The 113,915-nt window shown below is 38.7% G+C and overlaps 1 protein-coding gene across 1 annotated transcript; it reads right to left on the bottom strand.

Annotated features, from left to right (window-relative positions):
• Positions 1-3,068: 3,068 nt before the first annotated feature.
• On the bottom strand, positions 3,069-77,677 carry LOC130457080 (calcium-activated chloride channel regulator 1-like). Its single transcript, XM_056815392.1, has 15 exons — positions 77,565-77,677; positions 77,007-77,230; positions 54,009-54,149; positions 53,679-53,826; positions 52,540-52,645; positions 50,067-50,244; positions 46,440-46,661; positions 45,441-45,674; positions 40,758-40,932; positions 36,429-36,535; positions 25,490-25,705; positions 24,513-24,774; positions 16,430-16,594; positions 14,502-14,738; positions 3,069-3,504 (listed from the first exon to the last, which is right to left on the bottom strand). Exons 2-15 carry the CDS (start codon positions 77,163-77,165, stop codon positions 3,116-3,118), a joined length of 2,739 nt encoding a protein of 912 aa, XP_056671370.1. The 5' UTR covers positions 77,166-77,230; positions 77,565-77,677; the 3' UTR covers positions 3,069-3,115.
• Positions 77,678-113,915: the final 36,238 nt, after the last annotated feature.

Raw genomic sequence — 113,915 nt, 5'->3', positions numbered from 1 at the left:
TCCTTCTTTTGGTTCCTGTGGGAAAGATTTTGGGTGTCCTAATTTCCATGAGAGAAATCTTAAACTTATAAGTTAAAATCTTGACTACATGTCCTAAATGTTTCAGCCTGAACAAGTCTAAGTTTTGATGCAACTGAGAAATTGCAACCTTAAGGAATTTTCCATATTTTAAGGAAATTTCCATAACTTGGAAGTGTTGGGAAAACTTAAGGAGGATAGAGGAAAACAAGATAAAAAATAAGACAAAGAAAAGCATTATGTCACACACAGATGGTGGGAAAGAGGAGAAGGTATTGTGTTGAATCGCTAGAAATTCTGAGAAAATTTGAGCATCAATGGCCATTGCTTCTGAGAGGTGTCTCCAGACAGAGGTCATTCCCTCACTCCCTCACACACTCTCTTCTCTCCTGCTCTCCTCCTGCTCTCTCCCCTCCAACACCCCACTCTCCCCTGAGGGCATTGCTTCTGAGATTTCTCTCCAGATAGTGCTCCCTTACTCTATGCCCCCCAGCCCCCTCCTGAATAAGCCACATGAGCTCTGCCAGCATCTTACAAAGTCTCTTATCTGCTCATTAGAGTGATTCATGAGAGAATGAGCCCCCCCCCCATTCTACTCCACACAGAAAGATATACTCAACTGAAAGTAGAATTCCAGAGACTAGCAAGGAGAGAGAAGGAAGTTTTCTGAAGTGAGCAATGCAAAGAAATAGAAGAAATAATAGAATGGAAAAGACAAGAAATCTCTTCAAGAAAATCAAGGGAACGTTTCATGCAAAAATGGGCATGATAAGAGGCAAAAATGATCGGGACTGAACGGAAACCAAAGAGGTTAAGAAGAGATGGCAGGAACATAGGGAAGAATTATTCAAGGAAGATCACCAATAACCATAGTGGTGTGGCTACTGCTCTAGAGAGAATGAAGGCAAGTGACCTTTTAGGAAGCATTGCTAACAGTTAGGCTAGGGGAGGAGACAAAATTCCAGGTGAACTACTTAAAATCCTGAAAGATCGTGCTATTGAAATGCTGCACTCAATCTGCCAGAAAAGGAAAATACCTTCTCAGTAGGCCATGGTACTTTCACAAAAGTCAGCCATTTATCAGGACATGGAAACATCATAGTTAGATGTAGAAAAGCATAACTATGAATGCATCCTTTCTAGACCATAATAAAAATTGTGTATAGAATTGGGGACCATGGAAATACAAAGTAAAAACTAACTGAAGGCTAAATAACTTGATCCTAAGGGATGAGAGGGTTAAAGACCAAATAAGTAGTTTCATTAAAGAGAATGATAATAATGAGGCAAAGGCAGTAATTAGAAGAAGATGTATAACTGAATGCTGATACCAGCAAGAGAAAGAACAGGTCAGTGAACTAAGAATGCAATTTAAAAAACTTGAAAAAGAATATAATTTAAATTCCCAATTAAACACCAAATTGGAACTACTACAATGGTCGTTTATGGTACTTTACGATTTAGCACTATCTATTCGAAACTGCCCATCCCCTCATTTTACAGATTAGAAAGTTGAAGGCTCAAAGAGGTGAAGATATTTGTGCAAGGCCAAGCAGAGAGTGGTCTAGTTAGAATGCATTGGAATCTAGGTTCTTTGATTTCATAGCTATTAACCTTATGGTAAACCAGATTTATTCAGTGGTCAACTCTGTGATTTGTTTATCTTATTCTTACTTTATCATATTCTGATAATATAGAATTGAAACTATTATTGATTATTCTAAAATATGCTTCTCTTTCAACTATTAGCAAAGGTTAAGATACTATGTAAGTGAGTTATTCATTTAGCTGTAGCTATAGCTAACATTTATATAGTGCTTCCAAGTGCTTTATAGGTATTATCTCATTGGGTCCTCTGAAGAAACCTGGGAGATAGATGCTATTATTAGGCTCAGTTTTTCAGATGAAGAAATCAAGATGAACAGAGGCTAAGAGACTTGGCCAGTCACACAGCTGGGAAGTGTCTGAGGCAGGATTTGAGCTCAGTTTTTCCTGATTCCATGCCCTGAGCTCTCTCTCAACTGTGTTCTCAGTTGCCTCCAATTCATCATAATAATGGAACTTCTCGGTTATTTGATAGGATTAAAGTCTGTTTCGATTTTCAGTGCCAGTGGGAACAAATTTCGGCATTTAGCAACTTTGTGTCTAGAAGCTTTGAGTGTGGCTTATTGATGGACTCAGTGTCTATCTACATAAGACTCACCTGTGTATGTTTAGAGAGTATTTATTATAAGGAGCCCCCAAATTTGCCTTCCACTGTGATGTCACAGATAGAAGCCGTTTCGATGGGAAGTAGGAGAATGAGTCCCTTTCTCACCTTGTTCTCACTAGTACAGGAGTACTACTCAAATAAGCTACCAGTTTAAGGGCATGGATTTCCTTCCTCTTATAGTTCAGGTGTAAGGACCCTTGTGAATCAGGATTCCCCTGATTCACTAATTCTGAACTTCTTCCATACTCCATGCTACCTTTTGATTCTGTTGCTTTATTCTGATAATTTCCATTAAAATACCTACTTTCCTTTATATAGTTATTTTGTCAGTCTGACTTTGCTGGTAAACAGTGAGAAGATTACCAGGAATCCAACTGCTCCAGTAGATTTGGGGATAAAGCAAATTCAATGATTGGCCCATTTGGGAGGGAGGGCAGTTTCTTCCTATTACAGGTATTCTATTCATGGCTTCCTTGGCTGAAACACCCCCTTTTTAACTTCCAAATAATTCCCAGTTTCTTCAAAACTGTCCTAGTGAACTCAGCAAAGAGAACAATTATTTAGCATTTATCTCCTGTCTTCAGATTAGTTATCATTTTATTTCTTAATTCCTACATCACTTCTAATCCACACACACATATACCTTCAGGCACAAATATGAAAAATTAATGTTATTTCCTGTAAAATAAAATTATCAGCTAATAAATGAAGTGACTATATGTTTATATATTTATTTTCAATACATTTTCAAATGTTTTAGTTAATCCATTTATTCATTTAATGTTAGCCGCATAGTTTGCTTTAAGTTTATGTACAAATTTATAAGTAGTCTACAAAATTCAGAGAATCCTTTTATTTTGTACTGATATTATAATTATTCCATCTTTAGTCTTGTGTTCTTGTTTTGTTCAAAAGATACACTATGACACATGCAATGATAGCAATAGCTACAAGGCTGCCAACCACAGATAGCACTATTATTGAAATGCTAGTACCAGGACTGGAATCATTTTGATCTTCTAGAGAAGTAGTGAGCATATGTACTTGAGCAATGTTGGAGATGGGAGACATCAAGTTGGCTTTATCAACAGCCTTAATAGCCAGATAGATGACGGTGCCATTTTCTATTCTGAGGCCTTTTGGTTTGAACACGAAGACTTCCTCGGAGTTGGCATACTTTGGAATGAGGTTATCAGTATTCACTTGAAGAGCAGAATCAAAGTATGAGTTTAGGGTAGGTAAATCTTTGCTCATTCTTATAATATACCGATCAGCTAAAAGAGAAGAGATTGTTAGTTCAGGACCATAGACCATACAGGGCACACAGGGTATTATTCACTGGGAAGTTTGTTAAACAGAGTCCAGAAATAAGCCAAGTGGTCAAACTAAGCAAGAATTACTTGTTTCGAGGGAAACTGAATCTTAAATGTACCTAAAAAGTACTTGAATCTACCATATAGACTAGTAGTAAATACGGACTAGCTGAAAACTCTTCATTGGCCAGGGAATTTGACCTTAAGTTCCCTTTAAGTAGAACTGGATCTAGCCTTTGGTCCATTTGACTGGCCAGAGGAAAAATATCTCCCTGTGTGTAGAGGCAGTGTTTAATGTTTAGAAGTCCCTGCTAGGACCTAACAGAACTGAATTGGGCTGGGATGCCCACCTGTAAGTAGTTGTTAGAGTTACCCCAAAAGCCTCCATTGCTCTGTATCTTCAAAGCTATAACCTAGGAAAGGGCACAGGCCTACTAGAGTGTGTAATTCTCCAATCATGGTCATCTGTATCCCCTCTCAGACCTTTCCCACACAGCTGCTTTGATGTGCTAAGAGATATATCTCTAAATTAAATAACATGATACTCCAAAATCGGATAGTTAGAGAAGAAATCATAGAAACAATTAACAATTTCGTTGAAGAAAATGAAAATGGCGAAACATCCTTTCAAACCTTTTGGGATGCAGCCAAGGCAGTACTTAGAGGAAAATTCATATCCCGGAGTGCATATATTAACAAATTAGGGAGGACAGAGACCAAGGAATTGGAAATGCAAATCAAAAAACTTGAGAATGAACAAATTAAAAACCCCCAGAAGAAAACCATACTAGAGATCCTAAAAATTGAGGGAGAAATTAATAAAATAGAAAGTGACAGAACTATTAAGCTAATAAACAAGACTAGAAGCTGGTACTTTGAAAAAACAGACAAAATAGACAAAGTACTGGTTAATTTAATTAAAAAAAGGAAAGAAGAAAGGCAAATTAACAGCATCAAGGATGATAAGGGGGATCTCACCTCCAATGAAGAGGAAATTAAGGCAATCATTAAAAACTACTTTGCCCAACTATATGGCAATAAATATACCAACCTAGGTGATATGGATGAATATTTACAAAAATATAAATTGCCTAGACTAACAGTAGAAGAAATAGTTTTCATAAATACTCCCATATCAGAAAAAGAAATCCAACAGGCCATCAAAGAACTTCCTAAGAAAAAATCCCCAGGGCCTGATGGATTCACCAGTGAATTCTATCAAACATTCAGAGAACTGTTAATCCCAATACTATACAAACTATTTGACATAATAAGCAAAGAGGGAGTTCTACCAAACTCCTTTTATGACACAAGCATGGTACTGATTCCAAAACCAGGCAGGCCAAAAACAGAGAAAGAAAATTATAGACCAATCTCCCTAATGAATATAGATGCAAAAATCTTAAATAGGATACTAGCAAAAAGACTCCAGCAAGTGATTAGAAGGGTCATCCACCATGATCAAGTAGGATTTATACCAGGGATGCAGGGCTGGTTCAACATTAGGAAAATTATCCATATAATTGACCACATCAACAAGCAAACCAACAAGAACCACATGATTATCTCAATAGATGCAGAAAAAGCCTTTGATAAAATACAACACCCATTCCTACTAAAAACACTAGAAAGCATAGGAATAGAAGGGTCATTCCTAAAAATAATAAACAGTATATATCTAAAATCATCCGCTAATATCATCTGCAATGGGGATAAACTAAATCCATTCCCATTAAGATCAGGAGTGAAACAAGGATGCCCTTTATCACCTCTATTATTTGACATTGTATTAGAAACACTAGCAGTAGCAATTAGAGAAGAAAAAGAAATGGAAGGCATCAAAATAGGCAAGGAGGAGACCAAATTATCGCTCTTTGCAGATGACATGATGGTCTACTTAAAGAATCCTAGAGATTCAACCAAAAAGCTAATCGAAATAAGCAACAACTTTAGCAAAGTTGCAGGATACAAAATAAACCCACATAAGTCATCAGCATTTCTATATAATTCCAACACAGCTCAGCAGCAAGAACTAGAAAGGGAAATCCCATTCAAAATTACCTTAGACAAAATAAAATACTTAGGAATCTATCTCCCGAGACAAACACAGGATCTATATGAACACAACTACAAAACACTTTCCACACAACTAAAACTAGACTTGAACAATTGGAAGAACATTAACTGCTCATGGGTAGGACGAGCCAATATAATAAAAATGACCATCCTACCCAAACTCATCTATCTATTTAGTGCCATACCCATGGAACTTCAAATTTTTTTTTTACTGATTTAGAAAAAACCATAACAAAGTTCATTTGGAAGAACAAAAGATCAAGGATATCCAGGGAAATAATGAAAAAAAAAATACAAAGGAAGGGGGTCTTGCAGTCCCAGATCTCAGACTATATTACAAAGCAGCGGTCATCAAAACAATTTGGTACTGGCTAAGAGACAGAAAGGAGGATCAGTGGAATAGACTGGGGGCAAGCAACCTCAGCAAGACAGTATATGACAAACCCAAAGATCCCATCTTTGGGGACAAAAATCCACTATTTCATAAAAACTGCTGGGAAAATTGGAGGACAGTGTGGGAAAGATTAGGCTTAGATCAACACCTCACACCCTACACCAAGATAAATTCAAAATGGGTGAATGACTTGAACATAAAGAAGGAAACTATAAGAAAATTAGGCGAACACAGAATAGTATACATGTCAGACCTTTGGGAAGGGAAAGACTTCAAAACCAAGCAAGAATTAGAAAGAGTTACAAAATGCAAAATAAATAATCTGGATTACATCAAATTGAAAATTTTTTGTACAAACAAAACCAATGTAACCAAAATAAGAAGGGTAGCAACAAATTGGGAAACAATCTTCATAAAAACCTCTGACAAGACTTCCGGGTAATCATGGCTGCAATCTAGACGCGGCACGTTTCCTCTCCCCAGCACCGAACGAAATAGACTACATCAAAGGAGCATAAAATCACCTTTGGAGGAACAGAAGGACTCCCCAGTACCCCACAGAGGCAAAGGTACGTGGGGCTTGAACATTTCCACACTAAAATAAGAAGGAAAAGCTTGCACAGAAAAGTGAACTGAGCCGCCCTTCCCCCACCCCACCTCCCCCACTAAACCAGAGTGAGCTACCTGAGCGCTCACCGGGACAGCGAGTGAGTGGGGAGCGTCTCTGTCTGGGGGGGCACTCCAGGGTCCTTGGGATCTGGGGACTGCCAGGAAAAAACGTCTCAGGGCGCTTTCACTGGAGAAGCCAGCGGACTTCGGGCGGGCTGCGCTGAACAAGGCGCACGGATTATCTGGGCGGAGCTGAATACCTGGGCTCGGAGGCTGGGAAGAACTAGTCTGAAGCAACCTAAATTCACAGAAAAACCACTCTTATAACCCAGACCCCAGACCAAAAAGGAAAGGGAAATAAAACCACCAAAGGGATGGCTCACACGGCCCAAAATCAAGCCTCCAGGAAGAAAGGGAAAAAAGTGACTATTGAAAACTTTTATGGTGGAAGTACCCAAGGGAAAGAGGAGAATGAAGAGGAAATCCAAAAAAATTCAGAACACGCCTCCCAAAATGGAAACTATCAACAAGCTCTGGAAGATCTCAAACTGGAACTTATCCAAAAGATGGAAACCTTCTGGAAAGAAAAATGGGAGAAAGAGATCAGCTGTCTGACAGATAAGACTGCTCAATTGGAAAAAGAACTCGAGGCAGCCAATACAAGGGCAGACAAGGCTGAAAAGCAAATCCAGTCCCTAATGTCCAGAATCAAGCACCTAGAAGAAAGTGAGATGATAAAACAGCAAGAATCAATAAAGCAAACCCAAACAATTAATGAATTGGAAGAAAACAGAAAATATCTCACTGAGAAGGTCACGGACCTGGAGAACAGAGGAAGACGAGAAAATCTCCGTATCATCGGTCTCCCAGAAAAACCAGAGGTAAACAACAAATTGGATTTTATTCTAGAGGAGATTATAAAAGAAAATTGCCCCCACGTTCTGGAGCAAGGGGGCAAAATAGAAATAGAAAGGATTCATAGAACACCTTCTATACTAAATCCCCAAAAGACAACGCCTAGGAATGTAATTGCCAAATTCAAGAGCTTCCAAGTAAAGGAGAAAATCCTACAAGAAGCCAAGAAGAAGAGCTTCAGATATAAGGGGGCTCCCATAAGGATCACACACGACTTAGCGGCTATCACACTAAGAGACCGCAAAGCATGGAACACGATATTTAGAAAGGCAAGAGAGCTGGGTCTCCAACCAAGAATCAACTACCCAGCAAAACTGACTATATACTTCCAGGGGAAAGTATGGGCATTCAACAAAATAGAAGATTTCCAAGCATTTGCTAAGAAAAGACCAGAGCTCTGTGGAAAGTTCGATATCCAAGCACAGAAAGCAAGAGAAACATGAAAAGGTAAATATGAAAGAAAGGGAAAAGGAGATAAATCTTATCTTTCTCTTTAAGTCAAACTCTCTTCTATAAGGACTACATTTACATCTAATTATATATATTAATATGTGGGGAAAATGTTTTGTGTAACTCTCATAAATTGTATCATCATAAGAGTAGTTAGAAGAAACATGCATAGGGAAAGATTGGGGAATCAAGAAGATTTGGGGAAAGTTGGGGCAAAAAAAGGAAAAGGGAGGGGGGAACCGTGATAATACTAAGATTAACTTCAAGAAATAGGGGGGGAATCAATAGAATAAACTTTCCCATATAAAGATACACATGGGAAGGGGAGGGGAAGAACTCTCATATGAGAAGGAGAGGAAGAGAGCGTGAAGTGGAAGTACTTAAACCTTACTCTCAGTGAAATCAAATCTGAGAGGGAAGAACATCTAGATCCAGTGGGATCCTGAATTCTATCTTATCCATTAGGGCAAGAAAGAAAGGAAAATTAAGGAGGGGGAGGGGGGAGGGAGCACAAAAAGGGAGGGAAGAAGAGGGGGGAGGGGAAGGGAGCATAAAAAGGGAGGGGCTAGAAAGGGAAGCATCTCAAGGGAGGGGACTAGGGGGACTGACCTAAAGTAAATCACTGGTTCAAAAGGAGAAAGCTAAAGAAGAAAGGTCAGAACTAGGGGAAGACATCAAAATGCCAGCGAATCCACAAATAACAATCATAACTTTGAACGTGAATGGGATGAACTCACCCATAAAACGCAGACAAATAGCAGATTGGATTAAAACACAAAACCCTACCATATGTTGTCTTCAAGAAACACATATGAGACGGGTTGACACTCACAAGGTTAGAATTAAAGGTTGGAGTAAGACCTTTTGGGCCTCAACCGATAGAAAGAAGGCAGGAGTTGCAATCATGATATCTGACAAAGCCAAAGTACAAATAGACCTGATCAAAAGGGACAGGGAAGGTAAATATATTCTGCTAAAAGGAAGTATAGACAATAAGGAAATATCACTAATCAACATGTATGCACCAAATGGTATAGCATCCAAATTTTTAATAGAAAAACTAGGAGAATTGAAGGAGGAATTAGACAGTAAAACCATATTAGTGGGAGACTTGAACCAACCACTATCAAATTTAGATAAATCAAATCAAAAAATAAATAAGAAAGAGGTAAAAGAGGTGAATGAAATCTTAGAAAAACTAGAATTAATAGACATATGGAGAAAAATAAATAGGGACAAAAAAGAATACACCTTCTTTTCAGCACCACATGGCACATTCACAAAAATAGATCATACACTAGGTCATAGAAACATGGCACTTAAATGCAGAAAAGCAGAAATATTAACTGCAGCCTTTTCAGATCACAAGGCAATTAAAATATTGATCGGCAAGGGTACATGGAGACCCAAATCAAAAATTAATTGGAAATTAAATAACATGATACTCCAAAATCGGATAGTTAGAGAAGAAATCATAGAAACAATTAACAATTTCGTTGAAGAAAATGACAACGGCGAAACATCCTTTCAAACCTTATGGGATGCAGCCAAGGCAGTACTTAGAGGAAAATTCATATCCCTGAGTGCATATATTAACAAATTAGGGAGGACAGAGACCAAGGAATTGGAAATGCAAATCAAAAAACTTGAGAATGAACAAATTAAAAACCCCCAGAAGAAAACCATACTAGAGATCCTAAAAATTAAGGGAGAAATTAATAAAATAGAAAGTGACAGAACTATTGAGCTAATAAACAAGACTAGAAGCTGGTACTTTGAAAAAACAGACAAAATAGACAAAGTACTGGTTAATTTAATTAAAAAAAGGAAAGAAGAAAGGCAAATTAATAGCATCAAGGATGAAAAGGGGTATCTCACCTCAAATGAAGAGGAAATTAAGGCAATCATTAAAAACTACTTTGCCCAACTATATGGCAATAAATTTACCAATCTAGGTGATATGGATGAATATTTACAAAAATATAAATTGCCTAGACTAACAGAAGAAGAAATAGTTTTCTTAAATAATCCCATATCAGAAATTGAAATCCATCAAGCCATCAAAGAACTGCCTAAGAAAAAATCCCCAGGGCCTGATGGATTCACCAGTGAATTCTATCAAACATTCAGAGAACAGTTAACCCCAATATTATACAAACTATTCGACATAATAAGCAAAGAGGGAGTCCTACCAAACTCCTTTTATGACACAAGCATGGTACTAATTCCAAAGCCAGGCAGGCCAAAAACAGAGAAAGAAAACTATAGGCCAATCTCCCTAATGAATATAGATGCAAAAATCTTAAATAGGATACTAGCAAAAAGACTCCAGCAAGTGATTAGAAGGGTCATCCACCATGATCAAGTAGGATTTATACCAGGGATGCAGGGCTGGTTCAACATTAGGAAAACTATCCACATAATTGACCACATCAACAAGCAAACCAACAAGAATCACATGATTATCTCAATAGATGCAGAAAAAGCCTTTGATAAAATACAACACCCATTCCTACTAAAAACACTAGAAAGCATAGGAATAGAAGGGTCATTCCTAAAAATAATAAACAGTATATATCTAAAACCATCAGCTAATATCATCTGCAATGGGGATAAACTAAATCCATTCCCATTAAGATCAGGAGTGAAACAAGGATGCCCATTATCACCTCTATTATTTGACATTGTATTAGAAACACTAGCAGTAGCAATTAGAGAAGAAAAAGAAATTGAAGGCATCAAAATAGGCAAGGAGGAGACCAAATTATCACTCTTTGCAGATGACATGATGGTCTACTTAAAGAATCCTAGAGATTCAACCAAAAAGCTAATTGAAATAATCAACAACTTTAGCAAAGTTGCAGGATACAAAATAAACCCACATAAGTCATCAGCATTTCTATATAATTCCAACACAGCTCAGCAGCAAGAACTAGAAAGAGAAATCCCATTCAAAATTACCCAAGACAAAATAAAATACTTAGGAATCTATCTCCCGAGACAAACACAGGATCTATATGAACACAACTACAAAACACTTTCCACACAACTAAAACTAGACTTGAACAATTGGAAAAACATTAACTGCTCATGGGTAGGACGAGCCAATATAATAAAAATGACCATCCTACCCAAACTCATCTATCTATTTAGTGCCATACCCATGGAACTCCCAAAAATTTTTTTTACTGATTTAGAAAAAAACATAACAAAGTTCATTTGGAAAAACAAAAGATCAAGGATACCCAGGGAATTAATGAAAAAAAATACAAAGGAAGGGGGTCTTGCAGTCCCAGATCTCAGACTATATTATAAAGCAGCGGTCATCAAAACAATTTGGTACTGGCTAAGAGACAGAAAGGAGGATCAGTGGAATAGACTGGGGGCAAGCAACCTCAGCAAGACAGTATATGACAAACCCAAAGATCCCAGCTTTTGGGACAAAAATCCAATATTTCATAAAAACTGTTGGGAAAATTGGAGGACAGTGTGGGAAAGATTAGGCTTAGATCAACACCTCACACCCTACACCAAGATAAATTCAAAATGGATGAATGACTTGAACATAAAGAAGGAAACTATAAGAAAATTAGGCGAACACAGAATAGTATACATGTCAGACCTTTGGGAAGGGAAATACTTCAAAACCAAGCAAGAATTAGAAAGAATTACAAAATGCAAAATAAATAATCTGGATTACATCAAATTAAAAAGTTTTTGTACAAACAAAACCAATGTAACCAAAATTAGAAGGGTAGCAACAAATTGGGAAACAATCTTCATAAAAACCTCTGACAAGGGTTTAATTACTAAAATTTATAAAGAACTAAATCAATTGTACAAAAAATCAAGCCATTCTCCAATTGACAAATGGGCAAGGGACATGAACAGGCAATTCTCAGCCAAAGAAATCAAAACTATTAATAAGCACATGAAAAAGTGCTCTACATCTCTTATAATCAGAGAGATGCAAATCAAAACAACTCTGAGGTATCATCTCACACCTAGCAGATTGGCTAACATGACAGCTATGCAAAGTAATGAATGCTGGAGGGGATGTGGCAAAGTGGGGACATTAATTCATTGCTGGTGGAGTTGTGAATTGATCCAACCATTCTGGAGGGCAATTTGGAACTATGCCCAAAGGGCGATAAAAGACTGTCTGCCCTTTGATCCAGCCATAGCACTGCTGGGCTTGTACCCCAAAGAGATAATGGACAAAAAGACTTGTACAAAAATATTCATAGCTGCGCTCTTTGTGGTGGCCAAAAATTGGAAAATGAGGGGATGCCCATCAATTGGGGAATGGCTAAACAAATTGTGGTATATGTTGGTGATGGAATATTATTGTGCTAAAAGGAATAATAAAGTGGAGGAATTCCATGTGAACTGGAACAACCTCCAGGAAGTGATGCAGAGCGAAAGGAGCAGAACCAGGAAAACATTATACACAGAGACTGATACATTGTGGTACAATCGAAGGTGATGGACTTCTCCATAAGTATCAATGCAATTTCCCTGAACAATCTGCAGGGATCTAAAAAAAAAATACTACCCACAAGCAGAGGATAAACTGTGGGAGTAAAAACACCGCTGAAAAGCAACTGCTCGACCACAGGGTTGGAGGAGATAAGACTGAGGAGAGACTCTAAAGGAACACTATAATGCAAACTCCAACAACAGGGAAATGGGTTCGAGTCAAGAACACATGTGATAACCAGTGGAATCATGCGTCGGCTATGGGAGAGGGAAAGGCGGGGGGGGGGGGGGGAGGGAGGGGAGGAAAAGAAAACGATCTTTGTTTCCAGTGAATAATGTATGAAAACGACCAAATAAAATAATATTAAAATTAAAAAAAAAAATTGAATAAAAAGCGGTGTTCAGCTAAAAATAGACCTGAGAAAAAGCCAGAAAAATCTAAGTGACTTGGGCTTCTGAAAGTGGTGGTCAATTAAGTGTTCCTGTAAGGTTCCCAGAAAAGGCTGATTGACCATGTTTAAAGAAAAATAAAGATTTTTTGTTCGCTGATTAGTTGGTTTTATATACAGGAATGAGCAGAGACACAAATTCTTACAATTCAAATATTCTGTAACATTTTATGATAAGAAAAATATTTTATAAAATGTGTGGTACTAAAATAATATTAAAAAAAAAAAAAACCTCTGACAAAGGTTTAATTACTCAAATTTATAAAGAACTAAATCAATTGTACAAAAAATCAAGCCATTCTCCAATTGACAAATGGGCAAGGGACATGAACAGGCAGTTCTCAGCCAAAGAAATCAAAACTATTAATTAGCACATGAAAAAGTGCTCTACATCTCTTATAATCAGAGAGATGCAAATCAAAACAACTCTGAGGTATCACCTCACACCTAGTAGATTGGCTAACATGACAGCTATGCAAAGTATTGAATGCTGGAGGGGATGTGGCAAAGTGGGGACATTAATTCATTGCTGGTGGAGTTGTGAATTGATCCAACCATTCTGGAGGGCAATTTGGAACTATGTCCAAAGGGCGATAAAGGACTGTCTGCCCTTTGATCCAGCCATAGCACTGCTGGGCTTGTACCCCAAAGAGATAATGGACAAAGAGACTTGTACAAGAATATTCATAGCTGCGCTCTTTGTGGTGGCCAAAAATTGGAAAATGAGGGGATGCCCATCAATTGGGGAATGGCTGAACAACTTGTGGTATATGTTGGTGATGGAATACTATTGTGCTCAAAGGAATAATAAAGTGGAGGAATTCCATGGAGACTGGAACAAACTCCAGGAAGTGATGCAGAGCGAAAGGAGCAGAACCAGGAAAACATTATACACAGAGACTGATACATTGTGGTACAATCGAAGGTGATAGACTTCTCCATTAGTATCAATGCAATTTCCCTGAACAATCTGCAGGGATCTAAAAAAAAAATACTACCCACAAGCAGAGGATAAACTGTGAGAGTAAAAACACCGATGAAAAACAACTGCTTGACTACAGGGTTGGAGGAGATAAGACTGAGGAGAGACTCTAAATGAACACTATAATGCAAATTCCAACAACAGGGAAATGGGTTCGAGTCAAGAACACATGTGATAACCAGTGGAATCATGTGTCAGGTATGGGAGAGGGAAAGGCGGGGGGAGGTGGGGGGGGGAAAGGGGGGAAGGGGAGGAAAAGAAAACGATCTTTGTTTCCAATGAATAATATATGAAAACGACCAAATAAAATAATGTTTAAAAAAAAAAAGAGATATATCTCTGAATTATTTCCTTAGCAGTTTTCCAAGTTAAACTTTTATTTTTCAGGGCTCAGCTAACCTCAACTGTTTGTTTCAGAGTTCTGGAATAACTCATCCTCAAATCAGATCTGTTCAGTTAGCCAAATAATTGGTTTTTAAATCACTGTTTTCAGGTCTGTTAATTTTGTTCTTCATAGCCCAGCCCTCATTTTGTGGGTTTTCTACTTTTCTGTGTTGCCAGTGTGTCTCCTTGGCTCTGAATCCAAACGGAATAGGGCACTTACCTCGTCCTGTATCAAGGTCATCCCCGGGGGCTGTCCAGGTCAGACGAATGTGATCTTCTTCAACATTAGCCTTTAGATCCTTGATTCGACATGGCGGGAATATATCAGTCTGAGAAGGCTGAGAACTGGGAGTATTTGATACCAAAAATGAATCTCCTGAGCCTACTACATTAAAACCAGTTTGAGATATAGCTGGACTAAGTGTAGGTTTTGGTTTATTAACTTGGATTTGACCTGCTGTAGGAAAAAAAAAAATATGTCAATAATCTTGCCTTTGATGGTCAGTTCCACACAATTGCTATAAATTTTTGTCATTTGTTATCTCAGAACAGAGGTGAGCTGGGAGTTGGGCCCAACTGAGCTCTAATGTAGCTTCAGACACCAGCTGTGTGACCCTGGGCAAATCACTAAACCTCTATCTGCCTCAGCTTCTTTAACTGTAAAAAGGGGTTAATAATAGCATTTATTTCCCAGAGTTGTGAGAATACAATGAAATAATATTTGTAAAGCTACTGGCACACAAAAAGCACTAAATAAATGTTAGCAGTTATTACTTTTTTGCCCTTTAGCTTTCTACATACAAAATAACTTTTCTTATAAGCAAAGCCATTCATAGTATGGGACAAGCAGTTTGTTGGCCCAGAATGCTGATATCCAGAGGACATATTTCTTTCCCACATGGATGTCCTTTCTTCTTGCGAGGACTCATTTCTTCCACATAGTCTACTGTCTCTACATCTCTTGTCTCTCCACCATACTGCTCCACCATATGGCACAGCCAATCCCACACTACCATTGCTAGGTTGTAATCTACATTCTCCCTTAACTCCCATGGGGCAGAACTCTAGGGAAGATGAGCTACCAGGTCTCCTGATATAGCTGTAGTTATTATTAGACTCTTGTCCACTGTTTTACCATACCCTATTACACTTCAGCCCCCACAATTTTTGACCAAGGGAGAAGATTTCTGTTGATGGCTGCATTGGCTCTGAAGCAAATACAGCAATATGGCTGATGAACTCCATGGAATTTCAAGGAAGTAACGATTTGTTAAAAATCAATTGCTTGGAATAATTATTCTGGGGCATGACCTCTAGAATAAGTGATTTCCAGTATTCTCAGGGACAGTTCAGTATCATTTATTATGTTCTGAATATCCATACGATCCACTTTCATCTTGCTTAGAAACCTTATATTGGCCATGCCATCATCAATGGCAGATCTTCCTTTGCCCATTTTTTCTGCTAGTTTGTGTTAATAATTTCCTGTTCTCTTCCTGTTGGTGGGTAAGAGGGACATGTCAAAAATTGACCTTATTTTGCTCAATGAGGGTAAAAAGAAGCTACAACCCCAAAGTTGCAAAGGAGCATATGAAGCAGTTAGAGGTATTCTAATGTAGAATGAACTTTTTCAATGGATTTCTCCATCACTAGAGACTTTTTCAAACAGAGAGTCTATGTAGTATATTGTAGACGGGGTAGTCTTGTTTCAGAATTGGGTTGAACTACAAGACTGGAAATCCCTTCCAGTTCTGAGATATTGTGATACTTAGTCCTAATCTTTCTGCTTCTACTCAGGAATTTGTGTCTGGGCAATATTGGAATATTTGTGCCTTAAAATCCTGATTTTTCTACCAGTTATATATACACTGGGACAGATTTCTTTATTTGTAGAGGTCTGTGGAATTTAGACATATTTGAAGTAAAGTAAGATGCACTTTATAAATAACCTCTGTATTGTAGAATTGCAGAATCTCAGAGTTGCAAGGGGCCCGAGTGGCCATGTACCACATTATGTGAAAAGAGCCCACTTAAACTTAGGTATTCAGATTTAATAGTGATGGGGAACCCCTTGTGAGGTCGATTCTCATTTCTGAGGCAGTGGCTTTCATTGCAGAAACGCTCTAATTGCTAAGAGGTTTTCCTTACCTTGGTCTATTGAGCCTGGTATGTACATGGCTCTATTCACTTGGGATCTTGACCTTTGGGTGTTTGTTCTTCCCAGGGCTCTCACTTTTAAGCTGTATTGACCATCTGTTTTATAGCTTAGGAAATATCTTGAGTAGACCCCATCATTCTTGAAAGAATCAGCACCTTAGTGTAGAAATAAAGGCGTTAATACTCAGCTTCATGATGAATGGATATGTAAATTCTCAAAAATACAGTTAGACCTAGGAAGACACTAATAGACTCTTCATATAGGTGTGGATTTACATGTATGCTATTTCGACACACAGACACACATATTCTTAAAATGCTTCAAAGTTTTTAAAGGTTATTTAAGAAATATGGTCTCATTGGAATCTCCTAACAACTCTGTCAGGTAAGTCATAAAACATTGATGTGCCCAAGTCAACTTGTATTAGAGATAACTGACTGATAAGTTTTAAGTGTGAGTATTTACCCCTTGGAAATGCCTAACAATCAAGGTTTTATTTCTCGTTTTATTGATTGTCTAGATAAAAATGTGATGGAGATTAGACCTAGAAGTATGTTGTGTACACTTTGTCCCCCAGAGAACCAATTCTTAGACATTTATCAGCATATCCCTGAGGAGAAATATTGTTATACCCTTTATTCAAGTGAGAACACTGAAACTTAAATCAAATAAATGAAATTTCCACAAAGAACTGTTAACTATAATTGGCAGGATTTGAACCCATGTCGCTTGCTTTTCTCCAGATCCAGTCTTTTGCTAAGTATTATCAATTCCAACTCTATATCATCTCTTACATCAGTTTTTTTTTTTCCTGCTCAGAGAGCCACTGACCAATTCAGGCATTTGGATGATTATAATAGCCTCCTAATTGGTCTCACTGGCTTCATTATCATTCCTCTGCAGTCAATCTACACCACAGCTGCCAAATAGACACCTCTAAAACACAGATCTAAACACTTCACCTCACTGTGCAAAAATCTTCAACTGTCCTCTCAGAGCTTCATCTGCCCCAAACTCTAAAAAACACTTGTTGATCTCTTCCACCTCATGTTAGAATACTGCTATCAATTCCTTTCGTATATATATATATATATATATATATATATATATATATATATATATTCTTGAATCTCTCACTTCTTTGCCTTCACCCAAGTGCCTCCCTGTTCCTCCCCATTTTTGGAATGTTCTTCCTCCCGTCCCTTGATTCTTGAATTCTCTCACTTCCTTGAAAGCATGGCTCAGGTCCCATCTCCTCCACAGGGGCTTTCCAGATTCCCCAGACTTGCTAATTATTTTCCTGTCCTCTCCCACACCCAAATTTCTTTGAACTTACCATGCATATACTTTGCATTTACCTCTCTGTGTATATGTTGTGTTCAGCTATGTAAGAAGCATGGAAAGGAAAACTGAATCAAGTTCTGGATTTTCTGGCACTGAGTTGAAGCAAACAACAGTTGGAAGGTTAGAGTGAAATTGATGGACAACAGAGTGATAGTTGGTCTGGAGGTCTCTTTTTCCTGGGCCTTGGACTATTGCCAGATCTGTTCTTTCTCCTTTCTTTGTAACTTGTTCCACTGTTCCAAAAAATTTCTCTCTAATCTCTAAGACATCATTATCTAATTGGATTTCTTCTATCTGCTCTTTAGTATTATTTTTCCTTTTTGTACCCTCTATTTGTATGTCAATGCAATTTTTCCCGAATTCCTTTTCTTTACAGATTACCAGTATGCATTCTCAGTAATTCATGAAATTTGGAAACAGAGGATTTTTGACAAGTGCAGGCAAAGCGATCGCATATGCCAAAGTCATCATGCAACTTCTTGAGAACTTACAACTGCCCAAGGAAGTGGCAATAATCCACTACAGATCACACACGGGAGCTAAAGATCATGTGTCCTTAGGAAACCATAGAGCTGACATTATAGCCAAATTCTGTGCTAGAGAAGTACTTCTTCATGTATTGAATTTCTCAGTAGTTGAACAGGACAGTATAACTAATGCCTACAATGAACGGGAAATTCAGTCATGGATGAAGAACTTAGGGGCAACTAAAACATCCCCTGAAGACAGTGGAATCACAAATTATGTACAAATAATGGGGGCAACAGGGAAAAAACAGAGAGTACCAAAACTAAAATCAAAGATGGTAACTCTAGGACCCCTAACAATAGGACACTATGGAACCCAAGCCGTTATCGATTCAGTGAGATGATTTTGAACTGCACCAGGAATATCCTCATATGTCATAAGAGTCTGTCAAAAATGTAAAATTTGTATGCAGTTCAATCAGGGAGTTTATAAGACCAAAAGGTTAGGTGGTTGTCCCTTAGTATATTTTCCATTTGAATGCATGCTGATAGATTTTATCAATATGCCAAAAGACAAAAGGTTTAAGCCCTGTCATCCTAGACAGACTTACTAGATGGTCAGAAGTTTTTTTGCCAAAAAGAACAATGCAGCATTTGTGGTCAGAATCCTAGTAAAAGAAATCATACCTAGTTTTGGAATTCCCACAAAATTGGACTCAGACCATTGGAGTCACTTTACTCAATCAATACTCAGTGAAATTTATAAAAATCTAGGAATACAAGCAACATACCATATCATCGCCAAAGTTCAGTGCAAGTGGAGAGATTAAATAAATCAAAACATTGATAGTAAAATTTTGTGCAGAAACACCAAAAAAGGACAGACAGGGGGCAACTGGGTAGCTCAGTGGATTGAGAGCCAGGCCTAGAGACAGGCCTAGGTTCAAATCTGGACTCAGACACTTTTTAGCTGTGCAAGTCACTTGAACCCCATTGCCTAGCCCTTACCACTCTTCTGCCCTGGTATTGGCTCCAAGACGGAAGGTAAGAGTTTTAAAAAAAATGGACAGACATTCTACCATTAGTTCTGTTCCATCTTAGAACAAGACCCAGTGGAGATCTTCACATGTCTCCATTTAAGATGTTATATGGACTCACAATTTGGCAAGGAATGACTTGTAAAACAGCTTACATTCCAATGATAGGGGGAAGATTGTCAATTAAGAAAATGTATACAAGCTTTTAACAAAATACATACAAGCTTTACAAACAAGAATAGCAGATTTGCATGAAATGGGCTTGATAAAAGATACAGTACCCATGAATTACAGTTTGCACAACATCAAACCAGGAAACAAATTATACTTAAAAATATTCAATATGAAATTGGCTACAAACATAAAATGGACTGGACCACACAACGTATTGCTTACTACCCCGACAGCTCTAAAAATTTCAGGGAGAGATTCATGGTTCCACTGGTCCCACATAAAACCAGAAAAATCTGATACCACTGTAACAGACATAGAAGATGAAGATAGCTACACAAAAGATAGCGCTGTGAAATGAAAACAAGAAATGCAAACAAAAACTGATTAACATAAAAACATACACTATAAAGAAACAATAGTGATGCATAAGACAATGAGATCCCAGCAGTCAAGCATGCCACAGCAAGAAAAAGACAACTTTCCAGCCCAGAGGAAAAGATTTTAAACCATTGCAGAGGAAAATATTCTAAACCAGCCCAGAGAAAAAGATTTTAAAGCATGCTAGAGGAAAAGCATCAAGAATAGAGCTGCTAGAGAGAAGAAATAAGGAGGAAAATCTTAAACGGACAACTATGACTTTGAATTTTGTACATTTGTTTATACAGGAAGAGGAAAGGTGGAAAACAGGACTTATATGTAAGACTGAGAGTGGTGAAAGAATAAAACAAAATTAATTTCACATATTCGGGAAATGACATGCAACACTATATAAAGTAGAAGAAAGAAGAGATACATCAGTCAACATGAGAAGTGGAAATCTGAGGAAACTTGATAAGTATTAATTCAAACAACACTATTAGACACAGTACAAAATCACAAACTGACATATTGGGAGACCTTGTTTAAATAAATGAGTGTCTGAAATTGCATTATGCAAAATGTAAATATGTATATAGTTAGTTCCATAAGGTCCTAGGCAAATAGAAATATCAATTGATAGTTCTATTTTCCTGACATCAGGATACAGGAACAACACATATTATTGAATTATATGTAAATAATCTCTATAAATAATGTATATACTATAATCAGGTTAGTAATAATAATAGAGTATGTAACTATATAGCATAGCATGTATATATATATGTGGTACATAAGATTAGGTTATGGAATAGACTAGGGGCATAGATAATAGTTATAATAAGTAGGGAATAGATTAGGAGTAAGTTAAGTTAAACATAGCATAGACAGTTATATTTAGGAATAGACTTAAGCTGCATTTGCAGATAGTAAACTTTTAATTGTTTACTGTAAAGCTGATGCTGAAATTGTGTTTAATGGAAATATATAGATAAAACAGTTTGCAAATAATTATAGATATATAAAATAATGTTTGTTTTAGTTTAACTTAGTAAGAGTAAGTAGTATTAGCCCTAAAATCAAATTTCTTTGTAATGGTTTTGTTCAGACATTTATTATACTGAATTTATTAGTAAAACCCCAAAACTACCCTTACCCAAACTTTCCTGCATAAAATTCCTTAGAGTAGATAAAGTTCGCATAGAATAGTGATAGAGTAATTGAGGGAAGTTTATGATTTGGGGGGAGGGGTGTAGTTAGAAAGTAGATTTAGTAGCTTGGTAAATATAAAAAATATAAATGACCTTGGGAAGGTCACAACAAAAAAAGGGATGATTGTGGAAAAGAAAACTAAATCAAGCTCTGGATTTTCTGGCACTGAGTTGGAGCAAACAGCAGTTGGAAAGTTAGAATGAAATTGATGGACAACAATGACAGTTGGTGGGGGGAGGGGTGTCTGGAGAGTGACAGATGGTATGGAGGTCTCTTTCTCCTGGCCCTCAGACTGGAAGGAGCACTCTCTCCCTGTCTCTGGATAGAAGTACCTCGATTCCTGGATATTTCCCAACTGTGTGCTTTACCTGGATTCCTGTGATTGTGTCATTGAACAAAATGATTTAAGGGGAGCGGTTTGAACTATAAGACTGGTCTTTAGAGGTGTCAGCCTGAAGAGACAGGCCCAACCAACTCTAAAAGTCAGAACCTTTTCTTCCTCTTGCAGTCTACTGCTAAAGACTTTGAAAACTTAAGAGAACTAGCACAGATTAGCATAGACAGGAATAAAAGAAACCTACCAGCCCATGAGGCCTGGCCTTAGCTCAAAAACTGAGACTCAAACCCAATCTAGGGAAATCCCTCTTCCCTCATCCTCTCTCAATCCAAACTTGTTATTACATTCATCTTGAGTTAAATAACCCTCAGTCAGATAAGAGAACAATCATTTCAGGGGAACATAGAGGGAGCTGAACCTAAGGACAGCCATTCAACCATAAACAGCCCTTATCTGACCTATGCCGGGCAACCTTAGTCCCCAGGGTGGCTTGTCCCTCGGGGGGTCCATGCTTACCTGCTCTGGGGTATCTTCAACATCAATCAATAGAGAAGACATCCCCTCAGGCTACCATAGTTGGCCCATTTCTCAGGAACCCCATTTTCAAAGATAGCCTCTCTGCAGGGGGTATCTCTCTCCTTTTCCTCACCAGCATCCATATTCCCTCTATCCCTACAATTCCATTTTCTGTCATAAAACCTTTCATACCTCTTCAATATCCCTACAATCCCTTTAACTAATACAGAAGTAAGCTCCTTAAGGCTAGAGATTGCTTACTGTTTAGCATTATCTCCCTAGCTCCTAGCATTGTGCCTTCTCTTAGTAGGAGCATCATAAATGCCTCTCAAATCTACACATTTTTGTTAAGTGGATATTATACTTAGTGTCAAGAGGGTCGGCTCTCCGTAGTTCATAGACATTCCAGGGGGCAAAGGAGGCCTCATTGCTGAAAGCTGTCCATACAGTTCATTCCCTAGAGCAGATGAATTGAGTACAGAGGCAGGGTGGTACTGAAGCTTGGTCAGTGTGAGCATTGTCCTTCCTCCCAGAGATCATGGAAGAATTTAGGAACCCCTCCTTAAAGTGTTTTTCTATTATCTAATGACTTTTTGAATTTGTTTTTTGACAATTTACCTTTTAAATTTGTTTGAAAGCTGATTACAATCTTTTGTGGGCCCCTCTCTGCTATGTTTTTGGGGTTCGCCTAACATTTCAAAGGGAGAATCTTAATCTTTTATTTGTTTATAAGTTATACACTTCCTCTAAGATGGAAAGATTTTTACTTGGAGTAACTAAAGTGCCACTTATCCTTCCAAGTAAACAATCTTCCTGGGCCTCCATCTTACTACTAACGTTCCTTCAATTCAGTTCAATAAGCTGGAGATATATTGGAGATATTTCAATATTAAGGAATGATGAGAGCCTTGTAAAATGTGGGCTTGACTGTGTGCTATTTAAAATTATATTTGGAAAGAAAGAAGGGCATGAATGTCATGCGTATCAAATGTGCAGATGACACGGAGCTAGGAGGGGGAGGCAAAACTTTATCTATGAGAGAGGGAGGTTGCAAAATGATCTTGACAAACTGCAACATATCCAAAAAGGTATAAATGTCATGTCATATATAAAAGGGTTCATTCACAAGTACAAGAAAATGGAAAGGAATCAAAAGGTAGGACTATATTTAGCCCAAGTCCAAGAACTGATGGTGTAAGATAGTGTCTGCAAGAAATTTGTCAAATTTAGTGAAATGCAAGCTTAGTGTGAGTCAACAGTGTTAAAAAAAACCCAAAAAACAAATGAATGAACAATCTTATCCTGAAAAAATGTAATAAGGCAGCAGAAAATGCTGCTCCAATCTGAGGCTGCATTTCAAGACACGGTGTCCAGGATAAGTAACAGGATTATTTTATTCTGTTCAGACCAGATTTAAAGTCTTGTTTTTAATGTTGAGTGATACATTTTAGGAAAGATGGGTAAGTTGGAGACCTCCAAAAGGAGGGCAATCAGATCCATAAAGGGTCTGGAGATCATTTCATATAGGGGCCTGAGGATTCTTAGCCTAGAAGAGGGACAATTGAGGGGCTATGACAGCATTCTTCTGATATTAGAAGGCCTGTAATACAGAAGAGGATTTGGATTACTTTGCTTTGCCTCAGATGCCACGGGTGAAAATCATGGAGAGGGCCATACAAGCTGGCTTTCAGGAAATCCATGAATGGAACAGAAGTAGTGATTCCCATCTCATTGAGAGTATTCAAGCAAATACTTGATATATTCTTTTTAATTATGGTACAATCCTGTTCAGAGAATCTGGGAGATTTCGTAGTGAATTCCAAATAATTTTCAGATAATTCAGGAAGAATCCTGTTCAAGTACAGGTTATATAACTCATTGGTCTCCACTCTTAGCTCCCTTCCCACTCTGAGTTTCTGTGATTCTTTGGGTTGGAGGGCATTATTGGCAGGATTCCCGAGTTCTGCTCCTCAGTATTTTCTTATAACAAACCAAGCCTTTAGCAAACACATGCTTCTCCTGGAATATAAGCCTGGTATTTAATACAATAGAATTTTAAAAGACCTTAGGAGTCATTTAGTTGAAACTGCATCCTTCCTGTACATTAGGAAAAGTTTGAGATAAAGAATGATGAACAATAGCAATCAGATTTATCAAATTTAAATCATTAAAGAGGCAGCATGGTATTGTTTATGGAGAGCTGGCCTTTTAGTAGGAACACATAGGTTCAAGTACCATTTTGGAGATATAATTGTCTCATGTCTTGTGATCTTGGTTAAGTCATTAAACTCTAAATGTCATAGACAATTAGTTGTGGAGAAGAGGCAAACCAGCAAATGAAAAGGGAGTTTCATTATATGGGAGTTACCCGTATCAGTGAAATCACAAATCTAATTTTTAGCCTATTCTATTGAAAATGTTTTCAGAAAATCATACTAATCTAGGTGGCACAGAGTCAGCAATTTTCTAAAAAATTTAAGAGAAGAGACAAAGCTGATTCCTCTCCTTTTCAGTATCTGATATTTGGAGATGCACCATTTTGGAGTTTGCATGCAATAAAAAAGTATCACATTTTTTTTTTCTAAAAAGAGAAAGAAGCTGGAAGTTTTTGTGGTGGATAAATTACCTGCACCATTGTCCAGGAGTTGCAGTGTCACTGTTGTTCCATCTGCCGATTCAATGAGAGCTGTTACATTGGCTCCTAAAATAGGCAAGGATCCTTGACGAACTTCTGCATAAACAATCATTGGGCTAGGGAAGCTGCTGGTGTCTTTATGCATTCTAGAGTCCACCGTGAAGGGGGGTACAGTAGGATTTGCAGCACGAGAGGTTATTGTCAGAGTCAGGGTTTGTGCACTTGATTTCAGGCTATAAGTCCAAATTCCAACCTGAAAAATGCAATAGAAATTCATTAAAGCAAAACTATGTTATGACCTGCCTTACCTACCTTCTCTATTATCCACTATCTATCTTAAGGTGATATCTGATATATACATTGAAATTCAAGAAGATTAGAGACTTTATATGACTTTGCTTCTCTATCAGCTATGATGGTCATTTCAGATCTTATGAGAAGGGAATCTAGACTAGAACTTTCCCTGTAATATGCATAATGCAATTATTGTTGAAACTTTTGCTATGGAAAATGTGATCTTAAAGATATGCCATTGCCATAATCCTTTTTTCTTAGAAGCAAGGCAAAGATTTCAGTTGGTAGGACACAGGAGATCTCAAATTCTGGACAGAGAAATGGGAGGTGGGGTGACCTAAATGTTCACAGCAATCAGAAAAAGTTTCTATAACTTCCAGGCCTGTCTTTTTAATCTCCCATGTGCTCCAGCCTAGTTCCCGCCCTTCTGACACCTATTTGACAGTTCCTTCCTTGCTTCATTTTTTTAAGCCTTTGCTTTTTTTGTTCAATTTGTAAAATTTCTATGAGAACATATAGAATAAAACTGTGGGGTTTCAAATTATAAAAACACACTAAAAAAACAAAAAAAAACCCCTATTGTCACTCAGAATACTTGGAATCCTAACATGAAAGTCTTCACTTCATTTTCTCAGAGTTTTAAGAAAACACAAGAAACAAAGCTGGGTCCTCACCTGGGCAGTGTTTGGTATTTGGAGGTATGCCATTTGGGAGCTTGTTTCCACTGCAAAATTTTTATATATGTTGCCACTGGGATCCGTGACAAACATTTCAGGTTGTTGTGCTGTCCACGTGACAAGAAATAGAGTGTCTTTTCCTACTGTGCTGTCAAAAATAACTGTGCCATTCATCCAGCCTTCATTTGTCAGAGTGATTCCCTTACTTTCAAGCTGTTAAGAAAATGAATAAAACATTTAGTAACTGAGCAAAAAAACACTCATCAACAAGTCATATAACAGTTAATCTGAAGGAGGTGTCAATGAGCAGAAGAGTACAAATTGCAGATGTTTCCAACCAACATTGGTAAAGGGAATTGCCTCAGCTGGGAGTCCCTCTACCAATTAAATCAGAGGTCCTTTCCTGTTCCCTGTGGTTAGCATCCATTAGGAGAAGACAGGTGTCATGGTTACCCAAATGTGCATGAATAATATTCCTGGCACAAAGGACATGCAAGACAGGACTAAATGAGACTCCTTTGTTTTAGTCTAAGGCAATATTCAAGTTTTGCTCATTCTCTCTCTCCTTCCACTCCTTTTGTGTCCTTTTTCTATTCCACTTCCCTTCTAAATCAGATTCTCTCCACAATAGGTGGAGAACAGATAAAACTCATCTATCCAGTTTCTTGAGTTTAACTCCCTGATGTAGAATCAGCTTCTCACCAGTAGACAGGTAACACTTTTGTTGGGTGGAAGGAATATCATGAATGAAAGCTCAAAATTTGGAGTAGTCTCTGCCTACAAGAAGCTCATATTATGATTAAGGGGTTGGAACAACATGCAAAGTAAACCTTCCTATCAAAGATACTTGTAGTGCAAATGGGAGATAATCTCAGAGGGAAGGCATTGGCAGAGTCCAAATCCAGATTTCTTTCCATTGAACCCCCTGCTTCAAGGGTGTGGCCTGATCAGGCCTTTTATATCTCACCAGTTAACTCTTTGTCCCACTCAGCAGACTCTTTTAAATCTTTCCATCTCTCTTTAAGCCTCTCATGCTTTCCTCTAACTTGCCTTCTCCTCTGAAAATCTTGCCTCATGTTTCCCTGAATAAAAAGGGAATTGATTGAGAGTTCCTACTTTCTCCCTCCTCCTCTGGTTGAGTTGCCACATCACCCAGATACCTTGTACCGTTATCTCCTTTACTTGTGTCTCACAAGAAGAGGTGGCCCTTGTAAAATTGAGATTTGAACCCTGGACTACAATCCCCACAAGCCTTTGCTCCACTTCCCCAAAATGCTTTGTAATCTCACTGGAATTCTGAGGTGGGCCGAGATCCAGGAAGGATTTAAGCTGGTGGAAAGTCTTTTCTTGGTCTTGGACTTCAGTTTTGAGGCAGACATGGCTCTTTCCATAATGTAGGTGAGGTTGTGTGTCTAGGCCTCCTTATGGCCTAGGCACGGGTTTCTTATCCTGTATTTTCTTTAATCTTTAACCTTTAATAAACCTCTAAAAATATAATACTCCTTGCAGAGAGAACTAATTTCTACCTGCCTCAGTCTCCCCATATTCCTAAATTTTAATCTTTACAGTTGGCGACCTAACGGGGAAAAAAAAAACACAACTCAATCTTCTGATTTCTTTTCTCATCTTTAGTTCAACTTTTAATATCTAGTACCTAGAAATTTGTTTTTTTTGAGCCATATCTCTCTGGCCAAGGTTTTCTACCCTCGCAAAGCTGCTACAGGCTCCGGACCTCGGCCCCGTCGCTTCCTGCCTGCAGCCCATCGTCCTCACCTGGTACCTGGTCCTGGCCTTGCCCACCCCCGCAGTCACTTCAGCTCCTGCTCCTGGCCTCTCACCAGCCTGCTGGCTGCCTGTTACTGCACCCCAGACCCATGAGCACGACCCCAGTTGGCTCATCACCCAGATCCTTGGAGCAGATCACTCAGGACTCACTTCTATCAGCTGGTAACAGTATTGGCCACCTGGGCTGAGGGGAGAGATGAGAGGGAAAGGAGAATGGGCAATTTTCCCTTAGGCTAAGCCTCGGAGTGGAAGGGGGAGCAGGGGGAGGGATCATATCAAGGGAGAGAGAAAAAGAGACTAGAGAGAAGAAACAGAAATAGCAATGGGCTGTGTAACAGGATACCTGTTGACTCTTCTGGCCATTTCATTGACTGCACCTGATTGTCCGGGAGCAGACTCAGCCCAAAGATTCAACTTTGGAGGGGCAGCTGGGTGGCTCAATGGACTGAGAGCCAGACATAAAGACATGCGGTCCTGGGTTAAAATTTGGCCTTAGATTCTCCCCACCTGTGGGGCTCCGAGCCGATTGATAGCCCTTACCACTCTGCCTTCGGACAATAGACATTTAAATGGATAATCAAAAACAAACAAACAAACAAACAAAAAAACCCAAGGAACTTTGAAGAGACTAAAGGCTATATTTTGAGGCATTTCAGACTACAATGGTTTATAAAAATCTCTGTATTCTATTGCATTTTTTGTTATGGTTTAACTTTGTGATTTTAAGTTCATATATTACTGGATTCAGTATTATTTTGCTTGAACTGAAGGTTGATTGAATTGATTTTGAGTGTACTGAGTTTTGAAATTCTGTTGTTTTTCCCCTATAACTGTGCTAAAAAAATTATTGTGAATAAGCCCATATATGAAAAAAAACAGCCTTTCTATTTTTTTACTTTGTAAATTGTTATAGAGGATGGATGGTCTTCAGAACTGGTTATAATTGTAGAACAACCTTTGGAAAATTTAATGTGCTAAATATCTCAAAATGATAGTAAGGGTTTTTTAAATATGATTTTTGTAATTTTTTTTAACAAACTCTGCTTATTTTCTGCCCTACCACGAGGTAAGGCCCATTCTAGTAGCTGAAGTAAAATTTATTTTATAACCCCCAACTTTCCCACATGTGAATGGAAGTTGGGCAGTTAATCTCAGGGCATTTGTATCCCTATAAGCCTCCAAAAAAAAAGGAGCACCCCTTTATTTATACTCTTCAGCTTACTACTTTACTACTACCAGAATGATATATAGATTTCTTGATTATGTTCTTAACCTAAGATGAGTTTTAAAAATATGTTTAAATACCAAGGTTGAAAGATTGCTATGTTTGTAAAAATTGTGACATACGTCCATCAATTCATAGGTTTTAAAAATGTCATACAGCAACTTATGTGAAATATGAAAGTGTGTTTGTTTGCTATTGTAATTAATTGGGCTATTGAGAATTTTGGGGATTTTGATAACTACATATTTGTACTACTGTATTTTTAAAAATGAAAAAATTGTTAACCTTGTTCAATTCATTTGCCTTCTACTCACAGTGATCATGGCCAGATATTAGGAGGAAATGGATCTCATTTTTGGTGAGAAAGCCTTGCATTTTATATTTTCTTTACTGACACAGAGTGTCAATGATTATAAGCTATATTTTTGAATTTTTAAAGCTCTTTTATTATTATATTTCTCTTGCATGTGCAATATACTTTTCAGCTTTTTTTATTTATACTTTTTCAGTTTTTTATTATTTTTTCTCTCCTTTTTATAGTTGAAGCACATGTCACTAGCATTAAGATTTTCTTTAACCTTTTGATTTTTCAGTACTACAAGTGTAAGATATATTTGCTAATGGATGCCCTAAAAAAGCCTGTGACTATAAAAACGATGCCACTAATTATTTAATAAATTATGGGACTTTGCTTAATGATTCTGTCTGATTCCAGGACAAGATATACACACAAGAGCCATTGCACAGAGCCAAAGAAAAGCAAATCCAGGATGGATTGATGCACTTCTAGGCCAATACAAAGGTCTTGAACCTAGTGTGAAGACTCGAGGTTACTATGTTTAACATGTGTTAAGACATAGGCTTTCCTTTTCTCCGCACTCACTCTGAAGATACTCACAGACCAGTATCCCCAAAACCTTGGCGCCCAGAACCTTGGCTTCTATAATCTGGTCCCTTTCTTTTCTGCCTTCCATAATGTGGTACCTTTCTGTAGTTCTGGCACTGACTGGGTAAATGCATCATTACTTAGATCATTTTGATTGGGCCCTGATTGAAGGACCTGTTATAGATTTATTTTTCTTTTACTTAGAATTTTTACACATAAGACTTTGATAGTCTATATTTTCATCCAGAAATTTCTTCTTTTTTTATTTGGATTTTTCTGATGTCCTTTTAATATCTCTTGCCAATTGATTCATATACCTCATACCTCAGCCATGCATCCCTAAGTGATCCTGTATTTGTTAATCACCCTCTTAACGGGGAGAATGTAAAAAAAAATATTATTATTTAAATTGCAAAGTTTAAATTCCTTTTGAGAAGAATTTTAGGTAAAGAAGATGCTACCTCTCTGAATCCAGAACTGAACTGTTGGAGAAGCCACCATGAAGAAGCCTCCAGACCACAAGCTGCACAAGATCAAAATGAACTTTGGGTGTGGTTGATTGAATATTTATTTGTATGTATACTTTCATGCCAAAGGGGACTGCCCCCAACTGGCTTTTTGTCAATACATTCAGCAATTATTGTTTTTTTTTTCTCTTTTATCCTCAAATTATTGTAATCTTTAAATTGATGATGTTTTTATGATCCTTTGGGGAAGGACTTCTTCCCAGAGGATCAAAGGGGGGGGTGTAAAATTGAGATTTGAACCCTGGACTACAATCCCCACAAGCCTTTGCTCCACTTCCCCAAAATGCTTTGTAATCTCACTGGAATTCTGAGGTGAGCCGAGATCGAGGAAGGATTTAAGCTGGTGGAAAGTCTTTTCTTGGTCTTGGACTTCCGTTTTGGGGCAGACATGGCTCTTTCCATAATGTAGGTGAGGTTGTGTGTCTAGGCCTCCTTATGGCCTAGGCACGGGTTTCTTATCCTGTATTTTCTTTAATCTTTAACCTTTAATAAATCTCTAAAAAATATAATACTCCTTGCAGAGAGAACTAATTTCTACCTGCCTCAGTCTCCCCATATTCCTAATTTTTAATCTTTACACACTTCTCTTTTCCAATGCAAAACCCTTCTCCAATACACAAGAGATCCAGTGCCATCTTGTTTTCTCAAGCAGTGTTTCCCCTCCATCATTCCCACTCTTATTTATCTTCCTTCTCTTTTTATCTGCTTGGATCCTTGTCCTTTTGGCTCCTTCTCTACTACAATCACACCAGGGGCTCTCCGATTCTCAAAAACACAATCACTTGATCTGTACTTCCTTGTGAACAACCATCTCATACATCTTCTCACTTTTATAGTCAAACTCCCTGGGAAGGCAGTCTACAGGAGGTGCTTCTGCTTCCTTTTTTTAATCTTCTTTTCAATTCTCTACGGTCTGACTCTCAGCTTCATCATTCAGTTGCAACCACTCTCCAATGCTGATTGTCCCTTTCATCTTGATCACCAATTCTAATGATCTTTTCCCAGTCCTCAGCCTTTCTGATCTCCCAATATAGCCACTGACACTATTGATCAGCTTCTCCTCCTTAATATTTTCTTTTGTTTGGTATTTCATACTACTCTCTTCTAGTTCTTCTCCTACCTTTCCCACCTATTTGTCCCAGTTTCCTTTGCTGAATCTTTATCCAGGTCAAGCCTGTTCATCATGACTATCTTGGGCTGCCTTCTCTTCTCCCTCTAGACCATTTCACTTAAAGATCTCCTTAGCTTCCATGGATTCAATTATTATCTATGCTGATGATTCTCAGATCTAATTATCCAAACACAATATCTCTGCTGACGTCCAGATTTGTTTCTGCAGCTTCCTATTAGATATCTCAAACTGGATGTTCCGTAGATATCTTAAATTCAGTATGTCAAAAATTGAACTTGTTATTTTCCCCCCAAATCTCCCCTCTTTGAAACTACACCCTTCTCTCAGTCACCCAGGCTCACAACTTATGTTTTTGCCTCTATCCGTTCTCTCTTTTTTGTCCAATGTGTTGTCAAATTTTCCTTGATAACATCTCTCACATATGCCCCCATCTCTCCTCTGACACTGCGGGCTCATGGTGTATGTCCTCATTACCTCACTCCTGGACTATAGCAGTAGCCTGCTCATGGGTCTGCCTCCTTTACATTTCTCCATTTGCCAGGTTGCTTTCAAATTAATTCCATGATGTCACTTCCAACTCTGTAAACTCCAGTGACTCCTTTTGCTCTCAGGATCAAATGTGAAATGCTCCCCATGGCTTGTAAAGTCCTTTGTAATCTGATTCCTCTCCTGTCCCTCAAACTTTCCAGTCTTCTTATACTTTCCCACCCCATGCCCTGACCCTACCATGTACCTGCAATCCAGCCAGCACTGGTCTCCTTGTTGTTCCTTGTACGGAACAATATTTCTAGATTCTGAACATTTTCACTGCCTCTCTTGGATAGAATGCTCTCCTTCCTTATCTCCTCCACCTCTTGGCCTCCCTGACTTCCTTCAAGTTTCAGCTAACATTCCATAGCTTAAAGGTCTGTCTCTCTCATTCCTACTACTACCCCTTTGCAATTATCTCCTACTTGCCATATCTAGATCTAGTTTATACATTGTTGTTTGTTTGCATGCTGTTGCCCCCATTAGATTGTTGGCTCCTTGGACTTAGAGACTTCAATATCTTTGTGTCCCGAGGCTTAGCACAGTAAGGGGCATACAGTAGGTGCTTAATAAATACTTATTGACTGACTTACTACCTGGTTTTTTTCCCATGTATAAGAGAAGGCCTTCGGCCTATTCAGAGTATTGATGTTAGTCTAGTTTTTCTGAAACATCAGTGACTCATTTGGGTATAGTCCTTGGTCTCTCCCATATCCCTTCAACAAAATCTACTTAAATACCATGTAAAGTATTTTACATTAAGTTATTGGATTTGATTCTCAGAACAACCCAGTGAAGTAGGCCCTATAGGCCCTATATAACCTCCAGTTAACCGATGAGGAAACTGAGTCACAGGAGGTTAAGTGAATTGCTCAAAAGCACAGAGCTAGTAAATACCTGTGGTAAGATTTTAACTCTGGTCTTTTGAACTCGACATCCAGCCCTCTAGGCACCACTTCATCTTGCTGCTTCTAAATTCCCACTTGTCCTCTCAGAGTTTAGAGGACCTCCTCCTCTTCCAAATCATAGCTCCTGTGTTTAACTACCCTGCTGCCTGTTATCAGAGTCCCCTGGTCTTGATACCTGACTACCTGAATCTCTGACATGTCCTGTCACCATGACACCTTACTCTGCTGGAGCCATCTTCTCTGTTGCCCATTGTTATCCTCTCTAACTGATGGGGCAGAGAAAGTAGGTAGACTTAGGCTGACTACCTGTGGCCTGACTCATGCTCCTAACTTTTTTCTTGCTGATTATTAGGAGAGATTTTCTAAACCATTGTTCTTTCTCCACAAAAAGCTTTCTAGTATTATGGCCCCAAGAGTCTTTGACCTTGCCTGTCCTATTTCACTCTAAAGACTGGTATAGACACTTATATGGGGAAGGAACAAGATAAAAACGTGGAAATAGAGATGTGGACCTGGAGTCAGTAAAACCTGAGTTCAGATTGCCTTCAGCCCTAGCTGTGTGACCCGGGGTGAGTGACTTATCCTTTGTTTTCCTTAGTTTCTGCCACTATAAATTGGGGATCTTGATAATATCTATCCCCACAAGATTGTTTTGAGGACCAAATGAGAATATTTGTAAAGTGCTTAGAAGAGTATGGTAAAAGTGGAGATTTGAACTCCAGACTTCAATCCCCAGAAGTCCTTGCTAGATCCCAGAATGCCCTCTAATCTCACTGAGATTTCCACCTGGGTGGGTCAAAATTTCTATTTAACCTGTCTGTAAAAGCTACTGGGTCTCTTTTCCTGTTTCCCCTTCCAAGCAGACACGTCTCTCATGATGTAAGTGAAACTGAATTGGGCCTCTCGGCCTGCGTGCTTTCATTATTCATCATTCAGTATTTTCTTCATATTTTAATCTTCAATAAACCTCTAAAAATATAATACTTCTAGAGAGAAACTAATTTCTACCTGCCACAATTTGGCCCCCTCATTTTCACTGTTATAGTATGTGGTACATGGCAGTTGCTTAATAAATTCTTTGTTTTTGTAGTTCAGTTATATCCAACTCTTTCTGACTCCATACTGGGTTTTCTTGGAAGAGATACTGGAGAGGTTTGCCATTTCCTTCTCCAGGTCATTTTACAGGTGATAAAACTGACGTAGACAGTTAAGTGCCTTGCCCAGGGACACACAGCTGAGGCCAACTTTGAACTCAGTTCATCCTGACTCCAGGCTCAGTGCTCTATCCACTGTAGCCCCAGCCTTCCTAATCAATACTTGTAAAATCTAAATCTAATTGATCCAACCATTTTGGAAATCATGCTAGAATTATGTCTAGAGGGTTATAAAAATGTATATACTCTTAGACCCAGTTAACCACTGATGTGTCCCAAGAGAAAAGAAGAACCTATGTATTCTAGAATATCTATAGGAGCTCTCTTTGTGGTGTCAAAGAACTTGGAAGGGACGTCTATCAGCTGAGGAATAGTTGAACCAGTTGTGGCCTAAGATTGTGATGGAATACTATTGTGCCAGAAGAAATGACTAATAGGCTAATTTAAAACAAAAACAAAAAGAGAACTATGTGAAATTATGAAGAGTGAAACAAGTACGACCAAGAGAACATGATGTACAACTTGTAAAAATTGAGATTTGCAAAATGAATGTTTGAAGAAGAACTTGTGAATGCCTACGTCCAGCAAAAGAAAAGATAACTAGAAACACCACAGACACAATTTACTTATGCATATATCTTTTATGTCAATCGATGCCTACTATGTAATTAGACTTTGCTCCCCAGCACTCCCTTTCCCTGCATCCCATATACTAGTTTAGCTACCTGCTAATGTAGGGAGGATATATTTTCATGTAACCCCGCCCCTCAATCTTCCTGGAAAATGTCTGGGGGGAGAGCTTGGCAGGAAAGTTGACTCACCTGGTCATACTTAAGCTTTGTGGTTCTATTTGTATTTCTTCTACTTCAAATGATTACTAATGAATTTTATAAAATATAATACTTGGAATTATTGGACATTAATTTAAATCTCAGACTACTCAAGGGTGGGGATAGAAATACCTGGGAATTGTGATGTAAGGAAGAAACAAGTTTAAAAAAAATTCCTTGGGGTGGGGGTTGGAACTAAATCATGCCCTGAAGGAAGTAAGGTGCTCAGTTTTGAGGGTACTGCCCAGGACTGGGTTGTCCCCGTTTGAGAAACCTACTACGTCCTATAGCCAGACATGATCATGGTCTACCGTGGATATCATCTTCCTATCATGTTGTCCACTATTGAGCACAATGCCTGGCACATTGTACGCAGTTAATAAACACCTGTTTCTTTCCATCCAGCCCAGCTCCCAATGCCTCCCTCTCCCCTTTATCTTATTTTTACTGTATAAATATCTTGTATTTAGATCATGTTGTTTCTCTTAATTAAATGTAAGCTCATTGCAGTGCATAAATGGAGATTTTGAATCTTAGACTTCATTCCCCAGAAGTCCTTGGTATTTCCCAGAACTCCCTATAACCTCTCCTGCATCTCCACATTGGTGAGGTCACAGGGAATTCTGGGAAATACCAAGGACTTCTGGAGAATGAAATCTAAGGTTCAAAATTTCCTTTTCTACAGCAGGCAGGGCCAGATTCATTTTTTCTTTATATCCCCATTTTTAGGACTATGCTTGACACATAGTAAGTATTGAATCAATATTTGTTGTTGGATTATTGATAATAATCCCAATAAGGTATAGCATAATGATGAAACTGGACATGTGCTATTTTTGAACGGATTTTTCTCTGACATCCATTCTCATCTCAATCTCTAGTTGGAAAATCCTGCCTTTTAGATCCCTGAAAGAGATTTAACTGTTGGCCATGGATTCAGATAGCCTTCAAGGTGCTAAAACAATTTGGATTTGTAGAAAACCCATGCTATAGCTAGAGATCCAATAGAGGGAACCAGTGAAGGTGGTGTTATGGTTCAGGAGTGGCATGGTGATGGAGGTAAGTCGTGGAGAGATACGATGCATCATTCACAATGGAATTTAGTGTTGCTAACTTCCAAGGCTGTGGAAGGAGCCACCAAGTCTGTATAACTTAGTTAAAGCAGGCTGGGAGAAGGGTTTGTGCCCTATGTCAGAGGATACTTAGAGCAACATATGAATTAGCATCATGGTATTCTTGGCCCTTTTTTGCAAAAGCACTTTAAGCAAGACTTTTCTGCTTACACTGGATAGCCAATGGAAAAGCCTACAGCCTAAAGGCTGCTAGGTGTTACCACTGTAGTATATCTCTAGAGTTGGAGTCATGAAGACCTAAATGCAAATTTGGCCCTCAACAATTATTAATCTCTGCCTCAGTTTCCCCATCTTTAAAAATGGGGGTAATAATAGCATCTACCTCCCAGGGTTGTTGAGAAGATAAAATGAGCTAATTTTTGCACATTTGTGCCTGGTACAGAGTAGATGCTTAATGAATAAAACTTGTTATATATATATATATATATATATATATATATATATATATATATGTAATATATATATGTGTGTCTGTGTGTGTGTATATACACATATATATATATATAAAGAAATACTCTTTTTATGCTTTCAGTCCCTCATGATTCTAATATCACAACCATCCTGCTGAATGTGGAGTCAGAGTATTTAAATTTCATATCACATCGTGACCATGCATGACCTTTGTGACCTTAAGCAAGTCCATTTGGCTCAGTTTCCTCACATATAAAATGTTGGGTTTGACTTTGACCTCTGAAGATCATTCCAACTCTATATGTAGGATGCATGATTCTATGGACCTCAAAAGTTCTTCTAAGCTCTAAATCTCTGGTTTTAGAATACGATAACGTATACGTAACATGAACATAGAAATGAGAAATTGAGACTGACCTTGATGGACCTTTGAGTGATGGCTGCATTTCCTGACGAGAGGGCACTGAATGCATCAATGAGTCCATTGTTCTGGACATTGTCTGTAGCGGTTGTCTTCATACCTCCTAAAGTAGAATTATATTACTAGAAATTCATATGTTGGCGCAGTTTAATGACAAATTAACAGTTTTGAACTTAGGCCAGATTTGGACTCAGGACCTTCCATCTCCAGGCCTGGTTCTCAATCCACTGAGCCATCCAGCTGCCCCCTGCAGCCTCCCACTTAGAAGGTCAATGCAAAATTTTCAGTCTTGTGAATATTTCCTACTTTTATACACATTAAAATCTCATTGATCTGGAATTCAACTGAGGCCTTGAGAAGAGACAAAAATGCCTAATGAGCCAAAATAGTGTCATAAAATCCGTAATTTAAATCAGTTTACACATTTCATTCATAATTGAGCTTTGTGAACCTTAATTCTTAAAGAATACATCAGTTCAATTATGTAGGACTCCTCTCCATGTCTCAGTAGATATTTTAATTAGTAGCTATGGCCAGAAAAATGTATTGCTTAGTAGACAATCTTCTGGTGATTCGTCTTTCCAGTTTTAGGAATGCTGCTCATTTCATTTCAGTTCTACCAACAATCATTAAGCCTCTACTTTTTCAAGAGAAATCTGCAACAGTGAAATAGTACTTAATCCACATAGATCTTACATTCCCTCCTGGACATAAGAGTGAGGTATGAGACAAAAGAAACTACATGTGGGCAAATAGGAAAATTCAGGGAATGACAGAATGAGAAAGAGAGAGTGAGACACAGAGACAGAGACAGAGACAGAGAGAAAGACACAGAGAGAGATACACAGAAAGAATATCAGCATCTTGAAGAATCAGAATCATTGGAGAATATATCACCCATAATCAAGTCCTCACTCAAAGCCTTTCTATCTTCCTAGAACCTGTTTGAATTTGTACTCAGCTGACATAATCCTTGAGATCCTAGAGTCATCTTCAAAATAAGGATTCAGAATATAAGATGTTGGAGATCCAGGAATTTGGTAAATTGCTAACATTTCCAATCAATACATAAACATTCTCATTATTTGTACTAGTAATAACTATTTCATTGGGTTGGCGCCAATTACCATATTATAACTTAAATTACAACTTCAAAATTGCAAATTTGAATCCATGCAACCATTTCAAAGGATTAATTATTTCTAGTAATTGGGATCTGACTGTTGACTTCTCTGCTAAATTTTGAAGGTCCATTGCAATCTGACTCAAAATATTTTTCCAGTCTCCTTATGGTATTTCTTCCCCTCATACAGCCTGCAATTTGGCCAAACTCACCTTCTCTTCTGTTTCATACAGTCTATCTCCTGTCTTCATAACTTTTTGTTGAAGATCCCATTTGTCTAGAATTCACTTTTTCTTTCATAGGTTCCCTGCCTTCCTTTAAGATGTATCTCAGGTACCATCTTGTGCCTAAATCCTTTCCTCATGCCTTCAACTATTAGCACCCTCCTTATCCAGTTAACTTGTATTGAACTGTTGGGTATACCTTCACATTCATTCACTTAATACTCTTCCATTATATATTTTTGTTGTCACCCTCAGTAGAATATAAGCTCAATCAAAATTGAGATTGTTTCATTTTTTGTCATTAAATTCTCTACAGCTCTGAGTGTGCCTCTCATATAGTGGGCATTTAATATGTGTTGACTGTTGTGCAGACTGGGATCCAATGAGTTTTACATTGACTTTACTCTTACTCCTGAAAAATTCTCAAGCTCATTATTAAAGTTAAGGGTAGTATATTTTTGGAGAAAGAAGAAGAAATTACTATGAGGCAGCATGATGACTTTATGAAAATCATGGCTACTTAACCGTATTTCCTTTTATAGAGAGATGGTTAGCCATTGTTATAGAGACTTTATCAGAGCCTTAGACAAAGTGTATTTTGTCCTTTTTCTGGATAAGATGGAGTGATTTAGGTTAGACTATATATTTAGAACTAGGAGAACCCAATCATTTTATTAACAGGGAAACTGAGGCCCAGATAGTACAAATTTCTTCTGAAAGATCACATGGTAAATGATAGATGTGATATGATAATATGGTTTAACACAATTTAGAGCTGGTTGAATGACTGGACCCCAAAAGTCACTGTGAAGGTTTGGTGACAACTTAGATTTCATGGTAGGCATCATTGGGCTCTAATGCATTATAAATAAGGAAGAATAATGGAGAACTAATGTAAAAAATGTCATGAAAGGAATGTACAAACAACAACAAAAAAAGATGATAAGCTAATCATGTGGTGATATCAGTTACCCCTATTTATAGCCTGAGTAATGATATCCATATGAAGTTCAGATAGCTTTAAGAAGCTCTTTAGCTTCTTAGGAAGAATCCCTGTGACAACATTATGGAAAGGCATAGACAGATAGGCATGGATAGTTTGCAATCGGTGTCTGGGGGTGGGAGCAATACTCACATCAGTTAGATCATGGATCCATTGTAGATCCATTGTATTTGAAACAACTTGAAAGGAGGTCTCTGTAGGAAAGCCCCAGGGATATGTACTTAGTTAGCTCTTTGCTGCTTAACACTTTATCAGTGCCATCAATGACATACTTCTCAAACTTGCAGCAGACAGAAAGCTGGGAAGTCTACTCAAGTTGAATGAGACAGAAATAGAAAAGGTGCTTGGACACGTTGGAATGAATATTTAAAATCTAATATTGGATTATCATGAAGATGTTAAAGGGAGAAATATTATGGTTTATGTATGGGTTAAAAAAATCAAATTCCCAGGTATAAGATAGGAAAGGGTAGCAGTTCATGTGAAAAAGTTCTGGAGGGTTTTGGTAGACCGCAAACTCAATAGGGGTCAACAATGAGATATGTACCAGTCAGAAAAGTTAATGGGATCTTGGGCTAAACTTAGTGTCTAATAGTAGGGAAGCAATAGCTATTCTACTTTACTCTCTTCAGAGGATCCCAGGGTATTGAGTTGAGTTCAAAACACATTTTAGGGGGATTAAAAAGCTAGAGATCTGTAGGAGAAAGATCACTAGGATGCTGAAAATCAGTAGAAGAAACTGGGTGATTGACGTGGATAATATTTATGGGCTACCAATTAGAACAGAGATTGGTTATTATTATTTTGAAACCTTTCTGTCTTAGAGTCAATACTCCTTATTGTTACCAAGGCAGAAGAGTGGTAAGGGCTAGGCAGTTGGAGATAAGTGACTTGCCCAGAATCACATAGCAAGGAAGGGTCTGAGTTCAGAATGGAACCCAGGACCTTCTGCCTCCAGGCTTGGTTCTCCACTGAGACACCTAGCTGCCTTGATTAGATTATTTTACTGCCACAAAGACCAGAATTAGGAATAATGAGTGGGAGATAAATAGAAACAGATTTTTGTCTTGAGATGAGGAAATGTCAAAAATGGAATAGGTTTTTCAGAAGTATTTCATTTTTCCCATATGAATGGCTTTAAGTAAACATTGGAAGACAGTGGTTGGAAGAATCCTTTCTTGGGTATGGGTTGTACTAGATAGTCTTTAATATATCTCAAAGATCAGCTATCAGACTCTGTAATTCTCTCATTGGGCAGACAGCCTTTTGAGACTTACTGGGGTGGGGGAGTATATCAGGAGCAAACAGAAATGAGCCTCTCTCTGAATGTATTGCAGTATGTTCTCAGATGGCAGACCCTCAGGCTATTTTTGGACTTCATATGGAGGATCTCCAATTTGGTAAGACTGTTGTTTTGTAATTCCCCATCATCATGCAAGGTAACTTCTACCCTGGAACTCAAACTTCATCAGTCCGGGGAGTATTCCTTCTCTCCGATGGGAAGAGATAGGGTATGGAAGGCATATATGGAAGGGTATAGAGCAGAGAGCTCCTCTTATATCTTTCATTGAATTATAGTGCCCAAGCCAGTCATCTCTTCATTTCCCAGCAGACTCTATTCCTTTGGACTTCATCATGCCTCTATTTTGGGCATCTTCCTCTCCTTTACCCTCTCCCTTTAGAGTTTTGCTAAATGTTTTACATTCTACTATATCCCCGTTAGACCGTGAGCACTCTGAGGGCAGGGGTTGACTTTTGCATTTCTTTGTATCTTAAGCACTTAACATAGTGCCTGGCACATAGTAGACATTTAAATATTTATTGGCTGCCTTATTAACTGACCTTCCAGATCTTGTGCCCAACTTCTCTAGCCTTCAGAAACCCTGGGTCACCTGCAGATCCTAGGGGAGAACTTGAGGGGAGGTTTGATCATTCCATGCCTACTAAAGAAAACTTTTCTTCAGGTTATATTTACCTGTCATTTCTGACAATTTCTCCAGGCCTTTCTCTGTAGAAGGTCCCAAAACAATTGTGTGGATAATGGCTCCACTTTGTTTCACTTCCTCAAAACATGTGTTGGTTGTATTGTCTTCTCCATCAGTCAAAAGGACCATTTCTGAACCATCAGTTAAGAATTTCTTTTTAACTACCTGAAAACACAGATTCATTCCAGGTATTGGTAAATAGACTTATTAGTGTTGCCAGATAGCCCTTAGTGAGTGGAGCAGGCCAGAAATTAAAGAAGGAAATAAAGGGAAGAGCTCAGGAAATCCATAAGGATCTTCCTGCCTTGCTGTCCTCAGATGGGAAATGTGGGACCTTTAGAAACTGAGCCAGAAAGTACATAGTCTTGAGATCATAGTCCCAGTTTCCCTTAGAATGTAAGCCATATGGATTCCAACCAGACTTTTCCTATACTTGTCTAATTTACTCTTTCTTGATTCTCTAGGACTTCTTCATAATATCTGTTCCCACAATTTTCCTAACTTTTTGAGACTCCAACTTCACATCCATATTTCCTAACCCCAGCATATTACATCATCTCTTATTTTGCTGAAAGAATTGAACATTTGACATGTTTTCTGGTATTTCACCCATTTCCCCTCTCCTGTTTGAGAGGAAACAGAGGTGCTGTGATAGCAAAGCCAACCCTTCCATTTTTCCCTTGATCCCTTCCTTTCCCTTTCCTCCGGCACCCTACTCTATTGTTACTTCTTGCTTTCCCTCTCATATATCATTGGTGTCCTCTCTGTTAATTTCTTCCTCCATTTCTACGAATATTAGGTTGTCCCATGGAATGCTATATTTGGGCCACAGGCTCAGACTCTCTCTTTCTTCTCCTTCATTGTTAAGCTTCATGACCTTCACTCTGATACCACTCAAGTCCGTACAATCTGTGGGTTCCATCTGTGCTCCTGCTCTTTTGCAGTTTGTACCTCCCCAGTCATCAATGACCTGAAAGTCTTCATCCTTCTAGACCTTTTATCCCCCATCTTTCTTGATATACTCTTTTCTCCTTTTGGCTTTCTATAACACTATTTCAACCTTGCTCTTCTACATCTCTGATGGATTCTTTACTGTTTCTACTCCCCTATTTCCACCTTCTCAGCATGGACACTCCCCAAAGCAATGTGTATGGTGCTCCAATTTTCTCTCTTCCATCTCTCATTTGGAATTTCTTCCACCAGGTTAGACACAAGGTTTACAGCTTACTGTAGGTCTCAAGTTTATCTTTTACCCTAGGATATTGATAGGGCATGAAAAACTGAATGAAGACTATCCAAATCCAAAGTTCAGATTAACCTTGAGAAGACTAAGTACTCAAAGTTCCCATTCCCTCTGAAGACAAATGTGGGAATCACTTTAAGTGTTTATACCTTTTTTTAGCTGTATATCCAAAATTAAAGTTGACTCTAGGCTTCGCATGTAATTTTTGAGAAGCTATATAAATATAATGCATGGTATGACCAATTCCTATCCATCAACTCACTGTTTCTTTTTTTAGACCCTTGTTGGTATAATGAGGTGGTTGAACTCAATGATTACTGAAATGGTTCTATAATTTTATTTCATTTCAAGATAAGTCTTTAGACAGTATTAGTGCAACAGAAGGAGGAAAGCCCCCAGGAGTGCTAGTAGAGCAATCAGTTCATCACCTCTTGGCTGTGTGTGGTAATATCCTGTAAGTGGATGACTACCAGCTCTTTGTCTCAATGGATTCATTGTTAATAGAACCAGAAATATCTGGCTTTGTCAGAATGGAGCCTAGATTCAGGATCATTGCACTACCTGGTTGCCATGCTAGCCTAGTAGTAGTCTCTCGGTGACCGAGAATGACAATTGTCTTTGTGCAGTTTCATCTATTGATGCACCCTTATGTGGCTTTGAAGACCAAAGGCTGAGGCGCACAGTTTGTGGCACATGGGGCATGGGACGCCAGTTGTTACGGGAGGTGCGGTTGTGGCCTGGTGTCGGCGTTCACGCGCAGCGGCAAGACATCGATGTCGCTCATCTTCAAAGGTGGTGGCGGCATGGTGAATGTGGGTTCGCCAGCTGCTTCTGTCAGAGGCAGTGGGTTCTAGTTGCTTTGGTGTAATGCCAGCCCACTTCAACTTTGACTTTAGCTGATCCTTGAATCTTTTCTTTAGTCGGCCTTGTTTCCTGAGTCCAGCTGACAGTTCACCATAGAATACCTGTCTTGGTATTTGCTGTGGGTCCAGGCGGATGACGTGTCCAGACCATCGTAGCTGGGTTTTGAGGACCAGGACTTCGATGCTGGTGGAGTTGGCTCTGTCGAGGACTTCCTGGTTAGTGATTCGGTCCTGCCATTGGATCCTCATGATTGACCGAAGAGAGCATTGGTGGAATTGCTCCAGCTGTTTCATGTGCTTCTGGTACAGTGTCCATGTCTCGCAACCTTACAGGAGCGAGCTGAGGACCACTGCGTTGTACACTTTGAGCATCGCAGTGCTTACACCTCTATATTGGAGGACTTAGGAGCTCAGGCACCCGAGTGCCTGGCTGGCCTTTTGGATCCTGGCATTGATCTCATGGTCTAGGGACTCGTTGTTGGCGATGGTGCTGCCCAGGTACTTGAAGGTGTTGACCTTAGAAAGATGCGGGCCATCGATAGTTATGCACAGCTGCTTAGTTGGCCTCCCTGGTGCGGCTTGGAACAGCACCTCTGTTTTGCTGAGGCTAATAGTCAGGCCAAACTGTTTTGTTGCTGTGGAGAACCTGTCCACAATGGTTTGGAGATGATTTTCTTGGTGAGCCATGAGAGCACAGTCATCCGCGAAGAGAGCTTCCAGGATGAGTCTCTCTGTTGTCTTTGTTTTTGCAGTTTTGCAGTCAGGCGGCGAAGGTCGAATAGTGAGCCATCCAGCCCATATTTGATCTGGACGCCCAGGTCTAGATCCATCACAGCATGTCGTAATACTTGGGTTAAGGATAGGTTGAAGAGTACCTGAGAGAGGACACAGCCTTGTTTCATGCCATTGGAGATGTTGAAGTGATCGGAAGGCTCTCCACCAGATAGGACTTCCCCTGTCATGTCGACAGGAAAGAGCTGGATCAATTTGATGAATTTTGCTGGGCAACTGAGCTTGCTAAGAATCACCCACAATGTGTCCTGTTCACTATGTCGAAAGCCTTTGTCAAGTCTATGAAGACAATGTAGAGACTCAGGTTCTACTCAAGGCATTTTTCCTGCATTTGCCTCACGGTGAAGACCATGTCGATAGTGCTACGATCTGGTTGGAAGCCACATTGTGATTCAGGCAGGTTCTGCTCTGAAATAGATGACAGGAGTCTGTTGAGTATTACACAGGCGAGGATCTTTCCAGCAGTGGAGAGTAGTGAGATGCCTTTGTAGTTGTCACAGGCTGCTCGTGCGCCTTTGTTCTTGTATAGGGCTACGATGGAGGCATCTCTGAGTTCTGGGGGCATGTCTTCCTCTTCCCATATGCTGGTCAGCATTATGTGGAATGCCTGGAGTGCCTTTCACTTTAAGGCCTTGTACACCTCAGTTGGGATCCTGTCTTTACCAGGTGCCTTGCCTGCACTCATTTGCTTAAATTCTTTTTGGACTTCCTCTATTGAAAGAGGGACGTCAAGTTGTTCAATGGTGTAGTTTTGGGGGATCTGGTCAAGGGCGCTTTGGTCGACTGAAGAGGGTCGGTTGAAAAGCTGACTGAAGTGTTCTTTCCACCTGTTGCTGATGCCTTTTTTATCTTTTATGAGAGTGTCACCGTCAGAGGATAGCAAGGGTGTGGTGGTGGGTTTTAATGGCCCATAGATAGTCTTGAGGGCACTGAAAAATTGTTTGTAGTTTTTCGTATCAGCAAAGTGCTGGATTTCTTCTGCCTTTTTTTCTCACCATCAGTCTTGCATCTTCCTGATCTCACGCTGCACCGTGGCTTGGAAAGATTTGAATCTGTTCTTTTTAGGAGCAGAGTTTGGGTTATTTTGCCACTCCATAAAGGCTTTGTTGTTTTTGCTCAACAGGTCTTCAATAGCGGTGTTGTTCTCATCGAACCAGTCCTGGTGGTTGAATTGTTTGGGGCCTAGGACTGCCTTAGTTTCTGCTATATATCATGGACTTTAGTATATACTGTGCATGGTGCCATTATCATTGGTTTTACATTCCCATAGCTAGTATGGGTCAGGGTATTGAAGATTTAGATCTAGAAGATCTAGAAGAATCCTCAAAGGTCATCAATTCTTTTTCTGCCATTCTACTAATGGGGAAACTGAAGCCTAAACAAATTAAGTGTGCAGGGTCACATAGTATATTTCTGAGGCAGAATTTGAAATCAGCTCTTTCTGACTCCAAGTTAATTGTTCTGTTTACTATATATATATATAGTTGCTTATGGTCAAGTTGAGTCTATATATATATATATATATATATATATATATATATATATATATATATATATAAAACTATCTCCTTCCACATACTAAAAGCTTAATCAGTATTTAACTAGAGTTTCTTGATTTCATCATTTGCCAATATTCTTTTCCCCCTGGAAATATATTCACTTTTTAGATGTATCAAATTATACTAGACAGAAGACATATGAGAGATATTCAGAACAGAAATCCTACTTTAAAAATTTCTACTACAATAGAGACAGTGAAGGGTAGATGCTTTCACCATAAATGCTGTTCTGAGTCCAGAGCAGATGTGTGCTCCTCCTCCAGCAACAGTAACATTAGGTAACCTTGAAATGAGTGTCTTCCGCTGAACGTCAGACTCTATTTGCATCAGTTCACTTTGTATAGTGGCTGAACTGTCAAATGTGACTATTCCAGTCCATGATCCTTTTTCAATGATCTGAAGCAGGAAGAATTGTGAGGCTTGCCTTAGTCGATTCAGCCGGTTTCCAACCTGAACAAAAAACACAAGTCAAATTCATAAGCTGTCAAGTTGTTATTTATAAGGAAGTTGTAGCAGAAGGGACTAAGCTCCGATGTTGAATTCCAGGGACTGTGGAGACTCTGCTTCCCAAGGTTAGGACAATGGAACACAAGCTTTGAAGTATTCTAGGTAACCAAGATCTTCCTGACTGAAAGGTCAAAGCCCTATCTGCTATATTACATTAATGAAGAAATTCTATGGGAGGACTACTAAAGCTATTGTGACCAGTGGGGAGAGTAAGATGGAGGGGACAATGCCCACACTAAAGAAGCTATAGGTTTTTTAAAGTATGGAATGTGAACTGCATTTTTTTGGTAGGGTGCATGACGCCTTTTAAAAATCATCAATAAACAGAAGGAAAATATGAAGTCATACAAAATTGATTGGAATGTTTGGTAATGAGGATTATAGATATTCATAGTCTGAAAAACTAACCAAGGAGCAAATTCTTAATTTAGACCTTCTTTATCTATGAAAATATCATCTGTATTTAGGGATGAGTTTAATTGGCCATGAACACTAGTTGGAGAAAGTGTGTGAGAAGAGGAGAGGGAGGAGTATGAATATGAAGGCTTAGAGGGAAACTTGGTGAGTGGTGAATGATTCCTTGTTCTGTACTTTCATTTAAATCATGAGATCAATATGATTTTTGACAAGCCCAAGACTCTATGAGGTCAGCATAGGTTGCAGGTATATTCTTCCAGCATCCATGAGAATGGGACTGGTTTGGCTTACCTTCATGCTTCTAGACGTATCTATAACTAAAACCAGGATTCTTTCTCCTATCTGCTTCAGTGAGAATCTGGACTTGGGTGGTTCTGCTGCCATCATCGGAGTTGATTTTTTATAGTCTTCTGAATCCTGAATCACTTCCCATGTACTCTTGAGGTAGCACATCTTGTTTTGAAGATTGGGAGCAAATCTATTATGGTTCTTTTCTGTACAAAATTCAACCACCTAAAAAGCCCCAATAGCATTATAAATAAATACATGCTTCTTATTCTGGGGTACATGAACTTGATTTTGAAAGGATATTTTTATAACTATTTCAAATATTATTGACTGTCTTTGTCAGCAGAAGTGTTTTATGCATTTAAAACATATTTCTGATGAGTCCAAAGGCTTCATCGGATTGTTGATGGGTTCATGACAGAAAAAAAGGAAAGAACTGTCTTTGATAAACCACCTACAGAAATAATCCAACTAGCAGTATCATTTAGTGCAAAAAAAAATTATTCATTTGAAAAACTCTTCTCTTATATCACCTCCCCTAAATTTTCATGCTTATCAATCACAGTAGACACTTTTTCACAGGGCTGCCCATTCTTAGTTCTCACCACTCTTTAGTTCTCACCTTCTCTGGCTACATTATATCTTCTGAGTACTTCACACTTCTTTGTTAAACTTGCCTTTTGTGAGTTACTTGACCTTTGTGTGATTAATTTAACTTTTACAGGTAGTGTATTAGATTTAAAAATAGACTTAGTTTAAGGTTTAGCTTCACTGTAAGGTATGAGATAAGTACCATCATTGTTCAATCAGGAGTTTACAACTTTATCTTCCCCTAAGGTATCTCTATGTATGGGTGCAGTAATGTAAAGTTCCCAAGACATTCCTGATTCTTGTTAGACCAAGTATCTCCATTGTTACAATAAGGAAATAGCTAAATCAAATCTTCTTAAGTATAGTCTGAGTAGTTTTTAAGATTCACAGCTCCCCATAACACCAAGAAAGAATCCCCCCCCCAGATCCCCAAATTTGCTTATGTATTTTAGAGATTTATGGGAGATTTAGACGAATTTTGAGATTCTAACTAAAAAGAAATGGGCCACAGTATGTGAGTGTGAGGGATAGAGGGAAATAAGGGGTTGGATGGTGATGTTCTCTTATGTTCTAACTTTGTTTTATGAATTTCAAAACTACTAAACCCTGTTCAAACCATTCTTTTTTTTTCTTTTTAATTTTTATTTGGTCATTTCCAAACATTATTCATTGGAAACAAAGATCATTTTCTTTTCTTCCCTTCCCCCCCACCCCCACAGCCGACACGCAATTCCACTGGGTATCCCATGTGTTCTTGATTCAAACCCATTTCCATGTTGTTGGTATTTGCATTAGAGTGTTCATTTAGAGTCTTTCCTCAGTCATATCCCCTCCACCCCTGTTGTCAAACAGTTGCTTTTCATCGGTATTTTTACTCCCACAGTTTATCTTCTGCTTATGGATAGTGTTTTTTAGATCCCTACAGATTGTTCAGGGACACGGCATTGCCACTAATGGAGAAGTCCATTACCTTAGATTGTACCACAGTGTATCAGTCTCTTTGTACAATGTTTTCCTGGTTCTGCTCCTTTTGTTCTGCATCACTTCGTGGAAGTTGTTGCAGTCTCCATGGAATTCCTCCACTTTATTATTCCTTTGAGCACAATAGTATTCCATCTCCAACATATACCACAATTTGTTCAGCCATTCCCAAATTGAAGGGCATCCCCTCATTTTCCAGTTTTTGGCCACCACAAAGAGTGCAGCTATGAATATTTTTGTACAAGTCTTTTTCCTTATTATCTCTTTGGGGTATAAGCCCAGTAGTGCTATGGCTGGATCAAAGGGCAAACAGTCTTTTATCTCCCTTTGGGCATAGTTCCAAATTGCCCTCCAGAATGGCTGGATTAATTCACAACTCCACCAGCAATGAATTAGTGTTCCTACTTTGCCACATCCCCTCCAGCATTCACTACTTTCCTTAGCTGTTATGTTAGCCAATCTGTGTGAGGTGATACCACAGAGTTGTTTTGATTTGCATCTCTCTAATTATAAGAAATTTAGAACACTTTTTCATGTGCTTACTAATAGTTTTGATTTCTTTGGCTGAGAACTGCCTGTTCATGTCCCTTGCCCATTTATCAATTGGAGAATGGCTTGGTTTTTTGTACAATTGATTTAGCTCTTTGTAAATTTGAGTAATTAAACCTTTGTCAGAGGTTTTTATGAAGATTGTTTCCCAATTTGTTGCTACCCTTCGGATTTTAGTTACATTGGTTTTGTTTGTACAAAACCTTTTTAATTTGATGTATTCAAAATTATTTATTTTACATTTTGTGACTATTTCTAAGTCTTGCTTGGTTGTAAAACCTTTCCCTTCCCAAAGGTCTAACAGGAATACTATTCTGTGTTCACCTAATTTAGTTATATTTTCCTTCTTTATGTTCAAGTCATTCACCCATTCTGAATTTATCTTGGTGTAGGGGGTGAGGTGCTGATCCAAACCTAATCTCTCCCTCAAACCATTCATTAGAGGATGGGATTTGGCTATTTCCTGATCAATAACAACTGAGATACTTGGAATGACAGAATCAGGTCTTGGAAACTACAATCTCTACCCTACTCAGGGTAAAAGGATTTAGGAAGGGCTGCAGCAAAGCTCAAGATTTAATTATTTGAGAATATGACCTTCAACAGACATGTGCAAAGGGGACAAACCTCTGGGCGGTACTGGGTTAAGCTAGAGCCATCATTGGCACAGGAGATACACAGGAAGTGAGGTAGAGGAGAGCTGAGGAGTGCTGCGACTTCCTGTGTGGAGGAGAATGTTGTTGGTTAGATCCTGGTGCTTGGAGTAGAGGCCCTCAGACTGTTTCTCCATTTTGGTCACGTGAGTGATAGGGACTGATCTCTTTTCTTTGCCTCGGCTATCCAAGGCCTTGAGCCTTTGGCCCAGCCTAAGCAGAGTGGGTATTTAAGCCCTATTCCCTTCTCTCCCCTTTCTCTCTCTCTCTCTCTCTCTCTCTCTCTCTCTCTCTCTCTCTCTCTCTCTCTCTCTCTCTCTCTCTCTCACTCTCTCTCTCACACACACACACACACACACACACACACACACATACCTTTCTTCCTACTGTTTTGTAATTAAAACCTCCATAAAAGGTTGACTGCTGACTTGAGTTTTCATTTAGGAATTACATAGCTGAATTTCTTGGTGACCTTAAATTAATATATATCAGTCTTTTAATGTGATTTCCATATCACAGTGTCCTCAGCCTTCCCTTTTAGAGAAATATTGGCTCACTAAGGAGAGCTGTTGAGCTCAAGAGGCCTGCCTTAAGTCATTAGGACAGATGTTTCTCACAGGAGCAGACTAGTGCAGTAGAGAGAGCCCTGAGCTAGCCAGGGGCACCACTCACTTCATTTCTGCAAGTCTGTTTCCTCCTCTGTGAAATAGGAATGAGGGTTATGGCAAATGAGGTCATTCTAAGCATCAGAGAAGGTCTAGTCAAAGTGCCTTGTAAACCTTAACACTAAGTAAATGCCAGCCATTAGGACTATTTTCTGTTCATAAACTTCAGAACTGATGATCCAAATACTTACAGAATCGATGCTTTGCATGAACATGATGGAGGCTTTCTCACTCTGAACTTTATCGGGTATGAACATACAGTCTTTGTTTAACTTTCCTGTTTTGGGATCTGTCCAACAATCTCTGATGGAACAGCTTCCTCCAGAACATGTATATACCTTATTTGTACCAGTGATACCCTCAGAACACCTGAAAAATATGAAGATTAGATTTTACGAACATTAGACCATTTAACGTCACTCCCCATAAAAACACTTCAACCTATGTGTTAATCTTGCTATGCATTTCTTCATCAAAGAGAGTGTGTTTCAAGCAACCCAGGAAGTAGAAACTTCTCTTATAGCCAGCAAGAACCGTTTTTGTTTGGCAGAGCACCCCTGTTGGCAATGTTAGCCTGTCTGCAGGAAGCCAGGTCTGCTTTACTGGGATCCCTAATGCTGTTTCTCCAAGGGATGGGCACCGGGCTCCTTATTGTCATTTTTAGGGGAATTAAGAGGGAATCTTCCTCATTCTCAGTAACTTTTGGAGCTCCTCAGTGTTGTCATCTCCATTAACAAGTGGGGCATCTAAAGTTCTTTATCTGTTTTCCTAAGAAGCCAATTTGCTTTCTCTTTGATCTCTTCATAAGGTTTCATTCATTCAATAGATTAAAAGTGCCCAAGAGAATGTCTCTTAAAACTCTCTCATCTAGCCAATGTGAGGTTGCTTTCTGTTGTAGAGAAATAAGTCAAATATATAAGAAACAAGCCATGCCCTGATTAGTAAATGGTCAAAGGATGTGAAAAGATGAAGTAATCAAAGCTATCAATAAATACTTACAAGTCTACCTGCCAAAGCAAACCCAGAAACTCTATGAACACAATTACAAAGTAGTTTTAGTACAAATAAAGTCAAAATTAAAAATTGGAAAAATATTAATTGCTTATGGTCAAGTTGAGTCAATACCATAAAAATGGAAATCCTGTATAAATTTACTTTATTGCCATGTCAATCAAGCTACGTATTTTATGCAGCAAAAACTATTTGATAGAGCCAGAAGAAAATAACAGAATGTATATGGAAGACCAAAAAGTCTTGATATAGTCAAGGAATCAATGGGGGGAAATGTGACTGTAGGCTATTGTACCAAATCTCAACTATATTGGGAAGCAGAAAGTATCCAAAAATTTGGTTTTGGCTGCAAATAGAGTGGTCAGCCTGTAGAATAGATTAGGACCAGAATACACAGTAGTAAATGTCTAGTAATCTAGTGTTTGAAAAACTCAAAACGTCCAAGCTTTTGGGATGAGAACTCAGTATTTGACAAAAAAAATTTTAGAAAACAATTTGACATAAACTAAGCATAGACCAACAGCTCAGCCCCTATACTAAAATAAATTTAAAATGGGTACATGCTTTAGACATTGGGGCTGATACTATAAGCAAAACAGAAGCACATGGAATAATTTACCTATCAGATCGATGGTTAAGAAAAGAATCTATGATCACTTGAGATAGAGAGCAATAAAAGATGTTAAATGGATACTTTTGATTATATTAAATAGAAGAGTTTTTGCACAAGCAAGGCCAGTGAGTGCAGCCAAAATTAGAAGGAAAGCAGAAAGCCATGAAAAATATTTTTACAGTAAATATATGATAAAGACTCATTTCTCAAATATATTGACAACTGAATTAAAATTATTAGGCTCCAAGTCATTCCCTACTTGATAAATGGTCAAAGTTTATAATAGGCAGTTTTCAGATAGAGAAATTAAAGTTATCTATAGTCTTATGGAAAAATGCTCTGCATCATTAATGCACATTAAAATAACTTTAAGATACCACTTCATATCTTTCAAATTGGCTAATAGGACAGAAAAGAAAATGAAAAACTCTTGGTGAGAAAATTAGGACACTAATGCACTGTTGACGGAGTTGTGAAATGATACGACCATTTTGGAGAATAATTTGGAACTATGCCCACAGGGCCAGAAAACTGTGGCTACCCTGTGATTCACCAATACCACTCCTATGTCTGTATCCCAAAGAAATCTTTTAAAAAAGTGACAAGGATATTTTTGCACAACGTATTTATGGCAGTCCTTTTTGTGGAGGCAAAGAATTGGAAATTGAGGGGATGTCTATTAATTGGGGATTGGCTGAGCAAGTTTTGGTATGATTATTATCGAATACTATTGTGCTATAAGAAGTGATGAGAAGAATGATTTTATAAAAACCTGAGAAGACTTACGTGAGCTGATTCAAAATGAAGTGACCTATATATTTTAGATCAAATTGTTTGTCATCTCACAGAGGGAGGGAGGGTAAGAAAGGACAGAGGGAGAGGATTTAGAACTTAAAATTTTTAAAAATGAATGTCAACTGGGGAAAATAAAATATTAAAAAATATTTAAAAATTTAAAAAATTACCTATCCCCCCAAAAGAGAATATTATTTCAGTCTGATGTCATACATTCACAAAATGTTAAAAGAAGATAATCATACTTTACTGGTACATTTTTTCCATCAAACTGGTAGAAAGGATTGTCTTCATTGTATTCCTCAAATACACCCCATCGAAAATGGGCCCATTCATGAACTAAAACTTTACCTGTTGGAATATATTTAAAATAAAAAAAATATAATGACTTCTACAATTCAGTGATTGGTTGGGTATCACCTCAGTAAGCCTCCCATTTGACCCTGAAATAATATGTGTAAATCACTTAGCCTGGCTAAGTGATTACACATATTATCTGGCTCATAACAGGTTATTGATGAGGCCTCTCTCCATTCCTCCCTCCCTCTCTGTCTCCCTCTCTCCCTCCTTCCCTTCCTCCCTCCCTCCAATCCTTCATCCCTCCCTCCATTCCTCCCTGCCTACATTTCACCTTCCCTCCCTCCCTCCCTCCCTTCCTTCCTCTCTCCCTTCCTCCCTTTCTCCCTCCCTCCCTCCTTTCCTCTCTCCCTTCCTCCCTCCCTCTCTCACTCCCTTCCTCTCTCCCTTCCTCCATTCCTCCTTCCCTCCTCTCCTCCCTTCCTCCCTCCCTCCCTTCCTCTCTCTCATCCCTCCCTCCCTTCCTCCCTCCCTCCCTTCCTCCTTTCCTCCCTCCCTCCATTCCTCCCTCCTTTCCCTCCTCCCTCCCTCCCTCTCTCTCTCCCTCCCTCCCTTCCTCTCTCTCTCCCTCCCTCTCTCCCTCCATTCCTTCCTTCCTTCCTTCCTTCCTTCCTTCCTTCCTTCCTTCCTTCCTTCCTTCCTTCCTTCCTTCCTTCCTTCCTTCCTTCCTTCCTTCCTTCCTTCCTTCCTTCCTTCCTTCCTTCCTTCCTTCCTTCCTTTCCTTCCTTCCTTCCTCCTTTTTTCTCTCTTCCTTCACATTTTTCTAATCTGTAGTCACTTAGAGCATTTTTCATATATTTCTATAAAGCTTTGATTTCTTTATCCCAAAACTCAATGTTCATATACACATAGACTTTGTAATTTAATGTATATTTGGGCATTATACTCGAAATTTCTTTTTTACAGATTGGGAGGGCATTTCAAAAAGCATTTTCAAATAAGGAGAACCATATTCTGTGTAGGCTGTGGTATTTAGATTATTAAATATACTGAAAATTTTATGAAATATTACTCTTAGCAACTATACCTTTTGGTCCAAATACATTCAACATTTCTCCCCGGATGATCCGAGGAGTTAAATAAATTCTCTCTCCCCTCTCTCCACATTTTCCAAACTGGTCAATTCGTGGAATATCATTGCCTGGGGAATTAGGAACTTCAATGATGATATCTGCCTAGAAATATTTTTAAAGGTTTTAAAAATATATATGTATATAATAATAATAATAATAAAAACTCTTGGTATTTGGATTAAAATATCCAGGAAAATTTTCATTAAATATTAGAGAATTATTTATTTAAACAAGTTTTAGGTCACAGTGATGGTTTAATAATATTAAGAACTAGAGGATCTTACATTTTTGTAGGTCTCATGTTTTGGTTTCTCATAATCTGATTTTGGCTGCCATGTCTTGGGAATCAAGATGGAAACGCTTTCGAAGTAAAATCTTTTTTCTGTCGCTCTATATAAGTAAGTTGATGCCTCTGAGATCATGTCCTATGGGAAAAGAAGTCCATCAGAATGCTTGACAGCTAATGGAGAAATGAACAACTAGTTATTTACCTCCACAATGAATACTGATGCTACAAAATGGCCATACTATTTTAATCAAGGGAAAATGGGGAAATGTGAAGATGCTTGTACTGTTCCTTCTGACTTACACTATTATTTTGTTAGTGTGCTGGTCATACATGTTGTTTAGGAAGAAGCCAGAGTACACATGCCCCTCTTCACTGACCCCAACCATCCATACCCAGCACCAAGGTGATAAGAAGCATTCCAGTCTAACCTTGGCCCCTACTGTATCCCCTTATGTTAAATACATACTCACATAGACTTAATCCCATATACAAACCTACTAAGAATCAGGGGTATACCATGTCAATTATAGGTAATTTCTTTTTTTAAAAACCCTTACCTTCTGTCTTGGAGCCAATAGTGTGTATTGGCTCCAAGGCAGAAGAATGGAAAGGGCTAGGCAATGGGGGTTAAGTGACTTTCCCAGGGTCACACAGCTGGGAAGTGTCTGAAGCCAGATTTGAACCTAAGACCTCCTTTCTCTAGACCTGACTCTCAATCCACTGAGCCACCCAGCTGCCCCCCAGGTAATTTCTTGATTGCTTGTTTGTTTTATTTTGTTATTTAGTCAAATTAGAACATTATTCCTTGGTTACAAGAATCATATTCTGACTTCCGGTTAAGATGGCAGCTTAGAGAAAGCTCAAGTTCAGATCTCCGGAAAACCCTTCCCGACCGATCTCAAACTATAAGCTCCTAAGGCGCCGAAATTCAAAACGATCAACAGCACAGACCCTGGGAACCCTCCTCCTGGACCTAGACCCGGTTCAAAAGGTACGGCTCCCCTCAAAAGCCAGAACCCGAGATCCCTCGGACCTCAGGGGTAGGAGCGCAGAGTCCAAGGCTCCCGGAAGCCGCAGCCCTGCCGGCTGGGCTCTGAGAGCAGAACCCTCAGGGCCTTCTACAGTCCCGGTGAAAGTTACTGCCTGGGGCTTCCGCTGCAGAGAGCTGGTCGAAACAACAGCAACCCTCAGGGCGGGCAAGACAGCCTCACGGGCTGGATCCTGCTATCCAAGTCTCAGTGAAAGTCCTTGCTCTCGGAGCTTGGGTTAGCTGCAGCCCATCCCCCCACAGGCCAACGAAACAGCCTCATGGCCAGCGATTCTGAAGGCAACTTCCTGAAAGCAACGTGGTCCGACCCTTCCATTCCAGTTCCAGTGAGGCATATTCAGTTTAACCCAGGGAAAGTCATAGAACCATCTGCCCAGGACTAAAGCCTCTGAACACCAGACAGAGACAAGAAAAGCCAATCCTCCACATTCAGAGATGACAAACTCCACAGAAGCACAAAAGCCCCAAAATACCAAGAAAAATAAGAAGAAAGGGGCGACTTTGGACACATTCTATGGAGCCAAAATACAAAATACAGAGCAGATAGAAGATAATATAAAAGAAAATGCTCCAAAACCGTCCAAAGGAAATGGAAACTCTCCACAAACCTATGAAGAATTTGAATCAGAAATGACCAAAAAGATGGAAGCCTTCTGGGAGGAAAAGTTGGAAATAATGCAAAAGAAATTCACGCATCTACAAAACCAGTTTGACCAAACTGTAAAAGAAAACCAGGCTTTAAAGGCCAGAATCAGGCAGCTGGAAGACAACGATCGTGTAAAAGAGCAAGAATCAATAAAGCAAAGCCAAAATACCAAGAAATTAGAAGAGAACATAAAATATCTCAGCGACAAGGTGATAGATCTGGAAAATAGAGGGAGAAGGGATAATTTAAGAATAATTGGACTCCCAGAAAAGCCAGAAATAAACACCAAACTGGACATGGTGATACAAGATATAATCAAAGAAAATTGCCCAGAGATTCAAGAACAAGGGGGCAATACAGCCACTGACAGAGCTCACAGAACACCTTCTACACTAAACCCCCAAAAGACAACTCCCAGGAATGTAATTGCCAAATTCCAAAGCTATCAAACAAAAGAAAAAATCCTACAGGAAGCCAGAAAAAGACAATTTAGATATAAAGGAATGCCAATCAGGGTCACACAAGACCTTGCAAGTTCTACTCTGAATGATCGTAAGGCATGGAACATGATCTTCAGAAAGGCAAGAGAGCTGGGTCTCCAACCAAGAATCAGCTACCCAGCAAAACTGACTATATACTTCCAAGGGAAAGTATGGGCATTCAACAAAATAGAAGACTTCCAACTTTTTGCAAAGAAAAGACCAGAGCTCTGTGGAAAGTTTGATACCGAAAATCAAAGAGCAAGGAATACCTGAAAAGGTAAATATTAAGGAAAGGGGAAAATGTTATCTTCTTCTTTTACTCAAACTCTCTTCTATAAGGACTACATTTATATCAACCTATGTATACTAATATGTGGGGAAAATGTAATGTATAAATAGGGGGTAAAGAAAGACCAAATAGAATAATCATTCTCAAACAAAGATTCATATGGGAAGGGGAGGGGAAGAAAACTCCTATAAGAAGGAGAGGAAGAGAGGGGGGGGGTTTACTTAAACCTCAATCTCAGGGAAATCAACTCTGAGAGGGAAAAACATCCAGATCCATTGGGATCTTGAATTCTATCTTACCCAATAAGGGTAAGGAGAAGGGAAAACCAAGGGGGGGAGGGGGAGAGGGAGAACAAAAAGGGAGGGAAAGAGAGGGGGGAAGGGGAGGGAACAAAAAGGGAGGGACTAAAAAGGGAAACATCAAGGGAGGGGACAAGGGGGACTGTTTCAAAGTAAATCACTGGACTAAAAGGTAGAGCCGAAGAAGAATAGGTTAGAATTAGGGAAGGCAATCAAAATGCCAGGGAGTCCACAAATGACAATCATAACTTTGAACGTGAATGGGATGAACTCACCCATAAAATGTAGACGAATAGCAGAATGGATTAGAATCCAAAACCCTACCATATGTTGTCTTCAAGAAACACACATGAGGCGGGTTGACACCCACAAGGTCAGAATTAAAGGATGGAGTAAGACCTTCTGGGCTTCAACTGATAGAAAGAAGGCAGGAGTGGTAATCATGATATCCGATAAAGCCAATGCAAAAATAGACCTGATCAAAAGGAATAGGGAAGGTAATTATATTTTGTTAAAAGGGACTATAGACAATGAGGAAATATCATTAATCAATATGTATGCACCAAATAATATAGCACCCAAATTTCTAATGGAGAAACTAGGAGAATTGAAGGAAGAAATAGACAGTAAAACCATACTAGTGGGAGACTTAAACCAACCATTATCAAATTTAGATAAATCAAATCAAAAAATAAATAAGAAAGAGGTAAAAGAAGTGAATGAAATCTTAGAAAAATTAGAATTAATAGACATATGGAGAAAAATAAATAGGGATAAAGAGGAATACACCTTCTTCTCAGCACCATATGGCACATTCACAAAAATTGACCATACATTAGGTCACAGAAACATAGCACACAAATGCAGAAAAGCAGAAATAATGAATGCAGCCTTCTCAGATCACAAGGCAATAAAAATAATGATTAGTAATGGTACATGGAAAACCAAATCTAAAACCAATTGGAAATTAAACAATATGATACTCCAAAACCGTTTAGTTAAAGAAGAAATCATAGAAACAATTAATAATTTCATCGAGGAAAATGACAATGGCGAAACATCCTTTCAAACCTTTTGGGATGCAGCCAAAGCAGTAATCAGAGGTAAATTCATATCCCTGAATGCTTATATTAACAAACAAGGGAGAGCAGAGATCAATCAATTGGAAATGCAAATGAAAAAACTGGAAAGCGATCAAATTAAAAACCCCCAGCAGAAAACCAAATTAGAAATCCTAAAAATTAAGGGAGAAATTAATAAAATCGAAAGTGATAGAACTATTGATTTAATAAATGAGACAAGAAGCTGGTACTTTGAAAAAACAAACAAAATAGACAAGGTACTGGTCAATCTAATTAAAAAAAGGAAGGAAGAAAAGCAAATTCACAGCATTAAAGATGAAAAGGGGGACAGCACCTCTGATGAAGAGGAAATTAAGGCAATCATTAGAAATTACTTTGCCCAATTATATGGCAATAAATACACCAATTTAGGAGAAATGGATGAATATATACAAAAATACAAACTGCCTAGACTAACAGAAGAGGAAATAGAATTCCTAAATAATCCCATATCAGAAATTGAAATCCAACAAGCCATCAAAGAACTTCCTAAGAAAAAATCCCCAGGGCCTGATGGATTCACCTGTGAATTCTATCAAACATTCAGAGAACAGTTAATCCCAATACTACACAAACTATTTGACATAATAAGCAAAGAGGGAGTTCTACCAAACTCCTTTTACGACACAAACATGGTACTGATTCCAAAACCAGGCAGGTCAAAAACAGAGAAAGAAAACTATAGGCCAATCTCCCTAATGAATATAGATGCAAAAATCTTAAATAGGATACTAGCAAAAAGACTCCAGCAAGTGATCAGAAGGATCATTCACCATGATCAAGTAGGATGTATACCAGGGATGCAGGGCTGGTTCAACATTAGGAAAACCATCCACATAATTGACCACATCAACAAGCAAACTAGCAAGAACCACATGATTATCTCAATAGATGCAGAAAAAGCCTTTGATAAAATACAACACCCATTCCTATTAAAAACACTAGAAAGCATAGGAATAGAAGGGTCATTCCTAAAAATAATAAACAGTATATATCTAAAACCAACAGCTAATATCATCTGCAATGGGGATAAACTAGATGCATTCCCAATAAGATCAGGAGTGAAACAAGGATGCCCATTATCACCTCTACTATTTGACATTGTATTAGAAACACTAGCAGTAGCAATTAGAGAAGATAAAGGAATTGAAGGCATCAAAATAGGCAAGGAGGAGACCAAGTTATCACTCTTTGCGGATGACATGATGGTCTACTTAAAGAATCCTAGAGATTCAACCAAAAAGCTAATTGAAACAATCAACAACTTTAGCAAAGTTGCAGGATACAAAATAAACCCACATAAATCATCAGCTTTTCTATATATCTCCAACACAGCTCAGCAGCAAGAACTAGAAAGAGAAATCCCATTCAAAATCACCTTAGACAAAATAAAATACCTAGGAATCTATCTCCCAAGACAAACACAGGAACTATATGAACACAACTACAAAACACTCGCCACACAACTAAAACTAGACTTGAACAAATGGAAAAAACATTAACTGCTCATGGATAGGACGAGCCAATATAATAAAAATGACCATCCTACCCAAACTTATTTATCTATTTAGTGCCATACCCATTGAACTACCAAAATACTTCTTCACTGATTTAGAAAAAACTATAACAAAGTTCATTTGGAAGAACAAAAGATCAAGGATATCCAGGGAAATAATGAAAAAAACCACACATGATGGGGGCCTTGCAGTCCCTGACCTAAAACTATATTACAAAGCAGCAGTCATCAAAACAATTTGGTACTGGCTAAGAAACAGAAAGGAAGATCAGTGGAATAGACTGGGGGAAAGCGACCTCAGCAAGACAGTATACAATAAACCCAAAGATCCCAGCTTTTGGGACAAAAATCCACTATTCGATAAAAACTGCTGGGAAAATTGGAAGACAGTGTGGGAGAGACTAGGAATAGATCAACACCTCACACCCTACACCAAGATAAATTCAAAATGGGTGAGTGACTTAAACATAAAGAAGGAAACCATAAGTAAATTGGGTAAACATAAAATAGTATACATGTCAGACCTTTGGGAGGGGAAAGACTTTAAAACCAAGCAAGATATAGAAAGAATCACAAAATGTAAAATAAATAATTTTGACTACATCAAACTAAAAAGCTTTTGTACAAACAAAACCAATGTAACTAAAATCAGAAGGGAAACAACAAATTGGGAAAAAATCTTCATAGAAACCTCTGACAAAGGTTTAATTACTCATATTTATAATGAGCTAAATCAATTGTACAAAAAATCAAGCCATTCTCCAATTGATAAATGGGCAAGGGAAATGGATAGGCAGTTCTCAGATAAAGAAATCAAAACTATTAATAAGCACATGAAGAAGTGTTCTACATCTCTTATAATCAGAGAGATGCAAATCAAAACAACTCTGAGGTATCACCTCACACCTAGCAGATTGGCTAACATAACAGCAAAGGAAAGTAATGAATGCTGGAGGGGATGTCGCAAAATAGGGACATTAATTCATTGCTGGTGGAGCTGTGAAATGATCCAACCATTCTGGAGGGCAATTTGGAACTATGCCCAAAGTGCAACAAAAGAATATCTACCCTTTGACCCAGCCATAGCACTGCTGGGTCTGTACCCCAAAGAGATAATGGACACAAAGACTTGTACAAAAATATTCATAGCTGCGCTCTTTGTGGTGGCCCAAAACTGGAAAACGAGGGGATGCCCATCAATTGGGGAATGGCTGAACAAACTGTGGTATATGTTGGTGATGGAATACTATTGTGCTAAAAGGAATAATAAAGTGGAGAAGTTCCATGGAGACTGGAACAACCTCCAGGAAGTGATGCAGAGCGAGAGGAGCAGAACCAGGAGAACATTGTACACAGAGACTAATACACTGTGGTATAATCGAACGTAATGGACTTCTCCATAAATGGTGGTGTAATGTCCCTGAACAACTTGCAGGGATCCAGGAGAAAAAAACACCATTCATAAGGAAAGGATAAACTATGGGAGTGGAAACGCCGAGAAAAAGCAACTGCCTGAATACAGAGGTTGAGGGGACATGACAGAGGATGGACTATAAATGAACACTCTAATGCAAATACTATCAACAAAGCAATGGGTTCAAATCAAGAAAACATCTAATGCCCAGTGGACTTACGCGTTGGCTATGGGGGTTGGGGGGGGAGGAAAAGAAAATTATCTATGTCTTTAACGAATAATGCTTGGAAATGATCAAATAAAATATATTTTAAAAAAAAAAAGAGTCATATTCTTTCCCTCCTTCCCTTCCCCCCAACCTTCCTCCAGATGATGCACAATTCCACTGGGTATTACATGTGTCCTTGATCAGAACCTATTTCCATGTTGTTGGTGTTTGCACTAGGATGTTCATTTAGAGTCTACATCCCCAGCCATATCCCCTCAACCCATGTAATCAAGCAGTTGTTTTCCTTTGGTGTTTCTACTCCCCCAGTTTTTCCTCTGAACATGGACAGTGTGTTTTCTCATAGATTCTTCCAAATTGTTCAGGATCACTGCATTGCCATTAATGGAGCAGTCCATTACACTCAATTGTACCACAGGGTATCGATCTCTGTGTACAATGTTCTCCTGGTTCTGCTCCTTTCACTCTGCATCAATTCCTGGAGGTTGTTGCAGTTCCAATGGAATTCCTTCACTTTATTATTCCTTTGAGAACAATAGTATTCCATCACCAATATATACCACAATTTGTTCAGCCATTCCCCAATTGAAGGGCATCCTCTCATTTTCCAATTTTTGGCCACCACAAAGAGTGCAGATATGAATATTCTTGTACTAGTCTTTTCCTTATTATCTCTTTGGGGTACAAACCAGCATTGCAATGGTTGGATCAAAGGGCAGACAGTCTTTTATCACCCTTTGGGCATAGTTTCAAATTGCCCTCCAGAATGGCTGGATCAATTCACAACTCCACCAGCAATGCATTCATGTCCCCACTTTTGCACATCCCCTCCAGGATTCATTACTTTTCTTGGTGTCATGTTAGCCAATCGGCTAGGGATGAGGTGATACTTCAGAGTTGTTTTGATTTGCATCTCTCTGATTATAAGAGATTTAGAACACTTTTTCATGGGTTTATTAATAGTTTTGATTTCTTTAATGAATTTAAATGAAAATTGCCTATTCATGTCCCTTGCCCATTTTTCAATTGGAGAATAGCTTGATTTTTTGTACAACTGGTTTAGCTCTTTATAAATTTGAGTAATTATACCTTAGTCAGAGGTTTTCTGTAATGAAGAGTGTTTCCCAATTTGTTGCTTCCCTTCTAATTTTGGATGCATTAATTTTGTTTGTACAAAAACTTTTTAATTTGATATAATCAAAATTATTGATTTTACATTTTGTGATTTTTCTAGCTCTTGCTTGGTTTTAAAGTCTTTCCTTTCCCAAAGATCTGACAAATATATTATTCTGTGTTTGCCTAATATGCTTATAGTTTCCTTCTTTATATTCAGGTCATTCACACATTCTGAGTTTATCTTGGTGTAGGGTGTGAGATGTTGATCCAAACCTAATCTCTCCCATACTGTCTTCCAATTTTCCCAGCAGTTTTTTATCAAAAAGTAGGTTTTGGTCTCCAAAACTGGGATCTTTGGGTTTATCATAGACTGTCTTGCTGAGGTCATTTACCCCAAGTCTATTCCACTGATCCTCCTTTCTGTCCCTTAGCCAGTACCAAATTGTTTTGATAACTACTGATTTATACTATAGTTCGAGATCTGGGATTGCAAGTCCTCCTTCCTTTGCATTTTTTTTTGCATGATTTACCTGGATATCTTGATCTTTTTTTCTTCCAAATGAACTTTGTTGTGTTGTTTTCTAATTTCACAAAGAAGTTTTTTTGGTAGTTCAATGGGTATGGCAGTAAATGAATAAATTAATTTGGGTAGGATTGTCATTTCTATTATATTAGCTCGTCCAACCCACAAGCAATCAATGTTTTTCCAATTGTTTAGATCTAGTTTGAATTGTGTGGAGAGTGTTTTGTAGTTGTGCTCATATAGTTCCTGTGTTTGTCTAGGCAGATAGATTCCTGAGTATTTTATATTGTCTAGGGTGATTTTAAATGGAATTTCTCTTTCTAATTCTTGCTGCAGAGATGGATTGGAGATATATAGAAATGCTGATGACTTATGTGGGTTTATTTTGTATCCTGCAACTTTGCTAAAGTTGTTGATTATTTTGACTAGCTTTTTGGTCGATTCTCTGGGATGCTTTAAGTGGACTATCGTATCATCTGCAAAGAGTGATAGCTTGGTCTTCTTATTGCCAATTTTAATACCTTCAATTTCTTTTTCTTCTCTGATTGCTACTGCTAGTACAATGTTAAATAATAGAGGTACCTAATGTTTGCAAAACACCACTGAGGATAGAAAGATGGATCCAATAGAGATCCTGCTATTTAGGAATTTACAATCTAGAGGTTGGGGAAGAGCTATATTTTCAAAGAATTATAATAAGGGAATATCGAATATATGCAAGGAGTTGCCCAGTGCACTCAGGGTACTTTGAGAAAGGGGAGCCCTGACCCTTCTAGCTAGCTTGAGAAGGGGACACTTGCTTGTGTGACCTTCTTCTAGTTGTTTAATCTATGTATCCCAAACAAATTCTTAATGTGAGAGCAATTGCTGATCTGTATTGGGTGATCAGGGGTTCTTATCTAAGGTCTGTGCATTTGTTTTTAATATTTTGATAACTAAATTTAATTATAGATGATTTTCTTTGTAATTCTGTGATTTTTGTCCATTCAAACAATCTGAGATGGGGATCCATTGTTTTTACCACAGTAACAAAGGGTTATAGGACAATGAAGATGTAAGATGGTACTTTTACTCTTACAAAAGCTTTGTAAAGGTTGTAGTAGCTGCTCCTCCCTATACTAAGGGCAAAATGACTACCCTGAGATCTGGAGCTCTAACAAATGGGACCTGAGTTCTTCTCTTAAACAACAGTAGATTTATTAAAGTGGATAATTAGGAGTTTGGGAAGCATGGTAGGCTAGGCAGTTCCCTATGCTTTTGTTTTTTTTTACCCCAAATCTTTAGTCTTTGAATCAATACTGAGTGGTAAGGGCTGGGAAGTGTCTGAAGCCAGATTTGAACCTAGGACCTCCCATCTCAAGGCCTGGCCCTCAATCCACTGAGCTATCCCCATGGCTTTTAAAATCTATCTGTCCCAGATCCCTCTGACCCACACTCACTTCCTCTCTCTCTCTTTTCCAATGTTTCTATCTAACTATGTAGGCTGTGCCCACCAACAAAAAGTCTTTAATGAAGTACAAATCTGGTAGTCGCATAAGGAACTAGTGGCCAGACAGATCAGGTCACCACAAGTTCAGGTTGATGATAGCAGAGGTAAAGTAGCACCCTGAAGGTGTCAAGATGGTGTTTATAGTCTTCACAGGAGTCCAAAGATGTCTCTGGCATGAAGGAATTGCTGCCTGAAGCTCCCAGGGATACATAACCCAAAGGAGGAGCTTTGAGATCAGGAGTAGAGAGAGAGCTAAGTCCGACCGCTGAGACCATCTCCCTCCTCACACTGTCCTCCTGGCTGTACGTGAATTGTGTCAGAACACTACAACAGAATTTCAAATTCTCCTCCTGCATTCTGCCCCTTGCCTTCCCAGCCAAATCGGCTTTTTCTTATTCTGCCACACATCCCCTTTTCCCTGCATTGCATTATTCCTTTCTTTCACAGAAAATAGGAGCACTTTTCTAGAAGAAGATTTCTCACCAAGAATTTCCTGTGCCGGGAATCTCACTCTACTGTACCATAACAGTTCCCCAAACTTTTTGGCCTCCATTCTTTCCTGAGAAATCCATTACTCAGAAGCATTAATTAAGTCACTAGTGTGTTCTAGACACTATCCTAGGCTCCAAACATATAGTAACATCAAAAGAAAAACAATAATTACATGGCTAACGTAATAGAATAATGTAATAACATATTAAGAAGTGCTGATATTTATATAGTATTTTAAAGTTTGTAAAGTGGGACTTCTGGGTAAAGATGGCTGCAATCTAGAAGCCACACGCATCCTCTCCCCGGCACCAAATGAAATAGACCACACCAAAGGAGCATAAAAATCACCTCTGGAGGAACAGAAGGATTCCCCAGTATCCCACAAAGGTGAAGGTATGTGGGGTTTGAACATTTCCATACTATAATAAGAAGGAGGGAAAGCTTGCACAGAAACGTGAACTGAGCTGCCCTCCCCCCCCCCTCCAACCTCCCCCCCAAACCAGAGTGAGCTACCGGAGCACTCATTGGGACAGTGAGTGAGAGAGAGACAAGGGGAATGTCTCTGTCTGGGGGGGGCACTCGAGGGTTCTTGGGATCCGGGGACTGCCAGGAAAGAACGTCTCAGGTGGTTTCACAGGAGAATCCTGCACTGAGGACAGGGACCCCCAGAGCTGTACTTGGGGTGAATGCACTGAGCTCCGGGAAGAGCTAAACACCAGGGGTGGACCAGGCGCTGATTATCTGGGCGGAGCTAAACGCCTGGGCGGCTTGGCTGTGATCAGGAGCCCCGCACTCTAAGAAACCTCAGAGGCTGGGAAGAACTAGTCTGAGGCAACCTAAATTCACAGAAAACCCGCCTATATCACCCAGACCCCAGACCAAAAAGGAAAGGGGAATAAATCCACCAAAGTGATGGCTCACATGGCCCAAAATCAAGCCTCCAGGGAGAAAGGGGAAAAGTTGACTATTGAAAACTTTTATGGTGGAAGTACCCAAGGAAAAGAAGAGAATGAGGATGAAATCCAAAAAAAATCAGAACATGCCTCCCAAAATGGAAACTATCAACAAGCTCCGGAAGGTCTCAAACTGGAGCTCACCCAAAAGATGGAAACCTGGAAAGAAAAATGGGAGAAAGAGATCAGCAGTCTGATAGATAAGAATGCTCATTTAGAAAAAGAGCTGGAAGACTCCAATAGAAGGGCAGATAAACCTGAAAAGCAATACCAGTCCCTAATGACCAGAATTAAGCAAATGAAAGAAAGTGAGATGATAAAACAGCAAGAATCAATAAAGCAAACCCAAAAAATTAATGAATTAGAAGAAAACATATAATATCTCACTGAGAAGGTCACAGATCTCGAAAACAGAGGGAGAAGAGAAAACCCCCGAATTAATGGTCTCCCAGAAAAACCAGAGATAAACAATAAACTCGATATTATTCTACAGGAGATCATAAAAGAAAATTGCCCCCAAATTCTGGAGCAAGGGGGCAAAATAGAAATAGAAAGGATTCATAGGACACCTTCTATACTAAATCCCCAAAAGACAACCCCTAGGAATGTAATTGCCAAATTCAAGAGCTTCTAAGGAAAGGAGAAAATCCTACAAGAAGCCAAGAAGAGGAGCTTCAGATATAAGGGGGCTCCCATAAGTATCACACACGACTTAGCGGCTAACACACTGAGAGACCACAAAACATGGAACACGATATTTAGAAAGGCAAGAGAGCTGGGTCTCCAACCAAGAATCAACTACCCAGCAAAACTGACCATATACTTCCAGGGGAAAGTATGGGCATTCAACAAAATAGAAGATTTCCAAGCATTTGCTAAGAAAAGACCAGAGCTCTGTGGAAAGTTTGATATCCAAGCACAGAAAGCAGGAGAAACATGAAAAGGTAAATATGAAAGAAAGGGAAAAGGAGATAAATCTTATCTTTTTCTTTAAGTCAATCTCTTTTCTATAAGGACTACATTTCCATCAAATTATATATATTAATATGTGGGGAAAATGTTTGTGTAACTCTCATAAATTGTAGCATCATAAGAGTAGTTAGAAGAAACATGCATGGGGAAAGATTGGGGCATTAATAAGATTTGGGGAAAGTGGGGGAAAAGAAAGGAAAAGGGAGGGGGGAACCGTCGATAATACTAAGATTAACGTCAAGAAATAGGGGTGGACTCGATAGAATAATCTTTCCCATATAAAGATACACAGGGGAAGGGGAGGGGAAGAACTCTCATATGAGGAGAGGAAGAGTGTGTGAAGTGGAATTACTTAAACCTTACTCTCAGTGAAATCAAATCTGAGAGGGAAGAACATCTAGATCCAGTGAGATTCTGAATTCTATCTTATCCATTAGGACAAGAAAGAAAGGAAAATTAAGGAGGGGGAGGGGGAGGGAATATAAAAAGGGAGGGAAGGAGAGGGGGAGGGGAAGGGAGCATAAAAAGGGAGGGGCTAGAAAGGGAAGCAATTCAAGGGAGGGGACTAGGGGGACTGACCTAAAGTAAATCACTGGTTCAAAAGGAGAAAGCTAAAGAAGAAAGGTCAGAACTAGGGGAAGATATCAAAATGCCAGCGAATCCACAAATAACAATCATAACTTTGAATGTGAATGGGATGAACTCACCCATAAAACGTAGACAAATAGCAGATTGGATTAGAACCCAAAATCCTACCATAACAAAGAAACACATATGAGACGGGTTGACACTCACAAGATTAGAATTAAAGGTTGGAGTAAGACCTTTTGGGCCTCAACTGATAGAAAGAAGGCAGGAGTTGCAATCATGATATCTGACAAAGCCAAAGCACAAATAGACCTGATCAAAAGGGATAGTGAAGGTAAATATATTCTGCTAAAAGGGAGTATAGACAATGAGGAAATATCACTAATCAACATGTATGCACCAAATGGTATAGCATCCAAATTTTTAATAGAGAAACTAGGAGAATTGAAGGAGGAAATAGACAGTAAATCCATATTAGTGGGAGACTTGAACCAACCACTATCAAATTTAGATAAATCAAACCAAAAAATAAACAAGGAAGAGGTAAAAGAGGTGAATGAAATCTTAGAAAAATTAGAGTTAATAGACATATGGAGAAAAATAGAGACAAAAAAGAATACACCTTCTTTACAGCACCACATGGCACATTCACAAAAATAGATCATACACTAGGTCATAGAAACATGGCACTCAAATGCAGAAAAGCAGAAATAATAAATGCAGCCTTTTCAGATCACAAGGCAATTAAAATATTGATCGGCAAGGGTACATGGAGACCCAAATCAAAAATTAATTGGAAGTTAAATAATATGATACTCCAAAATCGGATAGTTAGAGAAGAAATCAAAGAAACAATTAATAATTTTCTTGAAGAAAATGACAACGGCGAAACATCCTTTCAAACATTATGGGATGCAGCCAAGGCAGTACTTAGAGGAAAATTCATATCCCTGAGTGCATATATTAACAAATTAGGGAGGACAGAGATCAAGGAATTGGAAATGTAAATCAAAAAACTTGAGAACAAACAAATTAAAAACCCCCAGAAGAAAACCATACTGGAGATCCTAAAAATTAAGGGAGAAATTAATAAAATCAAAAGTGACAGAACTATTGAGCTAATAAACAAGACTAGAAGCTGGTACTTTGAAAAAATAGACAAAATAGACAAAGTACTGGTTAATCTAATTAAAAAAAGGAAAGAAGAAAGGCAAATTAACAGCATCAAGGATGAACAGGGGGATCTCACCTCCAATGAAGAGGAAATTAAGGCAATCATTAAAAACTACTTTACCCAACTATGTGGCAATAAATATACCAACCTAGGTGATATGGATGAATATTTACAAAAATATAAGTTGCCTAGACTAACAGAAGAAGAAATACTTTTCATAAATACTCCCATATCAGAAAAAGAAATCCAACAGGCCATCAAAGAACTTCCTAAGAAAAAATCCCCAGAGCCTGACGGATTTATCAGTGAATTCTATCAAACATTCAGAGAACGGTTAATCCCAATACTATACAAACTATTTCACATAATAAGCAAAGAGGGAGTTCTACCAAACTCCTTTTATGACACAAACATGGTACTAATTCCAAAGCCAGGCAGGCCAAAAACAGAGAAAGAAAATTATAGACCAATCTCCCTAATGAATATAGATGCAAAAATCTTAAATAGGATACTAGCAAAAAGACTCCAGCAAGTGATCAGAAGGATCATCCACCATGATCAAGTAGGATTTATACCAGGGATGCAGGGCTGGTTCAACATTAGGAAAACTATCCACATAATTGACCACATCAACAAGCAAACCAACAAGAACCACATGATTATCTCAATAGATGCAGAAAAAGCCTGTGATAAAATACAACACCCATTCCTACTAAAAACAGTAGAAAGCATAGGAATAAAAGGGTCATTCTTAAAAATAATGAACAATATATACCTAAAACTATCAACTAATATCATCTGCAATGGGGATAAACTAAATCTATTCCCATTAAATCAGGAGTGAAACAAGGATGTCCATTATAATCTCTACTATTTGACATTGTATTAGAAACACTAGCAGTAGCAATTAAAGAAAAAGAAATTGAAGGCATCAAAATAGGCAAGGAGGAGACCAAGTTATCGCTCTTTGCAGATGACATGATGGTCTACTTAAAGAATCCTAGAGATTGAACCAAAAAGCTAATCGAAATAAGCAACAACTTTAGCAAAGTTGCAGGATACAAAATAAACCCACATAAGTCATCAGCATTTCTATGTAATTCCAACACAGCTCAGCAGCAAGAACTAGAAAGAAAAATCCCATTCAAAATTACCTTAGACAAAATAAAATACCTAGGAATCTACCTCCCCAGACAAACACAGGATCTATATGAACACAACTACAAAACATTTTCCACACAACTAAAACTAGACTTGAACAATTGGAAGAACATTAACTGCTCATGGGTAGGACGAGCCAATATAATAAAAATGACCACCCTACCCAAACTCATCTCTCTATTTAGTGCCATACCCATGGAACTTCCAAAATTTTTTTTTTACTGATTTAGAAAAAACAATAACAAAGTTCATTTGGAAGAACAAAAGATCAAGGATATCCAGGGAAATAATGAAAAAAAAAATACAAAGGAAGGGGGTCTTGCAGTCCCAGATCTCAGACTATATTATAAAGCAGCGGTCATCAAAACAATTTGGTACTGTCTAAGAGACAGAAAGGAGGATCAGTGGAATAGACTGGGGGCAAGCAACCTCAGCAAGACAGTATATGACAAACCAAAAGATCCCAGCTTTTGGGACAAAAATCCACTATTTCATAAAAACTGCTGGGAAAATTGGAGGACAGTGTGGGAAAGATTAGGTTTAGATCAACACATCACACCCTACACCAAGATAAATTCAAAATGGGTGAATGACTTGAACATAAAGAAGGAAACTATAAGAAAATTAGGCGAACACAGAATAGTATACATGTCAGAGCTTTGGGAAGGGAAAGACTTCAAAACCAAGCAAGAATTAGAAAGAGTTACAAAATGCAAAATAAATAATCTGGATTACATCAAACTAAAAAGTTTTTGTACAAACAAAACCAATGTAACCAAAATCAGAAGGGTAGCAACAAATTAGGAAACAATCTTCATAAAAACCTCTGACAAAGGTTTAATTACTCAAATTTATAAAGAACTAAATCAATTGTACAAAAAATCAAGCCATTGTCCAATTGGTAAATGGGCAAGGGACATGAACAGCCAGTTCTCAGCCAAAGAAACCAAAACTATTAATAAGCATATGAAAAAGTGCTCTACACCTCTTATAATTAGAGAGATGCAAATCAAAACAACTCTGAGGTATCACCTCACACCTAGCAGATTGGCTAACATGACAGCTATGGAAAGTAATGAATGCTGGAGAGGATTTGGCAAAGTGGGGACATTAATTCATTGCTGGTGGAGTTGTGAATTGATCCAACCATTTTGGAGGGCAATTTGGAACAATGCCCAAAGGGAGATAAAAGACTGTCTGCCCTTTGATCCAGCTATAGCACTGCTGGGTTTGTACCCCAAAGAGATAATAAGGAAAAAGACTTGTACAAGAATATTCATAGCTGCACTCTTTGTGGTGGCCAAAAATTGGAAAACGAGGGGATGCCCGTCAATTGGGGATTGGCTGAACAAATTGTGGTATATGTTGGTGATGGAATACTATTGTGCTAAAAGGAATAATAAAGTGGAGGAATTCCATGGAGACTGGAACAACCTCCAGGAAGTGATGCAGAGCGAAAGGAACAGAACCAAAAAAAACATTGTACACAGAGACTGATACACTGTGGTACAATTGAAGGTGATGGACTTCTCCATTAGTATCATTGCAATGTCCCTGAACAAGCTGCAGGGATCTAAAAAATACTACCCACAAGCAGAGGATAAACTGTGTGAGTAAAAACAGCGATGAAAAGCAACTGCCTGACTACAGGGTTGGAGGGGATAAGACTGAGGAGAGACTCTAAATGAACACTATAATGCAAATTCCAACAACAGGGAAATGGGTTCGAGTCAAGAACACATGTGATAACCAGTGGAATCGTGAGTCGGCTATGGGAGAGGGATAGGTGGGGGAGGGAGGGAAGGGGAGGAAAAGAAAATGATCTTTGTTTCCAGTGAATAATGTATGGAAACGACCAAATAAAATAATGTTTAAAAATTAAAAAAAAAAAAAACAAAGAAAATGAAATCCAACAAGCCATCAAAGAACTTCCTAAGAAAACATCCCCAGGGACTGATGGATTCACCAGTGAATTCTATCAAACATTCAGAGAACAGTTAATCCCAATACTATACAAACTATTTGACATAATAAGCAAAGAGGGAGTTCTACCAAACTACTTTAATGACACAAACATGGTACTGATTCCAAAACCAGGCAGGTCAAAAACAGAGAAAGAAAACTATAGACCAATCTCCCTAATGAATATAGATGCAAAAATCTTTAATAGGATACTAGCAAAAAGACTCCAGCAAGTGATAAGAAGGGTTATCCACCATGATCAAGAAGGATGTATACCAGGGATGCAGGGCTGGTTCAATATTAGGAAAACCATCCATATAATTGACTACATCAACAAGCAAACCAACAAGAACCACATGATTATCTCAATAGACTCAGAAAAAGCCTTCGATAAAATACAATACCCATTCCTATTAAAAACACTAGAAAGCAAAGGAATAAAAGGGATGTTCCTAAAAATAATAAACAGTATATATCTAAAACCATCAGCTAATATCATCTGCAATGGGGATAAACTAGGTGCATTCCCAATAAGATCTGGAGTGAAACAAGGATGTCCATTATCATCTCTACTATTTACCATTGTACTGGAAACACAAGCAGTAGCAATTAGAGAAGAAAAAGAAATTGAAGTCATCAAAATAGGCAAGGAGGAGACCAAGTTATCACTCTTTGCAGATGACATGATGGTCTACTTAAAGAATCCTCGAGATTGAACCAAAAAGCTAATTGAAATAATCAACAACTTTAGCAAAGTTGCAGGATTCAAAATAAACCCACCTAAGTCATCAGCTTTTCTATATATCTCCAACATAACTCAGCAGCAAAAACTAGAAAGAGAAATCCCATTCAAAATCACCTTAAACAAAATAACATACCTAGGAATCTACCTCCCGAGACAAACACAAGAACTATATGAACAAAACTACAAAACACTATCCACACATCTAAAACTTAGACTTGAGCAATTGGAAAAACATTAACTGCTCATGGATAGGATGAGCCAATATAATAAAAATGACCATCCTACCCAAACTTATTTATCTATTCAGTGCTATAACCATTCAACCCCCAAAATATTTCTTTACTGATTTAGAAAAAACCATAACAAAATTCATTTGGAATAACAAAAGATCAAGGATATCCAGGGAAATAATGAAAAAAACTACATATGAGGGGGCCTTGCAGTCCCAGACCTTAAACTATATTATAGAGCAGCAGTCATCAAAACAATTTGGTACTGGCTAAGAGACAGAAAGGAAGATCAGTGGAATAGACTGGGGGAAAGCGATCTCAGCAAGACAGTATACGATAAACCCAAAGATCCCAGCTTTTGGGACAAAAATCCATTATTCAATGAAAACTGCTGGGAAAATTGGAAGACAGTGTGGGAGAGATTAGGAATGGATCAACACCTCACACCCTACACCTAGATAAATTCAAAATGGGTGAATGACTTAAACATAAAGAAGGAAACCATAAGTAAATTGGGTAAACACAGAATAGTATACATGTCAGACCTTTAGGAGGGGAAAAACTTTAAAACCAAGCAAGACATAGAAAGAATCACACAATGTAAAATAAATAATTTTGACTACATCAAATTAAAAAGTTTTTGTACAAACAAAACCAATGTAACTAAAATCAGAAGAGAAAGAACAAATAGGGGGGGAAAAATCTTCATAGAAACCTCGGACAAAGCTTTAATTACTCAAATTTATAAAGAGCTGAAATCAATTGCACAAAAAACCAAGGCATTCTTCAATTGATAAATGTGCAAGGGACATGTATAGGCAGTTCTCAGATAAAGAAATCAAAACTATTAATAAACACATGAAGAAGTGCTCTAAATCTCTTATAACCAGAGAGATGCAAATCAAAACAACTCTGAGGTATGACCTCACACCTAGCAGACTGGCTAGCATGATAGCAAAGGAAAGTAATGAATGCTGGAGGGGATGTGGCAAAGTGGGGACATTAATTCATTGCTGGTGGAGTTGTGAACTCATCCAACCATTCTCGAGGGCAATTTGGAACTATGCCCAAAGGGCAACAAAAGAATGTCTACCCTTTGATCCAGCCATAGCACTGCTGGGTCTGTACCCCAAAAAGATAATAAGGAAAAAGACTTGTATAAGAATATTCATAGCTGCACTCTTTGTGGTGGCCAAAAACTGGAAAACAAGGGGATGTCCATCAATTGGTTGAGCAAATTGTGGTATATGTTGGTGATGGAATACTATTGTGCTCAAAGGAATAATAAAGTGGAGGAATTCCATGGAGACTGGAACGACCTCCAGGAAGTGATGCAGAATGAGAGGAGCAGAACCAGGAGAACATTGTACACAGAGGCTGAACAATCTGCAGGGATCTAGGAGAAAAAACACCATTCATAAGGAAAGGATAAACTATGGGAATAGAAAAACCAAGGAAAAGCAACTGCCTGACTACAGCGTTTGGGGGGACATGACAGAGGAGAGATTCTAAGGGAACATTCTAATGCAAATATTAACAACATGGCAATGGGTTCGAATCAAGGACACATATGATACCCAGTGGAATTACACATCGGCTGGGGGGTTGGGGGAGGAAAAGAAAATGATCTTTGTCTTTAATGAATAATGCTTGGAAATGATCAAATAAAATATAATAAAAAAAAACTTAAAAAAAGTTTGTAAAGTGCTTTATATCTATTAAAGTTCACATGATATACTTCATTTATGGGATGTTCTCCTTCCTCATTTATGTCTTCTGACTGCTTCCTTCATGTCCCAGGTAATTTCCCACCTTCTATAAGAATTCTGTCCAAATTCTCTACTAATTCTAGTTGCCATTTATTCATTCTCTCAGTTGTTTCCAGCTCTTCATGACTCCATAGACTTGTCCTTACAGTTTTCTTGTCAAAGTTACTGGAGTGCCATTTCTTTCTCCATTGTCTTCTCATTTTACAGATTAGAAACTGAGGCAAATAGGGGTTAAGTGACTAGCCTAGGGTCACACAACTAGTATCTTCCCAAGTCCGGGTCCATGCTTACCTTCTCACTATTTTTTGCCTGTCCATCCCATATATAGTTTGTACATACTTTGTATGTTGTCTCAACATTAGACTGTCCTCAGGGACTGCCATGTCTTTCATTTGATTTTCACCCAACCCTGGGCAGTAGTTGCTATTATTTTCTATGTTTTACAAATGAGAAAACTGAGTCAGACAGGTTGAGTGACGTGCCCAGGGTCACTCAGCTAGTGTCTTAGGCAGGATTTGAACCTAGCTCTCCCTGGTTCTAAGTCCAACAGTGTGTGTGTGTGTGTGTGTATATATATATTTTATGTATACATTGAGCCACAGGCACAAATTGACTCAATAAATTCTTTTTTAAAAACCCTTACCTTCTGTCTTAGAATCAATCAAGAGTGGTAAGTGATAGGCCATAGGGGTTAATTGACTCACGCAGGGTCACACAGCTAGGAAGTATCTGAGGCTAGATTTGAACCCAGGACCTGACATCTCTGGGCTTGGCTCTCAATCCATTAAGCTACCCAGCTACTCCCCAGTCAGTCCATTTCTGAAAGGAGAGGGGCACATAGAGCCCACTCAGGGAGACAGTCCATCCTTGCTGTGGGAAGAATGAATTTTCCAGAGTCCAGGATCTAGAATAAATTATGGGAGTGCAAAGGGCTTTTGCTCTATAGAAATCATTTTCAGCAAAGAGAGGAAGGCAGCCCATCACATCACCAACATCAGAACAGTCTTTTATACTACTTATACGGCAGCTTCAGAATAATTTCTACCACTGCAGCCATGGTTGGGGAGAGTGAATCTGGTCCCAGCTGTTTTCCTGAAGCTTCTCCCCTCTTCTGGATGTCCTCCCTCCCTCTCTCCTTCTCCTCTGAGAAGGGCATGCTGCCCATCCAGATAATGTGGAGAAGGTGGCAATGGTGGAGGCTGCAGGATGTTCTTTACTTCCTGACAGTCTTTTGCTCTGGAGCCATTGGATAGTTCCTTCTTTTAGCTAGAATGAACTGAGTCTACAACAAACCAGGTTTCTGAAGATGTCAGTTCTCTCTGAATATGTTCCTCAGTCCCCAGGATCTTTTTGCTTCTTTGTTTTTAGTCCCAGGGGCTCTTGGAAGAAATGGCAGCCTCAAACGTGGAGCGCTCAGATTTCAGAGGGTCCCTGAACTTGGAGGAGAAAAAAACCACACCACATCCCTATTTACACTAAGCTTTGTTTTCCTTTATAGAAATCCTCTGTATTTTTATGCATTTACAAACATTAGTCCAAGGAGTCCAGAGACTTCACCAGGCCAGCCAAGGAATTCAGGAACCCACAAGAAACCTTACAAGAAGCCTGGCCTCCTGAGAAGTGTCACTGTGTCAGTGAAGGAATGCTTGATTGCCATTAGCTGTGTTATCTGAGGGAAGTCACTTAGCCTTTCTGGTTCTGTTTCCTTATTTGTAAAATGAAGGTTTGATGCTTGCTCTTTCTACCTGACCACTTCCAGTAGGATTATTGTAGTTGTTCATTCATGTCTGACTCTTCATAACCCCATGTAGTGTCTTCTTAGCATTGATACTGGCATGGATTGCCATTTTCTTTTCTGGGTCCTTTGACAGGTGAGAAGCCGAAGCAAGCTAGTATCATATATCTAGCTGGATTTGAACCCAAATCCTTCTGAATCTGGACCCTGAACTGTATCCCCTGGATCCCCTAGCTACCCTTAGAATGGTCTATAAATGTCATCTCAAATGCCTACATTAGGGGACAGGCATTTCTGAAGCATCACTTATGTGTCAAGCACTGTCTTAGGCACAGGGGAGCCAAAGGCACAAGGCAAACAGTTTGTGTCCGGAAAGAACTCTGTCTGCCATGGGAAAAGTGAACACAGATGAGTAACTACAAAACAAGCATGAGGAGTCATTTCAGTTTCTGTCATGGGTGGAGAAGAATATGGAATTCCCCAGTCACCTGCCAGGTAAAAGCAGAATTCCCTTTGCCTTGTCCAGTGCAACTATGATAACGGTGACTTCTAACAGGGACCAAAGAACCACCCATTCTGTGGGTTGTGAGATCCCCAAACTAGGAATGGGAATACGAAGGGATTGGCAATTCTTTCTGGTAGTGATGGCAAGACCGCTCCCCAAACTCTTCCAAATGGCTCTGTCTTTGTCTTCTGGGCCATCTGGGGACTCAGAATTTACCATTAATAATACTTAATTACTCCTGAGAAAAGATCTGATTTAATTAATATAAAACCAAAAAATATCAATAAAATTTTTTTAAAGATTGTATTAGTTTTCTTGCTTACTACATCATATGGTGAATTCATATGAAACTTGCAAGCCAACTGAATCTCCAGATCTATTACCATTAAAAAATAGTGATAAAAGATTCTCCCTTAAAACACACACACACACACACACACACACACACACACACACACACCACACACACACGCTCACACACTCACACATTCCAAAATACAAATAAAACTGAAAAGCAAACATTTAAAACCTCTCTTACCTCTATTTGCTGAATAAGTTTTTCATCCTCTGGTACATTTGGGTCAATTGCAATGACCACGTCTTCATAGCCATTGCCATTCAGCTTAATGAGGGATGCACCTGTACCCTGAAGCAGGTACAGGGTAAGGACCAAAATGGGCATCTTAAATGGCACCATGATTCTCTATGTCCAGTTCTTCATAGAAGAACCCTCACTACGATATTTCAGTTAGCAGAAAAGTGCTGGAGAGATGACACCAAGAACTAGGTTAGAGGGACAGTTAGGATTCTCCCCCCTCCCCCCCCACACACACTTCCTGTCTCTCTCTCTCAGATGGCCCTAAGGGCTCTAATCAATGTGAGGATTATCAGAAATTTCCAAAAGACTACTCTCACACTGTGGCTCTTTCTGAAAAGGGGGTTATTCTTCAAGAAGGGAAGTTAGGGAGGTGGGAGAAGGAAAGAGGGAATTTAGGGGCTCCCTAATCTTCTATGAGATTCAATACTGGGAACTACAGTTACTTTGTCCCTGAAGGGATATTGTTGAGGACCGAAAAGGTTCTTCAGAGCTATGTACCAATCTTTTTAGGGTGAAGTCCCGAGCCAGGAATCCAGAGCCCAAGAGAAGTGACCAGTTTCAGATGCTGGCTTTTTTAACTGCCTCCTTGACAAGATTCTTCTTTGGAATCTTCCTTCCTTTTCTCCTTGATTGACAGTTCCTTCAAGCTTCCATTTCCTTGAATTTGTTTGCCAATCATACTGGTGTTACAATCTCTTCCTCACAGTAGGCCAAAGGCTTGTCTAGAAAACCTGCCCCTTCTGCTACTATTTATGTGCTCTTCAAATTATCCACCTCAACTTTCCCTGGACTTGGGTCATGCCTTTAAAAATATACAACTTCTTCCTTGTTGTGAATCAGAAATAAGTTTAATGGTACTTTAAAAATACTTGCCTCCAACCCTGACCATCTTGAACAAAAAGAGTACAAAGCAAATATTCATTTTGTTGATATACTTTTTAGTCACTTGCATTCCTTACATTCCCAGATGTTGAAAGAAAGATCTAACCTGAATAAACTATGAATCCAGTCTTGCCTAATTCCCAGAAACTGGAGGATTGGTTTTTTAATATTCTGTTTTCTCAATTACATGTAATAATACTTTTTAACATCCATTTTCCAAAATTATGAGATCCTCATTGTCTCCCTTCCTCCTTCCATAATGGTTGGATCAGTTCACAACTCCTCCAACAATTGATAAGTGTCCCAATTTTGCCATATCTGCTTCACCATTTGCCCTTTTCCTTTATGTATTTATATTGGCCAATCTGATAGTGTGCTGTGATACCTGAGAGTTGTTTTAATTTTCAAGAATGATTTAAAATATTTTTCATGAGATTATTGATAAATTTTCTTTCTTCCTCTGAAAACTGCTTGTCATATCCTTTGACCATTTGTCAATTGGAGAAAGACTTCTATATTCTTATCAATTTGACTTAGATTTTTCCATTTTAGAAATGAGACCTTTATCAAAGAAGATTTTTGCAAAATTTTTCCCAGTTTGTTTTTTCCCCATCTAATCTTGGTTACTTTGTTTTTGTTCGTATAAAACCTTTTTTAATTTAACACAATCGAATTTGTTTATTTTATATCTCATAATGTTTTTTATTCTCTTGAATGCACATAAATTCTTCCTTTCTCTGTAGATCTTGTGAAGATAGAATTAACTTTGTCTAATTTTAGTGCATCAAATAAAGAACTCAGAATACCCCTGCTTAACACTGGAGTAAGATAATTCACAAGTCACTTACTATAGAAAACTCTCACCTGCAAAGGGACTGGGCAATGTTGGAAAATTGAAAGACTGCAATTGGTTTCTGTGAAGAGGGGGAGAGCCAGAAAATGAGGTGGAAAAGGGGTATAAAAGAAGAGACCAAAATCGTCTGGGCTCTCTTTCTTTCCTTGGTTTTTGGAGAGACTGGCTCCTGAGAGACCATTCCTTCCTTGACTTTTGGAGAGACTCTTTCCTTGGATTCTGCATCTTTGAGTAGAGCTGAAGAGACACGCTTTTGCTTGGAGTCATTCCAGATTGGTGAAATTCTGACTGAAAACACCACCAGAGCTTCTGGCTGAGGACTTCCTGGAAATCCACATGGAGATGGGGACTTGGCGAAGCTCCTGCCAGGGGCTGAGCCAGATTTCACCACAGTAGCACTTAGGGCTGGTAGGCTAGACCAAGCTTTGCCTCCTTCCTATATTTCCCACTTTCACTATTTCTACCTTGTAAATAAAAGTTGCTGGCAGTCATTTTGATTTAGGGGCTAATATTTTGTAATTGGCAACCACATTATTTTTTAACTCTCATACTGAGTCAAAACCTAAATTTAATTGTTACAACCGAAAGGTACATTATTTGATGCTTCCCTAATTTGCTTATGGTGTCGCACTTTATGTCTAAATTATATACCCATTTTGACCATATCTTGGTAGAGAGTATTAATTATTGGTCTCTATACCTAGGCTCTACCTTGGAGTTTTCTAGTTTTCATAGCATGTTTTGTCAAATATTGAGTTGTTATCCCAGAAGCTAGGATCATTATATTTATCAAACACGAGATTGCTAAGGTCTTTTAACCCTTTATACTGAGTAACTAATCTCTGCCTTAGCCAGCACCAGATGTTTTTGTTGATTATTGTTCTGTATTACATTTTGAAATCTGGTACTGCTGGACCACCTTTCTTCAATTTTTTTCATTAATCCATTGATATTCTTGATCTTTTGTTCTTCCACATGAATTCTGTTATTATTTTTCCTAGTTCTCTAAAATAATTTTTGGTAATTTGATTGGTATGGCACTCAATAACTGAATTAATTTTTATTACATTAGTGTGGCCTACTCATGAACAATTAATATTTTCCCAGTTATTTAGTTCTGACTTTATTTGTGTGAAAAGTGTTTGGAAATTGTATTAACATAGTTTTTGGATTTGTTTTGGCAAGTAGATCCCCAGGTATTTCATAATGTCTAAAGCTATTTTAAATGGAGTTTCTCTTTCTCTCTCTTGCTGCTGAACTTTATTGGTAACATGTTGAAATGCTGATGATTTATGTGGGTTTATTTTATATTCTGTAACTTTATTAAAGTTATTATTTCAACTAGTTTTTTAATTGATCTTTTCAGATTCCCTAAATATACCATTCTATCATCTGTCAAGAATGATGGTTTAGTTTCTTTACTGCCTACTTTAATTATTTCAATTTCTTTTTTTCACTTATTGCTAAATCTAGAATTTCTAGCACAATTTTAAATAACAGTGATGATAATGGGCATGCTTGCTTCACTCTTGATCTTACTGGGAAAGCCTCTAACTGAAACCCATTGTAGATGACATTTACTGATGGTTTTAGATATATTCTGTTTATTTTAAGGATAGGCCCATTTATTCCTGTGCTTTATAGTATTTTTTTATTCAAAAATATTTTATTTTCCCAATTACATGTAATAGTAATAATAATTTTAAATATACATTTTCCAAAATTGTAAGATCCAAACAGTCTCTCTCTCTTCCCTCCCTCTACTCGGGAATGGTAAGCAATTTGATCTGGGACATATATTATCATATAAACCACACTTCCATATTGACCATTATTGTAAGAGCACCCCCCACAAAACTGAAACCCCCAAATAAAACCATAAATAACTGATATGAAAGATATTATGCTTTGATCTGCATCCATCTCACTCCAACAGTTCTTTTCTTGGAGGTGGATAACATTTTTCATAAGTACACCATGTTAGATAGGTACTTCAAACAGACAATGCACTGGGTCAGTCTGGAATCTTTCTAGTGTTTTTAACAGGAATGGATGTTGTGTTTTGTTAAAGCACTTGTTTGCATCTATTGAGATAATCATGTGATTCTTGTTATTTAGGTTATTGCTATGGTCAGTTATGCAGATAGCTTTCTTTATATTGAGCCAACCCTGCATGCTTGATAAAAATCCCACCTGGTCATTGTGAATAACCTTGTGATATATTGCAGTAATTTCTTTGCTAGTATTAAAATTTTTGCATCTATATTTGTTAAGAAAATGGACCGATATTATCTTTCTCCGGTTTTGTTCCTTCTGGCATAGATATTAGCACATGGGCACCCTTCTTTGCCTATTTTCCCAGGTTCTTAATATAGGATAGACGATATGGTGTTCAAATGTTGAATAGCATTCACTTGTGAATATACCTAGCTCTGGGAATTTTTTTTTGTTTGTTCAATTACTTTTTCTGAGATGGGATTATTCAAGTATTCTCTTTCCTCTTTTGTTAAACTCTGAAATTTTTATGTTTGTAAATAATCATCCATTTCACCTAGATTGTAACATTTATTGGCATATAATTGGGCAAAATAGCTCCTAATGATTACTTTAATGTCCTCTTCATTGATGGTGAATTCACTCTTTTCATTTTTGATACTGGTAATTTAATCTTCTTCTGTTTTTTAAATCAAATTAACCAATGCTCCGTCTATTTTATTTTTCATGAAACAACTCCTAGTCTTATCTACTAGTTCAGTGGTTTTCTTGAATTCAATTTTATTAATTTTTCTTTTTGAGAAGAGATCCACAGATGATAAGTGACAGGTTAAACCCACCATAATAGCCACAGAGAGAGAGAGAGAGAGAGAGAGAGAGAGAGAGAGAGAGAGAGAGAGAGAGAGAGAGAGTCAGCTTACTAAGGAGGCTAGTTCTTTTTATGTGAATTAGAGAGAGAGAGAGAGAATAAAGATAGAAAGAGAAAACACCTGAAAGACTGGGAGGGACCCCTAGTGAGTGATACACACAGCACACAAAGTTTGTGGCTAGGTCTACCATTTATTATGACTAGGAGAAAAGATTTTACAGAATGTTGAGTATAAACTAATGGAGAAGGCCATTACATTTGATTGTACCACAGTGTATCAGTCTCTGTGTACAATGTTCCCCTGGTTCTGCTCCTTTCGCTCTGTATCACTTCATGGAGGTCATTCCAGTCCCCATGGAATTCCTCCACTTTATTATTCCTCTGAGCACAATAGTATTCCATTACGAACATATACCACAATTGGTTCAGCTATTCCCCAATTGAGGAGCATCCCTTCATTTTCCAAATTTTTTGCCACCACAAAGATTGCAGCTATGAATATTTTTTGTACATGCCTTTTTCCTTATTATCTCTTTGGGGTACAAACCCAGCAGTACTATTGCTGGATTAAAGGTCAGACAGTCTTTTAGTGCCTCTTGGGCAGAGTTCCAAATTGCCCTCCAGAATGGTTGGATCAATTCACAACTCCACCAGCAAGGCATTCATGTCCCCACTTTACCACATTCCCTCCAGCATTCATTATTTTCTGTTGCTTTCACCTCAGAGTTGTTTTGATTTGCATGTCTCTGATTATAAGAGATTTAGAATGCTTTTTCATGTGCTTATTAATAGTTTTGATTTCTTTGACTGAAAATCTCCTATTCATGTCCCTTGCCCATTTATCAATTGGAGAATGGCTTGATTATTATACAATTGATTTAGCTCTTTGTAAATTTGAGTAATTAGACCTTTGTCAGAGGTTTTTGTTTTGAAGATTATTTCCCAATTTGTTGTTTCCTTTCTAATTTTGGTTGCATTGGTTTTGTTTGTACAAAACCTTTTTAATTTGGTGTAACCAAAATTATTTATTTTACATTTTGTGACTTTTTCTAGCTCTTGCTTGGTTTTAAAATCTTTCCTTTCCCAAACGTCTAACGTCTATACTATTGTGTGTTCACATAATTTTTTATAGTTTCCTTCTTTATGTTCAAGTCATTAACCCATTCTGAGTTTATCTTGGTGTAGGGTGTGAGGTGTTGATCCAAACCTAATCTCTCTCACACTTTGACAGTACTTTTTGAGGTGCTATTTTGAGAGTCTGGCCCTACCATAGCATCTCAGGAAAACTCATAAGTATGTCTTTTATGGCTGTTTTCCTCAGTCGATCTAATTTGTCTTTAAATTACCTCACATATCCTCATATCCTTTGATATGAGCCTCCTGGGGGAACAGCTTTTCCATCCATGCTGTCCTCTCAAGGAACTGCTTCCCATCTTGCTGTTCCACCTTGCTATCCTCCTGGTCATTCTCAACATTTTTCTCTAAATTAATAAATTCCTCTCTTTATTTTTAAGCTTTTTGGAGTCTTGCATTCTTGCAAAATGTATCCTTCTTGAACCCCAGGGGTACACCTCTACACCCCCACAACAGGCCCTGTCAACAAGCTGATCCAACCTGATCCAATCTCTACATGCATACGCCTTGCCTCCCCTCTTGTCTCGTCCCAGGCGTGGGGGCAACTGAAATCTCTCTCACAGCTAGCTGCAGATGTAGTTAGGACACATAACCAGGAACCAAGTCCAGACTTGATTTTTGTTGCTATGTTTGCAATTCTTGCCTGTCAGGTAAAGCCAGTCTCTGTTAACGCTCACTGGGCTTACTTCCCAGAACCTCCCATTCTTCACCCTGCCACATGGCTCAATGATTTCCAGGTATATGCCAATGATTCTGAATTTCTTCGAGGTCCCACAGATGAGTACATACTGCACACGTCTTCTCTTAATTTTACAAACTCAGTATTATCACATATGCCACCTTTATGGTTTACCAATTGGGCCTGACCCAACCTCAGGTTGTCTGTCAGGAGATTTTCGCTCATATCGCACTGACTCTCCCAGCAAAGACAAGAGACTTGTGTGGCTACTCCAAATGTTATTCCCTGTTTTCTCAATAGATACCTTTTCCGTTCAGTTAACTCCTGGACGTCCCCCTGAAAATGTCCCTGAATGTAAACAACTCTCAGACAAATATTGGCAACAAATTGATGAGGAACATGGTTTTCCCCCCTTGGAAAGAATGTGGATTTCCCCATAAGGGTGTCCAATATTTCATAATTAATAACTCATTCCACATCTTTGATCAGTTTACTTTTTGCCCAGGTTTCGATTTCAGAACATTTCACTCTCTTATCTCTGAATTTACCAAGGTTAATTGGACTAAAGTTAATCAGACTTTTCCCTCTGAAGAGCCAATATCCCGTTGGTATGGTCCCAGGTGGCTCTCATCCCTTTTGGCCTTTTTTGAACCCCCCCTTCCCCCCCAGTCTTCCATCACTCATTTCTCTTCATGGAGAGTGATTGCCTCACTTCGTCTTGCTGTTTTGTTATGCCCCAACAACAAAAAAAGACTTCAGATATGTTCATGCTTGTGTTAGATCTCCCCATGCTTTGCTTAGTCAAACAAAGAGCAGTTTCTCCTCCGTACGACGTGAATCTCTCACAACTTTTAAGATTTCTTGTTCAGGAGGTAGTTTGACAAACCGTATTGATCCATCTATTTCTGCAACCACTGTATTCATTGTGAAACAACCACCATTTCTTATGCTCCCTGTGAACTCGACAGCTGATTGGGATGATGATACAGGTGTTTATTCCTTACAAGTGATTTCTAACAGTCTAAGTCGTACCAAACGTTTTATTGCAGCCTAAATTCTGGGCATAACTGCTCGTATTTCAGTAATTGCATCAGCAATTGAGATTTAAATCAAAGTGCCATGCTGAGTACGAATGGATTTGTGTTTCTCCCCTTCCTTATATTCAATCAGTTTTTCCTTGGGAGAAAATACAATAACACATCTTTGGAATTTGGAACCACTCAGAATTTTCTATTGACCTGAAAACACTGCCTAAACAAATTATGGATATGAGCCATGCCAGTACTTCCCTTTATTCGGCCTCATCTACTGCAAATCCATTTCATGACAATGTTCCTTTCCTATGTAGCCCATAACAGTTTCATTCACACCCTCATTGCCTGTGGATTTGCTCTGGTCTTATTTTTTCTCATTCTTGCTCGCTTTCCAATTATTCTCCTGCGTCTAGGCTCCACCATCGCCCAGTCCAAATTGAGATGAAGTGGTTTACTTTAAGAAATAAGAAGGGAAGAGAAGCCGGAGGCCATCATACCCTGACGGGTTGACAAGGTCACAGTCCAAGGAAGGAAGGTCAGCAAAGCAGACCCCAGATTGAGGGCCCCCTGCTGATCCCCCTCTGTGACTTCTTTCCCCGAATTTCCCCACTAGTGGACTTGTTATGATTATTATTCTCTCCCTAATACAGGAGAAATAACATGAGAGCAAATACTTATAGGATCAATAAATATATGCCCTACTTTAAGCCCCCGAGGTTATTACCCCCAAAGGCGGCAGTTACAGAATAAAAGCCCAAAGACTACTGCCCATGATCCCTCCTTTCTCAAGCACGAGATACGCTCCAAGGCCCTACAACTTAATGAATCTTGTCCTACAGTTACCACACTCCAGTGAATTTGTTGGAACAGAAGCCAAATAGCATGGCTAGGCACTTCCAAGTAACACAAGAAAAACAGAACTCGTAAATTGAGGAAACCCCCCAAATTGGTCTGCCTAAAGTCCTCACACCTGGATGCGAATCTGTATTGTTGTTCACCTCCCAAGCAATTCTGATGGATAGTGAAAGCTGACCAAAAGCACAATGATCCTCTCAGCAGGTCAAGGGGTTCTAACCTACAAATGGCTTTATTCACATGAATCAAATGTATCCCAGAGTGTTGTAGAAACCCAGTAAATGGTCACAGAATTCTTTGTTGTAGCAACATCACAAGAGTGTTGTTGGGTGATTCGATAATATCCAGTCAGACTGTAGAATGTCTCATATGTAGAGAATTGAGTATGTGTGTGCCAAAAAGCTATATAATAAACATACCATGGCAGAGCACTGTGTGTACGTGGGCTCAATGCACGGTGTTATCTCATCTCATTCATCTGACCGTGATGTCACATCTGGGCAGACAGACCCTGGTCCTCAGAGAGGCCGCTGGATAGACCTCAAGATGTAGGTTAGTAGTATGGGTGGTGATGGGGTATTGAAAAAAATCCTAACTTGTAGTCAAAGCACCTAGGTTCGAGTCCTGCCTTTGTAATTAAGTAGCCAGCTCAGCTTGGATAAATCATTAATTCCTCTGCACCTCAGTTTCCTCATCTGTAAAACTGGGAATGCTTATGCATCTGACTCACAGTGTGTGATGGGAACTCTGTAAAAAAAAGGTTATAGAAATGTGAGCCATTGGAATTATTAAGAGCACACGAGATAATATTAACAAGGTCCTGGCTGGATTCTTCCAGCACAGATTTATACATTATAATATGGGAGCAATATCTGAAGAGAAACTGCCTTGTTTGTGGGACAACAAAAAGACAAAAGTAGTAGTTCAAAGCAGCAACACGGCTCTTTTAGGATTAGAAATTTAAGGTAGGAAGGACTCTAGATTTCAGGCTTAAACAAACATCCATGACTAAAAAAGCATACACAATTCATGCTCCATTCTTCTGGTTCTCCTCTCTCTTTCCTTCCTTGTCTTCTTCATTAGGGCATAATTCATCAAATCCATTAGAATAGCTGGGTCCAAGATTTGCTAACTCAACACCCTTTTCTGTAGCAATATAACACACACTTAACAGAACATCTATAAATCCTTTGGCAGCTGCAGAGTAAAATGCCATAAATGGGAAACAGATATTTCTCTGAGCAAAATCAGTTTATTTAACAGTAGCAGGTATAAATTTTTTAAAAAGCAGGTTGGACTAGCCCCCTCCATACGAACAGAAACCCTCATGAGAAGGGAATGACCCTTTTTATTGATACACAGGAAAGGAGAAGATCAAGATTGGCTACAGCTGACTTCCGGTCAAGATGGCAGCTTAGAGAAAGCTAAAGTTCAGATCTCTTGAAACCCTTCCTTACCGATCTCAAACCGAATGCTCCTAGGAAACCGAAATTCAAAACGATCAACAGCATAGACCCCGGGAGTCCTCCTCCTGGACCTGGACCTGGATCAAAAGGTAACCCCCCCCCAAAAAAAAGCCAGAACCCAAGACCACTCGGACCTTAGGGATAGGCAGAAGGAAGGTCCTAGGACCCATCCCCCCCAACCCATAGTGCTGAGTCCAAGTCGAGGTAGCAGAGGCAACCTCAGAGCCCCAAGGCCTGCTATTCTGCAGGCCGCTTCCTGAAAACAACCTAACCCAGTGGAGGGGGCACCCAGACAGCAGGGAAACAGAGAGGGACGGGGGAGCTCCTAACCCTCTGGGAGGAGCCCTCGGAGCTCCGGGAAGCTGCGGACCCTCCCCCTCAGAGAGCAGGGTCTTCTGAAACAACAGTAACCCGCAGGACTGACAAAAGGACCCCAGGGCCATCTATTCTGAAGGCCACAACCTGAAAACAATCTGACCCAATCGTGGGGGCACCCAGACAGCAGGGAAACACAGAGATGGGGGAGCTCATAACCCCCTGGCTGGATCCTTCCATTGGAGTCTCACGAAAAAGTCCCTGCCTCAAGGCATACTAAATTCAACCCAGGGAAAGCTAATCTCATAAGGAGCCCTGGAGCTCCAGGAACCTGCGGCCCCTCCCCCCACAGAGTGCAGTTGCTGGCCGGCTAAGGCACAGGAACAAGGGCCAAGCTAGTCTTAGAGCATGGAAGTAAGGCAACAGAGAAGCATCAGGAGGGTGCCGAGGAGAGGAGGGCAGTAACAGGGACACACCAGCAACTCCTGGCTTCCCGGGAAGACAGACCAACAACTGCATAGAATGGACAATCTGCCTAGGGCTAAAACCTCTGAACACCAGACAGAGATAAGAAAAGCTAATCCCCCCACTGAGATAGAGATGGCAAACTCCACAGAAGCACAAAAGTTCCAAAATTAAAAAAAAAAAAACAAGAAGGGGGCGACTTTAGACACATTTTATGAAGCAAAAATACAAAACACAGAGGAGATAGAAGAGGAAACACAAGCAAATGCTTTGAAACCTTCCAAAGGAAATGGAAACTCTCCACAAACCCATGAAGAATTTGAATCTGAAATGATCAAAAAGATGGAAGCCTTCTGGGAGGAAAAGTGGGAAATAATGCAAAAGAAATTTACACATCTACAAAACCAGTTTGACCAAAGTGAAAAGGAAAACCAGGCTTTAAAGCAAGAACTAATAAAGCAAAGCCAAAAGGCCAAGAAATTAGAAGAGAACATAAAATATCTCACTGACAAAGTGACAGATTTGGAAAATAGAGGGAGAAGAGATAATTTAAGAATAATTGAACTTCCAGAAAAGCGAGAAATAAACAGCAAACTTGACATCATAATACAAGAGATAATTAAAGAAAATTGCCCAGAGATGCTAGAACAAGGGGGAAATACAGCCATTGACAGAGATCACAGAACACGTTCTACACTAAACCCCCAAAAGACAACTCCCAGGAATGTAATTGCCAAATTCCAAAACTCTCAAACAAAAGAAAAAATCCTGCAAGAAGCCACAAATAGACAACTTAGATATAAAGGAATGCCAATCAGGGTCACACAAGACCTTGCAAGTTCTACTCTGAATGATCGTAAGGCATGGAACATGATCTTCAGAAAGGCAAGAGAGCTGGGTCTTCAACCAAGAATCAGCTATCCAGCAAAACTGACTATATACTTCCAAGGGAAAGTATGGGCACTCAACAAAATAGAAGATTTCCAACTTTTTGCAATGAAAAGACCAGAGCTCTGTGGAAAGTTCGATATTGAAAATCAAAGAGCATGGAATATCTGAAAAGGTAAATATGAAGAAAAGGGAAAAGGAGAAAAATGTTATCTTATTCTTTTACTCAAACATACTTCTATAAGGACTACATTTATATCAATCTATGTATACTAACAGGTGGGGAAAATGTAATGTGTAAATAGGGGGAAAAGTAAGACCAAATAGAATAATCATTCTCACACAAAGATTGACATGGGAAGGGGAGGGGAAGAAAACTCCTATAAGCATGAGAGGAAGAGAGTTTTTACTTAAACCTTACTCTCAGGGAAATCAACTCTGAGAGGGAAAAACATCCAGATCCATTGGGATCTTGCATTCTATCTTACCCAACAAGGGTAGGGAGAAGGGGAAAACCAAGGGGGGAGGGGGAGAGGGAAAACAAAAGGGGAGGGAAAGAGAGGGGGAGGGAGAGGGAAGAAAAGGGGAGGGACTAAAAAGGCAAACATATCAAGGGAGGGGATAAGGGGGACTGATTTAAAGTAAATCACTGGACTAAAAGGTAAAGCCATAGCACACAAATAATAAATGCAGCCTTCTCAGATCACAAGGCAATAAAAATAATGATCAGTAAAGGTACATGAAAAACCAAATCAAAAACTAATTGGAAATTAAACAATATGATACTCCAAAATCATTTAGTTAGAGAAGAAATCATAGAAACAATTTTATCGAGGAAAATGACAATGGGCGAGACATCCTTTCAAACCTTTTGGGATGCAGCCAAAGAGGTAATCAGAGGTAAATTCATATCCCTGAGTGCATATATCAAAAAACTAGGGGGAGCAGAGATCAATCAATTGGAAATGCAAATAAAAAAATCAAAAGCAAGCAAATTAAAACCCCCCAGCAGAAAACCAAACTAGAAATACTAAAAATTAAGGGAGAAATTAATAAAATCAAAAGTGATAGAACTATTGATTTAATAAATAAGACAAGAAGCTGGTACTTTGAAAAAACAAACAAAATAGACAAAGTACTGGTCAATCTAATTAAAAAAAGGAAGGAAGAAAAGCAAATTAACAGCATCAAAGATGAAAAGGGGGACAGCACCTCCAATGAAGAGGAAATTAAGGGAATCATTAAAAATTACTTTGCCCAATTATATGGCAATAAATACACCAATTTGGGTGATATGGATGAATATATACAAAAATACAAACTGCCTAGACTAACAGAAGAAGAAATAGAATTCTTAAATAATCCCATATCAGAAAATGAAATCCAACATGCCATCAAAGAACTTCCTAAGAAAAAATCCCCAGGGCCTGATGGATTCACCAGTGAATTCTATCAAACATTCAGAGAACAGTTAATCCCAATACTATACAAACTATTTGACATAATAAGCAAAGAGGGAATTCTACCAAACTCCTTTCATGACACAAATATGGTACTGATTCCAAAACCAGGCAGGTCAAAAACAGAGAAAGAAAACTATAGACCAATCTCCCTAATGAATATAGATGCAAAAATCTTTAATAGGATACTAGCAAAAAGACTCCAGCAAGTGATCAGAAGGGTCATCCACCATGATCAAGTAGGATTTATACCAGGGATGCAGGGATGGTTCAATATTAGGAAAACCATCCACATAATTGACCACATCAACAAACAAACCAACAAGAATCACATGATTATCTCAATGGACACAGAAAAAGCCTTTGATAAAATACAACACCCATTCCTATTAAAAACACTAGAAAGCATAGGAGTAGAAGGGTCAGTCCAATAAATAATAAACAGTATATATCTAAAACCATCAGCTAATATCATCTGCAATGGGAATAAACTAGACGCATTCCCAATAAGATCTGGAGTGAAACAAGGATGCCCATTATCACCTATTCTATTTAACATTGTACTGGAAACACTAGCAGTAGCAATTAGAGTAGAAAAAGAAATTGAAGGCATCAAAATAGGCAAGGAGGAGACCAAGTTATCACTCTTTGCAGATGACATGATGGTCTACTTAAAGAATCCTAGAGATTCAACCAAAAATTAATTGAAATAATCAACAACTTTAGCAAAGTTGCAGGATACAAAATAAACTCACATAAGTCATCAGCTTTTCTATATATCTCCAACACAACTCAGCAGCAAAAACTAGAAAGAGAAATCCCATTCAAAATCACCTTAGACAAAATAAAGTACCTAGGAATCTATCTCCCAAGACATACACAGGAACTATATGAACACAACTACAAAACACTCTCCTCACAACTAAAACTAGACTTGAACAATTGGAAAAACATTAACTGCTCGTGGATAAGACGAGCCAATATAATAAAAATGACTATCCTACCCAAACTTATTTATCTATATAGTGCCATACCCATTGAACTCCCCAAATATTTCTTTGCTGATTTAGAAAAAACCATAACAAAATTCATTTGGAAGAACAAAAGATCAAGGATATCCAGGGAAATAATGAAAAAAAAAAAACAGATATGAAGGGGGCCTTGCAGTCCCTGACCTTAAACTTTATTACAAAGCAGCAGTCATCAAAACAATTTGGTACTGGCTAAGAAACAGAAAGGAAGATCAGTGGAATAGACTGGGGGAAAGTGACCTCAGCAAGACAGTATACGATAAACCCAAAGATCCCAGCTTTTGGGACAAAAATCCACTATTCGATAAAAACTTCTGGGAAAACTGGAAGACAGTGTGGGAGAGATTAGGAATAGATCAACACCTCACACCCTACACCAAGATAAATTCAAAATGGGTGAGTGGCTTAAACATAAAGAAGGAAACCATAAGTAAATTGGGTAAACACAGAATAGTATACATTTCAGTCCTTTGGGAGGGGAAAAACTTTAAAACCAAGCAAGACATAGAAAGAATCACAAAATGTAAAATAAATAATTTTGACTACATCAAATTAAAAAGCTTTAGTACCAACAAAACCAATGTAAGTAATATCAGAAGGGAAAGAACAAATTGGGAAAGAAAATCTTCATAGAAACCTCTGACAAAGGTTTAATTACTCAAATTTATAAAGAGCTAAATCAATTGTACAAATAATTAAGCCATTCTCCAATTGATAAATGGGCAACGGACATGGATAGGCAGTTCTCAGATAAAGAAATCAAAACTATTAATAAGCACATGAAGAAGTGTTCTAAATCTCTTATAATCAGAGAGATGCAAATCAAAACAACTGTGAGGTATGACCTCACACCTAGCAGACTGGCTAGCATGATAGCAAAGGAATGTAATGAATGCTGGAGGGGATGTGGCAAAGTAGGGACATTAATTCATTGCTGGTGGAGTTGTGAATTGATCCAACCATTCTGGAGGGCAATTTGGAACTATGCCCAAAGGGCAATAAATGAATGTTTACCCTTTGATCCAGCCATAGCACTGCTGGGTCTGTACCCCAAAGAGACAATTGACAAAAAGACTTGTACAAAAATATTCATAGCTGCGCTCTTTGTGGTGGCCAATAATTGGAAAATGAGGGGATGCCCATCAATTGGGGAATGGCTGAGCAAATTGTGGTATATGTTGGTGATGGAATACTATTGTGCTAAAAGGAATAATAAAGTGGAGGAATTCCATGGAGAATGGAACAACCTCCAGGAAGTGATGCAGAGCAAGAGGAGCAGAACCAGGAGAACATTGTACACAGAGACTAATACACTGTGGTATAATCGAATGTAATGGACTTCTCCATTGGTGGTGGTATAATGGCCTGGAACAATCTGCAGGGATATAGGAGAAAAAACACTATGCATAAGCAAAGGATAAACTATGGGAGTGGAAACACTGAGGAAAAGCAACTGCCTGACTACAGCGGTTGAGGGGATATGACAGAGGAGAGACTCTAAACAAAACTCTAACGCAAATATTAACAACATAGAAATGGGTTCGAATCAAGAACACATGTGACACCCAGTGGAATCACACATCGGCTATGGAGGGTGGGGGGGAGGAAAAGAAAATGATCTTCGTCTTTAATGAATAATGCTTGGAAATGATCAAATGAAATATTTAAAAAAAAAGATTGGCTACAGCTAGGGAATGTGGGTTAGCATTCAGGTGTGCCTGATGACACTCATCTAATAATTAAGAAATAGTAATTGCTTTATTGATCTTAATGGCCTCCTATCTTGATTAGAAAATCTTCCAAATTGAAGCTCACTGTTATTCTTCTTCTTGGGAAACATCAGATCATGACTTAATAGCACAAAGACATATAAAGTGTTATCTTTGGTGGGGGACTGGTACCTATAAGCTAGTCTTGTTTCCAGAAAAGAAGCAGATGTCCTAGACACTAGTAGCAAACTAGCAACAAAGTGATAACACGTTTCTGTTTCAACCACACCTTTAAGACAGTTCCCACTGGGAGAAACTGTGTTTTTGAGCAGGGTGAGTTCAGGCTGATGCTAACCATTGTAAAAATCAATACAGCAGACTTCCAGCTAAGCATGGCGGTCAGCTAAACGTGGTTTACTCACTCTTCCCAACATACACTGACAAGGACTACCCCAAAAGACCTTAAGAATCATCTTCATAGGAGTGGAGGAGCTGTAAAATGGGGTGCAGAATTGAAGGTGCATGGGATTGGGGCTTTACCAGTCTATAAGAGGGTGAAAGGGCTTCCACACAAACGTGACCCAGCCTCCCCAACCCACACCTAAAGGGCCAGAGCCAGGGCCAGGGCACACCAAGATGATTGAGCAAGAGGCGCCACTGAAATGAGAGGACTCATCTGCACCCTTGGGGGCTGACTAGGACAGCAGGGGACCCCCTTCCCCCGCCCCCAAGGCAGCTGGGCAAAAAAACACCAACATGTGAATGAGCACAGAGGTCAGGTGCTCAGAGCCAACGCTCCAACTGCAGGCAGGCAGAGTGCCTCTGGAATGAGCAGGGAGCATTTTTTGGGTCCTTGGGAACTGACTAGGACCTCAGGGGACCCACCCCTGAAAGCAGCTAAACCAGAAAACCAGGTAGGCGAGAGATCGCAGTCACTGAGCACCCCCTTGAGGGAGGCACCCAGAAAAGCCTCAAAGGACTGGGGAGAATTGAGAGCCTGCCTCTGCTCCTTAACTCCATACACAAAACTTGCCCAGCTGACTCAGATTTCTGACCAAAGAGGGAATTGAGAACATTCGGAAAAATTGTTAACTGTGCACTGGAACCTCGAAATCACTCTAAGAAATCAAAAAAGAAAGCTGTCACCATCGAAAAATTTTACAGAGGAAAAACCCAGGCTGCAGAGGTTTCAAATTGACCTTTTCATACCCTACAGTACTGATGGGGTACAAAAAAATTGGTGAACTTCACAGAAATCCAGAGTTCAGAGCCAACCCTGGATAGAATAAGTGCTCGATGTTTCCATTCCCTTTGAAGATAAACATGGAAATAACTTTTAAGTGTTTATATCTTTCTTTTCTGTTTATTCAAATCTCAAAGTGACTCTAGGCTTAAAATGTAATTTTTGAAAAAATACATAGTGGCATATGTGGTATGACCAATATCACGAACAGCAGTCTTTAGACTTGTGTGTGAGAGTGAGTGTGTGTGTGTGTGTGTGTGTGTGTGTGTGTGTGTGTGTGTGTGTGTGTGTGTGTATAAAATGAATCAAGAAAGGGAAAGAAGTTTAATGCTCCCTCTTTGAGTTCAGGCTTTTCCCAGGATATATGTTAGCTATATGAGTCCAGAGCATAATCCTTCATCATAAGAAGCACCTCAGACCTCAGGTAACACAAATAAAGAACTTCCAAGAAGAATAAGAGTGAAGAATGTGAATCATCAGAGAAGTATAATTCAAAAAGGATGGGTGGTCAAGGGGTGAGGAGATGGGGCATAACAGGAAGATGTCCCAAATGTTCTGCTGCTCTCCTTTTGATGTGGGGAAAAATTGAGAGAGGGCTCCAGGATGCCTGTTGCCACTACTATTACTGCAGGGGCTGCTACTGCCATGACATGGCAGAAAGCAAAATGCGGAGAGGCTAAGACCGAGACTGCAGTCTAGTTCTATGGAAGCCACACAGAATTAATAGATATAGCCTGACTAGGGATACTTCTTTTATTGTGAACAAAACAGATTACTACTTACTTTCTCATTCCATGAATCGTATACATTTAAACTCTCCCGAATGAGCACAGAGCTGACTCTTTAATATTTGTTTCTTAAGAGTTGGTTTTTCTTTCTGTTTTAAACCTGGTTCACCTAAGATAAAAGATAAAGTCAACTATTGTATTACTGGTCTGTGTGGTTTGGCATTAGAAGATAGCCAGGGTGAAGCAATAGGTGCTAAAGCTTTGATAGAGGGGAGAGAAGGGAGAGATTTTTGAACTGACACATCGACGATAATAGCTAATATTGGCTAACATTTATACAGCACTTTCTACGTGCCAGAAACTGTGCGAAGTACTTTATATATAAAATCTCATTTGATGCTGAAAAGAATTCTAGGAGGTAGGTGCTATTATCATTCTCATTTTATGGCTAAAGGAAACTGGGCCAAGCAGGGTTAAGGGCTTTGTCCAGGATCACACAGCTAGCAAGTATCTGAGACTTGATTTGAACTCAGGTCTTCCTGATAGCAGGTCCAGCAGGTTTATGGTGGGGACAGCTAGTAGTAGGAGGTATGAGGCAAGATGGTGGAGGCAGCTATTGTAGATCATTTCCCAAGAGACTGAGCCACACAAGGGAGAAAACATTTAGGATAATGATAATTTCTGGGGATGGATGGATCATGTGAGAGTTTTTTGAGGACAGGGTGTGTGTGTGTGTGTGTTGGGGGCATACATGGTCTTGTGTAAAGGCAGGAGAAAAGCAGCCAGAGCACAGGGAGAGATGGAAGACAGGTGCCAGCCTGGGGGTGGTAGTGAAAGAAGTCTGCTGGAAGAGACTCGAGGAAATGAGATAATTTGTGATTTAGAGGAGTTTTCCTTGGCCAGGAGGAAGGCTACCTTAGCATGTGATACTAAAGGAGAAGACAATGTGCTAATACACAAAATATAAGACTCCCAAGTAGATGAATTATGTGGAAATCGTTACCAACATATTGTGTTTTATCTTATTTAACCTTTACCTTCTTTCTTAGTATCAATTCTAAGACAATAGAGTGGCAAGGGATAGGCAATGGGGGTTAAGTGACTTTCCCATGGTCACACAGCTAGGAAGTATCTGACTTGAACCCAGGCTGGTGTTCTATCCACCGTGTCATCTAGCTGCCCCCTTGGCACATATTAAAAGCAAGTTCGGAGTCCCCAGGCTAAAACCCCTGTATTAGGCCACATTCCCAGAAGGCAATATCTGTGGTTACAGAGGAGAAGGAGAACAGCCACAAACAACCAATGGCCCAGTTCCATGAATGCAGCACCAAAGGACTATGACCAAGCTCTGCGTGAATACTCATCTACCTCCCTCAGGATGGGCATACCTAAAGGTGCCTTGGATCTGCCAGTCCAAGGCTGATGCATTTGTAAAAGGCCCTGGATCTCTTGGCTTTCCTATGTACAAAGTCCTGTAAGCCAGGCAGAGAGGTAGTTCAATGGATAGAGAGGCACGAATAAATAAAGCAGTGCAAGCCCCCTGTTCAGGAGCCCCTCGGGTCAGTCTACAGTTTGGCAGAGCTGACAAGCCTCTGGTTGGTCCTCTCAGGAGATGAGACATGACCCACAGCCAAAGAATGACAAGAAGGGCAGCTGAGTCACAAGCTGGCACACATGGTCTCCTTGTACTTCCTGCCTGTTTTTTTCACTTTGCAAAGAACAATTATTTCTTTCCTATCCTTCATTTAATTTAAAGGGAAATATAAAAATAAAAGCCTTTTAACAATTTATGTATAATTGAGAAAAACAAATGCCTGCATTGTGTGAGGGCGCCCAATATAGAGGTTTCATTGTGTGTCTTGAACTTATTGCCTCTCGGTCAAGAGGTGGATTGCATTCTTAATCACCAGTCCTTTGTATCCTTTATTTGAACATGCACTAAATTATCATTTTGAATGGAGTAGTAGAGAGATGTTTTCCAAGTCAGAGACCCCAAGGTTCAATCCCATCTCTGAATACAGCCAATAATGACTATGTGATCTAAGGAAATTCACTTAATCTCTCAGCAACCTAATGTCACTGGCATTGGTAGAGGAAGTTTCCTATTCCAAGGAAATCAGTTTGAGCATCCTCAAGATGTTCTGGGCACTTGGGATAAAGAAGAGAAAAATTAAATAGGTAGGCTTTGCCTTTGAGAAGTTTGAGTGAATGAATAAAAAAGCCTTTATTAGGCACTTAACTGAGTACCAAGGACTATGCTGAGGACACAAATACAAAAGCAGAGGAGATAGTTTCTGCCCCATGTGCGTGTCCCAAGATCTCTGCTTTTGGACTTTACCACTTCTCCTTCTCAGGATTCTCCTCAGCTCCCTTGGATTCCATTAGCTCTGTGTAGATGACTTCCAGGTCTATATATTCAGCCCAAATTTCTCTGCTGGCTTCCTCTTTCCTGTCACAGGATTCCTGCTAGACATATCTACCTGGATGTCCTATAGGCATCTTAAACTCAGCACCTCCAAAATGAACTTATTTCATTCCCTTGTGAATTCATCCTTCCTGCAAGCTTCCCTGATTCTATTGGAGGGACCCAGCCTAAAGCACAGGTACTTCATACAACTCTTCCTCCCTTCCTGATGAATCTAGGATTTGTTATAAAGGTTTTTTTAAGTTCACTCTGCCTCATTAAGAGAAGAATATCTATGATAGAGGGAGTTACTTAATCTCCCTCTGTTGCTTTAAGAGAAAGTAACAGGTAGAATGGCCCTCTGTCTATTTAAGAGACCAACTATAAAAGTAAAGAAAGATCAGTTAAGAAGTTCCTTCTCTCTGGCTTTGGAGAGAGCAGGGCTGCATCAATGTCTGTCAAGAGGATCTGACAATTACTTCTGACGGTTTGTTTCCAGATACTGGGCTGGAGAAGTTAAAGACTTAACAATTAATGTTCATTGATTTGTTAGTTGTAACAATTAAAATAGTGGGAGCCATAAACTATAACAATTAAAGAGTTCTTGCCACAAACTTTGACCGCAAATATATGTTTTTTTATATTAAAAATAAAATGGTTGCCAGGGAAAAGTTCCCAAATATGAAATATACCCAAGTCAGCTGGGTTTTTATGGAGATTTTAATTAATACAAATTAAGGTTTTAATGAAAGGGAGAGAGAGAATAAGAGGAAATAATGAGAAAGGGGCCAGACCAGCCTAGGCCAGCCTTAAGGCCAGCCTAGGCTGGAAGCCTAAGAGAGAGATCAATCAGTCTTCAATCCACTCACCACAAGTTTTCATCCCAAGCAAGACTCTAGTGTTCAGAGACATCCAGTATAGCTCCTCAGCTCCACTTCAGTTTCCAAGGCTCAATTCCCTCCCAGAGGCCTTCTGATTATCCTTTTAAAGGGAATTTTCTCCTATGTCACCTCCCCTAAGTTCTCACATCTACCAATCACAGTAGACATTTTCCAAAGGACAGACCATTCTTAATTCACACCTGAGTAGACTAAACTTTTGAGTAATTCACACCTGAGTAGAGTAAAACCTCTGAGTAAGTTCTCACTTCTTTGCCTATTGCAAGTTTACAAGTTGCCTGACCTTTATAGGTACTTAACCCCCTTTTGCATTAGATCTAAAAATAGGCCCAGCTTAAGGGCTTTTGCCTTACTATAAGTATGGGTTAAGTACTTTTCATTGTTCAGTAAGGAGTTTACAACTTTATCTTCCCCTAAGGCATGCTTAAGTATGGGTGAAATAGAGGTCTCACCTTCCTGATCTAAGTCCCTTCATTGCTTAAAATGGGGAATGGTCTTAACCAAGTGTTCTGAAGTAGGGTCTGAGAATTTTTAAGATTCACATAGTTAAGACAGAGAATTAGCCAGACAGAGTAGGCCAGATAGTCCTACTTTGTCAGACAAGAAGATCCTGCCCAAGAAATGCAGTTAGAATGAGGATTCTTTAGAGATTTTAGTATAGGGTTTTTGTTTAGACATAGTTATAAGACTTAAGAGATATACTATCCTATTTCCTACCTCCTATTTCCTATCCCTACTTCTCCTTAGAATAAATAAGAGTTCCTGGTTTATAAAATTGCTCTCTGTAGCTTTCATCAAACTGCCACCAAATATTTTTAACCTCAGCTTTTCAAACCTTTCACAATCTGTCTCTCACCTACATTTCCAGACATCTCACATACCTCTTGTTCACACACTGTACATTACAAGCAGACTGGACTACTCAGCAATTTGTAAGGACAGCCAGAGGCCTTCCATTGGAGTCAAGCTCTGGAAAAGCCTAAACTCCATCCAGCAAAGCTGTGAACAGAGTAGCCCCCAGTAGTGCTAGTGGATCCCAATAACATCAAAGCCATAGTCTAGCTAGAGCCAAGAAACATAACCCTATGACTTTTTTTTTTACTTTTTTACTTAAAAAATTTTAATAAATTTAGAACATTTTTCCATAGTTACACGATTCATGTTCTCTCTCCCCTCCTCCTGCACTCCCATAGCCAATGCACAATTCCACTGGGTTGTACATGTGCCATTGATCAATTCCTGTTTCTATATTATTAATATTTACTTTAGTCACCTGAGGTTTCTAACCCCTCTGTGTTGTGCATTTTAGAAACTGGATATTCTTACAAAAACCTACTGAAGCAAGCATTCTCTGGGAATCGGGCTTAAATGCTATACACTGACATATTGATTTATCAGCCTATAGAAAACTCTGTCCAGATTCAATGGGGTAAACCAAATCCATTGTACCAATCTTGTAAATCATTGACATCCATTGTGTATGTGAAAATCCTACCTAATCCATTAGTTTCCATAATGAATAACCTTTGCCGTGATCCATCATCAGTGTGACATGGTCCCTCTGGATCTCATAAACCTATTCATCCTTCCTACCCTGCCTCCTGAATCCACAATTACCTCCAGCAGGCCTGGCAGGTGGTACCTGACTGTGGGGCTCCCCTGGAGGCATAATGAGGGATTTCAGTTAATGAGACTCTCCCAGGGCATCAAGACAGGTATACCAGTTGAGTTGGACTCCCCCCTTTTTCTGAGGCAAAGGGAAAAATTTCTGGGGTCAATAGTCAGGAGTTAAACTATTGAGGCAAATTAGTTAATTCACCAGGCTCCTCTGAGAGATCCAAATACTGAACTCCATCAAGGAGACTTAGTTTTTTTCCTCTCTCAGAAATGGCCAATTTATCAAGGACAAAACCCTTTCTTTCCCTACTCACCCCCCCCCCAAACAGTGGTTGGCTACTCCACATTTTTTTCTCAATCAGAAAAACCAGTTCTCCCAACAATTCTTTGGAAAGGTTCCATTTAGTAATAACCAAAGAATATTTAAAAAATTCTTGACTTTCAAAAGTTGTTAAAAAGTCTAGTAGAGACCACCCCTCAATCCTACTGCAGGTCAGCTGAAACCTTTCCCTCTCTGCTGCTCCTATCTCAAAAAACTCTCATTTTCTTAAAAGAAACCTGCATGAAGCAAACTTAGAAAAAGCTCTCAGGTTCAATAGCAATAATCTGTTGGAGATGAAAAGAGGTGATTGAACAATGTTGTTTCTACCTCCTTATAAAAAAATTAACCCCTTTTTGAATAACAAATGTAAAAAGGCCCAGAAAAAGTGCAAATAATTTTTAGGCAGCCAATATCCATCAGAATAGGGCTTCTAATGTTAACAATACAAGTCGGCCGCACTTCTATCTATCCCTCATAAGTCCATTACTCCATTTTACCAATTAGTAGCAAAGTTAATAAGTCATTGTAGGAGTAAAAATGAATAAATATTCCTAGTATTTAAAAATATAGAATTTTTTAAAATAATAAGTCACAAGAAAAGAAAAAAGGAAAAGGTTTCTTTTAGTCAAGTGAGCAAAGAGAGCCAGAGACTCACACCTGCAGCACTTTACCAAAAGCACAAGGCCCAAAAAAGAGCCCCGTGACATGGGTCTCAGCCAAATTTATCTACCAAGAATCCTTATGTAAAATGAGGATTGTGATAGGGAAATCACTTTAAAAGACTGATATATATTAATTTTAGGTCACCAAGGAATTCAGCTATGTAATTCCTAAATGAAAACTCAAGTCAGCAGTCAACCTTTTATGGAGTTTTTTAATTACTATATCCCCTCTGCTTAGGCTGGGCCAAAGGCCCAGGGCCTTAGATAGCCAAGGCAAAGAAAAGAGATCAGTCCCTATCACTCACGTGTCCAAAATGGAGAAACAGTCTCAGGGCCTCCACCTCAAGCACCAGGCAACAACAACCTTTCCTCCACACAGGAAGTCCCCAGCCTCCTCAGCTGTCCTCTACCTCACTTCCTGTGTCTCCCTTGTGCCAATGGTGGCTCTAGCTTAACCCAGGACTGCCCAGAGGTCTGTCCCCTTTGCTCATGTCTGTTGAAGGTCATATTCTCAAATAATTAAATCTTGAGCTTTGCTGCAGCCCTTCCTAAATCTTGTTACCCTGAGTAGGGTGGAGATTGTAGTTTCCAAGACTTGATTCTGTCATTCCAAGTATCTCTATTGTTATTGATCAGGAAATAGCCAAATCCCATCCTCTAAAGAATGGTTTGAACAGGGTTGAGTAGTTTTTGAAATTCACAACCCCCCTTGAGGGCCAAGGAAGGCTAACCTCTCCAATGGGTCTTGTAAACATACTAGCTATGAAATTACAATAGTTAGAGATAAGGGAAAAATAAGAGAGATAGAGAGAGACAGCAAAACCAATATTTTTCTGGGAACATTGACAAAAGCCAATTAATGGGCAGTCCCCTTCAGCAGAAGAGTGTACATTCAAAATAAATTCAATCAACCTTCAGTTCAAGCAACCACACCCCAAGGTTCATTCTTGATATTGATGTAATGTAGGTTTTCTGGCATCTTTCTGTAACAGTTCATGCTCTGGAATTTAGGAGTTAGCAAGCTTCTTCCTTGAAGATGTTTCTCAAACAAACAAAAAAAAAACTTTTCAAAATCTTGGAATTTTATTAAAATACAATCCCCCCTGATGTGGGTGTTAAAAAATCCAATTCAGCTTAGGATGCATTGTTGAGTTATGGGGGTATATGAGGCAGTTATTAAAAGAATTCAAAAACAATACAAACAAAAAACAAAAATATATAAAGGGAAAAAATATGGAAGAAAGTAAAACTTTTGGGAGAAAGGGAAGAAAAAAAATTCAAAATCAGAATCAAAATACCAAAATATATGTATAAAATGTTGAGTAAACAAGAATAACTTCATAATGGGCCCTTGTAAAGGTACAATTTAAAGTAATTTCTATCCCACGAGTCTGTAGGACAGAATGCAGTAATATTTCACTTACTCACTTACAGCCAAGACTACAGGAAGTTGTCATATAATAAGAAGGAAAGGAACTAGAATTTAATTTTGATAAGGAAGAGTCATTCCCTGGTCTGACTTTTTTCATTCTCAAGGATATAGGGAGCCAGCATGATAGTCAAATTTTTGTACTTGTATGAGTACTTCATAAAGAGTGTAGATACAAGGAAGTCCTACGACTTAACGTATGTCAAGAGTCACAACCTCGAGTCCACATTAGTATTTCCTGTGTTCTCTTTTGGCACTATTCAGGTAAAGTCTGTGCTCCTTCTTTTTATCCCATTTCCTGGAATCAGACACAAACATTAATCATAGTCCCATAACATTTTATCAATAAATGGCAGGTTCCCACAGTCTAAAGCTATTTGGGTATGTATATTTAAACTTATATTACTGCAGAGAGAGAGAGAAAAAAATTTAATTGTGTTTACCTTTTGTACAAGAAATGAGGAAAGGGGAAAAAATTCAAATATTCAAAAGAAAAGCAATAATAAAAAATAAGGGAAAGAGAAGAAAAAAATCAGAAATTCAATGTGTTTTTGAAAAAACAGCATCCACTTGTCAATGGATTATTATCTTCAATGCATGTGATAGGATACAGTCAATCAGTCTCAGCAGAAAATGCTCTCTTTACATGTGAGCAATGAATCCAAGAGTCCTTTTCTCCAACCTTTATAGATGTTGGAGTAGTTAACAATATTTGGAATGGTCCTTCCCATGAAGGCTGAGTTGCTCCAGTATGCTGGAAATTTTTAATATACACATTGTATCCTGGGTTCAGGTCGTGAAGTGAAAAGTCTAGTGGTCTGGTTTGTACTGCAGCTCCAGATTCATGAAGTTCACACAGTTTATGCTGTAATTCCTGTATATAGGAAGCAATAGTAGTATCTCCCCCTAATAGTGATGTATATGCCAGGGAGAAAGGCTTAGCCTGTATAGGCGGATATCCAAAAAGCATCTCAAATGGTGAAATATGTAAGTCTCCTCTAGGCCTGCTTCTAAGATAAAATAGGGCCAGAGGGAGAATTTCAGGCCATTTTAAATGGGTTTCAGTGCATAATTTGCCAATCATAGTTTTAAGTTCTTTATTCATCATTTCAACTTGTCCTGAGCTCTGGGGATGATATGGAACATGGGTTTTGGGAATTATCCCTAAGCAAGAATATATTTGGTTTAAGACAGAATCGGTAAAATGACTTCCTCTATCAGAATCAATATGTGCTGGCAGGCCAAAAAGAGGAATAATTTCCTTTAAAAGCACCTTAGCAACAAAAGCTGCTGTGGCTCGGGTCGCAGGAAATGCTTCTGGCCATCTGGTCAGTTGATCTACTATGACTAGACAAAATTTATAATGTCCAGCCTTTGGCATTGTTATGAAATCTATCTGTAGGTGCTCAAAAGGTGTATAAACCAGAGGAAACCTACCGAAAGCTGTGCCACGAAAGGTGTGTTGGTTATATGCCTGGCAGGTAGAGCAGGCTGAACACACTTTAGAGGCTATGGTAGTTATACCGGGGGCTATCTATACTCTCTTAACAGAGTCCATGATGCCCTGGGTACCAAAGTGACCATTTTTATGCACAGATTGGCAAATTTGGTGATAGAAACTTCTAGGGAGCCGGGGCTTCCCTTCAGACAATACCCACACTCCATTAATCTGGGTTGCTTTAAATTTTTGTTTCCATTTTTCCACTTCCTTTTCATTATAGGCAAGTGATATATTTAAATCATCAGTGGTTGTTAATGTTAAAATTAATCCAGGTCCTTCTATGGCTGCTAGCTTTGCAACGGCATCTGCTCAGTCATTTCCTCTAGAGACAGGGTCAGAGCCAACTGTATGGGCAGAGCAATGAACTACAGCTAGGGCTTCAGGCAGTTTGAGAGCAGAAAGAAATTCATTAATAATTTCTGCATTAGCTATGGATTTTCCAGCTGAGGTTAAAAATCCTCTCTGGAGCCATAGCATCCCGACTGAGTGTCAAATGCCAAAAGCATATCTAGAATCCATATAAATTGTTGCCTTTTTACCCTTTGCAATTATACAGGCATGTTTCAGAGCTATGAGTTCTGCCCCTTGAGTGCTAATATTAGAGGGCAGCGAAGCTGACCACTCAGTGGCAAATTCTGTGACTATAGAAGCTCCAGTGTAGCGTATGCCATCTCTCATAAAAGAAAAACCATCAGTAAATAAGACCAGATCTGAGTTGTTTAAGGGAGTGTCCAAGAGATCATCTTGAGGCTTGTTTTCATTGTTTAACAAGGTTATTTCATATCTTGTAATTCACTGATCAGAAAATGCCTGTGTTCTGTGTCTTAGCAACAATGCTTCTACCTCATGTGGGTACATAATTGTCAATGGGCATCCCAATACTAGATCAACAGTTTTGGTCACTAGTAAGGCTGTAGCAGCTACTCCTGTAAGACATGGTGGTGCTCCTGATGCTACTGGGTCTAGTTGGGCAGAATAATAGGTAATTGGGCGCTGAGAAGGTCCCAAAGTCTAAGTTAAAAAACCTGAAGCTACCCCTCTTCGCTCATGTACATACAAAGTAAATGGCTTGTTGTAATTTGGGATGCCTAGAGAGGGGGCAGACAGGATAGCCTTTTTTAGATCTGATAGAGCTGACAGGTGTTCAGGCTCTAATTTGAGGAGTTCAGGGACCGAATCCCCTTTTAGTGCTATAAAGGGTTTAGTAATTTCCCCATAGCAAGGAATCCATTGTCTACAAAACCCTGTTGCTCCCAAAATTGCTCTTAACTGTTTCTTAGTGGTCGGAGCACTTAAATTTTGAATATTCTCAATTCATTTGGGAGAAATCAAGGGGGCACCTGCAGACAGGATGAACCCCAAATATTCTACTTTAGGGAGGCACCACTGAATCTTATCCTTCGAGATCTTATGACCTCTTTTGTGCAATTCCAAAAGAAGGTGCTTGCTATCTTCCTGACATGTTTCCGCATCTGTTGAGGCCAAGAGTAGGTCATCTACGTACTTGATTTATTTTCTGTTTTTAAATATTATATTATATTATCTGTATCTTGGCTCAAAATTTGCTCAAATAAGCTCGGGCTGTCTACGAAACCTTGTGGCAGACGACTCCAGCAGTTTTGATGGCCCTGCCAGGTGAAAGCAAAGTTATGTCTCAAGTTCTCATGTATGGGTATGGAAAAGAAGGCTGAGCACAAGTCTACTACTGTAAAGTATGTAACTGTGCTAGGAATAGAAGAAATAATAGTATTGATAATGGAAACTATGGAGTGTCTTTTTATAACGTGATTGTTCACAACCCTCAAATCCTGCACGAATCTATAGAGGTGTTTGCCATCAGGCTCTCTTTTTGGTTTTTTAATGGGCAGGATGGGCATGTTGTATTCAGATTTACAAGGGATTATTATTCCCTGTGCAAGTAATGAGTTAATTACTGGGGTAATTCCCTCAATTGCCTCTTTTGAGAGGGGATACTGGGGAATGGAAGGAGGTGGGCTAGATTTAGTTTTTATCTGCACAGGAACAGTCGACTTAAGTAAGCCTACATTGGAACAAGATGTGGCCCAAAGAGACTCCGGTATATTTTCAGGTATTGCAAAGGTGGGATGCTCTTTTTTCTCTTGACTCTCTGAGAGAATTACAGGGAGTAAATTTAAAGATTCCTCTGGTACTTCCAATGATAAAGAACCATCTGGGGAGCAGGTTATTATGGCTCTGAGTTTGCATAGAAGGTCCCTCCCCAGCAAATTTAAAGGGGAGTCATGCATCAAAAGGAAGGAATGTTGTACCTCTAGGGGTCCTACAGATGCCATTCTAGGAGGAAGTCTTTTAACTCTTTGGGTTAGTCCTGATACTCCCATTACATTCTCTGAGCCAACAGAATAACATTGTAAATCAGGTGTTCTCTTTAATACAGATCAGGAAGCTCCAGTGTCTAATAGACAATCATAATAGGTGTTACCCACCTTTAAAGTAACATGGGGTTCATTAGTATGGGGGGGCAATGGATAGGGACAAAAGATAGGAGGACATCAGGATCCGGAAAATCAAAGGTTGTATCCTCTGATTCCTGTGTCCCAGCCCCCCCCCCCCCAGACACCTTCATTGTGTTTGGGAAGTTCCTTGGGCACCCCCCTGAAAAGTGCCCCCCTGAAGGGCAACCCCCTGAGCGGCATTCACTCCTCGAGTATATTTTGGACGAGTACCATTTTTTATATTTTTTGTGGACTTATTTCATTTGAGTTATCATTTTCCCAATATCCATTCTTATAGTCATCATTCCTAAAGTTGTGGTTTTCATTGTCATAATTATATTTATTTCTATAATTATCACTTCTGTAGTTGTTATTAAATTGAGTATTCCTTCCTATAATCTTGAGAAAAGCTCTACACTGTACCATATTGTGGCCCTTCTTCCCACAGAAGTGGCAGGTAATGGATTGATAATTAGGTTTCTGGAGAGGGGCAATTGTCATTGGTTCATTATCATGCCCACTTTCTAATTTAGTTATCCTATCTATTACACATCTCATTTTTTTCTTCATTTCCTCCATGTCATCATTATTTTCTTCTTCCTTTTCTTTGTTTCCTTTTAAAACATATATAGCTGTTTTTTGCAATTCTTCAAGGTCCATCTCTGACCATCTTGGACATTGTGTTCTAAAATAATTCTTAATTGCTTTGTAAGAGTTATTGACAAAGATCCTTCTAACTTGTCTTAAGCTACTCTCTTTAGTTAGGTCCCAATCTAAGTATCTGTCCCCAAACTCGATTATTCTATCCATGAATGTGGAGGGTGTTTCTTCCTCCTTTTGCTTAATTTTGTCAAGTTCCATCCACTTATCTGTATTGTCTACACATTCCTTCATTGACGTAAGGATGGCCTCTCTACAACTGTATAGTTGTAGATAATCCACAGGATTGTTATAGTCCCATTTGGGATCCTGAGATCCCAATGTGCTGCATTACGCCCCCGGGTTTTGTTGACAGGAGCAATTATTTTATTTTTTTTCACATTCAGTTAAAAAATCCTGTAGCAAGTTCTCAACGTCCTTGTAAGAAGGATTATACTGAAAAAATATGTCTCCCATCTTTTTTGCTACTAGAAAGGGATCTTGTTCATATGTGGGGATATTTCGTGTAAATTCATTTATTTCTTGGGGAGTAAATGGTATCCTATGTCTTAAAGTCACCACATCCCCATTCCTTCCTATTTCAGGTACTTCTTTTAGAGGAAACAGGCCTCTAGTTGAGTTTTGTACCTATGGGACAGTTTGACAAGGACAGATTTCTCTAGGAGGACAAGATCTCCTTTGCGTTAGAATTTGGTTTTCTGTAGGAGAGGGAACATGAGAAACTGGGATTGCAGGGGAAGGGTTTGGGGGATTAAATTCAGTCAAGATTTGCACTATATGAGAGAAGCAGTCTGTTAACTGAGCTATAGGGAAGGTTTTTTCCATCTCTATTTCAGGGAAGGAAATTTCCTCATTCAAAGGTTCAGAAACAGGTCTGTTTCTGGTAGAGTGGGTGTTTGCCAATTGATTCTGTAAGAAACATTTTAGATCTTCTAATTGGGCTTGCATTTTATCATCAATTTTTTTCATTTTAGCATCTCGAAATACCGTATTGAGGAGTACAAAAATGACAGTACCTATTAATATAAAAAATTGGAGGTATCCTGCATTCCTCAATGCCCCTAATTCTTCAGCTGCTATATAAATGTCAAAGAATGTAGTACTAATTTATATATATTTTGTAATTATTTCTCTTAACAGTCTTCACAAAACACGTGGGGAGCAGGGCAAAGCAAAAAACTTTCCACAGGGTTTTTTTTTCCACTAATCTAGGAAGTTGTTCCTTAAGGGAAAGGATATTTAGAAACAGCTCTTCCAGCCAGGACTTTAGGGTACTCTTGCTAAGATTTAAAACAGCTGTTTTCTATCTAACTATCAGAGTCACACAGCTGGGAAGTAACTGAGGTCCGATTTGAACCTAGGACCTTCTGTCTCTAGGCCTGGCTCTCAATCCACTGAGCCACCCATCTGCCCCTTAAGATTAAAGGGAAGAAAAAGAAAAACTGCTGATTCCAATTTAACTTAAGGAGAAAAGAGAAGAGAGAAGAAGTTTTTATACTCACTTTTTCTAGCAGCTCTGTCTTTAAGTTGAGTTAGCTGTTAAAAGGGACTAAGTGGTGAGAAGGTATTTTTTTCAGAAGTTTTCAGAATTCAGAAATTTCTGAAGAATTCAGAAGTTTATTGAGAGAATTCTTTAGACTCCCGTGTGGTCAGCCACAATGTGATATGGAAATCACTTTAAAAGACTGATATATATTAATTTAAGGTCACCCAAGGAATTCAGCTATGTAATTCCTAAATGAAAACTAAAGTTATCATCAACTTTTTATGGAGTTTTTAAATTACTAATAGGAGGAAGAAAGGTATGAGAGAGAGAGAAAGAGAGAGAGAGAGAGAGAGAGAGAGAGACAGAGACAGAGACAGAGACAGAGACAGAGACAGAGAGGGGAGAGAAGGGAATAGGGCTTAAATACCCCTCTGCTTAGGCTGGGCCAAAGGCCCAGGGCCTTAGATAGCCGAGGCAAAGAAAAGAGATCAGTCCCTATCACTCACGTGTCCAAAATGGAGAAACAGTCTCAGGGGCTCCACCTCAAGCACCAGGCAGCAACAACCTTTCCTCCACACAGGAAGTCCCCAGCCTCCTCAGCTGTCCTCTGTCTCACTTCCTGTGTCTCCCCTGTGCCAAAGGTAGCTCTAGCTTAACACAGGACCACCCAGAGGACTGTCCCTTTTGCACATGTCTGTTGAAGGTCATATTCTCAAATAATTAAATCTTGAGCTTTTCTGCAGCCCTTCCTAAATCCTGATTCTGTCATTCCAAGTCTCTGTATTGGTTATTGATCAGGAAATAGCCTAATCCCATCCTCTAAACAGGGTTGAGTAGTTTTTCAAATTCACAAGATGTAACTTAAAAGGATGCTGGGAATGTAGCTCAGGTGTGGCAAATTTCCCATCTGCACACCATTAATAAGTAGCATTCACAGATGGATCCTCTAATAGAAAAATAGCAGTATTTTCACAGGGTCAGACTTATCCCCAAACTACAAATTATTCTTCCACCCAGTGAGCTAAATGGCAGCAGTAGTCATGTAACTTTGCACTTTATTGCCCTATGAACCCCTTAACTTCTATTTTGACAGCCATTTTATATATATATATATATATATATATATATATAATCACATACTCTAATGCATGGAGGCAGCTTTAATTACTTCACAGATTAAAAATGACTTCCAGAAACTCAAGACCTTGCAAGAACTAATTCAACAACATTCGGACTGTTATACAGAAATGTGACAAAATACCCTGGACCAGAGCTATGCTTGTTTTGTAAATTTATGTTTTCTGTATGTCATCTGTTTGTGATAAGTCTATGTTCTATATTCCACATTGCCAGAGAGTGTATGAAGTATACAGAATATATCTGTATTGTTGGTGTGGTTTTTGTCCATGCACAATGGGAGGGTTACATCTTGGGAAAAACAATCCTCAGATAAAAGAGGTGTCCTTCTCTCTGCTGTCTTCAGTTTGATACAGAAGAAATGGAGGAGACAGACAGAGGCTGTGTGGGAAATTTAAGAGCAACATTTTTTGGTGAATTTTATGGATTTTTGAATCTCCTAAACTTTTAGATAATTTAATTGGTTACACATAAAGGACAAATATACAAAATTGTTAGACATCTCTTTCCTACCATCCTTGATGACCACAAGGGGGTAGAAATGATAAAGACAAGAAAGGGATAATTCATTGAACAATTACAAAATATCAACAGAGAACAAAGGCAAAAACAAATGTTTTGTTTTTTTTTTCTTCTCCTTTTTCTTGAATAGGGAGCAGAGAGGGGGATAGCTTGGTGGCTCAGTGAATTGAGAGCCAGGCCTAGAGAGGGGAGGTCCTAGGTTCAAATCTGGTCTTAGATACTTCCCAGCTGTGTGACCCTGGGCAAGTCACTTAAACTCCGTTGCTTAGCCCTTACCACTCTTCTGCTTTGGAACCAATGCACAGTATTGACTCCAAGATGGAAGGTAAGGGTTTAAAAAAAAGTGGGCCCTTGAGGAAGGGAAAGAGAAAAGATCACAACAAAAAAAAGGGGGGGAGGAAATTTGATCCCACAATTGGTTCACAATTTGATTTGATATTTAATTAGATTAAATATTAAATATTGATATATAACTTTGAACATTTGCTAATGATTTCAATATGCATTGTGGGTACAGTATAATTTAATTTATTGTGATAATTGGTTAGCAATTAAAAATAAAATTTAGCTAAATTTAAGAATGTACAAAACTTATAGTAAAAAAAAACTATTTATTAGGACTTGCAATGTATAGTGATTGCAGATTTGAATGATTAGACTTTTCAAAAATGTTTGGCAAAAGGGCCTTTCCTAAAAAAAGAATTAATAGTATATGTCTAAAACCATCAGCAAGCATCATCTGCAATGGGGGTAAATTAGAAACATTCCCAATAAGATCAGGAGTGAAACAAGGATGCCCATTATCACCTCTATTATTTCACATGGTACTAGAAACATTAGCAGTAGCACTTAGAGAAGAAAAAAAAATTGAAGGTATTAAAATAGGCAGTGAGGACACCAAACTATCACTTTTTGCAGATGATATGATTGTTCACTTAAAGAACATCAACTAAAAAACTAGTGGAAATAAGCAACAACTTTAGCAAAGGTGAAGTATACAAAATAAACCTACATAAATCATCAGCATTTCTATACATTTCCAACACTTCCCCTCAGCAAGAGTTAGAAAGAGAAATTCCATTTAAAATCACCGTTGACAATATAAAATGCTTTGGAATCTATATGCTAAGACAAACACAGGAATTATATGAACATAACTAAAAAACACTTTCCACACAATTAAAACTAGATCTAAACAATTGGAAAAACATCGACTGCTTGTGGGTAGGATGAACTAACATAATAAAATGACAATCCTACCCAAATTAATTTACTTATTAATGCCATACCCATTGAGATACCAAAAAACTTTTTTACTGAATTAGAAAAATCTATAATAAAGTTCATTTGGAAGAACAAAAGATCCAGAATATCCAGGGAAATAATGAAAACAATGTGAAGGATGGGGGCCTAGCAGTACCAGATCTTAATCTGTACTATAAAGCAGTGGTCATCAAAACAATTTGGTACTGGTTGAGAGACAGGAGGGAAGATCAGTGAAATAGATTTGGGGTAAATAACCTCAGCAAGACATTGTATGATAAACCTAAAGAGCCAAGCTTTTGGGACAAAAATCCAGTATTTGACAAAAAATTGCTGGGAAAATTGGAAAACAATATGGGAAAGATTATGTTGAGATCAACATCTCACACCTTACACCAAGATAAATTCAGAATGTGTAGATGACAGGAATATAAAATGGAGACTATAAATAAATTAGGTGTTCATGGAATAGTATACCTGTCAGATCTATGGAAAAGGAAAGATTTTTAGAACAAAAAAGAGTTAGAAAATATTACAAAATGTAAAATAAATAATTTGATTACATTAAATTAAAAGGAGTTTGTACAAACAAAAGCAATGCAATCAAAATTAGAAGGGAAGCAAAAAACCAGGGAAAAAAAATCTATATAATCAAAACTTGTTACTGAGGTCAAATTATGCAAATCTGTAAGCAGCTAAATCAATTGTACAAAAAAGCAAGCCATTCCCCAATGGATAAATGGGCAAGGGACATGAATAGGCAATTTTCAAATAAAGAAATCAAAACTATTCAATAAGCAAATAAAAAAAATGTTCTGATGTCTTATAATTAGAGAAATGCAAATCAAAACAACTCTGAGGTACCACTTCACACCTAGCAGACTGGCTAACATGACAGTAAAGGAGAGTAAAAAATTGGGACATTAATGCATTGCTGGTGTAGTTGTGAATTGATCCAACCATTTTGGAAGGCTATTTGGAACTATACCCAAAGGGCTCTAAAAGACTGCTGCCCTTTGATCTAGCCAAAGTAAAAAATAAACATATATTTGAAAAATGGTATATATAAATATATATATCAATAGCAATTGAACAAACTACTGAAATAACTATATGGAAATATCAGAAATGTAAGAGTATAAAAAACTATGGGGGGAGACTTCCGGGTGAAGATGGCTGCAATCTAGACGCCACATGCTTGTCTCCCCAGCACCGAACAAAATAGACCACACCAAAGGAGCATAAAAATCACCTCTGGAGCTATCAAACATTCAGAGAACAGTTAATCCCAATACTATGCAAACTATTTGACATAATAAGCAAAGAGGGAGTTCTACCAAACTCCTTTTATGACACAAGCATGGTACTGATTCCAAAACCAGGCAAGTCAAAAACAGAGAAAGAAAACTATAGACCAATCTCCCTAATGAATATAGATGCAAAAATCTTAAATAGGATACTAGCAGAAAGACTCCAGCAAGTGATTAGAAGGGTCATCCACCATGATCAAGTAGGATTTATACCAGGGATGCAGGGATGGTTCAACATTAGGAAAACTATCCACATAATTGACCACATCAACAAGCAAACCAACAAGAACCACATGATTATCTCAGTAGATGCAGAAAAAGCCTTTGATAAAATACAACACCCATTCCTACTAAAAACACTAGAAAGCATAGGAATAGAAGGGTCATTCCTAAAAATAATAAACAGTATATATCTAAAACCATCAGCTAATATCATCTGCAATGGGGATAAACTAAATCCATTCCCATTAAGATCAGGAGTGAAACAAGGATGCCCATTATCACCTCTATTATTTGACATTGTATTAGAAACACTAGCAGTAGCAATTAGAGAAGAAAAAGAATAGCAGAATGGATTAGAATCCAAAACCCTACCATATGTTGTCTTCAAGAAACACACATGAGGAGGGTTGACACCCACAAGGTCAGAATTAAAGGATGGAGTAAGACCTTCTGGGCCTCAATTGACAGAAAGAAGGCAGGAGTGGTAATCATGATATCTGATAAAACCAATGCAAAAATAGACCTGATCAAAAGGGATAGGGAAGGTAAATATATTTTGTTAAAAGGAACTTTAGATAATGAGGAAATATCACTAATCAACATGTATGCACCAAATAATATAGCACCCAATTTCTAATGGAGAAACTAGGAGAATTGAAGGAAGAAATAGACAGTAAAACCATATTAGTGGGAGACTTAAACCAACCATTATCAAATTTAGATAAATCAAATCAAAAAATAAATAAGAAAGAGGTGAAAGAAGTGAATGACATCTTAGAAAAATTAGAGTTAATAGACATATGGAGAAAAATGAATAGAGACAAAAAAGAATACACCTTCTTTTCAGCACCACATGGCACATTCACAAAAATTGACCATACATTAGGTCACAGAAACATAGCACAAAAATGCAGAAAAGCAGAAATAATAAATGCAGCCTTCTCAGATCACAAGGCAATAAAAATAATGATCAGTAATGGTACATGGAAAACCAAATCAAAAACTAATTGGAAATTAAACAATATTATACTCCAAAATCATTTAGTTACAGAAGAAATCATAGAAACAATTAATAATTTCATCGAGGAAAATGACAATGGCGAGACATCCTTTCAAACCTTTTGGGATGCAGCCAAAGAGGTAATCAGAGGTAAATTCATATCCCTGAGTGCATATATTAACAAACTAAGGAGAGCAGAGATCAATTAATTGGAAATGTCAATAAAAAAACTCGAAAGTGATCAAATTAAAACCCCCCAGCAGAAAAACCAAACTAGAAATCTTGAAAATTAAGGGAAAAATTAATAAAATCGAAAGTGATAGAACTATTGATTTA

Source organism: Monodelphis domestica, chromosome 2 (genome assembly GCF_027887165.1).
Source record: "Monodelphis domestica isolate mMonDom1 chromosome 2, mMonDom1.pri, whole genome shotgun sequence".
In the NCBI taxonomy this organism is placed as follows: Eukaryota; Metazoa; Chordata; class Mammalia; order Didelphimorphia; family Didelphidae; genus Monodelphis; species Monodelphis domestica.
This window is presented reverse-complemented; position numbering and strand designations above follow the sequence as displayed.

Excerpts from the sequence above, each read along its gene's own strand:
- LOC130457080 (XM_056815392.1), bottom strand. The coding sequence starts at position 77,165 with ATGGTGCCATTTAAGATGCCCATTTTGGTCCTTACCCTGTACCTGCTT. Across the intron at positions 45,675-46,439 it reads ATACGTCTAGAAGCATGAAG|GTTGGAAACCGGCTGAATCG; the intron begins GTAAGCCAAACC and ends TTTTTTGTTCAG. Across the intron at positions 3,505-14,501 it reads TGACCTTGATACAGGACGAG|CTGATCGGTATATTATAAGA; the intron begins GTAAGTGCCCTA and ends CTTCTCTTTTAG.